This window comes from Sminthopsis crassicaudata, chromosome 3, assembly GCF_048593235.1.
Source record: "Sminthopsis crassicaudata isolate SCR6 chromosome 3, ASM4859323v1, whole genome shotgun sequence".
NCBI lineage: Eukaryota > Metazoa > Chordata > Mammalia > Dasyuromorphia > Dasyuridae > Sminthopsis > Sminthopsis crassicaudata.
Window position 1 is genome coordinate 213,896,179 of NC_133619.1, and position 144,179 is coordinate 214,040,357.

Below are 144,179 nucleotides of genomic sequence, written 5' to 3' on the forward strand. Positions count from 1 at the left end.
TAAGGAGGTTCAGATGAAAGGAGAGAGAGAAAATTAGAATAAATATAGGTGAATACAATTAGCAATAGTAATTAATTGGGAAAAGAATCTTGAAGCAAGTTTCCCTGATGAAGGTCTCATTTCTCAAATATATAGAGAACTGAATCAAATTTATTTTTAAAAAAAGTCATTCCCCAATTATAAATGATTAAAAGATATGAATTTTACCTAAAGTGCATATCTTTTAACCTAATATCACTACTAGACATGAATCCCCAAAAGAGATTTTTAGGAGAAAAAAGGAAAAGAACATACATATATACAATGATTTATAGCACCTTTATTCTCAGGGAAAGAACTGGAAATCAAGGGGATGCTCATCAGTTGGGGAATAGCTGAAAAAAACTGTCACATATCTAGAGGAGGGAGGGGGAAAAGGAGGGGAAAAGTTGAAAAAGAGGGTTTTGCAAGGGTCAATGCTGAAAAATGAACCATGATATATCTTGTAAATAAAAAACTATAATAAAAAAACTGTGGCATGTGATTATGATGGAATATTATTTTTCTATGCGAAATGACAAACAGGATGCTTTCAGAAAAAACCTGGACAGTCCTCCATGAAGTCAAAATCCTCCATGGATTAAAGTAATCCTCCACTATCTGTTCCTCTATTCCAAGATTTCATGAGGAAGAGGGCCTTCTCCCTGCTAAGTGCCCTAACTTCCCATCTCATCCCTTCAGTTCTTCTCAAGTATTATTTCCCCCCCTCCTCCCATCATTTCCCTTTAATCTTAAACCTCTTTATTGTAGGGACTTCCCTGACATTTTAAAATACATCCAAATTTCCCCCTTCTTGAAACCATATCACTAAAATACTTCCTAGCTCTCTTCATACTCCTCTCCTCTTCTCAGCTAAATTCTTTGAAAAAGTCATCCCCAATAAGCACCATTTTCTCCCCTTCCTCCTCTAAAACTTCTGCAATCTGGCTTTCTTCCTCATTATTCAATTGAAATTGTATTCTCTATTCTCTAATATAAATGTATGTGGTACACTCTAATGAACAGGGTGAAGCAAAAAAAAAAAAAAAAAAAAAAAAAAACAGGAAAGAAACAAAACACTGGGCTCAGGGAAATATTTGTGTGGGAAAAGCAGTCTATATTTTTTACTATGAAGTTATAAATAATCAAAGAATAATCAGTATTGTTTCTGATTATTTCTTCCCCAATCTCTTGGATGGCAATATATTAAAAAAGAGAAAACTTTGAGAAGTCAAGATAGCTGATTTCAAGGATTTAGAAGGAGTTATAAGGAAGAGGGAACTGCTTAGCCCCAGAAGGAAATGGGTGAAAATTACATTTATATTGACTTAGGTGTGGCATAAGAAAATTTTTTCTGACTACAAAAGCTGTTTAAATACAGACTAGGCTACCTTAGGTAATGGACAGCTAGGTTCCATAGCACATAGAGAACTGGGTATGGCATTAGGAAGACTAATTTTCCTGAGTTCAAATCTGATTTCACTTACTAGCTCTGTGACTCCAAGCAAGTCACTTAACTCTGTCTCAGTTTCCTTATCTGTTAAATGAGCTGAAGAAGGAAAAGGCAAACCATCTAAATATCATTACCAAGAAAACTAGTAGTCACAGTTGACTACAACCACCTCAGGAAATCAAGGCCCTTTCTTAACTGGAGCTTTTCAAGTTGAAGCTGTTGACCAGCTGGGCTACAGTCCCCTTCATATCCTACTTGTATTAATTGAGGTTCCTGGCAACTATAATCTTATGAAATTAATTTTTTTGGTCTTCAGTAGAGAGAATATTTCATCACCAAAAATGGATAATGTTGATTGTTTGGATACATTAGCCACAAGTGTATGCTGTTTCAGTACTATTTTAGGTTACCGTATCAAAGATTTTTCATTAAAGAAAGCAAAAATGCAATTTTCTAGATTATCTTCATTGGCTGAAGTGATAGAAACAAAGCTTTGCATATATCAACACTAAAGGAGATGAGGGAGAAATGTGTTTCTTCAGATTAGACTGTGTCTACCAGAAGTACAAAACCCTGAGCCTGGGATTTAGAAAATAAAGAAATGAATGGTTTTCATCTTATTGTTTGTAATTCTGTGTTGGTTTACATTTTACATGAAATAACATGTTTGACATTAAAAAGTAATTTTTATAGGAAGTGAATGGACAAATAGCAGGAAATGATAAATAGCCATTTTGGTTTTCCACTAATGGTTCAGCTCAACCAGAACTCAAGTTCCATGATGTCTTTATCTTCTTTAAAACATTTTATTCCTCTTGGGGAGAAGTACGAGGAGAAGGGAAGGAATAAATATATAGTACTTGCTATGTGCCAGGTACTCTAATATTCCCTTTAACAAATAACATCTCATTTGATTCTCATAACAACCCTACAAGGCAGAAGCTACCATTGTTCTCATTTTATGATTGAGAAAACTAAGGCAAATAGAAGTCAAGAAATTTGCCCAGACTCATAAGAATTAGTGAGGTCATATTTCAACTTGATTTTCTTACTTCAGGCCCAAAGTTCTAGCCACTGCAATACCAACTGCCCCTAACAAAAAATGTTTTTACCTGGAAAAAAAAAAAGAAAGAAAGAAAGTCCCTCTAGATGACCAGGATATAATTTCTGCATGTAATAAATAATAAACATTTGCTGAATAACTGCATATAGTGCTTGTTTGAAGTAACTAATGATTTTTTTTGGAAGATCTGTATTTTATACAACTTATATGTTCATCAAAATACTTTAAGTGAATCTCTTGACTTCTCTGAGCCTGAATTCTGGGTGAGTGATCATGAATAATCTCATATTTCTACATAACCTCAAAATGGCAATAAATACATGACTAACATGAAAAGATAAGAATAAAGAGGTAGAGAAATAAACTCTCATAGAAAAAAACTCTCAGGAAAACTATCATGAAGAATGACAAAATGAATAAGCAAAAATTAGGACAGAATACAATGAATGAATACTGTGGAGTAAAAGAAAGTGATTAGAAATTTCCAGATATTTGCAACAACAACAAAAAGCATATGGAAGAGAATTTATATACCACTAGATCTTCCAGAGTCATTAGAATCATAATCACAATAAAAGCTATAAAAGGAAATTCTGACAGTAAGAAAATGGGAAATAAAATTGCTGAAACAAAAAAGATGGTGGAAAACTTCAATATAACTGAATTTCTAGGAGTAGCAGAAAGTAATAGTAATAGAAAAAATAGAAAAAAATAAACAAGAAGAATAAAGAGACAGTATTAAAAGACAAAGAGCAGTGAAGTGGCATGAAAATTATTGATCTTCTAAAAATGAAGAAATGCATATGTGTATTTTAAGTACCTAAAAATTGAAAATAATATGTTCGGAAATATTGCCAACAGAGGATAGGAAAGCAAATTGTTAAACTTCATCTAGCCACAAGAGAGAATAACCATTGGTGTAACTTATCTAACATTACTGCCCACAGAATGCAAATAATATGTCACAAAGTTTAATTCCAAAATGCACAAAATTACTCAATGATGACTAGAAATTAAAGAGAGATTATCCTGGACCCTGAAAAATATAGCATAGTATATCACCAGGAAGATGAAACCATAAAATGTAGTTCTTCTGAAAAATTCAGGGCAGGGCAAGGATCTTGGCTAAGAGCCTTCAAAATTGATCAAGCAACTGAAATGCAATGATATAAACTGGATTTATATGTAAGAAAAGAGAAAAAGATGATGCAATGAAGAGAGAGAGACAGATGGCTTTGTATATATTTGCTTGCATGTTGCCTACCCAAATAGACTCTAAGTTCCTTAAAGTCATGGACTTTTTTCCTCCATTTGAATCCTTAGCACTTAGTACAGTGCCTGGCATGGAATAGGCTCCTGATAAATATTGACTGATTGATTAGATTCATAACCTTTTTAGACATGGCAAATTAAGGATTCGTTTTGCTAAATTATGCATTTATATGCTGAGAAAATTTTGTTTCATTTGCTTAAGGACAAAGTATCAAAAGGGACAGAATAATTTCTAAAAAGAAATATATATATATACATGTATATATATATACATAAATGTATGTAAATATATATATTCTGTGATACATTAACTTATTTTGGGGGAGACAACTAGGGATTAAGTAATTTTGCCCAAAGTCACAGCTAGGAAGTGTGAAGTGTCTGAAGTCTCATTTGAACTCAGGTCCTTCTGACTCCAGGTTCAGTGATTTATCTATTACACTGTCCTAGTTGTTCCTATTTATTTTTATTATAATAAATTATATTGAATATTACTTTTCTGTAAGAAATGATGAGCAATCTGATTTCTGAAAAGATTGCAAAGACTAACATGAACTGATGCTGAATGAAAATAAGCAGAACCAGAGAAGCTCTGTAAATAGTAACAGCAAGATTATGTGATGACCAACCACAACAGACTTAGCTCTTCTCAACAATGTGGTGATCCAAGACAATTCCCATAGACTTGAGATGAAAAATGCCATCTGCATCCAGAAGGAAAACCATGCAGACTGAATGTGGATTGAGGCATATTATTTAAACTTTTTTTTGTTTGTTGTAATTTGCCTTTTCTTTCTTATAGGTTTTTCCCCTTTTCTTCTGATTTTTCTTTCACAATATGATGAATAAGGAAATATATTAAAAAATGATTGTACAGGTATGACTCATCTTAGATTGCTTGCTGTCTTGGGGAAGGGATAGGTAAGGAAGTGTAAGAATTCAAAATCTTTAAAAAATTAATGCTAAAAACTATCTTTACATGTCATTGGAAAAAGTAAAATACAATTATGCAAAAAACAAAAACAAATTCCCTTCAAGGCATAAAAAATCATATAGGTTTAAACTAGGTTATACTCTAAGATCCTTTCCAGCTTCCCTGATTAATCATCATGTGATAATAACAAAAAGCTTGTTCCACATAAAAAAGTAAGAAAAGTAAACCCAGAGTACCTTAAAATTCTGCTATTTAAAGTCTAGATTTCATTCATCACTATGTTTTCAATCATATCCAGTTATTCTTCCTAACCTTAATTTCTTAAATGCCATGGCAACTCCCTTCTCTATTTCTTACACATATGCTGAAAAAAAATCTCCTGTACTTAAAAAAAAAACTCACAAAACCCTGTTTCATCTTATAACTGTCTTCCCGCCCTTGAACAAACTCCCTGAAAAAAAATCTGTTTATATCTAATGCTTCCATTCCTTCAATTCTTATCATTTAACTTTGCTTTTTGCAGTTACCACTAATTGCCAAATACCAGCTCTTTTTAAAATATATATTTCTTTCATTATTTCTCAATTGCTTGCCAAAAAAGTAATAAACATTTTTTTTTAAATTTTGAGTTCCATGAATCCATTGTTGGTGAGGTTATGAACTGATGCATTTATTCTGGAGAGCAATTAGAACTATGCCCAAGGACTATCAAACTGTGCACACTCTTTGATCCAACAGTGTCTCTACTGGATTTATATCCCAAAAAGAATATAAAAATGAGAAAAGGACCCACATGTAGAAAACTGTTTGTAGTAGTTCTTTTTGTAGTGACAACAAACAGGAAATTGAATGAAAGCCTATCATTTGGGGAATATCTGAATAAATTAGAGTATATGAATGCAATGAAATGTTATTGTCCTATAAGAAACGATGAGCAGGATGATTTCTGAAAAGCTTGGAAAGACTTACATGAACTGATGCTGAGTGAAGTGAGCAGAACCAGAAGAATATTGTACACAGGAACAAAATTATGTTGGTCAAGTGTGATGGATTTGGCTCTTTTCAACAAAGTGGTGATTCAAGGCAATTCCATGAGATTTGGGATGGGAAATGCCAACTGTAAACTTATTTAGAGAGACTGAATTTAGAGAGACTGAAGGTGGATCAAAGTATAGTATTTTCAGCTTGTTGTTGTTGTTTATTTTCTTGTTTTTTCTTTCTCATTTTTTCCCCTTTTGATCTTTTTTTTTTTACACAAAATGACAAATACGGAAATATGTTTAACTTATTTAACTTATATCACATATTTAACTTATATCAGATTACATGCTGCAGGAGTAGGGAGGTAAGGGAGGGAGGGAGAAAATTTTGGAACACAAAAGTCTTATAAAAATGAATAGTGAAAACTAAAATGTATTTGGAAAAATAAAATATTAAAATTTAAAAATTTCTGAGTTCCAAATTTTCCTTCTCCCTTCTATCTCTCCCTCCTCCTTGAGAAGTCAAGCAATGTGATTATTAATTACATATGTAAAGTCATGCAAAACATATTTCAATATTAACCATCTTATAAAAGAAAAAAAAAACACAAAACATGAAAGTTTCTTCCTCTTCAATTTGAACACTGTTCCATTATTTTAAAAAATCTATTATATGATTATTAGAGTACATATTTTTTTAAAACCTAGTAAACAATAATAATAGGTAAAATCCTTTTAGGCCATCTTTGTTTGTGAGGTTCCTTGGGATGAACCCTGAGACAGATATTGAGAAACCCTGAAGCACTGCCATTTGAGGAACTAGGGCCTTCCCCCACTCAAAATAGAGAAATGATACTTTTGAACAGTAAAGTGGATGTCATTTAGATGATCTGAAAACTCATGCATCTTTTAATGCTATTATTGAAATTCATTGCATATGAAGTTGTAGTGAAAAAGTAGAAATAGCAGTGCAATGCTAAACAGGTCTCTTGGATCTGGGCATCTCAGGAAGATAAAGCACTCCATTCCAGAACTTCAATTATCAGAATGGAAGTTCTTAGTTTATAAAGAGAAGTGTTTTTGTATCACATATAGAATAACAGATTTATTAAGCAAGACTGAGTTGCTTCAGACACTACCCCTGTGGCAATTTTGATAGCCATTTGTCCAATTTCTATAGCTTTTAATCAGCTTGCCTTTCAAGTTACATTGACTATCTGCTAGCTTCCATTTGAGCATTTATAGATTATTATTGTGCCCAAATCAGTACTTGACCAAGGTTGAACTATTCACTAATTCTAAGGTCAGTGCTCCCTTTGATATCATAGCATTCATAAGGAAAGGGTGCCTACCTGTCAACATAGACTCTATGGAGGGAATATCATTTCATTCTCTTCCCATTGTATTCTAGAAATAGTTTGATGTTCTCTCTTTGGCTTGTCTACAGAACAAGGAGGGGAATGATAATTGGAATGATGGTTGCAAATAGATGAAATTTATGAACATTTTAAAAAAAAATTCTATTGTACATATTTAACCTGAATCAGATTATCTGCTGTGTTGGGGAGGGGGGAGGTTAGAGAAGAAGAGAGAAAAATTTGAAACACAAAGTTTTACAAAAAATGAATGCTGAATACTATTTTTGCATGCATTTGGAAAAATAAAATACTACTAAAAATAAAACATGAAAAAAATTCTATATAGGATTTCCTTTGCTCAGATTCACAACAAAATCTTTATCTAAAATTGAGTATTATAGGGCAGCTAGGTAGCAATGGATAGAACACCAGCTCTGAAGTCAGAAGGACCTGGGTTCAACTCACTTCCAGTTGATCAATGATGGACAGAAACAACTACACCCAGAGAAGGAACACTGGGAAGTGAATGTAAATTGTTAGCATTACTGTCTATCTACCCAGGTTACTTATACCTTCGGAATCTAATACTTAATGTGCAACAAAAAAATGGTATTTACACACATATATTGTATCTAGGTTATATTGTAACACATGTAAAATGTATGGGATTGCCTGTCATCAAGGGGAGGGAGTAGAGGGAGGGAGGGGATAATGTGGAAAAATGAATACAAGAGATAATGTTATAAAAAAAATTACTCATGCATATATACTGTCAAAAAAATTTATAAATAAAATTTAAAAAAAAAAAAAAAAGGACCTGGATTCAAATCTGGTCTTAGGCACTTAACACTTCCTAGCTGTGTGACCCTGGGCAAGTCACAACCCCAATTGCCTTAGCAAAAAAAAAAAAAAAAAAAAAAAAAAAAAAAAAAAAAAAAAAAGCAAAAATAAATAAATAAATAAATAAGTAAAATTGAGTATTATTTTTTTATTTTTATTTAGAATTTTTCCACAGTATATATGCATGAGTAGTTTTTTTATAATATTATCCCTTGTATTCATTTTTCCAAATTATCTCCTCCTCCCTCCACTCCCTCCTCCCGATGACAGGCAATCCCATACGTTTTACATTTGTTACAATAAAACCTAGATACAATATATGTGTGTAAATACCATTTTCTTGTTGCACATTAAGTATTAGATTCCGAAGGTATAAGTAACCTGGATAGATAGACAGTAATGCTAACAATTTACATTCACTTCCCAGTGTTCCTTCTCTGGGTGTAGTTATTTCTGTCCATCATTGATCAACTGGAAGTGAGTTGGATCTTCTTTATGTTGAAGATATCCACTTCCATTAAGAATACCTCTTCATACAGCATTGAAGTGTACAGCGATCTTCTGGTTCTATTCATTTCACTCAGCTTCAGTTGATGTAAGTCTCTCCAAGCCTCTCTGTATTCCTCCTGCTGGTCATTTCTTACAGAGCAATAATATTCCATAACCTTCATATACCATAATTTACCCAACCATTCTCCAATTGATGGACATCCATTCAACTTCCAGTTTCTAGCTACAACAAAAAGAGCTGCCACAAACATTCTGGCACATACAGGTCCCTTTCCGCTCTTTAGTATTTCTTTGGGATTCAAGCCCAATAGCAGCAATGCTGGGTCAAAGGGTATGCACAGTTTGATAACTTTTTGGGCATAGTTCCAAATTACTCTCCAGAATGGCTGGATTCTTTCACAACTCCACCAACAATGTATCAGTGTCCCAGTTTTCCCACATCCCCTCCAACATTCATCATTATTTGTTCCTGTCATCTTAGCCAATCTGACAGGTGTGTAGTGGTATCTCAGAGTTGTCTTAATTTGCATTTCTCTGATCAGTAGTGATTTGTAACACTCTTTCATATGAGTGGATATAGTTTCAATTTCTTCATCTAAGAATTGTCTGTTCATATCCTTTGACCATTTATCAATTGGAGAATGGTTTGATTTCTTATAAATTAGGGTCAGTTCTCTATATATTTTGGAAATGAGACCTTTGTCAGAACCTTTAACTTTAAAAATATTTAACCAATTTGTTGCTTCCCTTCTAATCTTGTTTGCATTAGTATTGTTTGTACAGAAACTTTTTAATTTGATGTAATCAAAATCTTCTATTTTGTGATCAATAATGATCTCTAGTTCTCCTCTGGTCACAAATTCCTTCCTCCTCCACAGGTCTGAGAGGTAGACTATTTTCTGTTTCTCTAATCTATTTATTATCTCATTCTTTATGCCTAAATCATGGACCCATTTTGATCTTATCTTGGTATATGGTGTTAAGTGTGGATCCATATCTAATTTCTGCCATACTAATTTCCATTTTTCCAACGGTTTTTTCCAAATAATGAATTTTTATCCCTAATGTTGGTATCTTTGGGTTTGTCAAAGATTAGATTGCTATAGATGTACCCTTTTTTGTCCTTTGTATCTAATCTGTTCCACTGATCTACCGGTCTATTTCTTAGCCAATACCAAATGGTTTTGTGTACTGCTGCTATATAATATAGCTTTAGATCAGGTACACTTAGACCACCTTCCTCTGACTTTTTTTTCATTAGTTCCCTTGCAATTCTCAACCTTTTATTCTTCCATATGAATTTTGTTGTTATTTTTTCTAGGTCATTAAAATAGTTTCTTGGGAGTCTGATTGGTATAGCGCAAAATAAATAGATTAGTTTGGGGAGTATTGTCATCTTTATTATATTCGCTCGGCCTATCCAAGAGCACTGAATGTCTTTCCAATTATTTAAATCTGACTTTATTTTTGTGGCAAGTGTTTTGTAATTTTTCTCATATAATTCCTGACTATTCTTTGGTAGATGGATTCCCAAATACTTTATACTCTCAACATTTGTTTGGAATGGAATTAAAATTGAGTATTATTAAGGATGAATTTCTCTCCTACACCCTATTATATAGATTTGGGAAAGGAATCATATGTTGGAGTTCAGAAAGATGATTTTAGAATCATCAAACCTCAACAACCTGAGTAGGTTTCAATTTCCTATTGAACCAAAAGCAAACTCTTCTCTATGGCATTGTGAAAACAATCTGACTCCAACCTATCATTTCAGATTAATTTCAGTTTATTCAATCTTGTTCTAAGCTTAATTCAATGTTCTCCAGCATTTGCATGATTTGCAAGATTTAAATGATTTTCTTCCTCATTTCCATTTCTTGTAATCCTTATTTGCTTTCAAAGCTCAGCTCAAACATAACCTATTTAGAGGTTTTCCCTAATTCCAAACTGTTAATACCTCTCTTTGAAATTACTTTTTTTTTTTTTTTTAATAAAATCAGAATCAATTTGAGGGAGAAAAGGCAAGAAATTGTCCAATCTGAGTTCTCTCCAATTTCTTTCAAAAGAACTTTAAGTCATTCTTCTGAATATATTCTGGAGTGATAAAAGCCACAAAAGGATGGAGTGAAACAATTGTCCAGTCCAAAATAAATCAGAAGTATTGCAGGAAAGGTATGCAGCCAAGTGCAGGTCATATTCAGGCAAGCCAGCAGAAGGACCTTAGTTCCAACACAGATCAGCAATCAAGGCAGCTCAGCAGACTAATAAAACAACAGGCCGATGGTGAGATCAAATCTGATCTCATACACTTAATACTTCATACCTGTGTGACCCTGGGCAAGTCACTTAACCCCAATTGCCCCAGCAAAAAAATAAAATAAAATAACTATGTTTTTATTAGGGCAATAAGAAAGAGTATATGTTAGAATTCTTATAAGGTGCTAAGTCACTGGAATGGATAGAGACAATAATTATCTAATTTAGCATGGTTCAGTATGATTGATCTGATCCTACAAGGAGATGTTATGGGCTAGAACTTGAAACAAGGTACTGAGTGGAATTGAGGAGACAATGGTTAAATCTAATTTAGCATTGATTTAATCCTTCAACAAATAATGGTTTCCCAGTGATGTAATGATTGATGTGTACTCAGTGTGCAACATATAAGCAAGAAGCTCTCAGGACCACAGAGGACTTCAGGAGATTCAGAGTCAGGATTCACAAGTCAGGTAGAAGGAATGAAGAAAGAGAAGTGGTGGCAGGCTGTCCTGTGGAGAACACTAAAACCAAGATCTGGAAGGCCTCCAGAAAACTAACCAAGCCCCAAGTGAAGGAGTTAACACTTGGAGAGACACAGTAAAGGATTTGGACTCCTGGATGCATTTGGGATTATTGAAATGAACTGAAACAAAAGCTGCCTCCAGAAGTTCCCCAAGAAACTTGCTCCAAGAGAACAATTATATTTTAGAGAAGAGAACATTACATTTTGGCCCCTGAATGTGGGACCAAGAACCTTCATCTGTGACCCAGAAATTAGAGTGAGTACAACAAGGAAACTTTGTTAAAGAGCTAAAGTAACATTTCAGCTGAAATGGGACAGATGTTTAGAAAACAGCCTTCTGTTTCTCTTCAAGGAAAATGTGTAGAGAGCATTGTCAGGGTTATGAGAAGTCAAGGTTAGATTATAATTTTGGAGCAGATCACTGAACTTTTAGAAACTGTGCAGTACATATCTCTTTGGTTCTCTATGGAAAAAGAATTGGATCTAGAGGAATGTAAATTAATAGGAGAGCAACTTTTTCAATACTACAACAAAAATGGACCTGATTCAATTTCCAAAGATACATTTAATACATATAATTTAATACAACTGGCTTTAGGAAATTATATAAAGTTATAGAATGAGGAAAAACAAGAAGGAGCAGGAGGGGGAAGTGCCAGCTAAACTAGGTGAAAAGGATGAAGAATTAGATAAGAATTCACAGCAGGAGAAATTAGATCATTTCTAATCCCCTGACTTACCTCCCTCACTTAACCCTTCATGAGTGGAGAAGGAGGAGGGGGAGAGGCAGTAACTCAATCAGAACCACCTATTAAGTAGTCTATGACAAGATTAGAAAAAACATTGGTTAAGGCAAAAAATGAAGGATAGGATATATCTGATTTTATAGATGCATACCCTGTGATTGAAGAGCTTGAATCTTCAGGTCAAAAAAGGAGACGATATACTCCTTTTTGATTTGGATAAAATTAAGGATTTGAAAAAAAAAGTTGCACTCTTTATGGGGCTACATCATCCTATGTTAAGATGTTACTAGATAATTTGGCTTATGAAATCCTAACTCCTAGTGACTGGAAATCCATAGCAAGGACATGTTTAGAACTTGGACAAAATTTGTGGCTTTCGGAGTATCATGAATCATGTAGGATTCAAGCCAGACGCAATAGGCAAATGGGAGTTAATGTACAATTCACTTTTGACCAACTAGCAGGTGAAGGTCAATATGGAGAGAATTCAGAACAGATTAATTATCCCCTAACAGTGATTGAGCAAATTTCTAAGGCTGCAATAAAAGCTTGGGGTTCCCTCCCTGGGAAGAAAGATGGAGGTGAAGCCTTCACAAAAATCAAGCAAAGTCCCAATGAACCCTTTGTGGATTTTGTGGGACATTTGCAAACAGCTGTAATAGGAACCATTGGAGAAAATGCAGCTACAGAAATAATGACCAGACATTTGGCTAAGGAAAATGCCAATGAGGTTTGCAAAAGAATTATATTACACAAAGATGCTTCTTTAGAGGAGATCATAAGATGCTGTGCTCCAGTGGGCACAAATGCTTATTATACTCAGACCATGCTGATCATGGGAAGACGGGGTCCCTCTTGGCAAGGGACTTCTAGAGAAAATCATCGATGTTTTCAATGTGGAAAAGTTGGACACCTAAGAGCCCAATGTAGATATGGAGATAGAGTGAGAAGGCAGGGTTAGAGAAAACCTAAAACCCTATGTCCAAAATGCCACAAGAGCTTCCACTGGGCCTCAGAATGTAGACTGACCCAGGGAAATGAGAGGCAGAGCCCAACTCCAAGATATCAATCAAAAGATAGGTGGGGTATGATGGCAGCTGAGTTTACACCCAGAGAGTCTTTAGAAGGTCAGGACTCCTATGTGATCTATCAGCCAAAAAGCAATTACATGACAGAAAGGGATTACATGATCAACCAACAGAAAAGCAATCAGATAGCAGAAAGGGATTACACTTGGGGGGAATACAGACCTTTTAAACCAACAGGGCAGTGTCCAGTACAAACAGCTTCAATACAATTGCCAGGTAATGAGGAAAAATGCCAAAAGTGGTAAATAGAAGGGAACTAGATAGGTTAACTGCTTGGGAGAGAGGGTTTGCTTGTATTTTTTACAGACAGAGAAGGAAACAGGTGGGTGGCAATGAACACGTGGAGAGAGACAGAAAAGGAGAAAAACCTCAAGACAAAGGAGAAGATCTAAGAAACATCTGACACTGAAAAGGCATGGCTGATAATGAGACTGTTGCAGGACTTGAAAACCAGCAGGAATCATTGGATTCTCTAACACAAGATAAGACTGTTGCAGGACTTGAAAATCATCAGGAATCATTGGATTCCCTAACACAAGATGAGACTATTGCAGGACTTCAAAACTTGCAGGAATTATTGGATTCTGGCACATGAACTAATGAACAATAGATTCCTTTTGGACTATTTCTAGGACTTATGGACATGTGTAATTCCTCATGTATTATGTTACTATGTGCTTATGTAATTTATATAATTATGTGTAATACCTCCCATATTGATAGATTTATGTATACCTGTTTCAAATGAGCCCCTTCAGAAATCTGCTAATCTGATGTGATTTCCCATTTCCTTTGGTGTTTTCATCTCCCTGAGAAGTCAGGGAGGATGTGACCACCTCCTTTTTATGATGTTTTTCACTTCTTTTTTGAGCAGTCAGGGAAGGAGGTTTTTGGAGGTTCTCACCTCCTTAAGAAGTCAGGGAGGTCATGACCACCTTATGTTCTAAATCAAAAGAAAGGGGGAGATGTTAAGATTCTTACAAGGTGCTAAGTCACTGGAATGGATAGAGACAATAATTATCTAATTTAGCATGGTTCAGTATGATTGATCTAATCCTACAAGGAGATGTTATGGGCCAGAACTTGAAACAAAGTATTAAATGAAATTGAGGAGACAATGGTTAAATATAATTTAACATTGATTTAATCCTTCAACAAATAATGGTTTCCTAGTGATGTAATGATTGGTGTGTACTCAGTGTGCAGCATATAAGCAAGAAGCTCTTAGGGCCAAAGAGGACTTCAGGAGATTCAGAGTCAGGATTCAGTCAAGGAGATTCACAAGTTGGGCAGAACAAAGGAAGACAGAGAAGTGGTGGCAGGCTGTCCTGTGGAAAATACTGAAACCAAGATCCGGAAGGCCTCCAGAAAACAAGCCAAGCCCCAAGTGAAGGAGATAAGATTTGGAGAGACACAGTAAAGGATTTGGACTCCTGGCTGCATTTGGGATTACTGAACTGAACTGAAACTAAGGCTGCCTCCAGAAGCTCTTCAAGAAACCTGCTCCAAGAGAACGATTATATTTTAGAGAAGAGAACATTACAAGTATACATAGAGGACACACATATAAGTTGACTTTTATGGAATGAAAAAAAAAATTAAAGGGTATTAAAATGTACTGCATTGGGAGAATAGGGAAGGGAAAGGCAGAATGGAGCAAATTATACCACATGAAGAGATGTGAAAAACCTATTTCAATAGAGGGGAAGAAAGGAGGAGGATGAAATTGCTTAACTCTTACTCTCATCAGATTTGGTTCAAAGAGGGAAGAAGAACACATTTAATTGGGCACTAACTTATTTTACCCTGTAGGGAAACAGAAGGGGAGAAAAGGTGAGAGAAAGAGAAAGAGGGGGAGAAGGAAAGCAGAAGAAAAGGAGAGGGAGAGGGAGAAAAGTATAAACAAAGAAAGAATAGGATGGAGAGAAATAACACAGTTAGTAATCATAACTGTGAATGTAAATATGATGAATTCACCCATAAAATGAAAGCTGATAGCAGAGTGGATTAAAAACTAGATTCCTCCAATATGTTATTTACAAGAAACACAGAGAGAGAAAGAGAGAGAGAGAGAGAGACAGAGACAGAGACAGAGAGAGAGACAGACAGAGAGAGAAAGCTAAGCTGCATATTCTCATATAGCAGCCAGACAAGTAAATTCTGAAAAGACTGTTCAAAAGGCCTACACATGTGCCACCTTGCAGGAGCTTCTAACTGCTTTAGATTTTGTTAACACCTGTACTATTGGGTAAAAGCCTTCCCTTGTAAGACTAAGGGTTGTAGAGTTTTTGCTAAAAGATCATACTTAAGGCCACACTATTCCACCCATTGCTCCTATTCCTTTGAGGAAACAAAAGCAGGAATTTGGACCCCACTGAGCAGGGCCAGCTCTACACCCCTTGTCAGCCTGAAGCAGCTCCAGAAGATGAAGCCTTTGTCCCTTTGTCCCAAATGAATCTGGGTCTGGATTGCTTGAGGTGGGAATGATGTGACAATGACCCTGAGACCCCTGTGCTGTATTTCTATGGCTGCCAGATGCCAATCTGTTGATCTGTAGTGACAGGGTTTCCAAGACAGATAGTGGGAGTTGGTGGAAGCAAGGTCTCTGATTCCTTCCAATTGCTTTAAGCAGCAATATCCTGTCACCCACTTGCTTATGTACTTAATCACTAGAATAGTTCAAGATTTCTCAGCTAAAATGGTTCCTGAAAGTTACCACTGATGTGCAGGTGTTTGTTCTAAATGGTAAAGGGCAGGATATAGTTAATACTGAAGAAAAGGACCAGTCTGAAAACCTAGGTAACAAGGATGTACTAGTGGAAAAAATGTTATCAGGATTGGTGTGAGAAAATTTCAAACATATGAAATAAAGAGGGAGAGAATGGGACCAGGGGAAGACTTCTCAAAATGTCTATGAGATGGGAGTGGATTAGACCCTGGGCCTAAGCTTCAGGAAGTTACATGGCTCACAGGAAGTAGACAGTATTGCTGACCATTGGTCAATAGTTACTTCCTTTTCAACTGAAATGACATCCAATGAACCCAAGTCTTTTGCTATTTAACCAACATTATGGAAAGAATAAGCCTAGGTTTTCACGAATGGCAGATTTTTTTTCACCTATTTGTAAACTGGAAAGGATCTAAGAGATTGCCAGCCCTAGTCCTCATTTAATAAATGAGGAAAGGGAGTAACAAGTAGTATGTTATAGAGCTAGATAGTTTGAATACAAATTCAGTGTTCTCTTAGCCATTTCCACAAAGGCACCCTTTCTCATAGAAGCAGATGGAGCCCACAGTTATTCTTTTTGATATCCAGGTTACCTGACACGCTCTTTTCTTTCTTAAATATGTTGTTTCATCTTTAGTCTGTCACTTCCTCTATGTAGGACCTGCAGAGCCCACTTCCACTATACCCAAATATAGCTCACATCTTCCTCATGGTCTCCCTTTCTTCAAGCCTAGCAGGAGCTAATTTGACCAATCTGTGACTCTGCTCTCCTAGGAGCAGCAGAAGCAGCAACAGAAAAGGCTTGACAATAGAATCAAATAACCCATAAGGGCTAATGCCTGTTTCCTCCCCTGAAAGGAGGAGGGAAAGTTTAAGAAAAGGATGCCACAAGATACGAAGCGCCTAGAAACTCCAGTACAGAAAGGTAGAATTACAGCTCAAAGAGACTATATTGGCACTGAGTTGAACCCTATCATTTTATAGGTGAGAAGTATAGAAATTAAGTAACAATTCAAGTGCACAGGAGCATTAATTTTTGAACCCAGGTCTCCTGTCTCCTTCCATTTATTTCTTCCATTGTATCACTTTAGATCTTATTTTTGTTCTTAACTGGAGGTTTGTGAACTTAAAAAAAAAAAAAAACTTTTGTGTTTTAATAGAATTTTCTTTATAATCCTACATATTTTATTTTATTTAAGATACTAACCTGATTTTTCTTGCACAGCATACCAAATGTGGAAATATGTTTAGAAAAATTGCACGTTTAATCTATATCAAAGTGCTTGTTTTCTTGGGGAAGAAGGAAAGTGAGAGAAAAATGTGGAACACAAGGTTTTGCAAAGGTGAATGTTGAAAACTACATTTGCATGTATTTGGGAAAATAAAATACTATTTGGAACCTCTGCTTTTGAGTTAAACAAAATAATAACACCCAACAACAACAAAAAACATTTGGAGTAATTAAGTGTCTAAAATAATTTCTTTACCCGAGATTTATGAACTTTAAAAAGTTGATAACTGGATTTCAATATAATTGGTTTGCTTTGAATTTTATTTCATCCATAAATTGATAACTGTCATCAGATAGCACACACAAAAAAAGTTAAGCGCACAATTTTAGAAGTACCAAAATTACAAAACAAAGGGAAATGACATTTTTGCCATTTTATGTCCCAGTCTAAGCAATTTTACAATGCTGCAATAGTAATAGAAGCAGTAGGCTTTCCTGTTTTCTTAGTTGCACAAAGCCTCTCAACCGACTTCTAGCAAGGACCCGGAGGTGCTCGTTATTGACAAACCAAGCCCAGAGCTTGAGCGCCAAGCCTACAACTAGGGGCACGGCTCGGGTTATGCCCAGACTTCGAATTTAAGGATCCGGGGTCCTGGAGAGAGAAGTTGGAACTGGGGTAGAGAGACAAGTGGCGGGGGGCAAGGAGGGGGAAGGTGGAGAAGGGAGACAACTCCCCAGCAGGCGAACCCTTCGTGCCTCTGCAATAAGGGAGTTTGTTCCACACGCTCCTAGGACAGACGGGGCTGAAGGATCATCCAGCGTTCCCGGAATCCGGAAATGCAATGGCTCAGTATATTACCGTGCTCCCGGAGAAACTGCACCGGAGCAAACAAATCCAAGCACACTTTTGTACCTGCGCGTTTTAGTGAGAAACTTGATTTCTTGGGAAATATCTCAAAAAGAGCTTGCTAAAATCAAGGGTCTTCTCTCTAGCGACACAGGACACGATTCAGGATTTTACAAAACCCCAAAACTGCGGTTTCTTAGCGCTCCCCAACCCGCAAGCCTTTCCCCGGCAAGTACAGCACGTACTGCTGCACCTTCCCCTCCGCGTGCGAAACCACTGGGCGCTACAGCCCTCATGCACAACTAGGGGAGGGGAAAAGGAAGGGAGTACCCGCCTGCGACTCCCTGGCACACCCCCGGCACACCCTCGGCAAGCTCACGCTCCGCCTCTCTCTCTAAGTCTCTCCGTCTCTCTTGCCTACTTTCCCCTACCCCTCCTCCGCCTCCGCAGCAAATCCACCCTAAAGTGCGCAGGCGCGCCTTGGCGCCTCCTGTCATTGGACGCGGTAGAGGCGCCGTTTGCTCTCTGACCCTTCTTGGCCCCTTTCCCCGCCCTCTGGGGGCACGTAGTGCGCCTGCGTGTTTGCGACTGGAGCGAGCTGGTAGGCGCGGACTGAAAGTCTCGTTCCAAGTTTGGAAAGAAAGAGGGAAGCGATTGGGGTCAGAGCTGCCACCGCAGCGGGTGAAGGAGCAAGGCTAGGCCTGGCTTCCAGGCATTGGGGCAGTGGGGCAGCGGGGAGGAAGAGGAGGAGGAAGGTTAGTGGCGGAAGCGTCCAGGACTTCTAGTCCTGGGAGCTGGGTGACGCGGCAGTCTGGTGCGGCCCCGGCCGGCTGGCGTCGCGCGGCTAGAGCAGGGGAGATCGAGACGGCGCCCGAGGGGCCTGACGGCCGGCGGGGCGCACTGCCCGACCTAAGATGGCGAATAAAGAGAGTAAGCTGGGCCCGGGGTGGGGAGGTTGTGGGGTGAGATCTTACTCTTGGAGGAGTTCGCGCACACGTGCACGCGCGGATCGTGGAAAGAGAAGGGGGGAGGAGGGCGGCGCGTCAGCCCCTGGAAGGCGCGAATAGTGCTCAGGGCGGTGCGGAGAGTAGTAGGGGGCTTTTTGGGGAAGCGGAGCGGAGACACGGTCCGGAGGGGCTGGGAAATAGACTAGTGCTTTCTCCCCGTTTCTCCCCCCCACCCCCATCCTTCTGCTTCTGTGTCCTTGGTCCTGCGGCATTCTAACACCATCCCTCAGACTAGGGTTCTACAATGTCCTAGCTACCCCTAGCCTGGGGTACAGCCCCTGGTCTCAGAGCGCCCTGATTTTCATTTTGTTCCTGCAAGTTAGCAAAGAAGGGAGGTGCATATATTTTTTAAATTAAATTTGATTTTTAAAATTTATCATAAATACAGTTTCCTTTCTTCTCGCCCACTCCTCCCCCTTTGGGAAATAAAAAAACCTTGTAACAAATATTCACGGTCAGGGAGGGAGGTGCGTGTCTACTCATTTCTCAGGGAAATATGGAAATGTCACCAAAATCTGTATTCCTTTTATCTTGTCAGAATGCTGCCTTTTCCATCAGGCCCCTACTGTGTAATTAAGAGAGCATCTTGCACTGCTAGGCTCCGGGGACACAAAGATGAAATAGCAGATTTCAGCCTTTACTAAACTTGAAATCATTAACCTTGAATTATTATTGAAATCGTTAGCACTGAATCATTGCTTACATAGAGGCCAAACCATATATTTGTAAAATACTGGCTTCTTTTATGCAATAAATAAATTACTTAATATTAAAACTGCCAGGAAAGTTTTTGGGGTTATACATCTGTAATAATTATGCAGAACTAAAAGGGCCAGAATAGGATTGAAAGGGTAAAATTTTTTTAAATCTTAAAACACTTCTCCAATAAAGTCATCTCTGTAAATTAGTACTGAATAAATATATCATTCATTAAGTGTCTGTTAAGTAACTGTAGTGCTGGGGATGAAACTCACATTCTAACTATATCTCCCAGTTCTGAGGGTTTTGCTTCCTAGAACAGTTAAACATATTAATTAATGTTCTCTCCTTTTCAGTGTTTGAAGACACGGTGGAAGAACGGGTTATCAATGAAGAGTATAAAATATGGAAAAAGAATACCCCATTTTTGTATGACTTGGTTATGACACATGCCCTTGAATGGCCCAGTCTTACTGTTCAGTGGCTTCCTGATGTAACTAGGTAACTAAAATTTAAACAGTTCAGTTAAATTACAAAGAGTAAAGTTACTTTTACAAAACAGATATTGGCATGAGGGGAAAGGTAATTCTTAATTTCTCATGCAAAAAATTGCATATGTTTTGTTTTAAGAATAGGGGTTAGTAGATTTTAGAATTTTAGAATAAATTGGAATTGTTTCATGAGCTTATGATTTCTTCAAATTGTAGAGGGTAATGTATAATGTACATAGTCTAAGTTAGATATGTGGCATTGCGTATCTTTTCAAGATGAAAGTTATTTAGGAAAGAAATAGACAAAGGTGTAAGGTTAGAGTATAAAGACAGTGTGAATAAGGATACTTTTGTAGGAAATATTTCTTAGGCAGTATCTCAAAACTACAGGTAGATGTTTTTTGGTAGAAGGCATAGAAAGAAAAGGACAAAGGTAAAGGTAAAAGTAAAGAGAGGTTGCTGTACAGTGCCTTTGTAATTCAGTATTGGATATTTTAAAGTAGAATTTTTAGTTTCCTTTTAAATGCATATGAGTATTCTTTTCAGCTAGTTCTAAAATAAGCTGAAGTACTATATAAGAATAAAATTACATTATAGGTTTCAAGTTTTAGGTACTTAATCAAAATGGCTAAAATTAGACCAAGGAGACTAATAATGTATTTCATAATCTAACCATTATTTTTTATTTACAGATATCTTAAATTGGTTGTTTAACATGTCAATGTGTTATAAAGCTTAGATTCTTCATAAATTGTAGTTCCTTCTTAGCTCCCTACACATATTTGATTTTAAGAATACTCTTATACTTGAATATATTGTACAAACATGAAAATTGGTTCCAGAGAAAAGAATTAAATAGCATGGTATTTAACAAATTGTTGGATACATGTGATTAAATCTTGAAAGTGAATTGTGATGAATAGATTATTGTTTTCAGGTTCTGAGTTTGTTTATTCTACATAAGAAAATTCTGTTAATTCTGTTAATTCTGTTTTCCAGTTAATTGGTAGGAGTTTATGATATTCTTTAGCAAATAATTTGCTCTTTCCCTCTTGGACTTATTTTTCTCAATTCTTGTAGAAGTGGCTCATTGTGAAAGAAATAAAGTGGAAGTGCCTGTGGTTTCATTTTTCAGATTTTAGGGGCAGTTTTGGTGAAAGAATTCAGTATGTTTGGATGAAAGACATCTGAATATAGTCAATCCTCATATATCCATTCCCTAAGAATAATAATGATAGCCAATATTTCTTTTTTTTTTTTTTCTTTTCTTTTTTTTTTTAATTTTTACAAAAATTTTATGCTTAGGTAATTTTCCAGCATTGACAATTGCAAAACCTTTTGTTTCAACTTTTCCCCTCTTTCCCCCCACCCCTTCCCCCAAATGGCAGGTTGACCAATACATGTTAAATATGTTAAAGTATAAGTTAAATAAAATATATGTGTATATGTCCAAACAGTCATTTTGCTGTACAAAAAGAATCGGACTTTGAACCAGTGTACAATTAGCCTGTGAAGGAAATCAAAAATGTAGGCAGATAAAAATATAGGGATTGGGAATTCTGTGTAGTGGTTCATAGTTACTCCCAGAGTTCTTTCACTGGATGTAGTTGGTTCAGTTCATTACTGCTTTGGTTCATCTCATTGTTGGAGAGGGCCTCGTCCATCAAAATTGATCATCATATAGTCTTGTTGTTGAAGTATATAATGATCTCCTGGTCCTGCTCATTTTACTCAGCATCAGTTCATTTAAGTCTCTCCAAGCTTCTCTGTATTCATCCTGCTGGTCATTTCTTACAGAACAATAATATTCCATAACATTCATATACCATAATTTAACCCAACCATTCTCCAATTGATGGGCATTCATTCATTTTCCAGTTTCTAGCTACTACAAAAGGGGCTGCCACAAACATTTTGGCACATATAGGTCCCTTTCCCTTCTTCAAAAATCTCTTTGGGATATAAGCCCAGTAGTAGTGCTGCTGGATCAAAGGGTATGCACAGTTTGATAACTTTTTGAGCATAGTTCCAAATTGCTCTCCAGAATGGCTGGATGTATTCACAATTCCACTAACAATGTATCAGTGTCCCACTTTTCCCACATCCCCTCCAACATTTATCATTATCTCTTCCTATCATCTTAGCCAATCTGACAGATGAGTAGTGGTATCTCAGAGTTGTCTTTTTTTTTTTTTTTTTTTTTTCTTTTTTCTCTGAGGCTGGGGTTAAGTGACTTGCTCAGGGTCACACAGCTAGGAAGTGTTAAGTGTCTGAAACCAGATTTGAACTCGGGTCCTGAATTTAAGGCTGGTGCTCTATCCCTGCACCACCTAGCTGCCCCAGACTTGTCTTAATTTGCATTTCTCTCATTAATAATGACTTGGAGCATCTTTTCATAAGGCTAGAAATAGTTTCAATTTCTTCATCTGAGAATTGTTTGTTTATATCCTTTGACCATTTATCAATTGGAGAATGATACCCAATATTTCATAGCACTTAATATTTGCCAGGTACTTTACTAGTATCGCATCAGGTCTTTATTACAACCTTGGAAGGTAAGTGCTATTGTTATTCCCTTTTAAATTGAAAAGTAACTTGTCCAGGATCACAAATGTGAGTGAGGCCAGATTTAGATTCAGATCTTCCTGACTCCAGGCCCAGAGTTCCATCTAATATACCATCTGGTGGATAAATAAGTTGTTACATTAATGTTTTGGAACCTAATAGAATTTGACCTGTTCCTTGTTTTTCTTTACAGGCAAAACTGACAAAGCAGCAAAAATCTGCTTACTGGTAGTAAAGAGATTGTTGAGGTCATTATTTATCCATTTTAGATAATTAAGGAGATGATTGGATGGTTGGGAGATAACATTATGTGAACAATTTCTCTGTTACACCCATTGATACATAATAGTAAAGGTTAATTTCATACCTTTTTTCCAGCCCTAAGGAGTCTAGTTAATTTATGAGTATTTTTGGAAACAATAGCTTCCAAAAATATCTACTAGTTCAATTCTTGGCTAAATTAAATTTTAAGAAATGTTCTGTTTCAGTTTTGCCAAGTTCATTTCCTAGTGTATGGGGGGAGGGGCATAATTATAAAGATAATTAGCATTTATATATAAAACCTGTTTTTTTTTTCCTACAGACTCTTCTTGCTATTGAATTCCTCCATGAAGTTTAAGGATTTTTACTAAGAGTTCAAAATAGTTTGCTATCACTTTCAATCTGTTTTTACTTTTTTTATCTTCATTTTCATAAATGTAATTCAGTAGATAGTTTATATCAGCAATTAGAACAGTCCTTTTACTCTGGCTTAGTTACTAGGAAATGTCTTTCAAAACAAAAACTATTACTTTGTCATTATCTTCTTCAATGAATGTGTTTGCCAAGAAAGTCTATTTCACTTAGGATTGGTACTTTTTGATTAATTACATAAGTTATATCAAATGGAGTTGGGAGCTGAGAAAAATAATGAAGAAATGATCACCCCATTTCTTCTTCCAATTAGAAACTTTATGTCACCTTCATTTTTGTTTGAAGTCTTGTAAATTCCCACATTCAGAGAAGTGCAGTATGCTCTGTGAAGATTATCTGTTCTATTCGTCATTAAAATATGACATAGGGGGCAGCTAGGTGGCGCAGTGGATAGCGAACCAGCCTTGAATTCAGGAGGACCAAATCAGGTCTCAGACACTTAACATTTCCTAGCTGTGTGACCCTGGGCAAGTCACTTAACCCCAGCCTTGGGGGGTGGGGTGGAAATATGACATAAAATCAACTTCTCAAGAGTCATTTTCAGAAATCAATAATTAATTATATATGCTTCATTTCTTAACATGCTTGTTAACAATATAGGTTCTCTAATATATTTTATATAATTTTATTCTTTTCTTTACCTGCTTCATGGTCCATTACTGGTAATGCTGGAATGGAGGGTAGTTGATTTGGGGGGGAAAAAAAAGAAAAAACTTAGGATATTTTGAGGGGTAATGTTTTAGAACTCTACATTTTTCCTCTTGACATAACTCTTAACTTATGTGTTCTGTTTCTTTGGGTTTTTTAAAGGTGTAGAGAAATCCTTCTTTTATCAGTACAAAACACAGCCAGATAGCACAAGCCCTGGGGGGTTGCCAGAAACACCAAAAAATTAAAAACTTTTCTTAGGTCAGTGGTTAATCATGTGAGAGGCAGGATTTGAATTCAGGTCATTTGAATCAAAGCCCAAAGTTCTGTGACCTTTGTTACAGGACTTCTTTCTGTTTATTTTTAAGTTAAGTCATCTATTTCATAGTTTTGTATGTCTTTAGCTTTAGTTTTTTAAAAGAAATTTGTATTTCTCGAGGACTGTTATGTTGTACCAAAAAAAGAATTTTGTGATATAATCCTTATAGGATTTTAATCGATAATGTGGTTCAGAGTATAAATTCTATAGAAGCTGCTGGGCTACCTTTATAGATGCTTCTCACTGACAGTTTTCTTCACCATTGAAATTAATCATAGATCCATTCTCTAATGCTCTCTATTATGTGGTTAAAAAAACCTCTTAAATAAAAGAACCATGATTTCATCAATGTCCATATTACTATATAAAAACAAAAGAAATCTTTTATCAGAACTTCAGATATTTCAAGATTTTATGCAATATTTGAAAAATCACCTGTAAAGTCCAGTGTTGAACTGCTTTCCTTAATGAATAGTGACAGAAAAGCCAAGAGGAAATGGTTTTTAGAAAGCAGAAGTTATTCTTTTAAGTTCTCTACTTCTCAGGCATTGCATTGGTTAGACTTGGCATTTAAGAAGTTTATAATTAATTGGCCAAATAAGTTCATATCTCTGTTATATTGAAGAAAATTTTTCTCTTAACTCAGGGAAAATGTTTAAAACCCTTAACATTTATAGCTAATTCTTGAAGGAACCAAATATTTTTTATATTTTAAAAAATATTGACCAACTACCTAAATAGCATTCTGTATGTCTATAGGTTGTCCATTGTTAAATGGTTTATGATTACTACTTTTTCACATATTGCCCTTTAATTCTTTGAAGTCATTCCCTTTAAATATTTTCCTCCCCAAATTATAAACATAAGAGAGATTGTACGTATTCTTTCACCTAAAAGTTGGAGCAAAACTTTAATTTCAACAAATCATTTTTTAGTTTATTGCATATCATTTAGTGGCTGCACTGATGTGGGGCATGAAGTAATTGAATTCACTGCACATCCTTGCTTTTTATCTTCATGAAGACTTTTGACAGCTGTCACTTAGAAAACATTAGTGCTTAATAGGATAACCCAACTTGAAGGGAAGAGTTCCAGATTAGCTAATTTACTTTGGAATCATAAATAGCAACATTTCTCTAGATAATACAGTTATACAAACATAGTTACTATATAATGTTACAGATTTGCTTCTTGGGGAGAGAAGTGCCCTTAAGTACTAGGAACATCAAAAAATGCTTCTAAATGAAATATGTGCCACGTATCTTTTGATACATTACGGGGAGTGAAATCTTACACCAGTATTACTCAAATCTCCACATCATTGCAGTGTGTTTTCTCATCAACTGAATTATCTTCCTTGAATTTTGAGGATTTCTTGCTGATCTTGAATCAAGTTGAACATGAGGGTCTGCATAATACCACTGTGGGAGATGGAGTCTTGCATATATGGATATGGCTTTTGTCTCCATTTTTAGAGCTAAATTGCATTTGTCAGTAACTAAATGCTAAGATTTCTGTGATTTTTAGTTTGCTTTTTTTTCTTTTTCTTTTTCTTTTTCTTTTTCTTTTTTTTTTTTTTTCTTTTCAAAACAGACCAGAAGGAAAAGATTATGCCCTTCATTGGCTAGTGCTGGGGACTCATACTTCTGATGAGCAGAACCATTTAGTCGTTGCACGAGTACAGATTCCTAATGATGATGCACAGTTTGATGCTTCCCATTATGATAGCGAAAAAGGAGGTAGGTATCCTATAAATTTATCATAGGTGTTAAAGGGATTTTATATTTTCTGAGCATATGCTTTTATGAGAGTCTGTTTTGATAAAAATAAACTGAAGACTCTGAATTTATATAATCATCATATTGAATAGTAATAATGATATGATAATATAATATGCTTAGATAATTGTAAGTGAATTAAAATAATATGGACAGGTACTATTTTATGTACTATTGTAATCATCTATTTTGTTACTAAGTAAAAAAAAACCTAATTTTCCAAGAAGTAACAATCTTTAGCTGAGACTTGTGTGAAGCAAAACAGCTGAATTTGATGAGGAAAAGCAGGGCTTGGACACAAGCACCCATACAGAGGACCTCATCTTTGTATAATGTGAGTGGAAAAACACCTGAAGCTTCTGTTCAGGGAACATTGCCAAATAAATAACAAGAATATTTTTTGATATCTATAGGACAGACAGAAAGAGGTATAGTATCAGTTGAATTGTGAAGAGCAGTTGTGAATTTTAAAAGGAAATAAATGTGGCAAAATGCATGAAGAATTTAGTTTTGGTTTTTGGCTCTAGTACTAGCAGAGAAAAACTTTTAAATATATGAAAGAGTGATAATAGTCTTATTATTATTTCTTAGCAAATCAAATAATCTTGTATTTGGTATGTTCTAGCAGAGTAAAGCCATTTAAGGTATTTTAAGTCAGGTTGACACATTACTTGTTATTCCTTAGGAAGTCACATGTTTTGTGTCAAAGTCCTGTCCCTGGATTCTTCTGACAAAATCTTTTCAAATGGTATGTTTTGAGGACAATGGAAATTAGGATCATAGCTGTAGAGGTCATTAAGTCCAACTCCATTTTTAGATGGTTAAACTAAGACTTGGCATCATATAATTAATAAGTGTTGGAGGCAAGATCTGAGCCCAGGTCTTCCTCGCTACTAATTCATCACTATATTGTGCCACAAGAAAAGTTATATAAAATTACTCTATGGAAATGAAAATTTTACTGTAATTTCTTCTACTTTCCTAAAATTAATCAGGAACTTGAATAGAAATTATTTGTGATTTTGTTTTAGAAGTGTACTTTAAAAGAACGTAAATGAAGTATGTTTCCTCTCTTCATCCCTTAGCTACTCACTTAGCCAGGGATTACTTAGCCAAGAAACTGAACTATTTGGGGAAAAAAATAAAGAACTCCAACTGAATTCTTACTTTTTTTTTTTGTTTGTTTTTTTGTTTTTTTTTTAAGGTATATATATTATTATGTTTATCAACTCAGTAGCTTCTAGAAGCATGGAATTATAGAAGTGAGGGATTTTTAGAAGCATGTTCCTTAATAGCAACAAAAACTGACAGTTACAAGGCCAGGGCAAAAATCCAAGCAAATGTAAATGATGGAGCCATTTAATACAAGTGTACAATACTAAACCAGTAACTACAAACTGTATTAGCTTTGGAGAGCTTCATGGTATTATAGCACAGCAAAATTATGTAATCATATTGATTGAAGTAAAAAGAAGGTAAATTATGTTCTTTATGCTTTGGATGAATAAAGAAGCATTGCAGTGGACCTAGTTAAAGATCGTTGCAATAAAAGGTTCTTTACATCCTGTTTCTGTATATCAGTTTGTAATTAAGAATTATTTAGCAAATGTATTCTTTGATACCTTTCACGTGATAGACATTCACTCTAACAAAAATCCCTGACTCTACGTATCCTTATACTGCAGGGAGAGAGAGAGGAGACTTAAAATGTAGATGAACCATGATTTGCTCTGCCATCAAACCAAAATTGTCCTTCAGACATTGAAGTCATCTCTTCCCGCAAAAGCCGTAGAGTCCCAAAATATGCACACACAGAGGAAGAACCTTTAGGCAAGTGATTAAAGGTGTACATATAACAATCCATCATCATGCTTTGATCTTTTTCATTCAGCAAGTATTAGAGTAAATGTATTAGGCACATATCACTGTGCCAGACTGCTTTAGGGGATGCAAAAGAAGTAATATAATAGATTAACATTGGCCTTGACAATAAAATGTGATCTGTTTGAAAGAAAAAATTAAATAATTGTACAGCATTGCCATGGTAAAGATATGCTTACTGCAAGGTTTTTTAATATTTGATTCAAATCTGTTTTCTCTGCCTTTAAAAGTGACATTATAGCTGTAGTATGTGTGTGGGGGGGGACATGTGTACATACATATAAACACATATAAGGTTTGGGAAAAGAATATGTTATGTATTCTAGTCAATATGAAATAAGATTGACTTCTGACCTCAAGGAACTGGTGTGCAAAATAAGTAATGAGTATTGCCAGACAATACATTCTTAAATGCTAAAATTTATGAAAGTAATTACTTTTTCTGATTTCAGAGACAAGAAAGGTTAGTGAGCATTGAAGATTTAGATGCTATTAGGAACAAAAAGAAGAGGAATGTAAAGCTTTACTAGGTTAAAGCTGCACTGAAATTTCTGGGACATCCTGTAGAGGACTTTAACTAGAATTTTGATCAAAAGTAACTTTGATAGATAGTGAGCAAAAGTCATGGTGTTCCTATTTTGCAACTGGGAAAACCAAGACATAGAAAAGTGAGGACTTAGACAAGTCCTACACTTAGTAAATGTTCAAGTCAAGAATTGAACCCTGTTCTAAAAATAGCACAGCAGTCAAAATTAAGCCAATTCTCATGTAAGACTTAAACTCTTGAGATTTAAAAAAAAAAAAAAAAAAAAAAAAAACCTTGGCAAATAGAAATTGAAGAGGCATGGTTAGACAGCAGTTTATGCAAAAAAAAAAAAAAAAAGATTTGAAGGTTTATGATAAGGTGTCATAAAAAGTTAAAGCATTTCTTTATTGAATTTAGAGACTAAAGGAGTTGATAGTCACATTTTATTCTGCCCTGTTCAGACCACATTTGAGCACTGTATGTTGGGAAGGATATTGATAAACTAGAGAGAATTTTGAGAGAGGTGGCCGTAGTGGTGAAGATCGTGGAGTGCTGCTTCAGAATCATTTGAAGAAGCGGCAAGTGTTTTACTTGGGCAGCAGACATGGGTATGAGGATGGAAGAAAGGACATCATAGCTTTCATCAAATTATTGAAGATCCATCACATGAAACAGGGATCAAACTTGTCAGAGGGTAGAAATAGAAATGGTGGTTGGAAGTCGCAAAGCAGCAATTGTAAGCTTTCTGTTGATGAGTATTGTCCAGAAATAATTGGGATGCCTTGGGCTCTGTCGAGTTCTTCTTTATTAGAAGGATGCATATAAAAACTAATGGGCCTTGTCTGAGGTCTGTTATAGAGAAGATTCTTGTCCAGAAAGAAGTAAGAATAGATGACTGCCAATATGCCTTCATTCTTAGACATTCTGGTAAAATAACAGTCTTTTTCATTTTGGCATTGTTACTTATTTAGTTGCTTATTAAGCAACTTGATCATCTATAATATATATAATTTTGACTAGGCAAAAGAGGCCCTTCTCTACCTCATTTCTTCTCTGACTTTAAGCATTAATTAGGCATTGCCTTCAAACAGAGACCTGTTAAAGACCTTAGTTAAAAAAAGGCCACTGCATTTAGAGCCATCTCCAGTCATTCTGATCTACATCTTGCCACTGGACCAGATAGCTCCAATGGAATAAAAGGCTGATGACCTTGCACAATCCCACTTCACTTGTTTGTCATGACATCACCTCTCTGATGTCATAGTTATCTTCAAGAATGATGGACATACAACTATTAGAGCAGCATCATCTGTAATGTCCAGAAACAGGACTAAATCCTGACTAGATTTAAGAATAGATCTAGGGAATTAACATATATCCCATGCTATGGTGAAACGTTATAAATATCCCACAGACTTGAAACTTACTTAAGGAGCTCAGCACCTGATTCTGTGTCTTCCTCTTTTGCTTACCTCCTATCCTTATATTAGGGGATTTCAAAATACGTCCTCTCAGACTTCCTAAATTTTATAACCTTTGTTTCTCAGCTAGCTCCATACTATGCTACCTGCATTCTAATCATCATCCCCACATCTCATGCTCTCTTCAGAATCCTGGACACTGGGTGAGCTTTCACCTCAAATTGCATAATATTCTAAGTGTTAACTTACAAGGAAGGATAGAGAAGTCACTCTCATAAAAAGAAATCAAACATGTATGACCTGTTCCTAATGAAGCTGTACTGGCTCTTTGATGACTACATTCTTTTATTTTTTAATATTTTTTCTTTAGTAAAAACAAATTTTAACATCCATTTTTTAAAAATATTGACTCTCAAAATTTCTCTCCCTCCCCTCCAGACAATAAGCAGTTTGTTTATAGGTTATACTTTCCATATTAGTCATGTAGTGAATAAAAATACAGATTAAAAAACCCAATACCACAAAAATAAAGAAATTGAAAAATAGTATGCTTCACTCTGCATTCAGACTCCATCAGTTCTTCAAAAGTGGGATAATTTTTTAATCACTATATTTTCTTTATTCCAGATGTTTACTAACTATTCTTAAATTATGGTAAGAATCAATTGTGTTTGGTGACCTGTAGTTCGTAGGGTCCATTCTTTGTCCTACTCTAGCCCTTTACTTTCTCTCCAGTATTCTCTATGACCTTTCAAAAGTGATTGCTGTCATATTTTCTAGTTATTTCATTATCCCAGAATGTAGTTAACTGGATTCGATGCTTTAAATTCATCAAAGGCAACTGGGCAGCTAACTGCTCTCTTGCCATGCCTATTCATCTTCAGGGTCAAGTCTTTTACCTATTTTTGTTCTGTCCTTTCTATTTTGGGGCAGGGAAAACAAAATAAGCTACTTATTCTTCAATTGGATGTTAATGTCATCCACGTTGAACATTAGTTCTATCCCTTTTTGTTCTTAGCTTTTTTTTTTTTTTTTTTTTTAACCACATCAACTGATTTTTAACTGTATTATTCCTGTTATGATTATAGGATAATTCCACATTTTCCCTATTTTTTTTTAAATTTAAAATATTTCTTTTTACTTGATTAAAAATAATTTTTAAGTTGTTTTTTTTTTAATTTTAAGTTCCAAATTCCCTCTCTCCTTTGCCCCCTCATTAAGAACATAAGCAATTTTTGATATAAGCTATACATATGTAATTATGTAAAATATTGTCATAATAGTTATAAGAGGAAACGTACAAAAAAGGAAAACAGTAGTATACTTTGATTTGCATTTACACTTTATCAATTCTTTCTCTGGAGTTGATTCCATATTTAATTATACCTCATGTACATGCCTTTTAAAAACCTGTGTTTTCAAAATTTTATTCTTGAGAGCTTCCCAATCTTTCTATGCTGGTTTCCTTTGTAAATTGTTAGTCTATGGCATCTAATCAGTTATTTCTCAGAATCCAGGGAAAAAATCTTTGGGGGAAGGGAACAGCTAGGTGGCATAATGAATAGAGCAGCAGCCCTGAAGCCAGGAGGACCCAAGTTCAAACCTGGTCTCAGACACTTAACAGTACCTAGCTATATGATCCTGGGCTTAACCCCAGTTGCTTTAGGGGAATTTTTAAAAACTATTCCTTACTTTCACAATGATGATTTCTCAAGCTTTCTAGTATTTCTACTCCAGCAGCCAGTTCCTTCTTGGTAAGAATAAAGTCCTTGAAGTTGGCATACATGAAATATCCATCAGTGATATTTTTAATGCTAATTGGTTCAAATAATTTTGGTGTCTGGCACCAGATGAAATTTAAGGCAGACACAAATTTAAAGCTTTATTTTTTGAAACGTGTCAGTTGTGTCCTGGTTTGAGTTATTCAAGTTAAAATCTGTTGGTTGAGCTAATTGGCTTTCGTCTGTTAATTCTCAGTATATTTTTCCCATTAAAAATTAGAATTTGGGGGCTTTGGATCTGTAACTGGAAAAATTGAAACTGAAATAAAAATAAATCACGAAGGAGAAGTAAATCGTGCACGTTACATGCCCCAGAACCCTTGTATTATTGCTACAAAAACACCATCTTCTGATGTATTGGTTTTCGATTATACAAAACATCCCTCTAAACCAGGTAAGTAATAATTGTTGTGTCTATACTTGTAGTGGTTTATTGATTTTGTTTCATTTCATTTTATTTTATTTATATCTAGTGCTGAATTTTTGACTATTTAAAAGGAAATTCAAATGAACATTTCTAAAAGTTAATTAAAAAGGGGGAATGGGACAATGTTCTTTTAAAAATAATAATAAAAGCTATTAAATTAAATTATGGAATTTTAGAATATAATACTTTTAAAAGATAACTATAGGCTTATAACCCTATGCCACTAAAACAACACTTGGATTATTTTGTTAGTAAAACTAGAGTGGCCCAGAGGTGGGTGATCGAGGATGGTGAAAAGTCTTGAAACCTTGACATAGGCAGAATGGCAAAGAATTGGCGACTTAGCTTCAAGAGATTGGGCAGACTTAATTAGGATAACAGGCCCTGGAAATTGAACTGAATTTCCTTTAGTCATATAGTAATTTAGTGGCAGAAGCCATACAAGATCTTCAGATATTTAAATTGTTTTGCTTTGTTTTGTTTTAAGAGGCATGTTCTAAGGCAAAATAGTAACACAAGCAAGGTTGTTCAGAGATGAAATGGGCTGCTTTGTGAAGTAATGACCTTATTTATCTGGCAGTAAATCTCAAGTAGAGGACTACTTGACAAGGATTTTGTGGCTAGTATCCCTCAAATTGGTTAGAACATTGGACCAGATGACCTCTAAAGTCCTTGGTAACTTTTAAAAAATTCTATATGAGGTCTATAAGAACACATTTTGAAGGTTTCTGAAGTACCTGAATTTTTATTTTTGATAATAGGTGGTTTCCATTAAATATTGGCAAAATAAGGCTTAAATGGGAATGGGGAAGAACAACAATGCTATTAAAGCATGTCTCATTCATATATAATCTGTAGTTTTTCCTTTAAACTGATTTGTTTGGGGGGGGCACATGATTCTATTTCAATATACATGTTTTTGTTGCTGAGTTTTTTGTTTTTCTTTTTTATGTCAAAAAGATTTTATTTTAGGAAAATTAACCTGTATTCAGATTGGTTCAGAATATGTCTGTCTTTTTTTTATGAGTAGTTTTCCTTCTAGGTATTAAAATAAGAATTATACATGGTCCCTATTGGAACCGGATGCAACTTTTTTTGGTACTAGTAAGAAAGCTTCATTTCAAGTCATTATTCTCACATACTTATGCAACAGGTACAATTTAATGTTTGTTTTTCTTTTTTTTTTAAAGACCCAAGTGGAGAATGTAATCCTGATCTTAGGTTAAGAGGTCATCAAAAGGAAGGTTATGGTCTTTCCTGGAACTCTAACTTGAGTGGACATCTCCTAAGTGCGTCTGATGACCATGTGAGAAATTTGTTCTTCATAATCTTATGTTCAAATGGTTGCCTAAAGTGTTACACTTAAAAATTTTTATTGATGATCTTTTTTTTTTTTTTAAATCATTCATGTACCAGCCCTGAAGTCAGGAGGACCCGAGTTCAAATGTGGTCTCGGACACTTCCTAGCTTCCTGACTCTGGGCAAGACAGTGACTCTGTGACTCCGGGAAAATCACTTAACCCCAATTGTCTTGGGGGAAAAAATCATTCATGCTGAAATCTTTCTTTTCCCACTCCCTTACCTAGAGTGCCATTCCTTATAACAAAGAAGAAAGCAGCATCAAGACCCTCTAACCATCAGCTGAGTCTGAAAGTACATGGTAGTGTTGAGGAGTTGCTCCTGATAATGCTTCAGGAAAAATGGTTGGCTGTTCTTATGTTCACTATATACTATGGACTTCAGATTCCCAAAGTATTTTAAGAAAATATTAAGGGTTGATTTATGATGGAAAAGCCTTGAGTTTTTAAGTAAATAATGGATTATTAAGTGCTTCCATCTTTTCTTGTGTGGATATATTGTGTATACCTTGAAATAGGAGACAACTAGTGGAAACAGTTTTGGAATCCAGAAGACCTCAGTTCACATCCTATCTCAAATGCATACTGGCATGTGTGATCCTAGGCCAAGTTGCTTAACCTCGGTTTCCTAATCTGTAAAATGGGAATGATAATAGCAACTTCTTCATTTATTCCTCAGTTATTGTGTGAATAAAATGAGATAATAAATACAATTTTAAAAGTTTTGCAAACCTTAAATGCTATGCAAATATTAGTTGTTAGTAGCAGTAATATTAAATAAGTTCTCATTTATTAGTATGGTATGCATTGATTCAGTAGTTTTGTGGAATAATCAAAAACAGTTATTTCATATTCCTTTGTCCACTTAACTAATCAGTGGATTGAAATAACATTCTATTCCACCACCGAGTGGGAATTGGGAAATAATTGGGGAAATTATTACATAAATTTGAAAAAAAAAATTACTGAAATGCTATTTTCTTTTCAATGGATCCTCTAGCCAAGGGATTTCTTAACCTTCTGACTAATGAATCCTATGGACCCCTTTGCAGAATGTTTTTTAAGTGCAAACAATTTATAAGATTACACAAAGGAAATTGATGATAATAAAAAAAAAACATTCTTTGACACATTATAACCATTCCTTTATCACATTTCAAAAAAAAAGGAACCAACTTTTATAACTGTTGCAGATTGTGGCCATCTTCTAGATCCTGTTCTAGGAACCTTTCTGACATATGATTGGTAGAAAGCCTTGAGTTTGACATTCTAGAAATCTTAAGTAATTCCTTTTTGCCTCTAAGAAAAAATACAGGCTTGTCATTTAAAGCCCTCTGCAGAATGACTCCAACATATCTTTTTTTTCTGTTAGATAAATTGGGCTTCTAGGCATGCTTTCTTCAGTATTCTTTTTCTCCAAGCCCTCCCAGAGTTTATGCTTGTGTTTGGCTGGCAAGCAGTTTCCTCCCAAAAAGATTGATGGCCTTCAAAGCTCAATTATGTAGTAAATTTTTAGGGATTTTTAAAAAGAGTATTTTTACTCATTTCTTATGGATATGTATTGTTTTATTTTCAGACTGTCTGTTTATGGGATATAAATGCAGGCCCAAAGGAAGGCAAAATTGTTGATGCCAAAGCAATCTTTACTGGTCATTCTGCTGTTGTAGAAGATGTGGCATGGCATTTACTGCATGAATCATTGTTTGGATCTGTTGCTGATGATCAGAAACTTATGATGTAAGATGGAAAGATCTAATTTGGTTTGAGTTTTTTTTTTCCCTTATTGTTGACAGATAATATAAATGTGAATTAACTTTTGGATTGTAGCTAAATATCTCAATTCTGTTTGGATCACAGAACTGCTATTTGATGCATATATTAATTTGACCAAATCTCTTAAAACTTTTCTACATTTTAATTTTCTTATTAAAGTAAACTGAAAAGGTAGTATTGTCATCTCTAAACTGAGCAGATTTTCTGAATCTGTGGTCCTATCTGCTTTTGAGTAGAGTTAAATGTATAGAGGGAGGGACTAAGAAAAAAACAAAGCACTTAAACCAAGAAGTTTATTCTACTTACCAAGGTAGGATTTACAGTCAGGAATTAGATCTTACGATTTTTCTTTGTGATTTTCATCATCATGTTACATAAGTAAAATATAGAATTTATCGGGTGTTGAGTGGGTTTGTTAAAGTGGTAATGACAGCAAGGAATAATTTTAGTGAAGAACTAGTTTAAAATTAACCATATTAAAATAGAAATGACTTTTTATATTATACTTTATTATTTTTATTATGAATTTATTATAACATATTTTTAAATTTTTATTATATATTAAGTATATTATATACTTCATTAAGTATATATGTATAAATAAGTATTGAATATATTTATATTATAGTATATTGCATATATACTTATATAGTATATATAAGTATATTATATACTTATGTCAAGTATAATATATTATATAATTATAGTTTTAAATTATTACGTTACATGTATTATTTATAATATAAATAACAATTTATTATTAAAATAGAAATGTTAATAGAAGTGTGTCATTTATATTTTGGGGCTGGGTATATACTTTATATATACTTTTTTTCACTTTTTTTTTTCCTTCTCTAAATTACAGCTGGGATACCAGGTCCAATACAACATCTAAGCCAAGTCATTCTGTAGATGCACACACAGCTGAGGTCAACTGTCTATCATTTAATCCATACAGTGAATTCATTTTAGCAACTGGCTCAGCTGATAAGGTTTCTTAAATTTTTTAAATTTCTGTGGATGTGTAAATGCATGTCATTTTAGTGATTATTTATCCCAAAAGCCTAAAATTGTTTTCCCATTTTTTTCTCCTCAGACTGTGGCTTTGTGGGATCTGCGTAATCTAAAATTAAAACTACACTCCTTTGAATCTCATAAAGATGAAATCTTCCAGGTGTGTAAAACATGATAAGTTTTTTTTTATGTGAACATTAGACTGAAGAATTGTAAAGCCCTTTTAGTTTTATTCTCTTTTCTTTACGATATTTGAATTTACTTTGGAGCTGGCTTTGATGCTGCGTTCACCTATTTAGTGGTTTGCTTACCAAGATTAATTCAGTATTAGATCAGATTTTACTCTACTGTATTAAATGTATGATTTGTGGTAATTGAGAAATTCCAGTAATAGGCTTTTTGGGTGGTAATTCAGTGACTGGCAAAGAGCTGTAATTAATTTTACAATAAAGAGGGAAAACCCAGTAAATCTTTATAATCTCTTAAATTTTATTCATTGTATTTTAGTTGAATTTTTATGGCCTTTATTGATTTTAATTAAGTTGAAACTTTGGAGAATTATTGAACTCTAAATGGAGAGATTTAGTTCTGAAAGGCTTTTTGAACCTTAAGTTAAATATAAGTGGTAGAATAAATAAGCATTTGTTGGTGGTCAGTAGCTTGCCTGTGTAGAAAAAATGGCTATGAGGGGCAGCTAGGTGGCACAGTGGATAGAGCACCAGCCTTGAATTCAGGAGGACTAGAGTTCAAATCAGGTCTCAGACACTTAACACTTCCTAGCTGTGTGACCCTGGGCAAGTCACTTAACCCCAGCCTCAAAAAAAAAAAAAAAAAAAAAAAATACTAGGAAAAAATGGCTATGAGTTATCCTCAAAAAACATTTAAGTGCCTACCATATATCAGGTATTGTCCAAGGCACTAGACAGTAAACTAAGGTTTAGAGTGACAGGCCCTATCCTTTCTTGATGTTCTCTCTGCAATCTGATATGAGCCATTGAAGACAAATTTGGAACTTTGAAAACATTCCTAAGTTCAGTCATAGAAGAAGGAAAAAATTCTAACAAGAAAGGAGATGGCAGGTTCTCAAGAAACAAAAATCTTGTGTATATGTTTATGTATCATCTGTCCTTAACTTTTTTTATTTTCATTTTAACTAGTTACAATGCCTGAAATTCCTTAAGTGAGAGATTTCTTTAAGTTAAGCAATTCTCAAATAGAAATAAATACCCCAGGACAAGTCAAAGAGGGATATTTAGCAATTTGTGAAATAGACTGAGCAACTTATAAATGCACTGCATTTTCAATTTGAGAACTGATCATATTTTGCAGAGCATATAATAATCTTAGGTATTTAGACAATTTTTTAATTGCATTTCATTTTTCAAACTCTATTGCTAGGTTCATTGGTCTCCACATAATGAAACTATCTTGGCTTCAAGTGGTACTGATCGACGTCTTAATGTGTGGGACTTAAGGTAATAAGCTTGTGCTATAGTGACTTTTGGGAACTATTTTTACCAGTGTTTTTTGCCCTGGTTTTTGCTGCATACTCGATTTTAATCTTGTTTACTTTACTTTTAAGTTCAACTTTTAATGATGTCTTTGCTTCCACATTCAGATAATTTCTGATTATATAACCCCAAACCCAGAGGTAAAAGGAAAACAAAACCAACCTATGTAGTCAGTCACAAGTTAAATGCAATCTTTTATACTCATAATCTCTATTTCACTAAGAAAAATGGGTAACAAGCATGTCCTCATTTTAGCATTGATCTTTATAGTGCTTGGTTTCATCATAGTGTCCTTTTATTATTTGAATCTTTGTGTATACTATTTTTCTTGCTTCATTCTTCATCAATTTATAAAAGTCTCTTGTTAACACTGAATTACTGTTTACAGTATAATACCAATTCCCTTCTATTTTCTAATCAATGAATGTCCATATTTTCCACATTTTGCTACCATTAAAAGGCTTTTTTGTTGGTTTAACTGCAAGAACTTTTTTTTAATAGCCTCCTAGGTTTTATGTCCAGCAAAGGGCATTTCTGGGTCTGATTTGGTCATTTCTTTTTTCCATATAATTCCAAATTATTTTGCAGAATGGTTGGATAAATTCACAACTCCACCAAGAGTTTAATATAACTCCCTTTGGCAGTACTCCCAAAATTGACTATTTTCTTTGCTAATTTGTTAAGTGTGAAAGGAAATTTTAGAATCATTTTAATTTTATATGTCTTTTAGTTGATTGCTTTTCAAGGTTGTTCATTCATTTGACCACTTGCCTCTTGGGTGAGTCCTGACTACCTTTCCATTTAATTCTAGTGTTTTCTGAGAATATTGTCATCCTTTATGGCTATTTATTTCTCCCAGTAGTGTGTCATATTTTGTCACTGAACAAAAGTAATTCACTTTTAGGGTACTGTCAATTAAATTAAGGCTTATGTAATCTTTTTTCTCACAACTTAGTCACCTTCACTTTTTAAATCAAAGGAGGACACAGAAGATTTTGCCCTCTTTTGTATTTTCCTTGGTATTGTGGGTCACCATGGCCTCAGAATTATTACCTAGTGTCCATCCTGCAAGAGGTTTGTTTGATACTTAGCCAGACTGTTCCTCATAAAGCAAGTGAATCATGTCCTGAACAGCTCATTAGAACCTGACAATTATCAGGCTATGCTTGAATAGCCCTCACAAAACCACAGTCACCTTCATTTCGCTCAGAGACATCAAAAGAGGACTTTGGTGGAAGGAAGGGAGAAGAGGGACATGAAAAGCAATTATATAGAGTAGGTCTTAATTTCCACTGAAGAGAGGTCCCTGTGAGAGGAACATTGGCCTTTGGCCACACTTAAGTTGAAATATTTTCAAAGGAAACAAAAGTCACAATTATTGTGAATGTACTCAAGAAGCAACTGAAGGAATGAAATGGAAGGTACCAGAAACAAGGCAAGTGCTGCTCTGTAGTGGAGGAAAAGGCAGTCCAAGTACTCTGACAAGTTGGCTTTTATGCAAAATGTTTTCTATAAAAATTCCTTTCATTTGTGCATTTTATTCTTTGATGTACTGCTTTCTAGAAATTGTCTGACATGTGGCAGCCACTAAACCTTAGCTATATTTAATAAAAATAAGGATAAAAAGGTCTGGCCTAAGCCACTTACCCCTGTTGGCCTCAGTTTCCTCATCTGCAAAATGAGCTAGAGGACATGACAGACCACTGGCATCTTGCCAGAAAAACTCAAATAGGATCAAAAAGAGTCAGATGTGACTTGAATAAGAACAGAAGGACTAAAATGGATAGTAATGTAGAAAGGGCCTTCAAACTAGCCTATGCCGCTGTTCATAATTGTGGCATGCCCTAATTTTTCTAGAATTTGAAGAATATTTTTGTGGCTTTATGAAGCAGATTAGGACTAGAAGGGACAGTAGAGATGATACACTCCAATCACTTCTTTTGACAGATGAGGAAGCTGAAAATCAGAGAGGTTTGAAGAAAATAGCAGGGTTTAGATTCATAACTGGAAACTGAATAAATATTTCCTCTTTTATACTGAACTGCTGTCTGAAACTATTGTTCACTTACTGATTGTTAAATGGAATTTAAAAACCGCATACAGGTTTTGGTGTCTCTTTTGGGACTAATGTTTACCTTCTTATAGTTGTGTTTATATATTAAGAATGTCAGTGGAGTCTTTTAAAGAAATACTTTTCACTCTGTTTTGCTCCTCCCTATACCATTATTAACAATAACAATAGTTTTCTACCAGGTTCCAATATATACTATGAAATATTAGTTCAATTTGCTTCTTAGGTAAAGAGCATATCATTGTTCACTGTTCTAGAAGATAAAGGATAGTTTTCTAAACAACTTTTTAAAAAGATGCATTCTGTGGCAGCAATTAATAGCTTTCCTTTTGCATTAATTCTGATTATAAGAATTTCTTTATCTTTCTTTTTCTTAATAGTAAAATTGGAGAAGAACAGTCAGCCGAAGATGCTGAAGATGGTCCCCCAGAACTTCTGGTATGTTTTTGGTTTTAACATATAAAAGACTTGATGTCTTTATATAAATTCCTTTATATATGGCTTGCTTATTCAAGAAATATTCAGAACCACAAAAATTCCAGTACCAGGAGAATTTGGAAAGTCCTTGAAGTTTGTTATAATTTGTTACACTAGAGCAGTCACTGGTTTACGGTACAATCAACAACTTACTTCCTACAAAAGCTATGTTGTCCCTAATAGTTGTGTATAATGGAATCATTTTCATATACACTTAAAATTTTGTGATGTTTCTTATCATTTCTGATTATGGTCAGTAAATACATTATAAGTGGTATTTTAGGCTTCACTATATCACATCATAACCTGTGGGATTATTGTTTCTAGTAGTCAGTCTTTTCTCTTTTGATAAACAGAAACTCAGAAAGTTCAAATAACATTCTACCTTGTTTGGCAATTTTGTATTAGAGCTAGAACCAAACCCAGATTTTTGGATTCCTGTTCAGCTGTAGACACGTCCTCAATATTTCAGGAGGAATGTCCAAATTAATCTTGTTTTGGAAATTCTTTTTTTAAAATTAAAGACTTCCTTTGTTTGTCAGACTTTAAAATCCAATATCCTGAAAATTTGTGTTTCCCAACCTTTTTATTCAGTGATCTTCTGTGAACTTCTTTGGATGGCCCTCCCCATACCCAGAACTTGTTTAGCAAGTCATTATCAATTACATAAACACTTAATTAGTGCAAGGCCAAATGCAAAGGATGTGGTTTAAAAAAAACAAACAAACAAACAAAACTGTATATGTGTATTTCTTGGTGTTCTGAATGTACCTTGTCCTCTTCTATCTCTGCACTTGATCTCAGACTATTTCTTCTTAGCTATGACTATCTTACCCATCTTTCAAGACTTCATTCAAATCTGTTCTCCAGGAAGCATTCCCAGACCATGCCAGCCTACAGCGATTTTTCCTTCTATTTGTCTGTCATTTATTTCCTTGTGACACATTTCTTGTTTCACTTTTCCTTTATCTACGTATACCTTGTCACTGTGTTGTAGAGACTGCTCTGTGCATTTGAACATTTTGTTTGTTTCCCATGTTTCTGGAAGAAACAACTAGTCATTCACCTTCTTTGATGACTCATCTCTGAAATAAAATGAGGGGTTGTTGACCATTTGATTCATGAAGTCCAAATCAGGTTTCCAGTCCTGACCTTTGCCTTCCAGTGATGCTGGTTACAAGTTATCAGATTGTAGTGGTACAATCCATGATATCAGAACACACCAAAGGGAAGCTCCTGGAGATTTAGGAGTATTTCCTTATTTTTCTATTTGGTACATTGTGTAACAGTGTATTACTAAATGACTATATTTAAGTAGAATTTGGTAGTATTTTATAGTCTTGATGTTGAGAGCGAACTAGCATGCATGTTTTAGGAACTTCTAGCCTACACCATGATGTAATAATATTCCCTCAGATTTTGAAACAATTTTTCTTGATAGTTTTAAAATTTTGCAGTAACAACTCTGACTTACAACAGAATCATGCTGATCATACAGCATCTTAACAAAAAACTGACTCTTGTGTCTTCTATGTATTTACCAACATTTATGTTTTACTAACAGTTTATTCATGGAGGACACACTGCCAAGATATCAGATTTTAGTTGGAATCCCAATGAACCTTGGGTAATTTGTTCTGTTTCTGAGGATAACATCATGCAAATATGGCAAATGGTGAGTACTGCTATTTTTATATTTGGGAGTCTTATCTGTAGGTTTCAAATGAGAGGTAAATATAGGTTTCATGATTTTAAATATAAGGCACAAGAATTATTTGGGGATCATATTTATATGAGTGCTTAAAAACTTTGTTAAATGCTATAACAGAAAATAATTGTGATTATCAAAGTCTAACCTGAGGAGTCTCTGAAATGTTCCATATTCAGTCTCCCATAGAGAGAAGAAATGAGGTTGATTCTCATCTCTTCTTTAGGACCAAGCTTTGTTTTTTTTTGTTTGTTTTTTGGTTTTTTTTAACATTTACTTTTGGATTTTATTATTGCTGTTCTTTCTTTCCATTTACAAATTATGTATGTTTTTCTGATCCTGTTTAATTTGTTGTGAATCAGTTTATATCTTAACATGCCTCAAAGTCTTCACATTCATTGTTTTATAGTAGGCTAATTAATATTCCATTATATTTATGTATCAGTTAGTTTAGCCATTCCTGTGTTAATGGACAAAAGAATCAACTTCATTTGCTGCTTGTTGTATAAATATTTTTAGTATGTGCAGGACCTTTTTTCTGTTTTTAACCATTTACCTCTTTGGTCAATCTTGGAGTCAAAAATGGGCATTTTCTCATGTTTGCCCATGTTTTTATGCCAGTAGCTATTCCTCCCAAAAAAAAAAAAAAAATTTATTTTTGCTAGGTATATTGGAATATGACTCGTTCCATTTTTTCCAATTCTTTCCCTCTTCTGTAATTCACTCATAGGAAATGCCTATTTTATGCTTTAAGAACACTCCCCTTAGCCATATTTATGCAAAGAAGCTAGTCTCATTCTTTTCATACATGATGTTATGAATTCTGATCACATCCCCATCTTGAGACTGTTGTGATATTTAACAGCTTCTCGTTTCAATTCTGACATCTTGGTGCCGAGAGTCGGATTTTGACATGTCTCATTTGTACATGAATTACTGCTTGCAGGTTATACGTGGCTTTTGAGCTGCATGTCACATAGCTAACCACATAGGGCCTCATCCCAAGTTTAAAATGCTTTGGAAAAAAGAAGTGTCACTAAGTCATAGAATTTTTTTTGGGGGGGAAGGCATTTTCCTATACATAAACAACCTTTTCTAAAAATTGTTTATGTGGTTTCCTAAGTAACTACATAAAAGTTTTGAGTCAAAGGGGAAAGGAGTAAGCTCCCAGATTTAACATACACATACAAATGATTTTATTGGCATAAAGAAAAAAATCCTCTCTACTGGTGAAAACAAGTGCTTTGAAATAAATACTTATTTGGGGGCACTACTCCTCCCAAAAGCAATATACTCCGGAAGCAGACCTTGAACCCTGGTCTTCTGAGGCGACTTTCCACAGTATACACAGAATTTTTTTTTTTTTTTTTTTTTAAATGAATAGCCAACTAGAGTCAGCCTCTGACCTTTATTTTGTGACCTTAGGCAATAGCACCTAACTCCATTGTTGGATTAAGTGAGATATTTGTAAAGCACTCTAGCACAGAGTTTGTAATAATTTTTGTAATAACTGACATGTAAATCTGAATGATTCCTCCCTTACTACAAAAAAATTGTTTATTATGTATGTATATTTATTTAAAAGCTATTTCCTATTATTCCTTGCTTGATAAGCTAAGAACTTAAGTTCATAGTAATAAAGACTTGTCAGTCTTAAAAAGGTCTTCCCACTCTAATTATAAAAAGTGTTGGTTTGTGATGATTAGTGCCAAATTTTGTGTGTAAACTTTATCAATTATTTCCCAGGCTGAAAATATTTACAATGATGAAGAACCAGATATAGCGGCATCAGAACTGGAGGGTCAAGGATCTTAAAACCTTTTATGTCTAAGATGAAATAAAGATTGCTGGATATTTGTAAAATGGCTAACATTCATTTAAATTATCTTTTGGGGTTTTTGACTACTATACATTAAAAATATCTTTTTTTGAATGTAATGCTACATGGATGCTTGATTTCTCAAATACATACAAAAAAAAAATTGTACAGTTAAATTTTAAGCATTCCTTATCCCTGATTATTTCAAGCACTTTTTGAAGTGAGCTTACTGTACTATTGTATTTACTTTTGCTATTTGGGAATAGCAACAGGAATAGTAACAGAAATGTTACTAAAGAGCCTGACTATCCATATGTGTCTCTTATCAAAAACAAAACAGCTTTTTACTTTAAAAAAAACAAACAAACAAACAAAAAAAGCACTTGATTGGCTTTGCATAAATAAATCTTTTTGGGGAAAAAAAAATTGCCTTGTTCTGTTTATTTACAAAGAGTACAGTTATAAAGAATATGCGGTGTCATGTGTTATGATGTCCTCCGTAGGAAGAGTTCCACAATTTCAGTGTGACACAAAAATTTCTTTTAGAAATTTATGGCTGAGGATCAGGTATGCCCGTTTTTTGAATGAAGTACCTAATATAATTATTATAATTACTATTACTATATCATAATATTTATAATACATAATGTTATGTATAATTAATATATTGAAAAGGAGCATGTCTTTGAATTTTTTCTGTAGCTATCTGCAGTTTTTATCAATTAAATGAAAGCTTCATCAAGTTCACACCAACTTAAAAAGATTTCTTGTTAAACTCCCCAAGTTTACAAGTCATTGTAAGCCTTTTGGGGCTTATTTATTCAGCTATGTGACATGAAATCTTTCTTACTTTAAACAGGTTTGCTGTTTTAGTGTTGTAGTACTGCTACGTTTCTGCCTACTCTTGGCTATTTTCATAGGTAAGGAAAATATCACAGTATTTTTCACATCTTTGCAGAAGAAGCCATGAATGAAAGAAGAATGCCATGAAACTAAATTGCCACAGCAAGTTTTTACTCCTAAGATTAAATATTACTAGACTCCAAGAAAAGAGCAGTTAACAGAATTTAGTAGAGAATAGCTAAATCTATATATGTTAACTGAAATTAATTTGGCAGCTATGTCTAGGCTGAAATAGCCAGTGATCATAAAGACAAGTTTTCAAGGTAACAATAGTATGAATGATTTTCATGGTCATGACATTTTCAAAAATATGGTTTAAAAAAAAAAAAAAAAAGATAAGCAATGAGTTCAAACTTGAATATCACCACTACATTTGGGGAATTGAATTCATTAATGCCAGCTGTCATCTAAAGTTGTCCTGCCTACCTCCTGTGACTCCAAATGTGCCCAACTTTGTATTTTCTAGTATTCCATCAAAACCTTGTTTTTGAATTCACTTACTTTAGAGATTTCCAAGAAAAATCACTAAAAGTATTTGGGGCGGTTTTAGACCTAAACCTAACCTAAAGCAAAAATTTGACATAAGGGAAGAGGGGGGAAATAAAGTGTACAGCAAAAAACCTACAAAGAAGCAAAAACAGTTATCTCTTAAGATAAAGATTTACTTCAATGGTTTTTTTCTTTTCCTATTTTGAAGTTAACTTGAGAAAATATTATATAAAATCCGAATAGAAATGTAGGAAACATGAAACAGCTACATAGTCATAGCACGTATGTAGGTTAGATGAAGCAATGGTACTTAATACTCTTTTAGGGTACATATCTAATGCAGAGGATTAGATAACGTAGCCTCACAGAATTTTACCAAAATGTTGAAGCTTAGTATTACTATTAGTATTAGTAACAAGTGTTACTAATTCACTTAGTATGAACTAATTCATAAGAAAACATTCTTCAGAACTAGAAAAAGCCTGGGGTGTCTTTAGTTCCATGTTTCTCAAAACTATAAAAAGACCCATTTTTATGGATCCCCAAAGGTGGGTAAGCTTTATTATGCGTTTTCTTACAGCCACAAGCTAGCCAACTGGGCAACAACCTTGGTGTATAATCCAATAATCTCAAGCCATTATTTCTAAAACCTTGTCTAAAATCTGTTAAATTCCTCAGACTGTTCCTTTAATTTCCCTAATTTAACGATAAAAGTCTTTGATTTGAGCCAGAGTTAGTTACAGCATTTTTAAATTTGATAACTATTAACTTTGTTCTAAATATAAAGAAAACACAGAGCCTGTTAAATTAAGCATACATATTTACTTAATCTATACAGAATTGAGTAGATAAAATCAGATTCACATTAGTGAAAAATCTCTACAAAATGTCTTGAAAAGCAAAACAAGACTGCCTGTTCATTAATCAATTCTTTTCCTCATGAAAGCAGATATGGGTTGTAAAAATAAAGCAGTGTTTAGCACAAACTAGATTTCTGCATCACTTTTTTTTCACAGTTATTTCCATCTACAATCTGAAAGAGGTAGATTTTCTGCAACACCTGAGAATTGAACTGTAACAACCAGGTGTAAGTGTAGTAAAAGGACAGTTTGCATACACACACACACACACACACACACACACACACACACACACAAATGCTTCTCTTAAAAATCAGAAAACACTTCTGTGGTCTAATGATGAAATGGTCTCTTATCCAGGGCCCAAGTCTTAGAGGCCATTATCATTATAGACTACCACACCTCAATGATAGTGCAAGAAATGCCATTTAAATGAACTGAATAACAATATTTTAAAGTATTAGAGTAGGGGGCCTGGCAGTCATTGCACCAACTATATGGTAAAGCTGAGTCTAAATGTTGGGTGTGCTACTACTAGACCTGTAAATCATCTTATTGGAGAAAAGACTAAGCGAGGCCTAAATAAGCATAAGCGTACTTGTTTCTTTTGTTGGGATATAGGACTAAAGGGAATCCCATGTCCTCAAAAGTACTCTCTACTGGTGCTTTGTTTTTACTATCTAGAGAGCAGAGAAAGTTAAAGTGAAAACAGCAGGAAAAGGACTGTACATTAAAAAATTTTTAAAGTCCTTTTTACAAACTCACAACAGGATTTGAAACATATCTTCCATGCAGAGCAAGCACCATAGAAATGTATGGAAGATAAAAGTTGGCTCATGAAATGTTTGAGCTACATCTTCCACTGGTTCAGAAATTTAAGGATTTGTCCTAATTGAAAGGGAAGCTGTTTCCATATTATATGAATCTGCACTTACCCTTAAGAAAACAAGTCCCCTAGTTTCATATGGTAACTGCAAGTCGCCACTGAAATGAACTAGTCAATATTGCCAAGCCATTTTGTATAGTTTTATGTGAACCTACTCCCTACACTTCCTTGCCCTTTGGTTTTTAACATGATTAACATTTGAAAGCTTAGAGGGTGGCCTGTCAGCTCTTCTTTCACCTATGTCTACTTTCCTCTTATTCCCTCATCAAACTTAAGACCTCAACTGTGCAAATCTAACTGAAAGGACCGTTTCTCACCTGCACAGGACAAAGTTTTTACACCCTACAGTTTACTGTACATCAATTTAAGGATGTTGTTCAGTAGTGTGAGCTGATTTAAAACTTTACTATAGAAAGAGATCTACATGATCTCAATGGTTAGCTTCACGTAATGGTAAAAACCTTTTATCAGTGCAGTCTGAACATTCAGACTACATGTACTATGACAAAAGTAATTATTTAGGCAAAGAGAATCCTCAAAAGTTATGTGCTTGGTTAGAAATCCCTCTTCAAGTTAAGTGCAAAGAAAATAAAGTTAAGTACCAGAACAGTACTTTTTGCATTTCTTTAAAGTGAAAGCAACAAACTGAAAAATAAGCAAAAATATACTTGGGCATAAGTAGCATTATTAGTCCCCTGATTACATTGCCTACTTACTGTTTGGAAATTTAAAATATTGGTCCCAGCCTTTCTGCTTTAGGGATTATTCTTTTTGAAGTTGTGTTCCCCCCCCCCCAAAATCATATAACAATTTGGCATTAACTCATAGGGAGCATAACCCCAGAATATTTGCATGTTATTTTTTAAAGTGTAGTTACTAAATTCTACTTTTTACATGCATTTTTTTTAAAGTTGCAACTTTGATGTAACCAAATGGTAGCATAAAGGTCTTTTGCCTATTTAAAACACCCTGACAACTTAAATTTTCACAAGTTTCTATTCAAAGGAACCATACAACATAATTCAAACATTTAACAATGATCTCTAATAATATACCAAGTATTGTCTGAAGTAAAGAACAGTGCATATAGGAAAATTTCTGCAGCATCCATATATTTATTATTTCTCTGCAGTTCCCTATCTAATCTAGACCATGTTATCAGCTCACTATATGAAACAGACCTAATGGCTATTTTTACCATTGTAATTATTATATTAATTAAACCTGTTTTCATCTAGTAACATACTAGGTATACTTTTTGCAAGTTAAGCAATAAATTTCTCATGATCGAGTTAATGTTTGCAAAGCTGACAAGCCAGGCCACTGCAAAATCTTGCTCCTGTCCAATTCTTTTCACATATTAGTGGAAATAATTTGTCGTTCTTATATGCCAGTAAATAGAAGCATCTTCTAAAAATTGTGGATTTTTCTTTCTTGTTTAGAGGGTGAAAAGTAAATTATATTAATATACCAGGAAATATTTTCATATTTAGGAAATTAGCAGTATTCCTGCTAATGATAAGCCTATTATGTATCTCTTAACGAAAATCTTAATTATGGATTTTTGTGTGCAAGGGACAGAGAAAAGATGGACAAGGCAACACACACATGCATTCTTATGAAAGGAAGGGAAAAAATGAGGCAGATGTGCAACACAGTTGTGGAAAATTTATAGATTAAAACTATTCAAAGCTGCTAGGCAACTTCCTGTACCACATTAAGTCCAGTAGTTCTAAGAAAATACAGATATGGTAGAAAAAGTAAGAAATTTTTCACCACAAAACCAAGTTACCACCAACAGAGAAAGTTATACACAAAATATATCTTCTCAATACAGTGTTTACACTTCATTTTAGTCAACAGAATCAGCGTCAGGAACAGAACTCATGGACACAGTCTCTTGAAAACCATCGCTGCCTTCATCTGTTGCATTGTGCTCAACCTCTAAGGGAATTCCCGTTTCTTTTTTAGAGGGAGTTTTCATCTTTTTGTGAGACTCAAGAAGAGTGCAAGGCTGTAACACAGGCACTGTTTGATCTACATCTGCTTCTTTTACAGAGACTTGTTCTTTAAGGACTTCCACTTTCTCATTAAGCTCATTTCTTTCTGTTTGGAGAGCTCTGCACAGCTTCTCTAAACGCTCCAGTTTTATTTGAAATGCCTTGTATTCTTTATCTCGAACAGTTTTCTATAAATGAAATTAACAAAGGGTTATATGAATTGGTTAAACAGCATAGTAAGCTATTACAGGCTTTACATATTGTTTGTTTTTCTTATGTTGTGCAAGTTTTAACTAAATCACAGTTTACTAGTAGTATCTTCTGATATTACCTGTGGCCAAATTAAGAGACACTGCCATAATTTTACCAAAACATGCGATTTACATTTAAATAACCATTATACATTTAAACAGTCCCTTATATTAAAGTTTTCTTATCTCAATCAAAATAGCATCGGTAGTTTCATCCAGCATTTTATATATCAATCCTGGCAATATTTTCTGCTTTGTATAAAGAGTTAAACATTTTAAATCATATCTATCCCTTTTGTTGAATCATTTTTCAGTCCTGACTCCATTTCTTGGAAAAGATACTGTAGTGTTCACCATTTCCTTTTCTAGCTCATTTCACAGATTGGGAACTAAAAAAACAGGATTAAGTAAGTTGCCCAGATACACCCAGCATGTAAGCCCAGTTTATCTCAGACCTAGTATCAGATCCACTAAGCCACCTAGCTGCCCAGAGTCACCCATCTCCCTGCCCCAAAACACAGCAATGAAAATATGATATATATTTTGGAAAAATATGATAGTTCTACTAACTCTCCTGAAACTAATTTTAACACATACTGACACCCATGTACATGCAAAAATATTTCCACTGTTTTTCCCCCCTTTAATCTTTTATTCACCTTTTTTTCTTTTTGAGACTATGTAAAGGCAGAAGGACATTAATTATGTTGTGACTTTCTGCTACTTCTGATAGGAAGAAGTGAATGATAGTTATTGTGTAATCATATGCTTAATGAACAGAGTATTACAACAACTTGAATACTTTGTTCATTGGAGTGTAACATGATATAACTGGAAAAAGAAACTGTAAACATTTACATAATTAACAATGTCCACAGAAAAACATGAGTACAAAACAATGCTCTCTGTAGCTATGGGATAAGAATTCCCAGGCATTTAAGAAATAACTCTGACTTTTGTAGATATAGATGGAAAAACAGGAATTAACAAATTATATAATCTGTACTCACCTCTTCAGCCATTTGCAGAAGTGCCTTATTGTTGTTTTCCCATTTAGTACGCCAAACTATTGTTTCTTTTTCCAGTTTTTTAATTTTCTTGGTCATCTAAGAATTGTTTAATATACAATTACTGACCACAACAAATTTTCATAGCTTTATTTCTTAAAAGTGAAGAATTTTATAAAATATTTATAATTTGGCTAATTTTCTTCCTGTGTACTTTCCCCACCCCAATTCTGAAAAGGAAAAGTTTTCTACCAATCTCAGACATACACATCCCCTTTTTTTGTCCCCTGTATTAAAACTATTCCTGGTAACCTTGATCTTTTTCTAAAGAGGATTCTTTATTTCTTTATTCCCTTCACTGCAACTACTGCATCCACTAATCATACAAGTCTTCACATTTTTGCAATCTATTTTGATATCCTTCCTACTCCTTTCGTTTTTGGGATAGTATTTTCTCTTACAGCTCTAACCACCACCTTCCTACTGTGATTTTGCTGGTTTCTTCATTCTCTTGACCATCAGCAGGGACTCCTATGGGTTTTCTTTATTTCTCACTTGGTGATATCTTCCCACTCCCAAGGCTTCTGTTATTACCTCTATACAGATCCTTTTACCATTCAACATCTCCACTTATAATAATGCAATTCCCTATTTGCAAATACCTAGACACGACCCTTGTATCTCCTGACCTCCTTGTTCTCCCATGACAGTGGCAAGACTTGAAACACATCCTTTCTCCTTCAGTGCAAACAGCAAATTAGTTGCCAAACTGAATGCTACTTTTGAAATCTTGCTAGAATTCTCCACTAATATTCCAACCACTCTCATTTGATCCCTTACTTTTACTCTAATTCATTCTTCACATGGCTTTCTAAAATGATCTTTACACAGTGCTCTGATCCTGTTAGTCCTCTACTGACAAACCTATGGTGACTCCTCCTAGTGAATCAGGTATATTATTAGTTTTTATACCCCTCCACTACCTGGCTCCAACTTATTCCACCAGTTTTTTCTCACACTACTTTTCTATAGAATGTGAGCTTAAGAACATCATTCTCCTTTTCTATTTATCTCCCCAGCGCTTAGCACAGTGCTTTTATACATAGCAAACGTTTAATAAATGCTCATTCTTTCATAATATCCATATTCCAATAGAGGTTGCCTCATTCTTTATATTTGTTTCTCCATAAGTGCCTAGCAAATAGTAGGCACTTAAGAGCTTAAGAAATGCTTTTTGATCAACTCACTGACCTCCCAATTGCATCCTGCCTTCTCTCCCAGTTCTATGTCTTTGTTCCAACAACCTTCCCAACACCCTATACTCTTACTTTTTTTGAATGTCATCAAGAGAAGTACCTGTGTCACACATTTATATAACCAGTGCCTAGCATACTGCCTTGGACATAGTAGGTGCTTAATGATTGCTAATTGAACTGCCAAGAGGTGACTATAAATTCCTAACTGGCAGCAGCTGGAAGTGATGTTATGAAAATGCTTTCCTGAATTTCAAAAGAAACCATAAATAATAGTAATAATACATCAACATTCATGCATATGTGTCTATATATGTATATGTGCATATAAGTATCAAACTACTGTAGTTTAAAAGAAAAATTTTTCTTTTATGAAAATCTCACTAAGATGAAACTTAACTGGGAGAAAGGAAGATGGAAGTGGTAGGAGTTCTACATTTCAATTAAACTTGCTACCTACTGTTGTATTATTTATAAAAAGTCAACATTCTTTAGTAAAATGAAATAAGGGAAGATGTGAAGGATAGTCATAATAAGGTTAATCAAGATGGTTTTTGTTATGGAAGGAGTTAAAAATGAGTATATCCTCCAGCTGAGCAGTCCTTATCTTTAAACATCCTCAAGACTTTTTAGTTACAATACAACTTACCTTTCCTTATGATATCAATAAAACATGATTAAATTAAACTTATTCACAAGTATGGGATTGAGGAAAAATAAATGTTTATGACATGGCAAGGATAATCAATGGACAGCCCTGTGTTCCACTGATATTCTTGTGATGTCAAAAGAAATTTGAAGAATGTCCTCAGCATATTGGGTGAAGCCTCTTTGGCAAGCTATTGAGGAAATTATTAATATTATTATTAGCTATTGTTATCAACTTGTTTCAAGGACAAGTCACACAGTAAGACTGGCAAATACAAATGAACTGTAATCTGTATCACTGGAAGGAATCTCCACAATGTGATCACAGATCCATGAATATAATTGATATCTAACACTTTTAAAATACTTGAATTCCAGCATTACAAATTTATGGACATAAGTGATATTTCATCATCCTAATCCATTTCTAAAAGTTTTATATTTTCTTTACACCAACAATGGCTGTATGTTTCTTTGGAACACAATTCCTTAACATCCAGTTTAAAGTCAAAATTTCTGCCCCCCCCCCCTTTTTTTGGGTAGGGGTGGGGGTGGCTGGGGGGGGGGGGCAGTGGGGTCAGTGTAGCTGCTCTTCAATGTGGTACTTTGGTACTGACTGCAGCCAGAAAGGGAAAAACTGGTCCAAACAAATTATCTTAGTCACCAATGATTACAATGCTTTACTTCAAAACCTTCATGAGCTGAAAAGGAGATTGAGGTGAGGAAAGGGGAGATGATGATAGACAATGAGTGGATTGGAAAGACATATGTTTTGTATAAATGAGGCAACCACTGTCTATAACCAAACTTCTGAAGCAAGTCTCACCCATCATAATTGGTACCAATTTTAACATTAGTGAATGACATTCTGGGCCATAAAGTTCTCAGTATTTATCCATTCCTGCAAATGTTGGAATATGGGGAAGCGGGCAACAGCAGGCAACAGAAGAGGAGAGAAAATGCTATACTGAGTAATAAAAAGGACAAGAATAATTTATTAAAATATTTAACTTTTATACTGTGTTCCAATAAGAATTAGAAAGATTATTATTCACCCATAAATTTTAACCACTATAAAAATACAAATATTTCTTGTGTTATCTACATTAAATTACACAATTAATTGAAATACTAAAGAACTACCTGATATATTCTTTTAAATAAGCAGCTCCCTTAGTGCACTGTAACTGTTAATAGATCATTAATCACTTTACCTAAGATCAGGTAAATGTCGTGAGCTATTGCCAATGGAAGATCAGAAATGTAAAACATCTTTGAAATGATAATGTATGTAAAATCAATGTAAAAAAAAAAATGGACTCCCATAATTAGGTATGTCCATACAAGCTATAATCATACTTAAAATAATACTAACTTAAATAAACTGTGTTTTGGGGGTAGTTAATCCTAAGAATCTACTAAAAATCCTGCTAGTACCTTTTCCATTTCCTGCCTGAAGGTTGTAAAAAGTTCATTGCTTTTTGCCATGGTAGTCTGGAATTCTTCAAACTTATCCATATAAAGAGAAAGCTATAGGGAAAAAAATATTAAATATTCTGAGTCTCAGATTAAAAAGTGCTTTAGACAAAGGCTTTCTGAGCAATAAAGGTTAAACATTATAATTAGGGAGGCAAAATTTATCCCAAAGCTTGGATACTCCATGAATTATATATATAACCCATATATATCAGATCCCTTTTAGGCAATCAGTTACTGAAATGCTATTATACACACACATATGTATATATAAATTAAGTCAAACACAACAAATGAAGCAAAACAATAGTTATAAACTGTGAATACAGCATTTCTGTTTTCAACACTGGGACATGACAGTTAAACCAGTGATCCTATTACTTACAATTCAAAAATTGCAAAACTTTTTAAATTTTTGTCACTTATTGTTTAAGTACTTTTAACCCCAAAGAAGCAAAACCCAACTCACTAAGAAAACTTTAGGCTTACAAAATTTATATCATATCAAGAATGAAAATGAAGTCATTCCTAATAAGAATTCAGAAGCAGAGGAGAAACTGAATAAGGGTAGAAGATGAAGAAATTGGACAATCTTTTACAGTGTTAATTTGTTTGTAAAAACTGGTTTGAATCAACAAAACAATCAGCCAATGGATTATTTATTGACCATCTACTATGTGCCTAGCACTGTACCAAGTACTGGGGAGCAGAGGAGAAATTTAACAAGATTCCACTTTCTGCTGGTAATGTGCCAGATCTTCATATTTCTTACCATCCTGCTAAGTGGGGAGCCAGCATCTTAGTAAATTACCCCTGCCCATAATCCCTTACCCAAACTCAAGTGAATTGAGAGAGTGAGGCTACCTATTTAGCCTTCTGAATAACACCCTGGGAAATGCTCAGGAACTGAGCTGTAGGCAAAAGTAAGTAGCTGGGAGAAAGGGAGTAAGACAAATTTATACATCCACCACGCCTCACTAAAAGTCTGCAGAAATATGACTATATCCCACAATATTAATTCTACTACCTTCATTCCTTTGGGCTTTGAAGACTTGAGCCTTTCGGAGTCCACTTTTAAAATAAAGATACTAAATTTTTGCAATAAGACACCAGGGGAAAGGCCCTCTTTTAACTATTAATTAACTCTCAAGATTTTAGTTAATACCAACTTGCTGACAGCTAACTAAGAACAAGAAACAGAATAGACAACTATAGGGGTGTGAGGTTAATATAGGCAAAAAGGGAAGGCAGAGAGAAAAAAGCTGCCCTGACATAAAAGAGGACAGACAAGCCTATGTCATAATTATGCCCAGGGTTCATGACCAATACCACAGCAGATTATTCATCATCTTTACTGTTCAATACTTTTGGATTAAAAATTAGCCTACCATTCATGCCTTCTTCCAAGTTACCTGCTGTTTGAGCTGTGCTTCCTGCTGTTTCATTTGTTCACATTTGTGCCTCGACTCTGTGGCTTCTTTTAACAACTGGAAAAGATAGAAACATCCTGGCAAATACTAATACTGATAAGATGAACAAAATAACATATCATTAATAAATATAAATCTAAATTAAATCATACCCAAATATTTTAGACAAGAATTGTATTTTTAGGTAAAATGTTTATTTAGAACAATTGCCACTAAAGTCTATGACCTATTGATAAAGAACTTGGCTTACCTATCTTTATTTAGATGGTGCTTGAAATAAGTCATCTCTTTGGGATAAATTATAATTTATAGAATATTTTCAATTCTTAAAATGGTCAATTCTTCTTAATTTCTACCACTAATTCCGCTTACATCATTTATCTAAACTTTTGGGGATTTAGCAAATATAGGTTGATTGTTGCCATTCACTTCCTATGTCTTTTTAAATAATTCATATTTTAATCCATGATTGGATTTTGGTGATTATTAAACCACCAAGAGCTAATTTAGCAATTTTTAAGGCTACTAAATATTTAAATTGGATATTCTTGATGACTAGCACCAAGTTGATAGTACTTTAAAAAAACCCATTTCATCCCTACTCATGAAATCATCTCTAGTACTTGATTAACCATATTTGATCATTAAGTGAATTCTCTTTAAGAATTAACCTGATAGGGCAGCTAGGTGGTACAGTAGATAGAGCACTAGCCCTGAATTCAAGAGGACCCAAGTTCACATCTGGTCTCAGACACACTTCCTAGCTGTAACCCTAGGCAAATTAAGTGACTTAATACGAATTGCCTCAGCAAAAAAAAAAAAAAAAAAAAAAAAAAAAACCACACACACACAAACTTGAAAACCTTGTTGAAGACCAAATTAGCTATAGACCCTGATCAAGTTAAACTTCCTCCTAAGTCCTAATTTTCTAAAATGGAAAATAAAGCAGATTGGTAGAAATGTCCCTTACAGCTCCAAGATCACTGAGAAAAAATATGGCTGCTTATGAAGAAAAGATTTCTTCAGGGTATAAGAAAGTCATTCAGTTGCTCCATGAAAAGTTTCATTATATCCCACTTAGAAATTGTCACTTTGGTATTAGATTTATACTAAAGCATATTCAGAAAGAAAAGGGGCTTTCTTTGAAAAGATGAGGTGTTTGCTTCTATGAAAGGTAGGGGGCAGTCTAACAGTTTGATAAGCAGCTCCATAGCAGTCATCATTTCTAATTTATGAAGGAGCCCCCCTTCAACAGAATTGGCTACAGAAGTGAAGTCTATAAATGCATAGGATTCCTACACTAAAACCCTATCCCAATGACTAATTGCAACATGATTGAGTTCTTTAGCAAGATACAAGTTCAGGTGGATTCCCATCAAACAAGGTGAATTGTTTCTCTATAGCCATGTTCATGAAGACCATCTAGACTAAGGTGCATAGCTCACCCTGATGAAACCCTATAAAGTATATTTACTGTTACCTGTCTTTACTTTCAGACCTATGAAGTTTGAGCAGTTCAAATTGTACTTCTACCTTCCAGAACACCCAGGCAGCAACAGCCACCAGATGGTCCTACCTTCTGTCTCAACCTGCCTTCTAATACCTATTTCCTCAAGAGAAAATGTCCAATTCTCACTCCCAACACCTCATTACTATAGGGAATTCACTCCTGCAGGTAGTCCTTCAGATTCACTTCCTGCTTTTCCCACTGATGGGGTTACCTAGTTCCTCCAGCCTGTTGCTGAACATACCTATTAGTGTTATCTCCTCCAAAGTGCAAATTCCTTAAGAGCAAAAACTGTCTTGCTTTTTCTATTTGTATCTCTACACCTTAGCATGACACTAAGTACATGGGTAATTTTTTTAATTTATTCAAGGTAATTACATAGTTTGAAAATTGAAGAATTTTAATTCAAATCTTTTGACCAAGACAATTTATATATTACTAACTATAGAGCACACCACCCATATTGGAATTTCAAAAGTCTTATAAATTTATTAAAAATAACCTTGATAGTCTTTTATATTGTTCTAACAAATCATATTATGGTAGGATGTTTAAGTATACCCAAAGCCAGGCATTTCTTTGTAGCATATTAAGTAGTGACATACCTACATAATTAATCTGGATAAAAGAAAAACAAGGAACATTACCCAAATGCTATTCCTAAATAACTCAAAATTGAAATTTAAATAGAACAAACAACAGATTTAACAATACCTACTACTTCTCTTCCTCCCAACTCTTAGAACTTACAAATTCTCTTTCTCTTTGATGTTTTTCCTCAGCTTCTTTTATGAGCTGTGTTGTCTGCTGAAGTTTGGCATCCACAAGCTGCTGCTGTAGTTCCTTATGCTTGAACACTTTGTCAATATGCTACAAAAAAGTAAAATGTCATAGCTGTCACCTATTATTTAAATATTTACATGTATTTTATGCCATATTAACAAATGTCAAATATACTCTACCTACAATGCCGATTTAGTTACTGATAATACTTAAACATTAGTATAACTACAAAGCAATGACTAATTTTTTTTGCCTTTGCAAGTAGCCTCAATGCTTTACATGCAATTGATGTGTTGAGACCAAAAGAAAACTAATTAAGAAGCAAGACCCTTTGCAAGATCTAAGATGTGGAAATTGTACAATTGTACAATAGGTACTAGTAAAGGTAAAGTCATTGATGGAATGCTGTCAGTCCTTAGATTGCCTATTTCTAGATTTGATTAAAATTAGTTTCATACTGTATCTGGGAGGGCATGGAACTGGAAGAAATGAGTAAGTGACCCAAATTATTAAGCGAATTCATATGTTCCTTATATTTAGGGCAAGGTATAGGCAGTGTATTTCATTCTTTGCTAAACTTTCCAAACATCTTTTTTAAATCATTTTACACGATAGTATTAAAAGTTTATTATGTCTAATAGCATAGTTACACATGTAAAATATGAGTACAATGTCTCATGAAAGCCTTAGAAATGCTGATGGTACTTAAATCTGATTTATTACTGAGTAAACATTGCAGAGAAACTACATAACTAGAAATAACTGAACCAAGGGCCAACAAATTAGTAATACTATCCCTGAATAATCCCCAAATCAAAGAGATCAAGTACAAAGAAAATTTGTCAACCATTAACATCTAAAACAAATTATAACAATTCACTCTTATAATATACAAGCCAATAACACTTTAAAATTTTTGCCAATTTGTTTTATCTGATTCAAATTAAATATACCCATTTTCATGTCATAAAATGAAAAAATCTTAACAAAATCAGAAGGTTCATTTAGTACTAATCAGATTTAAAGTTTATACTCAAAATAAAATATAAAAATTTGATGTTTTACAGTTTTAACTTCTTCAGAATTACTTGATTTAAGGCAATTATGAAATAGTCCAAATAAGTTATTTTGATGAGGATATGCAACTTAAAAAATAAACAAGCCATAAAGCTGAAGCATTCTTAAAGAGTAGTAATAATAATAATCTACAGCACTTCAGAAATTTGAATACAAGAACAATAACTGGTCCAATTAAGTAATCTACTATAAGAAACTTTTCTCTATCTTATCCCTGGATTTTGCTTCTGTCATTACTTACTGTGTAAGAATGTGGATGGCCAGGGAGTGCTACTTGCCACTCCCAAGCCTTGTATTTCTTTAACTTATTACTTCAATAGATGTGACACATTAGAAAAGCCAACTGTTATAATATTGGAAAAAGGAAGAAAAAAAGTCAAATTAAAATAAGGTAAAAAAAATCTAAATGGAAGGTACAGTACATCCTAGAGACTCTTGGCAAACCTCAGTTTGAACAAACAATTAATAAGCTATAAACAGTATATATATATGAATATGAAAGCTGGGGAAGTGATCAAATAAGAACTAGGAGGGCTATATCTCATTTTTAAGAATCTATTCTACAAACTACTCTTCCAAACAAGTCCTAGAGCATCTATTAATAGATTACACAATTTAATTCCATTGTGATTCTACTTCTTTCTATTTTACCCTGTTGAATATATGTGATATGTATGACTAAGTTTGCAAAATTTCAATGATTTAAATCAGAGTAAATACTAATAAATCTTCTCTAATAAACCATTTCATGAATTAAACTTAATTACCTCTTCCCGCAATGCATATTGTTCAATAAGTTTTTTCAATTTCTCTCCCAATTCAATGTTTTCTTGTCGAAGTTTAGCATTATGTATGTCATGTTGTTCCAGCTGAGCTTGAATTTCATTTAAAGTTATTTGAAAATGTGCAGTTGCTTCTTTACGTCTTTCTTCTTCTTCTCGTGCTTGCTGCATGTTTTCTTCCTTTATGTTCCAAAACAATTTTTATTAATAATATGTAAGCTTATTGATGATATACTCTCACATTAAGTATCTCCATTTTGATCCTGACTAAATAGGAAGAAAAGGAGTACATTGTAAAAAGCTAATACAGCTAAGACCACTGTAAAGTAATGAATGCCATCTACTACAAAATTCTTACATTTGATATGAAGACCTATGAAAATCTATACGACCTTTAATACAGATGAAGAACTATGCAGTTCATGTGGTTTTCTTATACTAATGAACTTCATCTAGTCCCCCAGAAGACAACCACAGGACAGGAGGATGAAGAATAGTTTTAATTCAAAAGAACTTTCCATTGTCTGCCAGGATACAAGTTTCATATCAGTAATAGTAAACAAGAATTCAGGTGTACTTTACATAAACTGACTCTGCAGAGAAGCACTAATTTATCATGTCATTAGTAGAAAAGAACTGTGGGTGAAGAAAATCCTCCCACCAATTTAGGGTGGTACTTCCTCTGAAACTTACAGTCTTAAAGGACAAAAAGAACACTGAGAAGTTAAATGCCTAATCTAGCTAGGATCATTCAGTATATGTTTGGCATGCTCTATAATAACAGCCAATTACAATTTTTTTCCTTATGGTACTCTTCTCTCCAGTATTTTTTCATATAATTTTGTGTTTTCCAAGGACCAATTAAATTAGTCATACAACAATAATAAAATGATTGTAAAATATAACTGGGTAATAACCAATTTTGTGATAATGAATCAAATGATATATGAGCATAAACAAGAAGTTGGGATTTCGGTAATATGTATTGATTTTTAAAATGACCATTTCCAACACCATGTACTAGGAATGATGAGATTAAATATGGTATATTTTGGATAGTAGGTTAGAAAATAAGTATGAAATTTATATGATTAAAATAGAATGCATTAATATCATTTGCTACATATTTTCTTTAAACTACTATATTTCATTTCATTCTTACTCTTTTCATTTGCAATTAAAAAGGAAAGATGTAAAAAAAAGAAAAATAATACTTAAATAATTTCTGAACATGGCTGATTATAGTGTTTCTTTTCATGAACCTGAGGTTAGAACTTCATTCTAGTCTTTTCTTCCCCAGACAACAGTCTTAGAAAATCAGATATTATCATCCATTTCCTCACTCATCCCCCCTCCCAAGCTGATCGATCATAGGGAGGCTTAAGAGTCAAATGATTATTCAACTCAACAAACATTAAGTCTCTTTGTATAAGGTACTGTTTGAGACTTTATTAGGCACTAGGGAAACAAACCAAACCAAAAAGAACTGTCCCTATTACAAGGAGCTTACATTCTATTCATATGTACACTTTATCTCCTGGCTGGTAAGGAGCTAGGTGACAAGTATCCTACAATAATAGAAAGAGATCTCTGTCTCAGAAATCAAGAGTACCAGTTTAAATCTAGCTTTTACCACTCTCATCTGTATAAAGTCAACTTCTCTGGACATCAGTTACTACACTTCTTTAAAATGAAGTTGACAGGGGCAGCTGGGTGGCACAGCAGACAAAGCCCCAGCCCCGGAAGTCAGGAGGACCTGACTTCAAATCTGGCCTCAGACACTTAATATTTCCTAGCTATGTGACCCTGGCAAGTCGCTTAACCCCAAATTGCCTCAACAAAGAAAAAAGAAAAAATGAAGTTGACTGGATTAGATCGGAGGGGTCAAACACATGGTTCACAACATTTCTGAATGTGATCAAAGATTGGAAATATTTAACAAAATAAAATTTTAAAAGGAATAAAGATATGTGGTTTTCTAGGGGTTCTGGTTTCTACTGAGTTTGATAATGCTGAAATAATGATCATTTAAGGTCCAAATCCAAATTCTGTGATAAATTAAAGAGGGCAAAAAATTGAGACTAGGGTGAGATAACCAGCGATTTCTCAGGGCATAAGAAAATGCCTCAGAGAAAAGATGGAAGCCACAATAAGAATCCTGTCTTTTACCACAAAGATTTTTAAAAGTACAATCCAAGCATAGAAATGGGATGAAATGTTGAGATCTGAGAACACTTAAAACAGATCAATCCAGCTGAAATAATGTGTGAAAGGAAAGAAAATGAAATAATTCTGAAGAGGTAAGACTAGTGCCAAATGATAAATGGTTTTAAATGCCAAACTTATTTTATTCCTAGAGGTAACAGAGCCATCGCAGGTTTTAGCTATCGTCACACTTTAAGGAAGATTATTTGACAGTTATGTGGAGGATGGACTGGAAAAATGGAGATGGGAAAAAACTAGAGGAAAATCAAGAGACCTCCCCATTTCTCCTTAGTTCATCACCTTTCACCTGGACTTATAGCAATTGATTTTCACCTGTCAAGTCTCTCCCTTCTTGAATTCATCTTCCATACAGCTACCAAAGTAATTTTCCTAAAGAACAGCTCACATCAGTGTTCTGTTCAATAAATATAGTTCTTTACTATCTTAGGTTGTCTAAATTCTTTAAGCTTTAACAGAACAACTTTCTACATAAGGCTTTTCTTGATCTAAAATTCCTATAGAATTCAAGTAATAAACACATGCAGATATAATCCAGGAGGATATTGCACTAACACAATAGAAAACCTACTTGGTGTAAGAATACAAAACATGCTTGTCAGTCCAAGTCTTCATTAAAACTAAAAACCAATAAACAACTTGCTTCCCAAATTAGTAGCTCCTATTATACTCTAAAGATCAACTAAGTAAAATACAGTCCTATGATCTTAATTGTAAAAATTACAAACTTACTTTCAATGTCTTATTATGACGCTGAAGTTCCCGGCAGAGAGACTCTAATTTACTTCGAGCTAGAATAGCCTTACTGTGCTCACTCTGCAGGTGGACCTTTTCTTTCACGATCTGGGCTTGCTTCTTCTGAAGAATCTTCATTTGCTTCTGAACATTCCGACTCTCTTCCAGCTGCAATTAAGAAGTATCTTAAATTTTATTAAGTATAAAAAAGAATATGTGGTAAGAAAATGAGTATATGCTATGAAATCCACAAGAAATGCAAAATGAGAAACATTTTACAGCATGTTTTAAATATTTTTACCTACATTTTTAAATAACTCCTGATCACAAATAATCTATTACAATCTCTGCTTTCTCCCTGCTTTTGAGTGTAGTAGCATGGTCTGAATTATTTAATTAGCTAGGAAACTGAATTTCCTAAAAAACTCTTTGCAAAGTGGTTGGGGGAGGGTGTGTGTGGGAAAACACAACACAAAAAGTTGTTAATCTCTAAAATTTATCTCTCCAAGTTCTAGAATTTTTGCTCCTTTTTTCCATTCAGGATTCTTTCCTACTTTGTTATTAGCTACAATGTAGAGAAGTAAAAAGAGTCACACAGAAAAGCAACAATGATCATACTTTCCTAATGTTCCTTTTTTTAAAGACCAGTCAAGTCAATTGGACACCCTTTTCAAGAATTGATATATTCATGCATACAAAGCAACTTTTCTAAAGTAACCTCTAAAATTACATTTAGGAGAGAAATAATTTACTATTCTATGTGGATGGGTCAACAAAGTACAATGCATAGGCAATGTAGAAAAGCAGTAAAATGCTGGGTTCCAATCCCCCTTGACTAATACTACATGATCTTGGGCAAATCATATCCAAAATGAAAGGGTTAGCCAATACACGTTCTAAGGATTGGGTTCTGCTTCTGCTTTATTTGGTTGTTTTATTGGGGAGAAGGCTAGCCAGGCAATAGATTTATTTATACCCTACATCAGTGGTCCTCAAACTTTTTAAATAAGGGGCCAGTTCACTGTCCCTCAGACTGTGGGAGGGCCAGATTATAATGAAAACAAAAACTCATACCCTGTCTCCACCCCTCAGCCCATTTGCCATAACCCGGTGGGCCACATAATTTGTTCATGTCCCAATAAACTAGAGTACATACTGAACCCAACCAGCACTGATTTTTTTTCATAGGAACACAGATTTTAAGATCAAAAGCATGAGATTTTGTAGCTATTAAAACTTAATGTTTAGGCCATTTTCAATGTTATCAAAGAAGAAGAAACCTTACTGAAGCGAATAAACAACTTTTTATCTCCTTCCACAAAAACTAGATTCATTGTTATGAGCCAATCATCAATAAAAAGTAATACTTTGTTTATTGATGGACCCAAAAAAACCCTAAATAATTTTGTTAATGATTGCATAAATATTTTTGTAAAGGCAAGAACAGTATAATAAGACTGATAGTTGTTACAATTAAATGTTCCTGTGAACATTTATCTATTTTTATCTTTTTCACACAGTAATAGTAGGATTTTTAGGTTGACATATCAAAGTGAATTATTCTTGACTTTCACGTCTCAGAAAATATGAAGTTCCTAAGAGAATCAGGTTAGGCCTAAAACAGCCTTATGCGGTCTAGCTCAATTTCCTTAACAAAACAAAGAAGGAACACTGAAAGACATACAGTATCTAAATGTTACCTTTCTAAGCATGTTTAGTCACTGTCAGTCCAAGAGTATTATTTTACCAAATATTCTACCTTCTTCAATATGTGCTTCAATCCAAATGGTCTGAGCACTCATCTCTACCTTCTACTGTTCTAGAATTATTTACAGAAAAGATAGCAAATAATTAAATTACTGCCTTCTGACATACTAAGCTACAATGAATCTAGTATTACCTGAGAAAATTGTCTTAATTTTGGAAATTCTCTAATCATCCTATTGTTTATATCTTCTAAATTTAGTTACATAACACCAAGTAAGGTCAGAGAATCCAATTCTCTCCAAATCCCCCTTTAAAGGAAAATTTTAGGTTCAAGACTGTTCTAATTCATGCAGAATTTTTAAACATACTATGGAATTTTTTCCCCCAAAGATAAACACTACTCACAAGATCAGCATATTTTTTACAAAGGGCTGCCAATTTTTCTTCTGGAGTTGAAAGGGTATTTAAGGCTTGCATCAACAACAAAACTTCTTTTCCTGATAGAATAAAATGAAACTAGTATTAGGAAAAAAAAGGTCTGAGTATCACATTACACCAAAAGACATTCTAGTTGCAATTTAGAATACTTAATAGTGACTTTTATTTTACTATTGTATATAAAAATTAGTGACCATTCAAATTCCAATAAGAAAAATCTTTAATTCTTAAACAAGAATTCAGAATTTATCTAATGTTTCCTATTAATTTGGTAAATCAAAACCACACAATTGAGGAAAACACATATACATACAAATCAGTTCATCTTCCTAAAACTTGATATATTCAAAATAATAATCTATATGAGACACAAAGAATATAAAAAAAAAAGAAAAGCTACATAACCAAATCTACATATAAAAAGCAAAATAGCTTCAGTTAGTATTCTCCATCATCAAAGAATATAGTTTAACCTCCCTCCTTTGAAAACTAATAATCAGTTGAAACAACAAAAATTCTGATCCCCAAATTAAATGACACTAATGAATAACTGTAACTCAACTCAAACCAGAATTAAAATCTGACCTCAGACCTATATATATATATATATATATATATATATATATATATATATATATATATATATATATATATAGAGAGAGAGAGAGAGAGAGAGAGAGAGAGAGAGAGAGAGAGAGAGAGAGAGAGAGAGAGAGAGAGAAAGAGAGAGAGAGAGAGAGAGAGAGAGCGCTATATACTATAGCTGTGTGACCCTGGGCAAGTCACATAATCTGTCTGTCTTAAGTTTCCTCAATTGTAAAAGGGGGATAATATATACCAATCCTTCCCCAGGTGGATATAAGTATCAAATGTGGTATTTGTCAAGTGCTTGCTTAGCATAGTGCCAAGCACTATGTAAGTGCTACTATTATTATTACTATTACCATCACCATCATTAAATAAAATTTTAAGTGGCAACTCTTCTCTGATCTAGGAATTGAAAAATACAACAAGATTAAATATGTTACTAGAGATATCAAACATTAAAAGCTTAGGAAACAGAAATCTGACTTCACTTTACAATTATACTTAATTTATACAATTATATTTAAATTGAGTCCATTAATTTTAAGATCATAATTAGAAGTTTTGTCTTCTTTATTTCTTAGTCAATTTAGTATACTATAGCACTAGAAAGTGGACAATACTTATAAATTTTGTATGGAAAGAATGGTAAGCATAAGAGTTGCAGAAAGAGTGTAATACGGTCAACTGTTTCAAGTGATAAGTAAGAGGAAAGTATAAAAGTCCATGTTTAAGATACTATATGCCACCATTTTATTCCCAAATGACAGCACACAAAAGAGGAAACCACAAATTAGAACCTATGACTGTTTGAAAAAGTTAGGAATTTCAACAGCATATTTTTAAACAAAAATTATTTTATTAACTTCTAGACAATCAACTTCTAAGCCACGTTTTAAATAAAAGGTTGAAGCAAATATCTTTAAAAAAAAAAAAAAAAAAAATCAATCCTTATAATAGTGTTCATATTTTTGGTGTTTGTATTCTCATCATAGTATGAAATATATGAATGCTTTAGAAATATTTCCACAACCTGCCTCTAATTCATTGAAGAGGTTAGGTTTATCTATTTTATATTTGCCCACTACAAAGTTCATCTTTAGTATACAGTACTACACATCATGAATTTTTTGCATATTTGCAGAAAAAGCTGCCTAACTAAGCCTATGATTATATTTCAAAAGAAAAAGGGACAATCTGTTGTGGCTGTTTCTAATTAATTTAAATACATCAATTCCTTTAAAATTCATGTGTATCAATGTTAATCTATGACATACATCTACAATGACTTAACCAATCTAATCAAAGACAGTATTATATTGGTGATACCCAGATAACTTGGTTTTATTCCAAAGCCAAGTCATCTTTTCTTCAGAAAATAATTTAAACATTGGAAATGGAAAGCGAATCCCTAAGGCCAAAACACATTACCTAAAGTTTTTTCTTTGTTTTTGTCACTCTCTATATCTTGCTGACCATCCGGTGGATCTGTCCGAGCTTCTCGACCAGGTATTTCCTCTCTTGATTCTCGTGTGCAGTATGTTGTACTGACTAAATTTCTATTCTTGGTTAAAAAGTTATTCTCTTCAACCTCCTCCAATGTTTTTTTGCTATTTGAACCACGGCAATTAGATTCTTGATGTTGTAAAATATCATTTCGCTGAGCATTGCTTAACATATCAGATTTTACACCTATGCCACAAAATCCAGCTTCTTCCATTGTGCCAATTATAAACTAGAGGGGAGAGAAAGATTTAAATATATTAACAAATGAATTTGAGACACTTTACTTTCCTAAGAAGAGAACCAATGTATTACTGGATGATTTTTAAAGCTACTAGATTTTGTCAAAGCCTTGATTCAAATGCAAAAGAATGACAGTTTTACCAAAATACAAAAATCTAATTTTATTTCAATATAAAAACCTCACACTTAAAACAATAAACATACTAACCATATTTATAAAGTCTTACAACTTAAAAAAAAAATCTTCTTGAGTTAGATTCATCAAGAGTAGTATATCATTTGATTCCCTTTAACTTTTCACTTTTTTTTTCAAGTTTCATATCATTCCTTTTCTCCATACATAAGTAGGTTAAGATCTTAAGACTTATAGCTGGAAATAATCTCGGGTCACATAGCCCTCATTTATTTTATTTTAGTAAATAGTATTTTTTCCAATTACAGGTAGAGTTTTCAACATTCATTTTTCATACGATTTTGAGTTTCACATTTTTTTTTTCTCCTTCCCAACTCATCCCCCTAGATGGCAGGTAATGTGATACAAGTTATATATATATATATATATATATATATATATATATATATATATATATATATATATATATATATATATATATATATATATATATATATATGTTATTGTGTTAAACATTTCCACATTAGTCATCTAACCCATTCACTGAACAGAAAAAGTAATTTTACCAAGTGTCACTACCCAGTAACCCAAGTGATAGAAAGAACTAGGATCTGAACTCAGGTCTCTTGAACCCCAAATATAATTCACTTTGCACTGTAGTCCAATGGACTATAAAGCTAATTCTGAATTCACAAATGAAAATGAAAGTTTTCCTTACCCCTTTGTTGGGAAAAAAAAAAAAAAAAAAAGGAAAAAAAAAAGTCCTACAGGCCATTCCCCAATTGATGATAAAGAATTTTCTCAGATCAGCTAAGACAACAGGAAAGATAATGATAAATTTGGAGAGGATGTGGGAAAATTGGAATACTTTAATGTACTGTCAATGGAATTATAAACTGATCCTACTATTCTGGAAAACAGTTTGGAGGTGCTATCAAACTGTGCATCCAGCAGAGTCTCTACTGGACTTTTCCCCAAAGAGATCATAAAAAAGGGAAAGGGACCCACATAAGCAAAAATGTTTGTAGTAGCAAGGGGTGGAAATTGAGTAGGTGCCTATCAGCTGGGGAATGGCTGAATCAGTTATGGTATATCAATGTTATGGAATATTATTATCGTATAAGAAATGATCAGCAGATGATTTCAGAAAAGTCCGGAGAGACTTATATGACCTGATACTAACTGAAGTGAGCAGCAACAAGATAACATTGTGTACAGCAACATGTGATGATCAACTGTGATGGTTATTTTCAACAATGAGTTGATTTGGGCCAATTCCAATAGATTTGTGATGGATAAAACCATCTGCGTCCAGTGAGGACTATGAATATAGATCACAACATAGTTTTTTCATCTCTTTGTTGTTGTTGTTGTTGTTGTTGTTTGTGTGCTTGTTTTCCCTCATCTTTTGAAAAATAAAAATCTATTATTACAAAGTAAATTCATTTTTAAAATTCTAGTGGAGCAGAGCAAGTTTTGTGATATAATTCAGAAGAAAAATTTTAATTCATAAATATAAAGTACTTTGCAAACCCTAGAGAGATATAAAAGTGCTGTAAGAGATATCTGATGTTATTGTAGCCATTATTTTACAGCTAAAAATTTGGTTCCAAATTTTAGAAAAAAATAAATTTATTGGTAGCTGCCCTTTGCACTTATAAACTAGCTAGAGAAATGAAAAACAACTGAAAAGAGTTACTAACTATTCCAATAGTGGTATCACTATTTAAAATGACTAACAATTGAAAAAGTACACTTCCCTCTCTTTGCAATGACAGAAGTTTTGGGTATATTTATTGCATGTGCTGTAAAAGTTATTAAAATATCTACTAGTAACTACTCTTCTCCCTTTTTCTTTTTAAATCTTTAATAGATTGCTTAGGGTGGAAGAAGGCAATATTAAATAATGAAGGTAATATAAAACAAAAAACAAAATGAGAAGAAAAAAAATTTAAATTACATAACCTCCCAAGTCAGGAAAAAGGAAAAAAATTTCACTAAAAAAAAGCAACTTAACCAGTCAAGTGGTAACCGTCCCCATGCCTATATTCTAGAGTGAAAAATCTACTTTTTAGGAAAGAAACTTAGCAATATTATAAATAACTAACTTATGAAATAGCAATCTGCTTGCCCATTTAATGCTTATCAAGTTGAACACATACATAGCAGATTGTGTAAAAAAAATTCAGTGCAATGACAGTATTTTTAAATCATACATTCAGATAAAGCATTACCTATTTGTGACAATAATGCTCAAACTAAGTCTCAACCTATAATAATTTGGTTTAAAATTCTTGATAAAAAGTAACTGAAGAAAAATAATCTTATGGCCTAACTACATGAGCACAATTACAGAGTTGGACAAAAAGCCACTAGTTTGATCAAACCAATACTTTCACACATTTTACTTAATCCTATTTCCTAGCATTCGGAGGAATAAAACCCGAACCCTCCTTATTTCAAAAGTCTTCTTCAAAGAGAATTGTAAAACTGAAAAATTTTCAAGTCTCCAAACTACTTTAGTATCTTCTTGAGTGTCTCCAAAACTAAATAAGCAATTTAATGAGCATCTTCAAAATACTTTATTAAAACTGAAAAAGAAATGGGAGACCATTAAGATCCTTAATTCTTTTAGTAGAATAGACCTAAATCCCTATTTTGTGAAGAAATTGACTTAGATCCTCCAATTCATTTTTTAAAATTACTTTAGTAACACAAACTAAAAGGATTCAAAAATAAGTATATATATAATTATATATTAATAACATATTAATATATATTATATATATAATAATACATATATATATAAAAAGTCATTTTTACAAAGCATGTTTCTTTTTATGTGCAAACCAAGCTTTTATCAAATCAAAATGTTGCCTAAACAGTTAAAACTTTGTTCATAATGCCATGGTTAACAACTGCCACTATTTAATTAAATGAGGTTTATTTTATATGTGAAGCAATATTGCACATTGCGCTAACCTAAGTTTACTATGTGCTTTTCTTATTTTTAATTATTTGGTTTTTCTATCCTCCATTTCTCTATGAATATTTATCACTTTTTTCTTCCCCTGCCCCTAATAACAAAGGAAAGAAAAAAAAGGGGGCAGAGGTAGGAGAGAGTAAAAAAACCATTCAGGAAAACTCACTTATCCCATCTATCCAGTCTAATAACAATATACAGTGTTCTGCCTAGTCTTTCATTTCTTTTTTGAAAGAGGGAAGGGGAAGTGCACTCTTTCCTAATGTTCTAGGATAAACTTTGTTCAATGTATGTATATGACATTCAGTTTTATTTGTTGTCCATTTACACCGTAGTAATTTTTCCTTATTTCATTCTGCATTAAGTATATATTAAATCTTTCCATTTTTCTCTGAATTCTTAATTATCATCATGTAATATTATATTCATATGACCTTGGGGAAAAACACAACTTCCCTAGCCCTCAGTTTCCTCACTTGTAAAATGGCAGGGGGTGGGGGTGGGGATAAAATTGAGTAGGAAAGTATTGGACTAGATAGCTTTAGAAGTGCCTTCCAATTCTAGATCTACAATTCTATGAACCTAAACTTAACTATCATTTCTAGTTCTTGGCTACCCATAAATACTTTGGGAGGCTTTCCCTCAGTCTTTGCTATCTTTTAGGTGAATGGGTGGTGGGATCTCTGGGGTTTTTTGTTTTTTGCATAATTTCAAATAGGTTTGAATTCTACTAAGGTCAAGATAAAATTGCATAGAATAAAACCAATCCTGATCCTTTAAGTTAAAAACATGACACAAATAATTTCCAATCCTGATCCTTTAAGTTAAAAACATGACACAAATAATTTTTTAAAACTTTTAACAAGAGTTTAAAATTTTGTATTAATATACTTTTCTTCAATTCTTTCCTCTCCATCATCTCACATATCACCCCAACCAGTTGACAAATCTTGCTGTTTCATGTTTCTCTCTTCTTTCTCTCAGAGCCACCAACTGAGATCAGGCCTTCATCATCAACTCTCCCCGGAGGGATTATTGCATCAGCTTTCTTAATTGGTATTCCTGATCTGACAATATTTTAATGCATATTCCACATTGAAGCTAGAGCAATTTTCATTAAGTGCAAATCTGTCATGTCATTCAATAAACTTCCTATTGCCTCTAGAATCAAATATAAACTCTTGTTTACCTTTTAAAGACCCTCACAACCAAACCCCAAATTAATCTTTCCAGCCTCACTTGATCAGTCCCCTTTTTTACTCTGCAATGTACCCCAAATGGATCTTCTCTCAATTCTTCACTGATGACACTCCATCTCCAGACCTTTTATACAGTCGACTGCCTCACAGGCTTGAAAGCATCTTCTCTTCTCATCTCCACTTCCCAAAATCCCTCTCCTTCTTTGAAGTCCCAGTTCAAGCATCACTCTCTACCTGAATTTTTGCCTGATTCCCACAACTACCAGTGCCCTTTATTGAAAGCTACCACCCATTTAAATATTTTGTATTCTTTTGAGTATATACTTAAATTGTTGCTTCCCTGTTGGAATGTAAGCTCTTTGCAAGCAGATCTGTTTCATTCCTTCCATTTGTATTTCACTAAACAGAAAAAACATGGCATGTACTTCTTAATATTTCTTAACTGATAAAAGCTATTTGTTCAATTCTTTATGTAGACATTATCATAAAATAAAAGGAATTTTCTCTTGCGAAAAATAGAAGTAAGAACAGTTAAGATGTGTGACCCTGGGCAAGTCACTTAACCCCAACTGCCTCAAAAAAAAATACATATATATACACACACACACACATATATATATATTAAGAAAAATATAAATAAAATCGTCATATTGTCCTTAAATCCTGATAATCCAGTAAAACAGAGCATCGTGATCAGAACAAATAACCAGCAAGTTAGGTAACAATATCTCAGTTTTTTACAAGATTTACATTGCTATCTGACCATTTTTTAAAAGACCTATTACTGAAGAAATTACTAGCACACAGGAATGACACTCAACAAATATGAAGGCTAGTAGAAAAAAAAAAAAATTCTCACCAAGAAAAATTTGTAGACTCTTCCAGAATGAACAGGAAGCCACCAAAAGCATGAGATTGGAAATCAGGTTGTTTCATATCCAACATCCTCCACTACTAACCTTCATCTGATCTCTGACAGGAAGGACAACTTCTCCAAATATTTAAATTACTCACATGCATTAGAGGCACAACATACTTAACCTCAAAAAAGCCTATGTAAGAGTTAATTAAAACTGTCTCATGCTTTACAGATTAAAAGGCAAGAAGCTATTTATAACTATTAAACATCAGTACAAAAAGAAAGAATTTGGACACTTCAGAAGGATCATTAGCAACTACAGAATAAAGGTTGATGGAATTCAGCATCAACAAATGTACCATCCAGAGTTCCCAAACCAACTGATATCCTGATTTTAAACTAAATAAAACCTTTCCTGCCCCTTCAATATTCCCCTAAATATAATTTTTACATACTTAGCACAATCCAGACTCTGTCAAATTCCCCTTTTATCAAATGCTGATAACCACTTGTAACCTGGATCACTCAATTGATTCTTGCTTCTCAAACTAAAAGAACACCAGTCATGACTGTTCAAATCTTTTATTCAATAAACATATATCAATAGCTAAATGAAATAGCTATCATAATCAATTAAATTTAATTACATGTTTTGAATGAAACCAATACCCAATCTCAGTGCATTTTTCAAAGTAATTTTATTTACCACATCCTTCCCTAATATAAAGTTCATAAAATTTCCAAAATATTCTTCCTAGGTGTGATTATTAGCAGATTTATCTCTAGACTATATATGCCTCCCCAATTTGTTCAATAGTTTCAACTATACAGGTTATCTTCCAAAGGGCCCATTATACCATTTCCCCTTTTAATTATACTTTTTACTGGCTGTCTATTCCAAATGAAATGGGGGGGGGGGGGAGGAGCAAGGGAAGGTATGTTATTGGACAACTTTAGTTAACAATTTTTTAAAATGAAGTGATTAAGAGATAAGTTAGAGCACTGTTTATCAAGGAAATATTCACTTGTGTGGAAATTCAGAAGGTAGAAACATAGAGGCTCAGTAGGAAACATCACCTAGAGGAATATAAGATATTTTAATATCTTATATTATATTATATTGCAAGTCACTTGCAATGGGAATTTTTCAAAATATTGGGCATCTATTTTAGAGCTTTTTAGAGACAAGGAAGAGAAAATTAGATCTGATGCATACCAATAGACTTATTTCAGAGTTCAGAATTTTAAGCACAATCACATAGCTTGAGACTTTTAATAGGGAACCCAGATCAAGAGGAATGGAAGGCTCTCAAAAGCAAAACCCCAGTGCCACAATAGAATCTAATAAGGAAGGGAAGAACATATAAAAAGCAATTATTCACTTGAAAGTGAGGCAAGTTAATTGAAAAGTGATGCAGAGTGTCAGTAGGTCTGTAATTGGGGATGGAGAGGAGAGACATGATTTTATTGGTACAGGGACCATCCAGGAAAAAACATGTGTACACACACACACACACACACACACACACACACACACACACACACACACACACCATTCAACTGAAACTGTTCTCTATAAAGTTGTCAACAATATTTTAAGTGATATATCTAAAGGCCTTCTATACTCCAAAGAGATCAAAGCAGAAAAAAACTAACATATGAAAATATTTCTAACAAGTCTTTGTTCTAACAAAGAACTAGAAATTAATGTGCTGCCCACCTAATAAGGAATGGCTAGACTAAGTATATGAATGCAATATATTTCACTATAAGAAATAATGAAATGGTATAAATGGTCAAAGAAAATTGCAAAGATCTCTATGAATTGAAACAATGAAGAACCAGAACAATCCATTAAATTATACTGCAAAAAAAACTTTTTGAAAAAAGTTATCATAAAACAAATAATAATGAAGAGAAAACTTCTGCTTCAATAAAAAGGTGTTCATAATAGAGACCCCATAGTTTCATATACAGTCCTTTTCAAGTGTCAATTCTATTTAGTGTTTGAAGATAAAAACAAATTATTTTTAAATAGCTTATTTTCAAAATACATACATAGTTTTCATAACTATTTTTCAACTATCGCAAAACCTTTTGTTCCAATTTTTTCTCCCTCTCTCCCCTTCCCTTCTCTTGTCAGCAAATAATGCAATATAGATTAAACATGTACAATTCTTCTATACATATTTTCACATTTATCATGCTGCAAAAGAAAAATCAGATCAAAACAGGGGAAAAAAGAGATAGAAAATAAATTTTAGCAAACAACACAAAAAGGTGAAAATATTATGTTGTGATCCACATTCTGTCCCAACTATCCTCCTTTTGGAGGTAGATGGCTCTCTCTATCACAACTCTATTGGAATTGGCCTAAATCATCTCATTGTTTAAAAAATGCATGTGCATCAGAATTGATATATTATTGCTGTGTACAATGTTCTCTTGATTCTATTAATTTCACTTAGCATCAGTTCATAAGTCTCTCCAGGCCTCTCTGAAATCATCCTGTTGATCATTTCTTATAGAACAATAACATTCATAAATGATAACTTATTCAACTATTCCCCAAATAATGGGCATCCACTCAATTTTCCAGTTCCTTGCCATTACAAAAAAAAAAAAAAAAAAAAAAAAAAAAAAAAAAAAAAAAAAACCTGCTACATTTTTTGCACAAATGGATCCTGTTTTATGATCTCTTTGGGATACAGACCCAATAGAAACTGCTGAAGCAAAAAATATGAATACTTTTGATACAGTTTGATAACCCTTTGGGCATAGTTCTAAGTTACTCTCCAGAATGGTTGGATAAGCTCATAACTACCACGAATGCATTAGTTCCCAGTTTTCCCCACATCCCTCCAACATTTATCACTGTTATCCTGTCATTTTAGCCACTCTGAGAGGTATGTAGTAGTACCTCAGAGTTCTTATTTTGCATTTCTCTAATCAATAGTGATTTAAAGCATTTTTTATATGACTAGAAATAGCTTTAATTTCATCTGCAAATTCTCTGTTTATATCCTGTGACCTTTTATCAACTGGGAAATGGTTTAAATTCTTATAAATTTGAATCAATTCTATATATAATTTTATAAATGGGGCCTTTATCAGAGCCCATAAGTGTAAAAATTTTCCCCCAGGTTTCTGTTTCCCTTCTAATCTTGGCTGCATTGGTTTTGTTTGTACAAAAACTTTTGAATTAAATATAATCAAAATTATCCATTTTGTAAAAAACAAAAGTTCTTAAAATACCTAGTGGATTTTTCTTTATTCTTATCTTTCTTGACCTCTCTAATCACCTCCTCCTAGATATCCAATTCTGTATGGATTTTTGTGATTTTGCTTTCTCTGGATCTTCCTATTTCAAGTTCTTTAGCATCTCTGGGGCTGCTAATCTTCATTTCCCTTGAAAGTTCCCTTCAATTCAAAACATTAATTGAATTCCCTTGAATTCCCCAAATATTGTGTCCTGAGTCCTCTTTCTTTTTTCTATTTATTCCTTCACTTGGTGATCCCAAGTCTCATAAGTTCATTTATCACCTTTATGTATGCAGTCATTTCCTAGAGCTATACCTGGCATTTTTCAAAGTTCCCATAGTATATAAAAAACTGCCCAATGAACTTCTTCAAATGGATGCACCATTGGCATCTAAACTCAGCATGTCGAAAATACAATTCATTATTCCCCCATCAACCCTTCCTTCCCTATTATTGTTTAGAGTACCACCATTATGAATTATCCAAATTCATAACCTTGGTGTCATCCTCATCTCCTCATTCACTTCACATGTTCAATCTATTTGCCAAATCTTGCCACTTCTACTTTCACAACATGTCACACATACATCTCTTCTTCCATAGCCACTCCCTTAGTTCATTGCATCTTGACTATTCCAATAGCCTTTTAAGGGTTCTCCCAGTTGCCAAAATGATTTTATACATCTTAAATTTAACCACGTTCCCTATTCCTGTTCAGTAATTCCTACTCAGTAAGGTTGTTACCTCAGAATCAAATGTAAAAAAATAAAAACCAAAACTGCTTGTTATTTAAACTCACAACATGGGCTCTTCATCCCTTTTCAGTTTTCATACACTTCCTTTCCCCATAAGCACTCAATCACTTAACCTGCCCGTTTTCAAATCCTCCCATACAACTTTTCATCTCTTCTTCCTTTGCCTTTACTCTTGACTTTTTCCCCATTCCTGGAATATCCTCTCTCAGCTTCTGCCTCTCAGATAAAGGGTGGGTTCCTTCAGATGATAAAATTCCATCTTTTGCTTTTCCTTGTCCCTTATATTCCAACTGTTAGTGCCTTATCTCTAAGATTATTTATTTCATTGCAATATGCCAGTTAATACTTAACATACTGTTTCCTTCTTAAAATGTAAAATTCCTTGAGGGCAAGGACTGTTTTTTGTCTTTCTTTGTAACACCTTAGTCCATCACAAGCACTTAATAATTTAGGAACTGCATAAAGCTTTTAATGAATCCTAGCAAACCAAAAACTCACCTTTCCAATCTAGCACAATCAACCTCTGAACAAGAATTACTTCTAGAACATTAACAACCAACAAAAGAGCATAGACTCCAGTTGAAAACTTCTAGATTACCTTTTGATTCAGCAATGTTTTCTACTGAGCCAGTAGCCCAAAAAGATCTTAGAAGGAAAAGGACCCACAAGTACAAAAAGACAGAATTTTTTGTAGTGGCAAGCAACTGGAAATTGAGTGGCTGCCCATGAGTTGGAGAATGGCTGAATAAGTTATAGTATATGAATGTTACAGAATATTATTGTTCTATAAAAAACAATCAGGAGGATGATTTCAAAGAGGCCTGGAGAGACTTAACATGAACTGATGCTAAGTGAAGTGAATAGAACCAAAAGACTATTGTACAGGGTACCAGCAATATTATACAACAATTAATTCTGACATACATGGCTTTTTCCAACAATGAGATAATTGAAGCCAGATCTTGTGATGAAGAGAGCCATCTATTCCCATAGAGAGCACTATAGGAACTAAATGTGGATCGCAACATTTTTACTTTTTGTTGTTGTTTGCTTGCTTTTTTTTCTTACTCATTTTCTTTCCTTTTTGATTTGATTTTTCTTGTGCAGCAAGACAATTGTATAACTATGTTCACATATATTGGATTTAACATATATTGGATTACTTGCCATCTAGGGGAGGATGTGGGGGAAGAAGGAGAAAATTTGGAACACAAGTTTTTGCAAGGGTCGATGTTGAAAAATTATCCATGTGGGATAGCTAGGTAGGTGGCACAAAGAAGTCAGGACAACCTGAGTTTAAATATGGTCTCAAGACACTTAACACTCCCCAGCTGTGTGACTCTGGACAAGTTACTTAACCTTAATTGCCTGGGGGGAGGGAAGAGGAAAGAAAAGAAAAATTATCCATACATGTTTTGAAAATAAAAAGCTTTACTCTTTTTGTAATGGCTAGAAACTGGAAAATGAATGGATGCCCATCAATTGGAGAATGATTGGGTAAATTATGGTAATATGAATGTTATGGAATATTATTGCTCTGTAAGAAATGACCAGAAGGATGAAAACGGAGAAGCTTGGAGAAACCTACATGAACTGATGCTGAGTGAAATGAATAGAACCAGGAGATCATTATACACTTTAACATCGATACTGTATGAAGATATATTCTGATTGAAGTGGATATCTTCAACATAAAGAAGATCTAATTCAGTTCCAGTTGATCAATGATGGGCAGAAACAGCTACACCCACAGAAGGAACACTGGGAATTGAGTGTAAAATGTTTGCACTATTGTCTTTCTACCCAGGTTACTTATACCTTCGGAATCCAATTCTTACCATAAAACAATGTGGGGGAGGGAATAGAGGGAGGGAGAGGAAAATTTGGAAAAATGAATACAAGGGATAATGTTGTAAAAAAAAAAAAAAAATTGCCCATGCATATGTACTGTCAAAAAAAAAAAATGAATCATAATTATAAAATTAATATAAAAAAGTGGAAAAAAAAGAAAAAAAAAAAAGCTTTACTTACCCCCCCCCAAAAAAATATTCTAGTTTAAGAGCTTCAGGGGCGAGCCCATCCGACTTTTGGATATTTCTAAAATAAGCACATTTTTTTCTATTGCCAAATCTAAATCAGGTGCCTGTTCTGCCCTCTGCAAATCAGCAGAAGCCCCTATTCTTGTCTTCTTTAAGCTAAGCTAAAGATCCCCAATTCTTTCAAATATTCTTTACACTGACGTTCTAACTTCTTGACCTGACACACCATTTTGTTGTCTTTCCTAAAATGTGGTACCTCAAACTACAGTACTGTTATTTAACATAATACTACCACTACCAAAAATAAACTTAACTTCAAGTTAAAACTGCAGGTGGCCCAAAAAGGATTGGCATGTAGATAGGCTAAACTGATTAGCCTGTCCTTTTCCAGTCTTTGATAATATGCCAAAGAATGCAGCATTGCGTATCTAGGAGCTACTGAAAATTTTTAAAGGATCTCCAATAAACTGAACGAATCTTGGATGGAAAATTAAAAAAAAAAATTTTATCAATAAAAATATAATTTTTACTTAAAGGAATATCAAAAATATCCAGCCACTTTTGCCCTCTTACCATAGGTAACGACCATACAAACATATACTTAACAGCCTTCTTCCCTAGAAGTTCTATTACATTTATTTCATTTCATACAGTATTTATGCAAGCCCCCCAAAAAGGTCCTTTAAACAAGCATGACTTTACATCAAGCTGAGGAGGCAGATCCTAAAGAGAATAGTTGAAGAATAAAGAGTGGCATAAACTGTTGGTGTGATAAATGTTCAGGATAATGGCTAAATAATTTAAAGGTATAAATATAAAAAAAATGTATAAAACAAAGGTCCTCCCTCACCTTTCTATCTCTCTCTCTCTCTCTCTCTCTTTTTTTTTTTTTTTTTTTTTTTTTTTTTTTGAGACAATCAGTGAAATAACTTAACCCATACTATGAAGTGTCTCAAGTCCAGGGCCATTGCTCTATCTACTGAGCCTACCCAGCTGCCCCTTTCCCCACCTTTTCCAAGATAGACATGACAGAATAGACCAAGACAAATCATAAACTTAATTCAAATTAAATTAAATTAATTTAAAATACAAACACTAGGGGGCAGCTAGGTGGCACAGTGGATAGACCACCAGCCCTGAATTCAGGAGGACCCTAATTCAAATCTGGTTTCAGACACTTAACACTTCCCCTAGCTGTGTGACTCTGGGCAAGTCACTTTACCCCAGCCTCAAAAAAAAAAAAAAAAAAACAACACTAGAATGAAGGTGTGTTAATTTTGATCTAATCATCTCCCAAATATTGTCTATAGGGTGTTTACATTGAGAATGCAACAATAAAGTTGAAGATCTCTCTTTGGAGTCATTGTTCCTTCATTTTTCATTTACAAAGTGACTATAAATATTGAGGTCTCCAGCTATAAAATTCCATGATTCATGGATAAAAGAAACAAGGCAGTCACATCAAAGAAGTGTTTTAATTTAAGGAATTTACAGCAAAGAAAAAAAAAAGACATTAAGAAACTTAAATATTCCAAGACCCAGTCATTTCAGTCAATGAGCTCACATTAGTAAAGAGATGTAGATGCTGAGCCTTTCACCTCAGCTCAATGAGGGAGGTCAAATCATGGGCCAAGGAATGAGGAACAAGGGATACCTAGTACTACCTCAGTTAGCTGCAGTTCCACTGTGGCCTTAGCCCTTTGTAAGTTAGGAAGGTTAGAAATCCACTTGCTAATTTCCCTTACTTATAGTGTATAAACATTATAAAGTTATGTTAGAGTAAGTTTGAATCTGAGATTTTTACCACATATATACTGACTTTAATCCTACCTTTGCATATAAAAGTAGACAATTGATAATTTTCTCCCTATCCAAGGATATCTATCCAAGGTCAAAGGGATGAAAATATGAATGTTAGATTTTTGAAACAAGTTGCATTTTGAGGAAATGGCAAGTGCATATTCTTCCCCCTATTCCACTGGGGGGAATCTCACAATTAAGAGAGTGATAACTCATCTTTTTCCTTGCAAAGATGACAACCCAAATCTAAATAGAAATGGCCCACTTCTATGAAGTGGGTGACTTCCCAACTCTACCATTTGTCATCAACAATCATCATAACAAAAAGCATCAATGATAGGAACTGCTAAACTATTTTATATTGGGCAATGCAATAAAATCTTAAGAATTAAAGAATAAGACCTATTTCTTGCCCTTTAAGGGGCTTACCAGTAGGCAAACTAGAGCAGGTACAGAAAAAATAGCATGTGCTAAAAACCAAAAGATTGGCACAAACACCTTAACAAATATACAATAAATTAATTCATTAAAATGATTAAGGGAAGGCTTTACAGGATTAAATTTCAACTAGATGTTTGATCATGAACAATGTCAGAAAACTTTTCTGAAATGGACATACTATTCATGCTAATTTGGGAAGCCCTAAAATGACATGGAAACAAATTATTGTTACTAATATTAATGAAAGATGGAATCAGTACTGAGAATAGGGAAAGGGACAATACAAGGAAAATAAAGCTTTAACAAGGGTGGGGAGGGAGAGAAAAGGAACATATGTTTGTGTATTCCAGAAACAATGAGCATACCACTTCAGAGTGGAGGATTTGTGTGTTAACAGAACATAGAGGTCAGATCTTGGTGGTGACTTCAATGCCGTTTAAAGAGTTTATTAGGGGCAGCTAGGTGGCGCAGTGGATAGAGCACCGGCCTTGAATTCAGGAGGACCCGAGTTCAAATCTGCTCTCAGACACTTAACACTTCCTAGCTGTGTGACCCTGGGCAAGTCACTTAACCCTAGCCTCAAAAAAAAAAAAAAAAAAAAAAAGAGTTTATTAGACTTTATAATACAATTGTGCAACTTCAAAAGTTTCTAAGCAGAGTAATGATGTGTAAAAAGCAACAGTTGGAAGATTTCAATAAAAAAGAAACAAGCGAAAAACAGCTCAACAAGCTCCTCTTGCCTGAACACTGAAGGAGCTGAAAGATAGGAACAAATCCCAGGCTTCAGTTCTATCCTTTCACATTCCTCACAAATGTGTCTTCTTTTAACCTAATGCAAAAAGAATAATAGATTAGAAGTGGGAGGAAAGGAAGTTATAACTGAATGTGATGCATAAGTACTAGTGAGCTTGTTTTTTGTAACATGTCCTATTTTTTTTATTCTCTCTTTTTTTAAAGACTAGATTTCCCTATATTATCCCCCAGGGTAGAAGTGAAGCAGACTGACATGACTGCAGTTGTCAAGGCAGCTTTGGCTTATTCTGTTTCTAAGACAGGTCTGGTGGGCCTCCTCCCTTTGGTTCTAGACTGCAAAAGATTTCTGCACTATACATACTACAGAAAATCATATGCATTGTTTTGTATTTAATGCATATGGATTTGTATAATATAATGGAGAAATTATATGAATATTGTATAAATACAAAACAATGCATGTGAATTCTAAGAGACTAAAACTATCAATCAAGAGAGAGGAAATATATAAATTGAACAGTAGGGATAATGCCAAATAGAAATGGAAACAAAATAGAAAATGTACTATTGAATGTGGATCAAAACATGGTATTTTCAGGGGGGGTTTTATAGTGATGGTGATTTTTTTTTCCCCTCTTTTCCCCTTTGAACTGATTTTTCTTGTGATCAATACTGAATGTTAGAAGTGTACTTTGAACAATTGCACATATCTAACCTAAGAATTGCACATGTCAAACCTATAGTGGATTGCTTGCTGTCCAGAAGAGGGGGAAGGGATGAAGAAAGGGAAAAAGATTTGCAACAGGGTTTTGCAGAGGTGAATGTTAAAAACTATTTTTGCATGTTTTTGGAAAAATAAATATAAGAAACCAAACCATTCTCCAATTGATAAATGGTCAAAGGATATAAACAGACAATTCTCAGATAATGAAATTGAAACTATATCCACTTATATGAAAGTGTTCCAAATCACTACTGATCAGAGAAATGCAAATTAAGACAACTCTGAGTTATCACTACACACCTGTCAGATTGGCTAAGATGACAGGAACAAATAATGATGAATGTTGGAGGGGATGTGGGAAAACTGGGACACTAATACATTGTTGGTGGAGTTGTGAAAGAATCCGGCCATTTTGGAGAGCAATCTCAAACTGTGCCCAAAAAGTTATCAAATTGTGCATACCCCAGCAGTGCTACTACTGGGCTTATATCCCAAAGAAATACTAAAGAGGGGAAAGGGACCAGTGTGTGCCAAAAATGTTTGTAGCCGCTCTTTTCATAGTGGCTAGAAACTAGAAGATGAATGGATGTCCATCAATTGGAGAATGGTTGGGTAAATTATGGTGTATGAAGGCTATGGAATATTATTGCTCTGTAAGAAATGAACAGCAGGATGAATTCAGAAAGGCTTCAACTGATGCTGAGTGAAATGAGTAGAACCAGAAGATCACTAAACACTTCCAACAACAATACTGTATGAGGACGTATTCTGATGGAAGTGGATATCTTCAACATAAAGAAGATCCAACTTACTTCCAGCTGATCAATGATGGACAGAAATAACTACACCCAGAGAAGGAACACTGGGAACTGAATATAAAATATTAGCACTACTGTCTATCTACCCAGGTTACTTATACTTTGGAATCCAATACTTAACATGCAACAAGAAAATTGGATTTACACACATATATTATATCTAAGTTATACTGTCATGTAAAATGTATGAGATTGCCTGTCATCTAGGGGAGGGAGTAGAAGAAGGGAGGGGAAAATCTGGAAAAATAAATACAAGGGATAATGTTATAAAAAAAAAATTACTCATGCATATACACTGTCAAAAAAATTATAATTATAAAATTAATTTTAAAAATAAATAAATTGAAATTTGTGAAAATAAATAAATAAAAGATAAAAACTATTATCAAAAAAATAAAAGAAAATATACTCCTTGTTAGTAAGTCTCAGGGAAACAGCCAAAACAAAAATATACAAAGCAATATAGAAATACTTACTCATTGATAAAAATGGCATCAAACAGGACAGAGATGCAGTATTGTTTAGTGAATAGAGAACCAGCCTCAGTCAGGATGATCTGTTTTAGGATTCTCTGGATATATACTAGATTATGTAACCTTAGTCAAGTTACGTATAACCTCTCAGTGAACTGGTAACCTCTCTTAAGACTACGTTACATAAACAGAAGAAATTCTTCAAAAGGAACTTGACCTACACAAATGAAATAACAGGACATGCATGTTGAAACGTATAAAGACAAAGCAGGTCTGGGAATGAAGAGTAAAAGAAGGCATCCAAGAGGAAGTGAGCTGTAAGGGAAAAAAATGAGGCTTCCCAGATCTGAGGGTAACTGTCCAAGGAGGTGGCGCTGGTGCTTTATTGTTTAGATGCCACTAGGTTATCTTCAATTCCTTCCTCTTCTTTCCCTCAAATCCAATCAGCAGACAAGTTTAGATGATTCTCTCTTGTAAAGAGCTGAAACTCTTAAAAGCTTGAATCTGACAACCTAGCATAGAAGGCTAATTATCTATTCCATATGAGATAATGACTATTAGCATATGTTTGGGAAAATGGACCTTCACAGGGTTCAGTGCTTATTCAATGTTTGGTGTATACAGATAATTGTAGTTAAGGATTAAAGGGTGGGGTGAGAGAGTGGAGAGGACTTCATCTTGCAGCAGGAACAGGAGAAGGAAGGTTGGTGGTGAGCTTGTGGCATTTGGTCTATCTCTTCACATCTTCCCCTGAAGACCAAGGGCTTTTGCTTATCCTGAGGCTTCTATGGAGTTAGCACTGAAACTGTGTTTTCCTCTCTCTAATTTTATGACAACCACTCTTGTAGAGGACTTTAAGCCTTACCTGGACTACTGTAGTAGCTCCTCTTTGGTCTCCTATCCTAAACTTCCAATTCATTCTCCTCAAAGCACATATCTGAACATGTAAAAAAGTTCAGTTCCCCCTTTTCTCTAGAATAAAACACAAATTTCTTGTTTCACTTTTTAAAGATGTGGTTCCAACCTATCTTTCTAATTTCCATTTGCATTTTGTTTGTAGTAAACCAGCATTCTTATTGTTCCTCACATGTTATTTTTCATTTCTTGTTTCCATGACTTGAATGCACTCCCACCTCTCACTGTATTTCTTGTTTCCTTCAAGGCTCAGTTGAAGTACCACCTTCTAGAGCAAGGGTTCCTAACCTGTTGTATTTTATGTACACTGCCAAGGCACATTAAAAAGCTTGTCATAGGGTTGAGAATATTCGGAAAGTATAATTATTTGCATGAAAAATTCCAGAAATTCTGAATTGATTTCTAATCAATAAATTAACAAATTCTTGGCATAGCTTGGAAGAAAAATTAGTTTTATTTCTTACATGCAAATATATGGCAAACTCTAGAATTTGTTTGTTTTCCTATCAAATAAGGTTTTAACATCAAATTTGTATTCAAATCAAAAAAATTCAAAATTGAAAAAAGGTTAGAAATACCCTTGTCCTAAGTACATCCTAATCACCAGTCTCCAAGTAGAAAATATTAGCTATACCTTTTGTTTCCATACAACAGAATAGAACATTTTTGAGAGCTGATAGTTTCATTTTATATATATTCACAGTATCTTGCTAAAAATTATCACATACACTTACTGAGTAAATGGGAGCTATATAAGCAGCAAAATGTAAAAGCAAAGACAGAAGTGATTCAGGAGAAATGGGAGGCTAATATACACAATGAATGCAATAACTTAAGAAAAAAAGCATCTTTCTCCTTAGAGTGTTGGATGGGAAGGTTGTATACAAAAATAACCTACAAGCATATAAGTGTGTCAAGTACTATGCTAGGTACTTGAGATAGAAATAAAAGGAATCAAATAATGCCTGCCTGCCAAAGGGCTTGTATCCTAAAAGAAAGACAACAAGGATATACTAAATATGTACATATTATAAAAGAACAAATTCAAATATATATATATATATATATATATATATATATATATAGTGTGTGTGTATATATATATATATATATATATATATATATATATATATATATATATATATATATATATATATATATATGAAGTAGTTAAGTACAAGGAGTTACTCATAGTTTAAAAAAAAATCAGAGCAACTCTTGGCAGGAACCAAAAAATAGGAAACTAAGTGAGGTGAAGATCCTATTGGGGAATGACTAAACAAGCTATAAAATATGAATGCAATGGAATCTTTTTGTGCCATAAGAAATAACAGTTTCTCAGCTACACCCAGAGAAGAAACACTGGGAATTGAGTGTAAACGGTTTGCACTATTGTCTTTCTACCCAGGTTACTTTTACCTTCAGAATCCAATTCTTATCGTGCAACAAGAACTTTGGTTTTACACACATATATTGTATCTAGGATATACTGTAACACATCAAACATATATGCCTGTCATGTAGGGGAAGGTATAGAGAGGAGGAGGGGAAAATTTGGAAAAGAAGTAAATACAAGGGATAATATTGTAAAAAAAAAAAATTACCCATGCATATGTAGTGTAAAAAAATTATAATTATAAAATTAATTTTAAAAAAATAAAATAAAATAACAATTTCTGCATAACCTTTGACCCAGCAGTGTTACTACTGCACTTATATCCCAAAGAGATCTTAAAGAGAAAGGGACCTGTATGTGCAAGAATGTTTGTGGCAGCCCTCTTTGTAGTTGCCAGAAACTGAAAACTGAGTGAATGGCCATCAATTGGAGAATGGCTGAATACATTGTGATATATGAATGTTATGGAATATTATTGTTCTGTAAGAAATGACCAGTAGGATGATTTCAGAGAGGCCTGGAAAGACTTACATGAACTGATGCTGAGTAAAATGAGCAGGACCAGGATATCGTTGTATACTTCAACAACAATACTTTATGATGATCAATTCTGATGGACGTGGCCCTCTTCAACAATGAGATGAACCAAAGCAGTTCCAATAGAGCAGTAATGAACTGAACCAGCTACACCCAGCGAAAGAACTCTGAGAGATGACTATGAACCACTACATAGAATTCCCAATCCCTCTATTCTTTGTCCGCTTGCGTTTTTGATTTCCTTCACAGGCTAATTGTACATTATTTCAAAATCCAATTCTTTTTTGTACAGCAAAATAACTGTTTGGACATGTATATATATATATTGTATTTAATTTATACTTTAACATATTTAACATGTACTGGTCAGCCTGCCATGGGGGGGGGGGGGGGGGGGAAATTGTCAATGTCGTAAAATTACCCATGCATATATCTGGCAAATAAAAACTATTAAAAAAAAATAGAACAATTTATGCAATGACAATATTATAGAAGAAAACAATCTTGATCTTTAGAACTTTAATCAATGTAATGATAAGCCAAAAAATAGAAGGTGAAACATTTCACTGGTCCCAGAGATGCTGAACTTAAGACTGGAAAAAGTCTCAATTTTTCAGACATGAGTTAATGTGGCATTTGTTGGCCAGTTTTATTTTGTTTTGCTTTACATTTTCTCAATACAATTTTTTTGGGGGGTTTTGGGAGGGAAGGACGAGACAAATTACAAATGTTTGTAAACAGAAATAAAACTATTGAAGGAAAAATAGTAACAGACTAAGAAAAGCTTCATGGAGAAAGTACTATATCCCTCAAAAACAGGGTCTGTCTCTTTCCTACCCTAATTAGCTACTAAAATGCAAGTGCACATCATATTACCCCACCTACTCAAACTCCAGCAGCTTCCTTTTGCTTCCAGGAGTAAATACAAAATACTGTTTGACACCCAAAGCCAAACATAACCTAGCCCCCACTTACCTTTCCAATCTTCTCACACTTCACTCCCCAACAAATATTCTTCAATCTGAAGCCAGTAACCACCTGGCTGTTCGAAAAGCAAAGCACTCCCATCTCTTGGCTCTAGTATTTTTCTCTGGGTGTCCCACTCATCTGCAATGCTCTCCCCCCTTCTACTAGTTCAGAATATTACTGACTTCCCTAGCTTCTTTTAAGTCCCAATTAAAATCTCACCTTCTACAGAAAGCCTTCACTAACCCTTTTAATTCCTGTGACTTCCCTCTATTAATTCCTATTTGCTCTGTATATAGCTGATTTTAGAGTTTACATTTAATCTTCCCCATTATAGATAGTAAGCTCCTTGAGAGCAGAGATTACCATTTGCCTCATTTTGTATCCCCAGCACTTATATGTTTATTGACTGATTTTTGAGGTAAAAATGCAAAATAAGCATATTTTAGGCATAGGAAACAGCGTCAGAGCTTTTGAGATGAGTAATGAAGTTGAGTATGCAATGTGAAAAGACAAATTCTGCCAGTTTGGAAGAACTTTGCAGAGTGCAAAGAGAAACATTTGATAATGTTCAATAAATTGCTATAAAGTTGTGAGGAACTGTCAAAGCTAAAAGTTGTTTGGTTTTTTTTTTTTATCCTAAAGACAGTAGAGAGCCACTGGATTGGAATAGGGGAATAACATGACCAGATCTGTACTTAATGAAAATAATTTTGGCAGCAGTGGATATAGATTGGGGGAATGGAGAAAGACTTGAGAGTGCTACAGTAATCCAGGTGAGAAGTGACTGAACAGCTCAATATTTTCAATTCAATAAAAAGAGAAGTTCTCAGCAGAGAGAGAAAGGGGTAAGAAAGCCTGAGGGAAAAAAGAGGTTTAAAAGTTTCTGTGGGGACAGAGATGGGGAATCAATAGAGGATGTGAAGTCCGGATTAGCTTCTTGGAGGCCTCAGAATCAGCCAGAGTCAGGATAAGCAAAAGTCCTGGGTCTTTAGGGGGAGAAGTGAAGAGGGATCAACAAAACTGCTACAGGCTCTCCACAGACCTCCCTTCTCCTAGTCCTCCTCCAAAGTGACTCTGGCTATCTAAATCCACCCTCTAATCCCTCCTAGGATTATCTGTATACACCAAAAGATTGGCTAGCATGGGCCACTTTCCAAGCATATGCTAATAGAGTATTGTCCAATAGATAATTAGCCTTAAGTGCTTGATTGTTGGATTCCAGTGCACCTATTCAGAGTTTCAGCCCTTTCCGTGGGGAAGAATAAAACAGTTGTTTTCCTGAAAAGAAAATTTAGTTGAAGCTTGGTAGCAACACTAAGTGAATTCTTCCAGCTCTCTGTTCAGCAGCACATTAAATGGGAAGGGAGGAAGATGTTGAGAGTAATCCAGGGCTGAAATTTAGCAAGCGCTAAAGCAGCAGCAAAACAAGGGACTGAGGAATCTGAAAATATGGAGTTGAACTGATATTGACCATAGGGTTCTGACCTGAAAGGAAGTAAAGGAAAAATAGAGCAGGAACAATGGCCTGAAAAAGGACAAAAGGATTGAGAATTCAAAGGTCTTCATAAAGACAAAAAATAAATTCCAAAGGACTGATGGAATGATAGATTATGACAGATGGAAAAATGGTAATTAAGTGGAATTGTAATTTGTAATGGTAATGGCCAATGTAACCATTTCTAAATGGTTTAACTTTTTCTTTTATTGGTTTTTTTTTTTTTTTTTTTTTTTTTTACAAGACAAAAGTTCGGAAGTTGAATGGATGTCCATCAATTGGAGAATGGATGGGTAAATTGTGTTATATGAAGGTTATGGAATATTGTTGCTCTGTAAGAAATGACCAGCAGGAGGAATACAGAGAGGCTTGGAGAGACTTAAATCAACTGTTGCTGAGTGAAATGAGCAGAACCAGAAGATCACTATACACTTCAACAACAATACTGTATTAGGATGTATTCTGATGGAAGTGGAAATCTTTAACATAAAGAAGAGCCAACTCACTTCCAGTTGATCAATGATGGACAGAAATAACTATACCCAGAGAAGGAACACTGGGAAGCGAATGTAAATTGTTAGCACTACTGTCTATCTACCCAGGTTACTTATACCTTCGGAAGCTAATAATTAATGTGCAACAAGAAAAAGGTATTTACACACATATATTGTATCTAGGTTATATTGTAACACATGTAAAAGGTATGGGATTACCTGCCATGGGAGGGAGGGAGTGGAGGGAGGGAGGGAATAATTTGGAAAAATGAATAAAAAAAAAAAATGTTACAAGACAAAAGTTCACTGAAAGTAAAGGTTCAAAAAACCGAAAGCATCCAAAAATTCAAGGAGAGCTGCTACACTCCTCCCAAAAAATTTCTTTCCTTCAGGAAAAAAAAAAGTCCACTCATCTCACCCCCCCAAAAAAAAACAATATTGAGACTGTTATTATCTATAGTATGCATTTCAAAATAATATCATGTAGAACACCAGTATTGAATAAGTCCATGTACAGGAAGAGTCTGGTCCAGGTTGCTGAACAATTCAAGGCATTGGCTCCCTTAACAATTTTTGAAGGACATACTCGGGATAAATTTAGAATAATCTTGATGGAGAATGCATATGGCAGGAACAAGGCATTATATCTATTTATTTACAACTCTATTTTGACAAATACCTTTGCTATTGATAATTTCTGTTATTGACAATACTGGTATAATAGATATTTTGTTATTGTTAGTTAAGGTAAATTGAAATGTCAAAATATGGTCTATGCATGAACCCTGGAAGGTATACATAGTCATCTGGAGTTGGATGTTAATGTAATTCTAATTTAAAGAGTCTATAAATCCTGGTGCTCAGATTAACAAAGATTGCAAAATATATCTTCCACCTGGACTCGTGTATTCATTTTAGATTCACTCTCTCATTTTCATTGGAGCTGGACTCCAACAATATCACACCCACAACTTGAAGCTTTAAGAAAAGAAAGACACTCATTTTTGAGGGGGAGGAACTTCTGTTTTGATAGTAATCTAATCTAAATTACACCCAATTCTAAAAATCACTATTACTATCAGGCCTCATAACTAAATATTACAAGCAGGCACTTAAAATGGAGTCTATTTAGGCATATTTCTTTCGTTAACATCCTATTTTTATGCCATCTTTTCATAGAAGTGAACTTGGCCACTTAAAGACTAAAAGAGGACAAGCTCTGGCAGGTCCTATAACAAGTTAAAAGGCCCAAGTCTGTAGGGAAAAGTGTCTCTTTTGAAAACCCTACTAGACTAAATCAAAGGAAGCCACTATTAGACCATAGAATTACCCTAGGCATAGCCTAGGCTGCTATGCCCCTGCTGAGGACTGCCACTTTTCTTAAGATTCCTAAAGGGAACTTCTCCACTAAAATCATGATTTAGGGATTTTTTTTTTTTAATTTTAACATTTTATTGACAGAACATATGCATGGGTATTTTTTTTTTTTAAACAACATTATCCCTTGCACTCACTTCTGTTCCAACTTTTCCTTTTCCTCCCTCCACCCCCTCCCCTAGATGGCAGGCAGTCTTATACACATCAAACTTTATAGTATATCCTAGATACAATATATGTGTGCAGAACTGTACTGTTCTCTTGTTGCACAAGAATTGGATTCAGAAAGTAAAAATAATCTGGAAAGAAAAACAAAAATGCAAGTAGTCCACATTCATTTTAGGGATTCCTTTTTTTAAATGTTAGATTATAAACAAGGCAGATAGAGGAATCATAAGATAGATGGAAGTATCCATACACACAGTATAAATTACTCCCTATACTATTAATTATGGATTACTATCCACAGATCAAGTAATGTGAAAAATAGTGTAGAAACTGTATAATTTGTTCATGTCCCAATAAACTTAAAATACATACTATTTTAAATAATGATCCTTTCATAAAAGAAACTTTTCCAAATTTACTTTGTATATAGCTGGATTCCCACACCTCAGACATGTCATTAGAAGATCATGTGTTAAAAACACAACATTTTAAAAAACATGGCTTGAGAAAAGTACTCCTGATTTCAAAACTTATTATTAAAGAAAATGTGTTTCTAGCTCAGATTATGCTGGGGTGGAGAGTTAAGGGTGGAGAATAGAGGATTGGTATTTGGGGAGAAAAAAGATCTTATTAGCTTTCATTGATTTAATTATCACCTTTATATTGATGATTCTCAAATCTATTTCTTCTGCCCCAATTTCTCATCTCCAAATGCCTTTCAGACATTTAGAACTGGATGTCCAGGAGACATATTAAATTCAATTATATTTCAAACAGAACTTATCTTTGCTTCTAATACATCTTCCTATCCCACTTTCCCTAATACTGTAGAGGGCAAGAATATTGTCCCAGTCCTTCAGATTCACAACCTAAGATTCATTCTGGATTCTTTACTATCTCTTCATCCCCTATGTCCAAAATGTTCCCAAAACCTGTAGATAACATCTTTCCAAATTCTCTCCCCTTATATGGCCACCACTTTACTATAGGCCAAGCCCTTATAGACTTCATGCTTTGATTACAAGTCACCTGCTAGTAGATCTCCAAAGACTCCCTACTCCACTTCATTCCCCATTGAATTATTAAAGTGATTTTCCTAAAATGCAAGTCTGAATGTCATCCCAAAACTCAAGTGGCTCCTTTTGCCTCTAGGAACAAATAAAAATGCTCTGTTTGGCATTCAGAGCCCTTCCTCATCTAGCCCACTCCTATCTTTCCAATGCTCTCACATCTCACTCCATTTCCTCATAGACACTGGTCTCCAGGCTGTTCCAGAACAAGACACTCTTATCTCTTGGCTCTTTTTTTTTTTTTTTTTTTTTTTTTTGAGTGTTCTGGAATGCTCTTTCCTCCACTCCAAATAGTGATCGTCCTTGACTTAAAGTCCAAATAAATTCCAACTTTCTTTGTATAATATTTGTTCACACGTTGTTTTCCCCCATGAAACAGTAAGCTTTTTGAAGGCAGGGGCTGTCTAGCCTCTTTTTGAATCCCTAACTTTTAGCACAATGCGTGGCATATAATAGATGTTCAATAAATGTTTTACTGAGATAAATTGAGTCAAGTTTCAAGACAAAAAGGCAAAAAACAGAAACAGTCTCTCCTCTGCCCTCAAAGATCTCTCTCCCCACCTTCACAAAAACATAAAGTCTAAGTAAATACAAGTATAGAAGTATTATTACAATGTAGTAAAAAGTTAAGAAACTGAGGGGAGAGTCAGAGTCAGAAAACAACAAGCACCCAGTAGAGGAGGCAGCTCTTAAGTACAGTTTAAAAATAAGCTAGCAATCTGACTGGCTGCAAAATCTTATTTCTCTCATTGTCATGCTGAAATAAAGGCTTTGAAATGGAGGGAAAAAAGGGAATTGTTCCCCTCTGCTTCATCTCTATCCCCCCCCCAAAAAAAATCAACTATTTGACCTTTGAAGAGACTAGTAATTCTAAGGTCAAGATAAAGTAAGTTTACCCTTTTTAATTTGGGGAAGATAAATAAGATTTCTAAAAAGGTCCACGAATATATTTCAGAAGGTAAATCCACTTACCTGGAGAAATTTTTTTTTTTAAATCACTAACCTCTAACTGAAATTTTGCATTTCTTTCTATTATTTGCCAGAAGCCAATTAGATTGCTACAGGTATCCAATTCAGTTAAAAACTCTTGATCTAGTTCAATTCCCTATTTTTACAGTTAAGAAAACTAGTACTGAGAAATTGAGAGATTAGGCAACTTGCCCATTGTCATACACAAAGTGGCTGGACCACCAATAAAATCCAGATCTCATGACTATAAATTCCATACTCCTGATATCAATTTTTCTCAACACTTCCACCACTTTAAGACCAAGGATTAAAAAAGAAGGCAGAGATGTATTGGAATGGTGGTGGCAATAAAATATACTTGTAGAAAGACCACCAGAAGATGGCCAGATCATTTTAGGCTTCTTCCCATCCTTCATGCCCAAGAAAGTATTATAAACATCTGTGCCAAAACAGATGCTCAAAGATTTTCAGGAAAAAAAAAAAAAATTATTCAAAAATCTAAATGTTTAAATAAAGCTCTGAACTTCTCCACCCAACATACACTTGTCCCCCCCCTGCTTCCAGGTACAATCCCTCTTTCTCCCACTTAAGGGTTTAAATTTGCCTCTTCAAAGTTTGCTATGGAAAATGATATTGCCAATTTCATTGTTGACAATCTGGAATCTGCTAACTTTGCAGAAGATACACCTTTGTATTCCCTTCCATTTCCATTGTTGGACACCCCAAAATATCAGGGTGTAATAGTGGCTAAGGGCCAGAAAGACAGCTACCTGGGGAAGAGGTCCAGAGCCAGAGAGGTATTCTGACCCAGATTTTTTTTCCCCTCACAAAACTATTTGAATGAACTTTCTGAAAGGTTATCAATGCTTTCTTAATTGCTAAGTCAGATAGCCTTTTTTTTCCCCCTTTGGTCTTTTAAGTTTTTTCTTGATCTTTAATGCAGCTTTAACTTTGATCATCCTTCCCCCCATTCATGTGTTTATCAGCTAACCTATTAATCAATCATGTCCTTTAACTGCTCGGTCCTAGCCAACTAGACTTTCTCTTTTTATAAATTCTTGTAACATGGGGCAGCTAGGTGGCGCAGTGAATTGAGCACCAGCCTTGAATTCAGGAGAACCTGAGTTCAAATCTATTCTCAGACCTCAGACACTTCCTAGCTGTGTGACCCTAGGCAAGTCGCAACCCCAGCCTCAGAAAATAAAAATAAATAAAAGATAAATTCTTGTAACACAATCATCGAACATAGAGAGGAAAATTACATTTAAAATAACTGCAAACAAAATATTTGGGTGTCCTACCTGCCAAGACTAACCCAGAAACTAACTATATGAACACAATCATAAAACACTTTTCACACAAAGTCAAATCTAAACTCTATATCACATCACAGTAAGCAGGATATCATCCCCTGAATGTTCTGTATGAACCTCAAATTGAGTATATTTTAAAAAATATCTTCCCCCACAAATTATCCTTCCCTGCATTTCCCTATTTATGTTGAAATTACCAGTATTCTTTGATTAACCATCATCTTCCTATTTCCTCAAATTCCCTCCATTCCAAATGGTTGATTTTATTTACACAATTTCTCACATATCATTTTTGTCCACTAACACTGCCATGACCCCATACCAGGCCTTCATCATCTTACCTGGATAATTTCATAACCCTTCTCATTAATCTCTTGACTCATTTCCCTTCCAAAATTATTTTCCTAAAGCAAATATGACCGTGTCATTCCCTGCTCAAGAAATTTCAGGGGATCTCACGAGTGCCTCCAAGGTAAACTTCAAACTTCTAAGCTTGATATCTAGAGTCCTCAGACTTATACTTTGCTTTATACTTTATACTACGCTTTATATATCCTGTAAACTAACCTACTTGCCATTCATGAAACTTGGCATTCCAATTCATGCCTTTATTACAGGTTGTATGGTCATGTCTGATCCCCTTATCTACCTATCAATGTTACTTCCCCCTCCCCAAACTATATTAAATGTAAGTATCTATTTACATGCGTATTCCCTTGGTAAATAAACGATAACTGAAGATAGAAGTCTTTAAAAAAATAAAAACAATACTATGCCTTGTATCTGGCAAAAATTAGACAACCAAACGTTTAGTGAACTGAATTTCTACCCTTTCTTCCCAGTTGTGCCCTCTGTGGCTATAGGAGTCTACTCTTCCACATTTAATAATTTTTTAAAAATACCTTTAGACAAATATTAACAGCTGTAGCACCTCAAGTTTTTTTGCCTCCATCTTCCTGGTCTTTTTTAAAAAAAAAAAAAGGTTTTACATATAATCTTTAAAAGAAATTAATCTTCAAAGTAAACATCACTAGTCAAGAAACTCACTCTCCAAATTAACATTTTCATCAATAATTGTCAAATAATGTCACAGATACTAAACCTCTAAAAAACTATAGTTAACATCCATGCCTATATTCCAAATAGCAAAATTCCTCCAAATTGTTTCTAAGTGTATTAAAAATGAATTATTAAACCATTAAATTTATTTTTAAATGTCATTAATAGATGATAAAAAATAAAGTCTGCCTCATCCAATAAATTTCTTTTAAAATGTCATTAGTAGAAGATAAAGTATGCCTCATAAAGTCAATTCAAAGGACCAAGAGGCATTCTAATATTCACAATTAAAAATGAATTTCATATCCTGGAAAGCTGTAAGTCCTCTCCTTCGAGACAATTTCTTGAAAAACAAGACCCTAGGAAACAAATAGCTTTTTTCATTCCAAAAGATAACAGTTGTTTTGCATATAGTTATGAAATATTACAACAACCAAAGAAATTTGAAAGGGAAGGATAATCCGATTGTGTATTCCCTAGAGTCAAATTCCAAGTTAAGACCACCTGAGATGTTGATTGTGCAACTAAGACCAAGTTTTAGAAAATGAGCTGATATACAACTGTAAATTAAGTTCCTTACAGAGTTCTTTTACATCAATGAATTCACAGGTGAAAACTAATAGCTCTAGCTGTGTGGCAGGTTCTACCATAAATGGCACTTTTCTTTCAATACTTTTAAAATACCCAAATTTTTTCCCCAAAACTACTAAGGGTAAGTATCACTCTTATTTCCCTATGAAGAAAATTAGGGTACAAAATTGTCAATTTGCTTCTCCATCCCCTTTTTGGTAGACCATAGATCTACATTACAGGAACACACAAAAAATTAAGGTCCACAAGGAAGTTGCTTAGTTATATAAGGAAACAAAAAACACTCACCTGAATAAATTTTTTAAAAAGCACATTTATCCTTACTTCAAAATAATTTTATAATGGAGGAGAAAATAAAGGAGAGGAAAATTAGGCACAGAAATCGAAACAAAGGCAAATGAAGAAACAAAGTTCTAAAGTGTTCATTGGCTTGTTTTTCCAGTTCACTGTCCACTGCAATAATCAGTTGCTTAATCATTGTTCCTATTAATAGCTAACATTTACATAATTCTTTAAGTTTTACAAAGCCTTTACACAGTATCTCACTCAATCTTCAGAACCTTTGAAATAGATAAAATGACCCTCATTTTTAAATGGCACAATCTCGGAGGCATAATTCCTGATTTTTAAAAAAGCAGGGGGTGGGGGAAGGGGCCAGTACTACCTGTCCCACCTGCCCCTGACATAAGACTTCCTGATAGCATCTTCTATAATCTTTTAAATATCTGCCCAAGTCAAAAGTAGGATTTGAAGTCAGGTCTTCCTATTATTATCAGGAAGCCTTTAACTAATGTTCACAATGTCTCAAATATTCAACACGAATGAGAGTTCAGATCAAAACAAAAAATAAAATTGTTCTCTGTTCCGGTAAGGTTTGCTCCTCCCCCTCCTCACATAACCAAGTTAGCTATGAGTTTCATCTTTCCCCAACCTTTCAATCCTCCTCCCCCACCATATGTCCATGAAAAAGTGAGGAAACAAGTTCTACACCAGAGTACATGCAGTCCTTAGGAGTTTTGGTTCTTTTTACGGTTCATTTAAGAAAAAACTTTCACTTCCAGATGATCAATGATGGACAGAAACAACTACACCCAGAGAAGGAACACAGGGAATTGAATGTAAAATATTAGCTCTACTGTCTATCTATCCAGGTTACTTATACCTTCGCAATCCAATACTTAATGTGCAACAAGAAAATTGGATTTACACACATATATTGTATCAAGGTTATACTGTAACACATGTAAAATGTATGAGATGACCTGTCATCTAGGGGAGGCAGTAGAGGGAGGTAGAGGAAAATCTGGAAAAATGAATACAAGGGATAATGTTATAAAAAAAATTACTCATGCATTTATACTGTCAAAAAAATGTATAATTATAAAATTAATTAAAAAAAAAAAGAAAGAAAAAACTTTCGAAAGATAAGGAAAAAGGCACTAGAGAAATAAGAGGAAACACGGGTCTTAAAGGAGGAAAACCCCAAATCTCCTTTGTCTTAAAACTTTACCTACTTGATAAAAAGATCTTTTTTTCAATACAGAAAAACATAAATTTCGTAGAAAAAAGTTCTACCAAAGTTTTATATAGGACTGATGAGCATTATTTAAAAGCATAATTAAACACTCTAATCGGGAAATCAATGTAACCCCAGACAATCAATACAGCCTTTAAATAAATTTAACCGAAAACATTTTACTGTCCGGAAGGAGAAATACACAATCCGCATTTCTGGATTCTTGCTCTCATCTCTGAAAGGAACGAGTTACCTAGTCCTTACGAAAATTCGGCAACAACAAGTGGCCTGCATGAAGGTGATCTGCCTTCAGTTCCGTAGGTATGAAAAGTATTTGCGGGGAACGTGTAGATAGATTGCCTTCAAGTAAATGGTAAGACAAGTTGGTTAGTTGGTGGGGGGGTTTGAAAGAGAAGCTGAGCTGAATTCAGCCCCCCTCTTCATAAAGGAAGGGGTGGGGGGAAGGAAGAAACTTAAGTTCCCTGAAGGAGCTCCAAAAGAGGTGGGAAGAAAAAAACTCAGCTGATGCGCAGTTCTCTCTTTACTTTAAACTGAACCCCAACCCGCGCCCCGACTGCTAATCAGGAAACTGAAAGCAGCAGCCGGAACCGGCCCCAACACGTGGAGGGGATCAGTGCGGAGCGCTCGCTCGACACTCACTACAATCCCCCCACCCCCACCCCATCCTCCCGCACCCTCCCGGGCCTGGCCCGTCGGCAGCGCCCTACTACCACCACCACCGAGCCCTCCCCCCCCCTTTCATTCGATGCGCAGCCGCGGCCTCCCTAGCCAAAGAGGGGCGAGAACGCGCAGTTCTGACGACTCCCCTCGTGCTAATCTTGCTGCGCAATAACCTCCGGCGCGCCGCGGCGCGGGGCACACCCCGCAAAAGTGCACTTCGAACTGGGAAGGGGGACGGGGTGGAACGGAATCCAGAAACCGTTAGACGGCTAGGTCGTCGGGACGGTACCGGCAGCTAGAAGAGCGGATGGGGGGGAGGGACGGACAGCACCACGTGTCCCACCTGCCAGCGCCGTAGACTTCCCGACCCCCCCACCTAGAGCCTAGTTCGCGCACCCCATTCTCGTTCCCCTGCTGCGCGCGCCCCTTTTCTGCGCGCGCCCCTCTCTCTGACGCGCGCCCCGAAAACACTAACGGCCCGTGGTCGTCGACGTCGTCGTCCTCCTGCTAGCCAGCGCCCCTTCCCCTTCCCCGGGAGTCCCTTTCCCAGCAGGCCCCCCCAACCACAGTCCTCCTCCAATTCCTTCATCCCTCCCCCTCCACCTCCAAGAAGAAAACCGGACTAGCAGGTCCTCGAGATTAGAGGGGACCGGGTAAAGACCAGAAGGCCCAGGCAAGACAGCTGAGTGCCCTCCCGAGCGGCGGGGACAAGGGTTACCTGGGAGCTCACCTTCTGCCGCGGACTGCGCCTCCGGCCGCCCCGTCCCGGCTCTATAGCCTCTTCGCCGCCGCCTCTTCCCCGCGCTACCCCTTCTACTCGCGTCGCCATGAGGTGACGGCAGCAGCCAAACAAGCAGTCGGAGAGGGGGGCCTCGGGAACCACGCAGCGCCGTTCGCCCTGCCCCCGCCTCCAGGGCAGCCAATCGCGGAGCCCTTTGGCTCCCCACGTGACCGGAGGAGGTTTCCTACCGGGGGCGGGAGCGAAGTGGAGTTGGGACAGATGGGTAGGGGTTAGGGGGAGGGAGAGATGTGAATCGGACCCGTGGAGCCCCAGTTTGGAACCGGAAGAATCTTAAGGGCAGACCGAGGCCGCGGGAGTCTGCGCTCAATGGCTACGTTTGAGAGTTGGGGGAGACCACAAATCCCGGCGTGCAGCACGGCGGCCATCCCCAATGAAAAGGAGGGGAATCCAGCCTCGAGTATTTTGCTGCTGGGCTGTTGCGCGGCATGCTGGGAATTCTTGTGGTTGCAAACTGCATCTGATATATTCCCAGTTCCTGGGGAGGAAGTTTCTCTCTTTCCCGGTGGGAGATTTGGGAAGTGTAGTAGCTGCGTTTAGGGAAGGAGGGAGAGGACCAGGTAACTGCAGTGGCGATTTTCTTGTTGCAACCGAGAAAGAAGATCCAGTACTTTTTCTTTATTTGGAGAGCCTTTGGCTCTAGAAAAAGATTTTGAAAAGCTGCTCCACACCAGATTAAAAAAAATGTTTATAAAGTGCTTTGCATATGTTATCTTTAGTAGTTACGAAGTATAGTACGGGATTGGCCACTTCCCGAGGTGCTAGAATTCAAATCATCCTTCCCCATTACCTAGGGCTGGCCTTCCTGGGTCATACTGCCTCCCTCTAGTGTTTAAAGGTCAAGGGGTTTTCTTAGTTGAAGGTAGTATTACCTAAAGCCACACCCGTAGTTCACCTTTGTGGTTTGCATACTCTGCCGATCTCTCCGGGTGGTTACGGAGTTCAAGTGAGATAAAGCTTTAGAGAAGTCATCAAACAACCTATTTGCATTATTTAATTACACTTTATTCTCTGTGGAGGCAGCTGTGCCCTGGCTTTAAGGATTGAAAGGTCTGGATTCAAAACCAGGTAGAACTGGCTAAGGCACCTGAGCCACTACTACTCAGCTGCAGATCTTTGGTCTTTCCAGCATAGACCTCAAACTAATCTAGCTGAATACTCAAGTCACCCTTAGGGACATATGAGACAATTTGTGCCAGAAAAGTCGAACTGATAACACTTTTGGGAAGGGGTCCTCAGTCAGCAATGAATTGAGGAATGGTCTATTCAGAATAAAAGATTGTTCTTAAGATTGAGTATGGAAACTTCCTGAGGCAGACTCCAAAACCAGAAGATTTAGGTTTACTGATTTATTGTAAAGAAGAAGAGAAGCCCCCTAAAATCAGGGGATCACAAAATCATATTACATCAACACCACCTTGTTGATCACCACGTAACTCAACACCCTTAGCTTATTTCTGGGAAAGAATAACCTATGAACTTGCAGTCTGACAACTGGTCCTACTGGGCTGCAGGAAAAGCTAATGAAGACAGATAAAAGTTATTGCCCCTAAAGTCCTTGGCACTGTCAAATGGTTTAAATCAAATATAATTTCATCGGCAGAACTGCCATTCAAAAAGGAAGCATCAGCTTTGTTGATATCCCCCTAAGGATCACAAAAGCCCTTCCACCTGACATTCCATCAAAATCTTCTACATTGGCTTCTACAAACTTACTGTCATTTATATATATAGTGGAAACTGTCTTTACATATATAATACTACATATATGTAGTATATAACACTACAGTGATTTGAATGTGTTTAGTGCTTAAGTGCTTCATTTAATGTCCCACCTTTTGAATTGCAAGCTTTGTGATACTGGATTAATTGCCCAACTTTTCTGTATTCTAGGCAGAATGGGGGCTGATCTGCACTATCTACATATGTAGTGAATATAGGTCAGGCCTGGAATGGGAAAATAAGGCTCAGCTTCAGGGATTAGTTGTATGACATTAGGCAAATCACCCTCAAAAAATATATATTATATAATTTTCCTTCCCTCAGCCTCAATTTCCTTTTCTGTGTACTAGCTCCTGCTTCCAAGGGTGGTTGTGGAGGTAAAATGAGAATTTTTTTTTACAAACTTTATCTTGTATTAATAGAGTTTCCTCAACTGGGCATTATACCAATGAAATCACAAGATCAACACCTTTAATTATTACTACATAAATTCCATCAGAAAATTTTAAGTGCCATAGGTTATCAGTATGCTCCATGAATTACACTCTTTGACTTAGAAAAGTTCCAAGTTTTTTGTTTCCCCAACCACTACCAATGAAAAATCTAGAGACCATGCCTTTAGAGTGACACTGAATTTTAAAATGTATTAAGGGCTTATCATGAGCCAGAGCAGTGCTAAATGCTTGGGATTTAAGGGGGGCAGAGGAGCAGAAGAGAGATTGAAACTTACATTTTCATAGAAGTGTGGCAAAGTGGGGTTGTTTGGTACCCAAAATCAGAGATGGTGATTGGTAATGTCCATTAACATCTTTCAGGACTTAGTATTGATTTAATGACAACAGTCATCTCAATCTAATAACCAACTAATCAAGCTAAATTCAAATAGGGTAGAAATGATTAGTGCAGGGCAATGATGAGATGTCCAGGAAATGCCTTGGAGGCCTAGCCTCTGGGAAGAAAAAATGGGTGAAGATGTGAGATCTTCAGAGGTGTGTTTTCCCTACTGTCTGGCCAGCCTTGTGGGATGGCATCTTGCCAAATTTTTGCTTTTGTGAGTTCCTATATGCTTCAAGTGGATCATCAGCCTAGCTGTAATTGTTCTGCCCTGAGGCCAACTTAAAAAACATTTTTAAAGAAGGGTTTATTCAGGGCCACAAAATCATGGCTGCAATTTCAGTCCTCTGAAACTCATGACAGGTACTAAGCCAAGTAAAATATAGGTAGTAAGAGTTATGCCTGCCTGACATTTGCCCTGCTAGGCAAGGGTTAAGGCACATCTTTGAAGGATTCAGATATGAAAGGAAAAAACCAAGTTTCAGTAGTCCTTTTAAAGAAGGACCAGAGTGATAGCTCATTGATACCAAAATTCAAGAAACAAATGTAGTCACATACCAAAGTTGAAATAAAGTCCAAAGTGTGGAAGTAAGGACAAGTCAAATGATTTAGAAAAAAAAAGAAATTCAAGAATCAAAGGAAGTTGGGGTCAATACTCAGGTACATGAGGTTGGAGATTGTATCACTTATGTGAAGGGATATTAGGTGAAAGTGTTGTGAAAATTACAGTTCATCTGCCACCTAACCCAACTACCTCTATAGCTAACAAGTTCTCACCATCAGTTTCTATTCCTAGATTCTGTATCATTCAATCACTGGTCACAGGAATACTGTAGCCAAACAATTCCTCCACTGTTCTTTCATACCTATCTTCAACCCCACCTTCTTTCTCAGAGAGTATTCCAACTCTTCCATGTCTTGGAAAACCCTTTCCAAAGTAAACAAGCCTCTCTTCATTCTGATCTTCCTATCATATTCCTTCCATCTATTAGTTCCCACAAAGACCTTGGGCCTCCCTAATTACAATGTATCTCTGGTTATCCTCTCCAGCACTGGCTGAATCTTTCCTCAACCTTACCCCCTCCAACATAGCCAAGTCCTTGTGATAAGGTTCAATGCAAGGCAGGGAGTTGTGGGAACCCCCTTCTGTTTGGGGCAGGTCCTTCGTAAATGAATTTACAAACCCGAAAAGTTAAACTGGCAAAGGAAGTTTATTAGAACTGAGAAGTCAGCTTTTGCTAGGAAGACTGACTTCCTTAGTGGCAGGTCCCAACAGAAAAGTAAAGATCTAGCAGAGAAATCCTGACAGAGGTAAAGAGTGATAAGGTCCTATTAGGGGAAATAGGTGAAAGAGATAAAGGGGAACACTGAAAAGAGAATGTCTTTCAGCATACAGTCAAAGCTTTGCCAAGGGGAGAGAGAAGTTCCTTGGCATGATTAGGTCCTCAGCAAGAAATGAGCCCCAAGTTGCCTCTTTTTATGGCTGGAAGCTGGGGGGGGGGAGGCAGTTTTTGAGTTGGAATCAGATTTTTGGAATAGAAATTTCCCATTTGAATGAGGATCCCTGGAGTAATCTCCAAGTCAATAGAGTTAGAAATCTCAATCTCCAGCTCGGGATAAGGAGGAGCTGTTCTGGACTCAACCAGTCCCACCCAGATAACAGAATGAAACCACTTTATCTTGATTCCCTGGGGCAGGTCTCTCAGGGGAGAGCTTCTCTGAGGGGGTTTCCTAAGTTTTCTCCCCAAAGTCCAAAAGAGAGAGTTTTGGATCTCTCCTCTTCACTAAGAGAGAAGGAATAATTCTCCACTGTTATTTTTGAGTTTCTCCCTTTACCAATATTAAGTTTCGCAATTTTTCATTTAAAGTTCAATTAAAATTTTCTATTCAAACCAGATCTTGATTGCTAATGTTTATGTCACTTCCTTTTCAAAAATTCAAGAAATGGACAACCAATTTCCCTCTCTAATTTCTGCCTCTTATTCTAAAGAAACTGTCCTCTACCTATGCCTTTGATTCTAACCCATTCATATCTGAAAGTCATATTCTTTCTCAAATTCCCTTAACTCCCATTTCTTCAAGCTATACCATGCTGCCTCCATTTCAGATATCAATTCTTTCTTTCCACCAACTTCCAGTTCTAAATAGTATCATTGGATGTTGTTAGTCTCTGATAGATACCTCTTTGCTACTTCTCAGCCACATGGTACCATTGCTCCTCTTTGAAACTCCCGTGTATATGTTGTCTTCTCTCATCAAAATGTAAGTTCTTTGAAGGTAGGAAGTGATTTCCTTATATTTGTATCTTCAGGGCCCAGGATCATGCCTAACAAATTCTCTAGTCATTTTAAATATTATCAACTCCTTCCCCTCACATTATTGATCTTACCACGGGGCAGCTAGGTGGTGCAGTGCATAGAGCACCAGCCTTGAATTCAGGAGGACCCGAGTTCAGGTCTAGTCTCAGGCACTTAATACTTCCTAGCTGTATGACCCTGGACAAGTCACTTAACCCCAGCTTCAGGGGGGAAAAAAAAAAAAGAATGATCTTACCACAAGTCATCCACATAACAAAACTTTGGCATAATCTTTGTCATCCTATTTTTTTCCTAAGCCTTAGTCCTCATTAACTTATTCTTGACCCTCAAGAAGACCTCCAATCTCTCCATCCTTCAGCATTTTCTCATGCCATTAACCTTGCTCTTACTGTACTTTTTGATTACAACCTTTTAGTTAACCAATTTAATTCTATATTGTCATCTACTTTTAGACCTCTCAAGCTTTATTCTGTTGTCATTCAATTTGTGTCCTGGATTTCTCTCACCACTTCTCCATTCCTATTCATGTGCAGCTCACAAAACTGGAGGAAGTCATTCAATCTTGCTAACTCCATATAATACAAGTTCCTTTTTCCAACTTAACTGAGTTCTCACTGCAGAAAAATAATTTTTAATTTTTCTTTTGATTTCCTATTTCTTTCCCCATTGGAGACTTGTTAAACTTCTAATCTCTTCAAGTCTGCCATATTTCTTTCCTTCCCCTCTTAGGGAAATGTTTCCCTTAAGAAAAGTGCAGTCATTCAGTGGTGAGCACCCTCTTCTCACAGTTTCTTCATCTGAAAAATTCCTTGACATCTATTTTTTCTTCCTTTTCTCTGGTCTCTGACCTTCTTGCTAAAGCCATCCCCTGGAACAATACCTTTGATTCCATCCCATTCCATCCCATCTTCTCTAGCAGATTTAACCTATTCATCTCTTCCTGCTCTCCAATCTTCAACCTTCCCTTTTATTGGTTTCTTTCTTACTGTTTTACTGCCCCTTCTCCCATCTTTGAAAAATTTCACTAGATCTTACCATTCCCTCAAGTTGTGACAAGTCAATTGAACTAGAACTGATCTCTAACCTATGGGTGGCCTGAGCTGAACAAAACAAGCTAGAGACAGGAGAGTCAGGTGTTATGGTCCAGAACTCTGAACTTGAAACAAAGGATTCTTTCAACTCTTGATTCAAGCTCAGACTGAAAGGCTCTCTAGAAAGTTACCCAGCCCCAGGAAGGATATAATAAAGGATCTGGACTAGAAGAAAGCTAATCGGGCTGCAGGAAAGGAGACAAGACTTAGAAAGAGACAATAAAGAGTTTTAATCCCTGGCTGCACTTGTGGTGATTAGTGAACTGAAAGGAAGGCTGCTTCCAGAGACCCCAAGAAAACCCCAACAAGAGAAGATTATATTTTAAAGAGAATATTAAAGTCAGGACTCAAACAAGTTTAATTTCAAAGTGAGGAAAATATCTGCAAGTGGAAGTCCTAAAGAAGAGGGCTTAACATGCTAGGACAAAGGCAGTGCTTTATATACATTTTTTAAAATGCCATATGACAACCATTCTTAGAAAAGACCTTAATTTACAAAGCTCAAGATCATCCACTTCATCTCAGCCATTGTCAGTTGTCTTGACTTTTGTCTTGATACTGGCCTCTGCTGACTGAAGGAGAAAGCAAAGATGATTATTGTCCGGCTCTCCCCCACTTACATCCAATCCACAAACATATCAAGACATCACCCTCTTGATATCATTGTTCAAGAAGGATGAAAAACAGTTGACTATTAGATATTTCAAAATTGATCCAGAGTTATCTCAAATTCAACATAAAACATTATTTTCCCGAAACTCATCCATCTTTCAAACTTATTCGTTGAAAATTTAACCATTCATTTTTCCTGGTTCTCAGGTTCTTAACCTCACGTTCTCTGCGCCTTACTCTTCCTTACCCCACATATGCAAAAACTTGTTAAATCTTATTTCCATCTTCACATTTTATCATATTTAATCCCTTCTAACTAACATAGCTACAACCTCAATTCAGACTTTCATTACTTCTGATTATTCTAGCAGCCTCTTAATTCCTTATCTCAACCTATCCTACATACTTAAAGTTAAAATACTTTGTGACTTCCCTTTATCAGTTCCAGTGGCTCAAAATTGCCTTTAGCATCAAATTTTAACTTTTAAAAATCCTTCCCAACCTGAATCCAACTAATCATTCTAGTTCTATTTGACATTATTCCTCTTCCTACACTGTGCAATCTAGCCAAATTGACCTTTTCTTTGGTCCTCACACCCAGTCCTCAAACTTACATGACTTCTTGCTGATTGTTCCCAGTTCCTGGAATATATCCTTTCTCACCCTTACCTAATAAGGAAGAATCCTCTTTAAATCAAAACTCAAGGACCAGAATCTATATGATGCTTTTCTCTATCAGTTTGGCAACTAGACTATCCTTCCCATATTCAATTATACTTAACCACTTTAAAATTTATTTGTATTCTGTGTATATATACATTTGTTGCCTTTTCCTATTATTATGCAAGTTCCTTAAAAGTAAAGGTGATTTCATTCTTTGTACCTTGAATTTCTTTTTTTTTAATTTTTAAAATTAATTTTATAATTATAATTTTTGACAGTATATATGCATGAGTAATTTTTTAATAACATTATCCCTTGTATTCATTTTTCCAGATTTTCCCCTCCCTCCCTCTATTCCCTTCCTTAGATGACAGGCAATCCCATACATTTTACATGTATTACAGTATAACCTAGAGACAATATATGTGTATAAATACCATTTTCTTGTTGCACGTTAAGTATTAGATTCCGAAGGTATAAGTAACCTGGGTAGATAGACAGTAGTGCTAATATTTTACATTCAATTCCCTGTGTTCCTTCTCTGGGTGTAGTTGTTTCTGTCCATCATTAATCAGCTGGAAGTGAGTTGGATCTTCTTTATGTTGAAGATATCCACTTCCATCAGAATATGTCCTCATACAGTATTGTTGTTGAAGTGTATAGTGATCTTCTGGTTCTGCTCATTTCACTCAGCATCAGTTGATGTAAGTCTCTCCAAGCCTCTCTGTATTCCTCCTGCTGGTCATTTCTTACAGAGCAATAATATTCCATAGCCTTCATATACCATAATTTACCCAACCATTCTCCAATTGATGGACATCCATTCATCTTCCAGTTTCTAGCCATTATGAAAAGAGCTACTACAAATATTTTGGCACACACAGGTCCCTTTCCCCTCTTTAGTATTTCTTTGGGATATAAGCCCAGTAGTAGCACTGCTGGATCAAAGGGTATGCACAGTTTGATAACTTTTTGTACCTTGAATTTCTAACATCATGCTTGACACATAAGTGTTTGATAAGTAGTTATGATTATTTGGATTCCTTTAATTTAAAAAAATATGAAGAAAATCAACAAAATAAACATTTCTAGATTCAAAGCTCAAAAATATGTTAATCTAATTATATGAATTTTATATAGGTATATATATTTATATACATATATATTTACACATGTACCACTGTGTGTATGTATGTGTATATTTACATGGTAATATAAACATTGCCCTGAAAGTCTGTAACTTTGAAATAGATTCAATGAAATTCTTGATTTTTATGTTTTTATATTATTATTATTAGTGCTCTCTATTATTCTTCTCTTCAAATAAAAATTCTTCTTTGTAGGAAATAATTGTGGTTAAGCAAAATATTTTGTACTGGTCATGACTATATCTCATTCTGCATCCACAATCCAGTACCTCTCTGCCAACAGGGGGAAGACATGCTTCATCTTCATTCTTCTGGAGTTCTAATTAATTGTACTGATGTGAGTTCTTAAATTTAAAATTTGTTTTTTTTTTATGTAGGTGTGATCATTGTAACAATTCTGCTCACCTCATTTTGTATCAGTGCATAGGTCTTCTCACATCTCTTTGAAGCCATCCTTTGTATAATTTCTTAAACAATTATATTTTTCATAAAGCATAATTTATCCAGTTATTCCCCAATTGATGACATCCACTTGGTTTCTTTGCAACTACAAAAATGTACCAGATATAATGAATGCTTATCTCCCCCTTCTTTATAAATATTTTTATATCTATGGATCTTTTTCCTAATTTTGTTTAATTTCTTTGAGATTCATGCCTAGAAATAGTATTCCAGTGTCAAAAGGTACACAGTTTAATAACAATTTTCATTTTCTATCATCTTTGCCAGTCTGATAGTGGAATGTGAAGAGATTCAAAGTAGCTTTAATTTATATTTCTCTTATTGTGGAGGATTTTTCATATGGCTGTTTAAAACCCAAATTTCTCTCCTTGAGAACTATCTAGTCATAGTATAGAGTCCTTTATCAATCAGGAAATGGTTTTTATGTATATCAATTCCTTCTTGATTTTAGGTATTAGATTGCTATGATTATTATTAGTATTAGATTACTATTTGCAAAAAAGTTTTTCCTAGTTAACCCTTTTCTTTCTCCTTTGGATTATATCTATTTTGTTCCTGCAGAATCTATTCAATTTAATGAAATAAAAATTATCCATTTTCAGTCCTGTGATTCCCTCTATACATGGTTTAGATAAGAACTCTTCTCCCACTAAGAGTTGTGAAAGCTATTTCTTCTATGCTCTATTTATGATATGATCTTTTGTAACTAGACCTTGTGTTCATTGAAATTGGTGATATTTTGGTCTAAGGATAACTTCTCCTAGAGTGTTTTCTTATTTTCCCAGCAGTGTTTTTCAGATAGTGAATGAATTCTTATACCAGGTGTCCTTGGGTTTATCTAACATTATGCTACAATGTTTATTAACTTCTGGCTTTTGTGTCCAAAATCTGTTCCTTTTATCAAAGTTTTTTTTTTTTTAAACTTTTTAACTAGTATCAAATTGATTTTTTAACAATTACTGCTTTGTGGCATAATTTGAGATCTAATGCTATAGGCTCTCTTCCTTACCACTTTTTTCATAATTCCCTTGAGATTATTAACTTATTCTTCCAGATGAATCTTCTTATTTTACCTAGTTCTATAAAATAATCATTTGGTAGACGATTTGGCATGACACTGAATCTGCAAATTAATTTAGATATTATAATTTTTATTACATAGGCACAACATAACCATATGTAACTAGTTCCTTTCCAGGGTCTTCCTTTGTTTCTTTAAAGTTTTTCATAGTTGTATTCACATAATTCCTATATCTATCCTCATAAGTAGACTCCCAGATATTTTAATATACTCTTTTGTAACCTAAAGGCATTTTTGTTTCAAGTTTGTTATTTTTCCATTTAAGTATTTACTTTCTCTCTTCTTTCCCCACTCTCACATTTTTGAACAGCAATAAATAAGAAAAAGAAAATGACAAAAACAAACAAATATAGTTGATTAAATCAAGCAGACTCATTATCCATGTCCAAAAATGTAGTCCTCTCAGTTCCAATGGTCTTGTGATGGAGAGAGCCATCTGTACTCAAGACTATAGGGACTAAGTGTAGATCATAACATAGTATTTTCACTTTTTTTTATTTGCATTTTTTTTTCTTTTTTTATCTGATTTTTCTTGTGTAGTGTGATAATTGTAGAAATATGTACAGGGGAATTGTACATGTTTAAAACATATTGGATTGCTTGCTTCTCTCCCTAGGGGAGGGAGAGAAGGGGAGGAAGGAAGAAAAAAATTAAAACACAAGGTTTTGCAAGGGTGAATGTTGAAAACTATGCATATGTTTTGAAAATAAAAAGTTTTTTAAAATTTAAAAAAATGTAGGCCCCATTGGATATTTTAAAGCTGTTACTTTTCAGGAGGTAAGTAGCCTGCTTTTTCTTAGGTTCTCTTGATTCATGTTTTGTTAGTATATTGATCAGAGTTCTAAAGTCTTTGTTTTTCTTTTTTATGCAATTTTATTTTATTTTAAAAAATAACTTTTCAAAATGTTTCAAAGTACATAACTAATGGTGGTATAATAAGATCAGAAGATCTGCACAGTTTGCATTACAAGGCATAATTCCACAGTGCTTTCCTGAATGTCTAGTCTATAGTAATTAAATGAAAAGTGTTTTATCTTTTTTTTCCTGAATTTTGTTCTTAATATACAAAAGGTCTGATTTTTGTAGGTCTCAAGTAAATATGCTAAATACCACTAACATAAGGCCTTAAAAGGGTTAATAGGGAAATGGAATTGAAAATAAGAACTGGGAATGTTGTTCGTATTTCATTCTTGAAAAAGTCCAATGACAGTAATATCTCGACATGCTTGTGAATTGATTTATGTGAGGCAGATTTGTGAACATTCATCATCAGCTTCATTGTTCTGTAGAGTCATCAGAATCCAGGAACAGGAGAAAAGTCAAGACAGGTGGCAAAGGTCTGGGATGCCTTGACCTTTCTAAACTAAGTTGTGACCCTGAGGGAGGGGGGCAGCTCTCTTTTTATAGTTGTGGGGTATACAGGACAAATCACCAGACTTCATAGGCAGAAAACTACTTATGGTTACAAGAACTACATATTATGAATGACAAAATCAATATGATTGGTTACACAGTTGAAACATCAGGAATTATATGACTGGTTAGAAATTGGCAATGAAGGGCAAATAATGACTCCTTGCTTTCCTCCTGTGACTCAAAAATGTTCATTGTTTGAGTCTGCCTGCAAGGTCAGATAGTAGAACAGATATCTTTGGAGAACAAACCAGACATTCTTGGTGGTCTATAGCTACTGAGCCAGACTTCTTGGGGTCTACCTGCATCCTTCAAGGACAGCAAATTTCCTTGAGTCAAGATTAACAGTAATTAACAGGAGAATTTGACTTCTAAACTTAGAGGCCATCTGAATTTCTGAACAAAGTTCAGAGACAAAGAACCATGAGATAGGCAGTAACAGAACAAAAGTAATTTAATTGTTGAAAGAATTATTAGTGATCTTCTGCAAGAAATGCCAAAATGATAGCTCCTAGGAACATTATAGCCAAAATCCAGAGCTTCTAAGGCAGATAGAAATACAAGTGCCAAAAAAAAAATTCTATACCTCAGTCAGTCAGGCTCTCACAACATTTAGCAGCTAATATTTATAAAGAATGAAATGCTTGGAATATGATATTCCAGAAGGCAAAGGATTGATCATTACATTTAAGTATAACCTACCCCCCAAAATTAGAAAACTACAGGAGAAAAAATGGACAATGAGTAGAGGACCTCCAATTATTCCTAATTATAAAAATGGAGCCAAAGAGGAAATTTAACAAACATAGGAATGAAGTAAAATATAAAAAAAGAAAAATGAGTGATTCACAAAGTTAGATTCTTATATGGGAAGATGATATATGTGGGTGAACCAGGAAACTGAGGACGTCTCAGAATAATAACTGTGGGAAATTAAAGACTCAGCACCAAGAGTTTATTAGTCATTTAGGCTCTGGGAAGAAGAGAAAAAGATTTGCTCTTTTATTAGAAATAGCCTTCTGAGATAATCTTCTGGACCTTAACTGCTTAGAAAAAAACATGACTAATTAATGTCCTGAAGATATTTAAGAAGTCTCCAAACTAGCTATCTCTATTTGTTGATTGAGGAAGTCTGAGGTAAACTAAGTCTCCTTGGTTATTTTCTGGCTTAATGGATTACTTAACTTATTTATAAATAAATCTCCTTATTGTGAGAGATTATATGATTCTCATAAAATTAACTGAGGTAGATTGAACCTATAACCTAAATTTAGTTTATGAAGGTTTGATGGGTTTGGAAAATGAAATTCTTTGTACAAATCTTATAATAGAATGCTCATACTAGCTCAAGTACCATAAATTTAGGCAAACACACTTACAAGCATTTGTAAACCTTGTGAAACTGACCACTATAAACTTAGGTAAACACATCTACAGTAAGTCAACTATATTGGCTTGGCTAGAATTTAACAAATCTATGCTACTTCCATCTAAGCAGGCATGAAAATTAATTGGATAAGGAGGGGGGGTCATGAATTTTTATGGTTTATGACTATATAATCACCCTTAAACTTCTGTGAAAATGGTCTCCTCTCTCTGGAGGACTTCAGTGAGTGGACCATCCACTTTTCACAAGATTCTAATAAAGCTTCTCTTCTTCACTTTGAGAAATCTGAGTAGTCATTTTGAGTTAGGACTTGCCATACCACACACATGTAACCCCTCAGAATTTTATTGTTACCAAGAATGGTACCCATTACCCAAAAATGGGTAACCATTTAGACAGCCTAGATGTGATTCTATTATGTTTGGATAACCTCAAAATAAGAATGGAAGTCATATATAATTTTGTGGTAACCTGATTTTAGGGGGGTTTCCATCTAACAATAAAACAGTAATCCTAAATCTTCTGGTTTTAGAGTCTGCCTCAGGTGCTTCCCACTTTCCCAATCTAAGAACAATAAATTTGTCTGATTTTGAATAGACCACTCCTCAATTCATTGCTGACTGTTAGATAGCTTTTGGCCTCAGGATAGTCCCATGGACCAAACTCCTGAGACTATAGTGATTATCTGTTAGTGAGAACCAAATTTTAGACACTACTCCTCCTTTCTACGTATGAGCCACAGAATTAGCATGTCTATGATAGAAAGCTGGATAAATGTGTCTCCTTGCCTCTGTTTCACTGCTAATTTCTTTTGGAAATTCAGACCACTTTGTAATGGCGTTATGATTACAATACACTTTGTGCCTTGGCTAAGGAGATAGGTTCAAGGAGTTTTTATTTTTTTAGTCAGCAGATCACATTTATTTTTTTCTCCCAATAGTTAATTATTATTTTTTTTAATTAAAGCTTTTTATTTACAAAACCTATGCATGGGTAATTTTTCAACATTGACCCTTGCAAAACTTTCTATTCCAAATTTTTTTCCCTCCTTCCCCTCACCCCTCTGCTAGATGGCAGGTAGTCCAATACATGTTAAATATGTTAAAATATATATTAAATCCAATATATGTATACATATTTACACAGTTATCTTGCTGCACAAGAAAAATTGGATCTAGAAAGAAAAAAAACCTGAGAAGGAAAACAAAATGCAAGCAAACATCAACAGAAAGCATGAAGATGCTATGTTGTGGTCCACACTCAGTTCCCACAGGCCTCTCTCTGGGTGTTTATGGCTTTCTTCATCACTGAAAAATTGGAACTGGTTTGAATCATCTCATTTTGAAGAGAACCATGCCCATCAAAACTCAGCTTAGTGTCTGGGAAAGCCAGTTAGAGGGTCTCAAATACAGCAGTTCAGCAACTGAGACCCTCAGTCCTGGCTCAGTAATGAGCAGACATTAAGGCAGCCTTCAACAATCCAAGCTCAGAAGGCAAATTGCCAGTCTAGGAAGCCAGGTTTGTTTCCTGGGAGCAAAACACTAAACACAAGGGGTCCCTATGCTCAAAGTCAAAGCTCAAAGCTGCACAGGAAACTTGGGACAACTCCGCCTTTACCCCAGGAGCAGAGCTCGACCATAGAAGGCACAACAAAGGAAATAAAGAGAAGAAAACAGAAAAGAACCTACTATGGAGACACAGAAGACCAATAACTCTGATGAGGACAAAATGTCTCTAGAGAAAAATCTCAAAGAGTATTATGAATTGGTCTCAAGACCAAAGAGGTTTCTTGGAAGTGCTCATAAAAGACTTTAAAAGTCAAATAAAAGAGAAGATAAAATGAGAAAAGAAGAGGTATGCAAGAGAGAGTCAACAGCTTAGAAAATGAAGAGAAAGAATTGATTGCAAAACTATCTGTTACTGAGGCAGTTAAAGGGGCATATATGAAAAGATATGGTTATGAATGGACTCTGATGTGATGATATCAAAGAAAAAGACATTAAAGGGTATTCCTGGAGGTAATTAGAGACCCATTAGAGTTTACTGAATGAGAGGGGAGGGATTACATAGTCAATTTTGTATTTAATTTTGTATTTTCTTTTTGTTTTCCTTTTTTAAGTTATGGAAGATGATAAGCATTTTCTTAAAATAGTATAATAAAAAAAGAGAATTGCACATGAAACTGCAAGAAAAAAATTTGGTATGCCATTGTACCTTTTAGTAAAATGTAATTTTCCTAACTTATCTCTTTTAATTAGGTCTAATTTTGCTTTTGCTTTGTCTGAGTTGAACACCCCTTTCATACCAGTGAAACTGACCTTTCCTGAAGTCCTTCCAGTCTAGAGCTGGAAAGTGTTTTCATTCCTCAGACTGTTAAGAGGCTTGGTTTTATGTATTTTTTGAAGGAAACTGGGAGAGCTCAAGTGGCTTCCTGGTTTCACAATTTATCATTTAGTCCCCTCTATATTCTCTGGGATTCAATGATATTATACTCCTTGATGTTTCTTACAAAAGATATTGTCTCCTGGGGAGTGGGACATTTTTTTCTTTTTCTTTAATAATAGTTTTTTATTTTTCAAAATACATGCAAAAATCATTTTCAAAATTCACTCTTGTAAAACCTTGTGTTCCAGATTTTTTTCCCTCCCACTCCCCCCTTCCCTAGATAGCCAATAATCTAATAAAAGTTAAACAATACATTCCAAATTCTTTTATATGTCTTACTGGAGAAACTAAGCAATAAAACTATAATAGTGGGAAATCTTAATTTACCTCCTCTTAGATCTAGATAAATCTAACTTTAAAATGAACAAGATAGAAGGCAAAAAGGGAAAAGAAGAATGGGGTAAATTATCTCACATAAAAGAGATGTGAAAGAGTTTTTATAATGAAGGGTAAAGAAACTAAATCAAAAGGAATACTTGTAGTTTTCCAGTTGGTTTTCTGGAGATCTCTGGACCAGCCTTTGTTTCAGCAAAGTAATCACCACGAGAATAGCCAGGGATAAAGTCTAAATTCTTTATTATCTCCTTCAAAGTCTAGTTTCCTTACCTGGGACCCGGGCCAGCTTTCTTGTGCTCCTTTAGAATGTGTCTTGGTTTCTGTGGGGGAGGCAGGAGGACCACCACGACAGTCTCTGTCTTGAAGTCTGTCTCAGTCCGAGAGCTTGTGCTCCAGCCTCCAATCTCCAGTCTCCAGTCTTCTCCAAATCTCTCTCCAAGCCCTTCTGAGTCTGTCTCTGGCTCAGATGGGTCTTGGTTCCATTGAAGAAATGAAGGAGGATAGGTCTACCACCATGATGGTGTGAGATGGAATGAATGAATCTGGCTGAGTTTGTCCCACCTTATATGCTCTATAATAATTATGTTATCATAGGGGTGAGTCTTATAGAATAGGTGTGAATCTTGTAGAACTATATTAAGTACTAAGTACATGTACTGAACTAGAGAACTATTAAGCACCATATTAAACTAGATAACCATTGTCTTATCAATTCCCCTGAGTTAGCACCTTGTAAGAATCCTTGTTTTAAGTACAGAGTTCTGGCCCATAACACATACTATTCCTATTTAATTAGATATAGATATCTATCTTACTCAACAGTTAGATTAGAGAAGGGGATAAGAAAAGGATGGAAGGGCTGAAAGAAAACAGCAGATTGGGAGAGGTGGTTGGTTGGTTGTTGCCCTTTGTTCTTAAAGAGGACCAAAATGATATCACTATGTAGCGTTGAGTATGTCTGATTGTAGCTGATCAGACCGATATGAGCTCTGAATGCTCTGCCACAGGTTGGATACAATTAATCTCCATGGACATTTGCAGTGACTTCTTTTATTTTGAGCATCTTGCATTTCTTTTGGGCTAATTAAATTCTGCTTTACTAATAGAGCACAGCACCTTCTCTAATGAGGGCTATCCTGTGCTAGAGTCTCCTATGTAATACAATTGATTCTAAAGTTCTTCAGAGAAACCTTGAGTGTTCTTGTATAGCTTTTTCTGACTACCTTGTGAGCACTTGCCCTGTGTGAGTTCTCCATAAAATATATAAAATATATTTTGGTAAGTATTCATTTGACACTCAAAGAGTGTGGCCAGCCCAACAAAATTGTGCTTTCTGCAGTAGAATTTAAGTGCTTGGAAGTTTAGTTCAAAAAAGGACCTCAGTGTCTTGTATCTTATACTGCCAGGCAATCTTCAGAATCTTCCTAAGATAATTCAAATGGAACCAATTCAGTTTCCTGGCCTGGTCCTGGTATACTGCCCCGGTTTCACAAGATGTAGCAATGAGCTCAGCACAATGGCTCTGTAGGCCTTCCACTCTCAATCTAAGACTCCTCCTCTCCTACACTTTCCTTTGGAGCCTCCCAAACGCTGAGTTAGCTCTGGCAATGCATTGTGTCAATTTCATTATCAATGTGGACATCCCTGGAAAAAGTTTAGATGACTCTGCACTTAATGCAGCTTCTGAAGCTGAAATGCAAAAAAGTATGGATCAATTCTCTGCTGCTTGTGCTAATTTTGGCCTAACAATAAGAAAACACAAGCAGTCCATCAGCTAGTACTGCACTATTCATATGTAGAACCATCAGTTACAGTAAATGGTGAAGTTTTGAATGCTGTGGATAAGTTCTCTTACCTTGGCAGTATACTTTCCAGGGATAGAGGAAGTGGTCTTCAGAAGCAAATCACTTTTGAGAAGGGATGGGGTAAAAGGAGAAAGAGAGAAGGAGAGTGAGAAAGAGACAGAAAAAGAGACAGAGAAACAGAGAGAGAGACAGAGATAGAAACAGGGACAGAGAGATATACAGAGAGAAAGAGTCACAGAGAGAAAGGAAGAAAAAGAGAAAGGGAAGGATAAAATAAGATGCAGAGAAATATACAGTAATCATAACAGTAGAAAAAAATATAGCAAGTTTCTCTAATAAAGGTTTTCTTTATCAAGTATATAAAAAACAACTCCAATTTTAAAAATATATTACCCAATTGATAAATGTCTAAAGATATGAACACACAATTTTCAGGAGAAGAAATCAAAACTATCTATACTTGTTAGGGTTTTTTAATTCTCCCTAACTAATGCTAATCGGTCCTTATTCCTAGGCCTATCAGAGAAAAACTGGCAAATATAATATCATCAATCTCACCTCTGTTTTGAGGTCCTCAGAATCCTCCGGCTACTATCTCATAGAAAGTAGTTGAAGCATAACAGAGCACCCAAGAGTTTAAATGAACAAACTTAGATTTTATTCCCAAAAATCACATCTACTCTATGACCTCCTGCACATACCTTAGTAGCGACCTATCAGTCCAGTCTCCAGGTGGTAAGAGGGAGAAAAAGAAAGGAAAGAGAAAAAAGGGGAAGAAAGTGAAGAGCTCTTCTTGTCTCAAGCTTAAATAGGATCAATGAGGTCACAGACACAAGCCAATCAATGGACGAAGGCTACATCCCGAACTTGACCGAGACTTCAGAGCGAGATCTAGGTTCCCGCCATGGGTGGAGGTCCCACCCACGAAGGAAGTCCCTAAGTACTCAACTCTTAAGCACATAAAGACCATTGGTCCACTTACATCTCAATTGCACTTGCTTGACCTTTCTTTGGACCCTTACATATACTTATATGAAAAATATGTTCTAAATCACTATAGATTAGAAAAATACATATTAAAACAAGTCTGAGAAACCACCTTACACCTATCAGATTGACTAAAATGACAGAAAAAAATGAAACATGCTATTCTTCATATAAAGAACTGTAAATTTAGAATATACATTGAAGCATTTTTTTTTCTTTTTTTTGGGGGGGGATGGAGGAGAGAAAATGGCTATTGATGAAATTTGTTATGACTATACATAGTTGTTTTTTCTTGCCTTCTCTCAGTGGAAGAAGAGGATTTTAGAGATAGAAAATTTGAAATCAAAAATAAAATAAAATTTAATTTTAAAAAAGAAACTGGAAGCAGTCTTAATGTCCAATAACAGGGGAAAGTTTAAATAAATTCTATGTAATGGTATTGTTGTTGTTGTTTTTTTTTTTTTTTTTTTTCCTATCTCAACCCTTAACATTTTTCCCCTTAGTTAAAAGCCTGGATTCTTAGACTGATCTGAGTAAGGCCTACCTGACAATAATTGGTTATCAATTGATGTTTTGTTTTTGTTTTTTTAATCACAGAAACTGATGAAGATGGTTTATGTGGATGTGGAAGAATTACTCAGATCAACTGAAGGAAATGACAACCATACCTATTTCAACATCTTAAAAATCTCACATCACTATAACCTTAGGGCTTGGCAAGATATCACTGTTCTCCTCAGGGAACTATGACTCTTGATATGGTTAATCATTAAACAACATATTAGGTATTTGAATAATATTGCTTTGCAATCTTATGTTACAAAGAACTAGTAGTGACATGTATATTAATAAATTCCTAGGAAGTGAAAAGCTTTTCAGCATAGATTAAAAAATTGTTCTTTACCAAGGTCAAAAGTTAAATTGATAAACTGGGAAAACATTTTTACAGTCAAAGGTTCTGATAAAGGCCTCATTTCCAAAATATATAGACAATTGACTCTAATTTATAAGAAATCAAGCCATTCTCCAATTGATAAATGGTCAAAGGATATGAACAGACAATTTTCAGATGATGAAATTGAAATTATTTCCACTCATATGAGTGTTCCAAATCACTATTGATCAGAGAAATGCAAATTAAGACAACTCTTGAGATACCAATACACACCTGTGAGATTGGCTAGAATGACTAGGAAAGATAATGCAGAATGTTGGAGGGAATGTGGGAAAACTGGGACACTGATAGATTTTTGGTGGAATTGTGAACACATCTAGACATTCTGGAGAGCGATTTGGAACTGTGCTCAAAAGTTATTAAACTGTGCATACTCTTTGATCCAGCAGTGTTATTACTGGGCTTATATTTCAAAGAGATCTTAAAAAAGGGAAAGGGACCTGTATGTGCAAAAATGTTTGTGGCAGCCCTCTTTGTGGCCAGAAACTGGAAACAGAGTGGATGCCCTTCAATTGGAAAATGGCTGAATAAATTGTGGTATATGAATGTTATGGAATATTATTGTTCTATAAGAAATTACCAGCAAGATGATTTCAGAAAGTCCTAGAGAGATTTACATGAACTGATGCTGAGTGAAATATACTTCAACAACTATACTATATGATGATCAATTCTGATGGATGTGGCCTTCTTCAACAATGAGATAAAACAAATCAGTTACAATAGAACAGTAATGAATTGAACCAGCTATACCCAGCGAAAGAACTCAGGGAAATGAGTGTGAACTACTACATTGAATTCCCAATCCGTCTATTTTTGTCTGCCTGCATTTTTGATTTCCTTCACAGGCTAATTGTACATTATTTCAAAGTCCGATTCTTTTTGTGTAGCAAAATAACTATATGGACATGTATACACATATTCTATTTAACATATACTTTAACATATTTAACATGTATTGGTCTACCTGCCATCTGGGGGAGGGGGTGGAAGGAAGGAAGGAAAAATTAGAACAAAAGGTTTTGAAATTGTCAATGCTGAAAAATTACCCATGCATATACCTTGTAAATAAAAAGCTATAAAAAAAGTTAAATTAATGCAAAATAAAGATGTCATCTATTCATATTTATTTAAAGTCCTTAAAAATGTTTGTCTATAGTTAATTTGATTTTAAAAAGGAAAGAAAACCAAATTACTATTATAAAATGAAAGGGATGAATTCACCAACAATGAAGAGGAGATTAAAACAATTATTAAGAGCTATTTTGCCCAATTACATGCTAATAAATCTAACACTCTAAGTGAAATGGGTGAATATTTGGAAAAATATAAATTGCACAGATTAATAGAATATTAACCCCATCTCAGAAGTAGAAATTGAATTCTTTAAGGAAAAATCCCCAGGGACAAATGGATTCACTCACAAATTCTACCAAACATTTAAGGAATAACAATCCCAATATTAAATAATCTATTGGGGAAAATAGACAAAGAAGTAGCCCTACTAAATTTCTTTTTCAACACAAATGTGTGCTGATACCTAAATTGAGGAGAGCATAGAGAAAGAAAACTATAAAATAATTCCCTAATAAATGTTGTTACAAAAAATTTAAATAAAATACTAGCAAGTTGATTATATCAATATATCACAAGAATATATATATATATATATATACATATATATATATATATATATATATATATATATATATATATGTATGTATATGTATGTATATGTATGTATGTTACTATGACCAAATGGCATTTCATGAAGAATGCAGGGCTGGTTTAATATTAAGAAAATTATCAGCATGATTCACCATATCTATAAAAAAAAAAAGCAACGAAAATCATATGATCATCTCAATAGTTGTACAAAAAAGACTTTGAGAGGAAATAACATCCATTCCTTATTTAAAAGAAAACACTAGAGAGGATAGGAATAAATGGAACTTTCCTGAAAATAAGTAGTATCTATCTAAACTATCAGCAAGAATTATCTGTTATGAGGATAAGCTAAAAGTTTTCCCAATAAGATCAGGGATGAAACAAGGATATCCATTATCACCACTATTATTTGATATTGTACTAGAAATGCTAGATAGCAATAATAGAAGAAAAAGAAATTGAAGAAATCAGAATAGGCAAAACCATCACTCTTTCCAGATATATGGATCCACTAAAAAAACCTACTTGAAATATTTAACTTTAACAAAAGTTGCAAGAACTATATAAACATAATACACAATATACTTTTCACACAAATTAAGTCAGATCTAAACAACTCAAAGCATATTAATTGTTCATGGGTAGGCATACCCAGCATAATAAAAAGGACAATTCTATCTAATTAGTTTACATATTCAATGCCATACTAATCAAACTAACAAAAAATGTTTTTATAGAAATAGAAAAAAATAATAACAAAAAATCACCATATCAGAGGAATCAATGAAAAAAAATGTGAAGGAAGCTATAATAAATCTCATACTAAAGAAGTAAACATCAAAATGATCTGGTACTGGCTAAGAAATAGTGATGATCAATGAAATAGATTAGGTAAGCAATATATTGTAGTAGTGATTATAGTGATTTACTGTTTGATAAACCCAAATATTCAAGCTTTGGGGACAAAATTTTCAATATTTGACAAAAACTGCAGAGAAAACTTGAAAATAGTATGGCAGAAACTAGGATAAACCAATATCTCATACCATATGCCAAGATAAGGTCAAAATGGGTATATGATTTACACATAAAGGGTGATACCCTAAACAAATTAGAAAAATTGTTTACCTGTCAGACCTATGAATAAAAGGAGAAGTCAAGACCAAACAAGATATAGAAAACATTATAAAATGGAAAGTTGATGATTTTGATTTTATATATATATGTATACATATATATGTGTGTATATATATATATATATATATATATATATATATTAGAGTTGGTTTTAGTTTTTCATTTTTAAATTTTTATTATAGTATTTTATTTTTCCAATTACATGTAAAGATAGTTTTCAACATTTTCCCCTCTTTCCTTTACTTCCTCTCTCCCCAAGACAGCAAGTAATTTAACATAAGTAATATATGTTTAATAATTTCAAACATATTATTTATGTTGTAAAAGAAAAATCAGAACAAAAGGATGGAAAAGCAAATAAACAAAAAAACAAAAAAAAAAAAAGGTGAAAATAGAATGTTTCAATCCACATTCAGTAATCATAATTCTCTTTCTATCCCAAGTCTATTGGAATTGTCTTGGATCACTGTATTCCTGAGAAGAGCTAAATCTACCATTGTTGATCATCATGAACCTTGCTATTACTGTGTGCAATGGTCTCCTGGTTCTGCTCACTTTTTTCAGCATCAGTTCATCAACACTGATTTTTGTAAAATTTTGAGTTGCAATTTCTTTTTTCTTACTTCCCTCCTTCTCAAGACAGCAACAAACTGATATAGATTATACATGTATATTCATTTTTAACACATTTCCAAATGAGTCATGTTGGGAAAGAAAAATCAGAACAAAAGGGAAAAAGCATGAGAAAGGAAAAAAAAGATGAAAATAGTATGCTTAAATCTACATTAGTCTCCATAGTTCTTTAGTCTCCATAGTTCTCTCTCTGGATGTAGATGGCATTTTCCATCCAAAGTTTATTGAAATTGCCTTGGATCACTGAATTGCTGAAGAGTTGTCTATCATAATTGATCACCACACAATCTTGCTGTTGCTATGTACAATGTTTTCCTGGTTCTGCACACAACTCAATATCAGTTCATGTAAGTCTTTCCAGGCTTTTCTGAAATCAGTCTGTTCATCCTTATAAAACAATAATATTTCATTATTTTCACATACCACAATTTATTCAATTATTCCCCGATTGATGAGCATACATTGATTTTCTAATTCTTTGCCACTACAAACAAAACTGCTACAAACATTTTTGTACATGTAGGTTCTTTTCTATCTTTTATGATCTCTTTGGGATATAGGCCCTGTAGTAGCACTGCTAGATCAAAGAATATGGACAGTTTGATAGTCTTTTTGGGCATAGTTTCCAAATTGCTCTCCAGAATGACTGGATCAGCTAACAACTCCACCAACAATGTATTAGTGTTCCAGTTTTTCCATATTCCCTCCAACATTTATCATTATTTTTTCCTGTCATCTTAGCCAATGTGAAGGTAGGTACTTCAGATTTTTAAAATTTGCATTTCTCTAATCTAATTTTGATTATATCAAACTAAAAAACTTTTGCAGAAACAAAATTAGTACAACCAAAATTATATAGAAAGCAGAAAATTGGTGGGGGGTGGGAAGGGTGAAAGAAGCAGAACTAGGAGAACATCATACATAATGTAAGTGACTTAGCAATACTCAGCAATACAATGATTCAAGACAATGCCAAAATGCTATTCTTCTCCAGAGAAAAAACTGATGAGATAGAGACTAAAGTATACTATTTTTCATTTTCTTTCCTACTCTATTTTATTTTTACTCCAAGTTTTCTTCCACAAAATAACTAATATGGAAATATTTAACATTTATATCAGATTGCTTATCATCTCAAGCAGGAAGGAGGAAAAAGTGGGATAGAATTTGGAACTCAAAATTTTAAAAAATGTACTTAAATAACACAGATCTCTTCTCCCTCCCCTCCAAAAAAACCCATTTTGATCTTATCTTGGTATATAGTGTTAAGTGTGGATCCATATCTAATTTCTGCCATACTAATTTCCAGTTTTCCCAACAGTTTTTTTTCCAAATAATGAATTTTTATCCCTAATGTTGGTATCTTTGGGTTTGTCAAAGATTAGATTGCTATAGATGTACCCTTTTTTGTCCTTTGTATCTAATCTGTTCCACTGATCTACCGTTCTATTTCTTAGCCAGTACCAAATGGTTTTGGTGACTGCTGCTATATAATATAGCTTTAGATCAGGTACACTTAGACCACCTTCCTCTGACTTTTTTTTCATTAGTTCCCTTGCAATTCTCGACCTTTTATTCTTCCATATGAATTTTGTTATTTTTTCTAGGTCATTAAATAGTTTCTTGGGAGTCTGATTGGTATAGCACTAAATAAATAGATTAGTTTAGGGAGTATTGTCATCTTAATTATATTCGTTTGGCCTATCCAAGAGCACTGAATGTCTTTCCAATTATTTAAATCTGACTTTATTTTTGTGGCAAGTGTTTTGTAATTTTGCTCATATAATTGTATCTCTTGCTGTTCATAGATAGTTTTTCAACATTGACCCTTGTAAAACCTTTTATTCCAACTTTTGCCCTCCTTCCCCCCACCCCCTCCCCTAGATGACAGGTAGTCCCATACATGTTAAATGTGTTAAAGTATATGTTAAATACAATATATGTATATAATTTATACAGTTATCTTGCTGCTCAAGAAAGATCGGGTCTAGAAAGAAGGTAAAAAAACCTGAGGAAACCAAAAATGCAAGCAAACAATAATAGAAAGAATAGAAATGCTACTGTTGTTGTCCATACTCATTTCCCATAGCTCTCTCTCTGGGTGTAGCTGATTCTCTTCATTACTAAACAATTGCAACAGGATTGGATCATCTCATTGTTGAAGAAGGCCACCTCCATCTGAATTGATCATCATACAGTATCGTTATTGAAGTGTATAATGATCTCCTGGTTCTGCTCATTTCACTCAGCATCAGTTCATGTAAGTCTCTCCAGGCGTCTCTGAAATCATCCTGCTAGTCATTTCTTATAGAACAGTAATATTTCTTAACATTCATATTCCACAATTTATTCAGCCATTTTCCAATTGATGGGCATCCATTCAATTTCCAATTTCTTGCCACTACAAAGAGGGCTGCCACAAACATTTTAGCACATGTGGGTCCCTTTCCCTCCTTTAACATCTCTTTGGGATATAAGCCCAGTAGTAATGATGCGGGTTGTGGTCCGTTTAAGAAATTAGTCCTTAGATGAATGGATGTCCATCAATTGGAGAATGGTTGGGTAAATTATGGTATATGAAGGTTATGGAATATTATTGCTCTGTAAGAAATGACCAGCAGGAGGAATACAGAGAGGCTTGGAGAGACTTACATCAACTGATGCTGAGTGAAATGAATAGAACCAGAAGATCTCTGTACACTTCAATGTTGTATGAAGATGTATTCTGATGGAAGTGGATATCTTCAACATAAAGAAGATCCAACTCACTTCCAGTTGATCAATGATGGACAGAAATAACTACACTCAACTCAGAGAAGGAACACTGGGAAGTGAATGTAAATTGTTAGCACTACTGTCTATCTACCCAGGTTACTTATACCTTCGGAATTTAATACTTAATGTGCAACAAGAAAATGGTATTTACACACATATATTGTATCTGGATTATATTGTAACATATGTAAAATGTATGGGATTGCCTATCATGGGGGGGAGGGTGTGAAGGGAGGGGGAGGATAATTTGGAAAAATGAATACAAGGGATAATATTATAAAAAAATTACTCATGCATATATACCGTGGAAAAAAATTCTAAATAAAAAAAAAATAATAAAGAAATTAGTCCTTTCAGATTGATTTATTTCTTTCTGATTCCCAGCCCATCCTAGCTGATATATTACCAATTCAAGAAGCTAGGACCTTTGAGTCACAAATCCTGGGCAAAAGCACCCCTTTGAATTCCAATAGGAGATATCCCGGCTCTCCCAGCCCCCATGGGATCTGAGCCAACTTGGCATGTTGCATTTGTAACCAGAATGATGTTAAAGTACACTTCTTGTGTTTATTTTTCAAGAATCTGTCTGAAGCCAATTCTAACAATTGCTCTTCTTCCACATGCGACAAACCTTCTGGCATGGATTTATATTTTATTATGAATAATTTTATTTTTATTTTTCGTTTATTATTATTTTGTGTATGTACCAAAAAAAGAAAAAATAAATGTATTTTAATTGTTATTAAAATATATCCATTTTTTTGACGATGGGTACTCAATGTTACGAAAATTATAGAAAGGGTACACATGTCAAAAGTGGGAAACGCTGGTTTAATTTATTAAAACATGACTTCAGGGGCAGCTTGATGGCCTAGTAGAAAGAGTACCAGCCCTGGAGTTAGAACCTAAGTTCAAATCCGGCCTCAGGCACTTAACACTCACTCCTTGTGGAACCCTGGGCCAGTCACTTAACTCCTCGACTAAACAAAACATGACAAAGTAATTCCAGGGCATAGTTTTAATTTTTCAATGGACATTAGCTTTCCTCAGTTCTCTAAGCCTGACTAAACTACAGTTCAAGTGAGTGCCACTGTTCACAAAAGTGAAGTGTGTATTGTATGGCAGAAAATGATTATTGTTAATGAAGAAAAGAAACTCAAAATCAAACAATATACAGAATATGTAGGCCTTAATAATGGGCCAATAATATCATCTTTGTATAACCAATATTGTCATGATGTAACTTATTGAAACCAGGATTGTTTAATTCTTTGTATTTATACTTCTAAGCACCTAGCACAATAGCTGGCACATAGCTGGTGCATATATTTTTGACAAATTATTTTAAAATTTACAAATTTTTAAAAGAAAAAAAGCTAAATTATACGTTAAGGACATATTTCATTTTATTGACAATAAAATTTAAACTGTTTTGTCTCAAGTCAAAAATCTTCCAATTTTGTGAATTCACATATCTTCTGTTTATTTCAAAGAAAGAGCATTTAAAAATTAAAAAAAAAACCCACAAAAAAAAAAAAACCCACAATGCAAAATTTCCTTCTGAAATCAGGATTTATTCAGGATAAAGTGCATCAAAAATTTATAATTAAGCTAAGTGACCTGGATGTATTAAGTGAATTCCATGCTATTTTTTTTTTAAATAAAAATTACAAATAGCAATAGTTAAATGAATCCCTGAGCAAATTATTAATGATTTATAATGGGTTAATGAGAAATTAACAGATTTTTAAGTAGATATTATAGATGCTTTTAATTACATACACATATGTATATATACTTTTTCATGTCCTATTATTTACCTTGAGCTTATAATGAGCTTTGATATGAGACACTGTTGTTCTTGATAACAAATTATGGATTATGTATCATTTTAGGCTTTTCCTTAATTTAGACTGTGAATATATCTATTTATGAAGTAACTTACCTTATTCCTCATAATAAAATTATTGGCAATAATTGTCTTTAATTTTTTAAAGTTAAAAAAAAAAAAAAAACACAACACACCAAACTTCCAAAATGAAACTGTGGTTATATAATTAATTTCTTAATATATTAGTGTTTCCTCCTGTCAAAGGCAAAAGCTCTCCAAAACAAAAAACCACTTACACAAATTCCATCAGAATATTTATATCTAAAAATATAAGATTATGTACACATATTTTGTAAGTCATAAATTGTAACGTTACTTCTTAAAAAAAAACTTTTTATTTAAAAATACTTAAAAAAACCCCCAAAAAACTGTTTATATTTCTTAAAACAATGCTTTAATCTTGGGAACTGCCGACCCTGAAAATACTCGCTTAAAAAAGGGAATATGAAAAAGAAATACATAGTAACTATAATGTACCTTGATAATCCTTCATTTCCAATTTAAAAATCATTGACTTAAAAATTAGAACTAAGGGTTTCCATTTTAAATTGAAGAGGGAAAATTACATCAGATCCAAGTTTAGCTTAACAGAAAAAATTCTTTTCGCCAAAAATGGCAGCCCTCTCTGGATTTGTTCCATGCTATAATATAGGCCTACGTTAATATTTTATTATTTAAATATACTTGTCCAAACTAGCTTAAATAATTTTATGTGGGCAGCTGGGTGGTACAGTGGATAGAGCACCAGCCTTGAAGTCAGGAGGACCTGAGTACAAATCTGACCTCAGACACTTAACACTTTCTGGCTTTGTGACCCTAGGCAAGTCATTTAACCCCAACTGCCTCAACAAAAAATTTTTTAAAAATAATTTTATGCAACTCATAATTGCTGGCTTTTAAAATATTTATTCTTATTCATATATGTATTTATATTGGATAAGCAGTCAGATTTCAGACAATTTCAATCTGGATCATAGATGGCAACCAGAAAACAAACTGGAAAAATGTTTCATGCCACTGAAAAAAAGTGACCCTATTATTTCTTTCAATATGCTGCTTAAAGCTTACTGACTTGGAATTATTCAAAATTGTGCAAAAAAAAGAAACAAACCCAAAAAACCAACCAACCAAACAAACAAAAAACTTACTGATTTGACAGTTGATTATCTGCTCCTTTTCTGCAAACTCACAATTTTTTTCATATTATAACTGATGGTAAAAATGGGGCACAGAAGAACCTACTGATAAAAACTGGAGCTTTAATTCAGATGTAAATTCCCTCCCCCTAAGTTTTAAGCAAAGGATTAAATTTCAGTTACTTGGCAAATTTAGACATCTAAAATCATTTTCTGACAATGCCAGAAAGATAAGGCCTTGCCTTTCTCTTATATTTATAAAAATTTTTACAGGACAATTCACAACTAAGCTATGTTTTTAAATTCAATGACCGGGGGCAGCTAGTTGGTGTAGTCCACAGGCCAGCTGAGGCCAGCTGAGGGTTATGGCAAATGGGCTGAGGGGCAGAGACCGAGTGTGAGGTTTTGTTTTTACTATAGTCTGGCCCTTCAACAGTCTGAGGGACAGTGAAGTGGCCCCTATTTAAAAAGTTTGAGGACTAGGTGTAATGGATAGAGCACCAGCCCTGAAATTCAGGAGGACTTGAGTTCAAATCTCACCTCAGACACTTAACACTTCCTGGCTGTGTGATCCCAAGCAAGTCACTTAACCCCAATTGCCTCAGCAAAATAATAATAAAATAAAATAAAATTCAATGACCAACTGTATCATGCAAAATATATTTTTACTAAAGTTGTCTCATGGTTCTATTGCTATTTAAGCTCACTGGCTCATAACATTTTGCCTCCCTCTACCCCAAATTGTTTTATCTTTGTTTCCCTGGGCAGGAACTCCACAGCTCTATCAATAAGCAAACATTTCCTACCTTTCATTGCTTGTCTTTACTACCCAACATCACCCTATATTAAGTTTCCCATTAATAGAAAGGTCTTCGGGAAAAGGTTCTTTTTCTCTCAACGTTTGCACCTTTTAAAAAGAATCCCATTATAGATTAAAAAGTCTTGAAAACTTATCAGTTGTTCCATGTAATTCCTGTATACCTTTAGAAAATTAAGACCCTGAGGTGTTAGGTTTGATCTTGATTGATAATTTACAGTTTATTAGCACAGAGGCATCATGATGACACACCATGAGTTTCTGTTAACATATGTTAAGGGATAATGTCTGCAGGACCTGAGTTGTTAATAAGAGTATTTTTCTTCCTGTTAAAAAAACTGCTAACCATGAGCACCAACTCCACCCTGGAAAATAAAGACTTTTAATGAATTGTAAAGGCTTCAGAACGTATCAAATGCTCTGGCAGTTTGTCTGTTATATGGAATTAGTATTGCCCCTTTAAAAAAATCTCTTTACTAGCACTGTTCAGCAGGGTGCAGTCAGCAATGGTTAGTAAATTCCAGTATGTCTCTATCCAGAGGAACATAAATACTTTTTACAAATATAAAACTGTTTAATTAGTATGAAGCTAAGGTATTATATATGTCAGCTCTACTTAAACAAGAAAAAAAAAAGGTAAATTTAAATATCTTCTGGGTACTATGAATACAAAAAAAGATTTGAACACACACCCACAAGATCTGAAATAGTAGTGGCAAAAAGTAATTCAAGAAGAAAATCATTAAAATTATTTATGGTTGAAAAAAAGTGACTAGCTCTGCATTCCCCATTTAAAAAAAAAAAAGGCTCATACTATGGTAATGGTTTTCTAATTATAAACTAGAAAGAATTCAAGAAACAATAATTCTATAAACTAGAAATCAAGATGAAGTAAATTTCTGGGTTTCTAGGTAGATTTCCAGAAAATACTTACCAAAAGAAGCTACTCCCATACAATAATTCTGAAATGTTTCCTCTAAGTTCTTTGGCATGATTTGGTCATTTAGGAGATAATAATTAAAGAGAAATAAGTATTTTAATGCATATGTACAGAGCACTTTCAGTGATAAAAGTACAAATATGATGAAATTTTATAAAACTCTGCATAAAGAATAAATTAATGATGTCCTACATTTAACCTCAAAGAAATTCTAAAATTTCTCAAAGTACTCTAAAATCTTTCTTCATTTTCTTCTACATCAATTATAGCCTGTAGGGTTTCCTAAGTATTCAAATAAGCTATTGTTATGGTGATTATTAGGAATGAACTATATTCAATTATAAACAAAGAAATAATGCTGGTTTCCTCCTATAAACTGATCTTCAATGTGCCATTATATAATCTTCAGTTTCTTCTTATTAAGGGGAGTCCAGGCTGCTAACAGAATCTCATGTCAGTGTGTGGACTGTTTAAAGAATATATATATTACATGAAACTGTTAATTTCCTTCCTGAAGCATTTCTTCAATTTCCTTGTCCCAGTTTTCATCCCGCTTCTCTGATTCTGTTACAACTTCATATTCCTGAAGTTCCTGCTGTAGTTCTTTTTCCCAATCTGCAGATTCTTCTGTTGGAAACAAAATTAAGGTCAAAGTATAAGAACAGGGAATTTTCAAATGAAGAAATACAAGCAATTTTATTATTATATATTTTTTTGCTAAGGCAAAGGTCACACAGCTAGGAAGTATTAAGTGTCTGAGGCCAGATTTGAAGTCAGGTTCTCTTGACTTCAGGGCTGGTGCTCTATTCACTGTGCCAGCTAGCTGCCTCCAATAACCATGTTTTTAAAATGCTTCAAATCATTCATAACATAAGAAAATGAATTAAAACAAGCTTAAATTTTTATTTCATATTCAGAAGATTAGTAAAGATGACAAGAAAACCAGAAATTGTTAAGAGTAATTGTGAGACAAACTCTTTTTTTTTTTTTTTTTTTTTTTTTAAAGCAAAGGCTGGAAACAAAGTAAGTACCACCAACTGAATCAATGCCTAAACAAATTATAGTACACTAATCTGTTAAAGGAAACATGAAAGATGTCAGAACTCTGATCAAAGTAGCAAAAGACTGATAATGAAACACATTTTCCACCCATATCTTGGCCAACAGGAGGTAGATTAGAGGTGTAAGAATGAGACAAGTGTTCTTAGACATGGTCCATGTATTTATTTGTTTTCCTTAATACTATATGTATTATATGTATAGAAATTTGTTATAAGGATGGGGAGCTACTTGAAAGATATTTTATAAAAGGACATTATAGGTTATTTTTAAAAAGCACAGAAGAAAACAGAGAAAGGAACACAAATACATCAAATGAATGTTTAACTTTGTTAAATTATGTATACAGATCTTATTCAATCCATTTTCTTGTTTTTTGTGTGTTGACAATATTCACAATAAAAAAACAAATAAAAAACTTCTTTCAGAAACATCAATGCTGACTAAAAAAAAAAAAAACCCACCTATACAAAGAATCAACAGTAATTATTCATGCTTAGCTTTATCTATGGTCACTTTAAAAATCCTGAACTGTTCTCAAAAGACAGGTATTATGTTTTTCCACTTTATTAATATGGATCTGTTACGGTACACAAAAAATTGTTTTTTCTTGAAGAGTACAACTACTAAGAATCACAGTTAAGATAATATACATGTCAAAACACAAAATTAAAATGTGTGTTGGGATGAATTAGCATGTTGGGGCATGATAAATTCATAAATTTATCACAGTGTTTATTTTTTTTTAGTATATTGAAAAATAATGGAGTTAAATAAAGTTCATACTTTAGAACAATTATTGTGGAAAAAATAACCTACTGAAATATTACTGCATAAATGAAAAATGAAAAGGTACTGATAATTGATAAAATATTCTATATTTTAGTAGTAGAAGATATGAATTTTTATGTTTTTTAAACATGTAACTATTTTATTAATATAGTTTTCTTAAGCATTAAGAATAAACACATTTTATGGTACTTCAATTTTTAGAGAAAAAATAACTTTTATAAGTTATCATTTAATAGAATGCAAATATTTTATGTATTTAGAAAAATAAAAAACCATTTAAAAAGAAATTAGTAATATATTTTTAAAGCTTTATTTTGAAAACATCTGTTTTCAACACTCACCCTTGCAAAACTTTGTGTTCCAAATTTTTTTTCTCCCACCCTTCCCTCAACTCCCTCCCCTAAAAGGCACGTAATCCAATATATATTAAATATGTACAATTTTTCTACACATATTTCCATAATTATAATCCTACACAAGGAAAATTTGATCAAAAAGGAGAAAAAAATGAGAAAGAAAACAAATGCAAGCAAATAACAGAAAAAAGTGAAAATACTATGTTGTGATCCATACACAATCCCCAAAGTCCTCTTTTTCTCTGAGTGCAGATGGCTCTCTTCATCACAAGGCCATTGCAACTGGCCTGAATCACCTGAAGCTATTACAAATTAAAAAAAAAACCCAACATCTTTCAAATGGTTAAACAACTTTAAAATTTTTAAAAACTTTATAAACAACTTTAAAAATTCACTTTAAAGAATTTAAAAAAAAAATAGATTTGTAGTGAACGAGATGAGGTGAGATCTCTCAGAACAGTTGTGAAAATCGAGTAAGACTTCATCTAATTCAGAGTTGGAGTAGGCCTGAAGGTCCTTGAGCATACTCAAGGGCATACCTAAGTCTCCTTCCTGCTACTCTCCCATGACATCATTTTCTCTCTACTTCAATCAAATAAGGGCAACTATGCACTTATTGGCCAAGTTCAATTTCTTGGATAGTTCCTGAGTTTAGCACGTAAGACCCTAAGCCAATGAGGATGATAGTCAGTGGTGGAAGGGGTGTTTGCATTAGGAACTATTTAAAGTGTAAAACCTGTCCCAAAAGGTGCCTCTTCCCTTTGATTGTGGGACGCCTAATTCTCGTGAGAACGTACAATAAAATTTTACTTTGCTCCTAAAGCTCTCTCCAGCTTTTTATTAAAATGGTGACTCCTCATAATTATGAGCCCTTCTGTAGTGACAGGGAAGTGGAAACTGAGTGGATGTCTATAAGTTGGGGAATGGCTGAATAAGTTGTGGTATATGAATATATTATACAAATGATCAGCAGAATAATTTCAAAAAGACCTGGAGAAACTTATATGAATTGGTGCTAAATGAAGTGAATAGAACCAAGAGAACACTGTATACAGTAACAAGAAGATTTTGTGATGATCAACTCTGATGGACATGGCTCTTTTCAAAAATGAGGTGATTCAGGACAACTTCAATAGAATTGTGATGGAGAGAGCTTCTGCATCCAGAGAAAGGACTGTGGGGACTGAATGTAGATTTTTTTGTTGTTGTTTGTGTTTTTTTTTTTTCCCTTTTCACTTTTGGTCTCATTTTTCTTGTGCAGCATGCTAAATGTAGAAAATACATTTAGACCTGCACATGCTTAACCTGTATTGGATTACTTGCTGACAAGGGGGAAGAGAGAAGGAAGAAAAACTTGCAACACAGCATTTTGCAAGAGTAAATGCTGAAAATTATCTTTGCGTGTATCTTGAAAAATAAAGCTATTGTTATATAAAATTTTTTTAAATAATCAATTTAATATGAAAGAATGTCAAACAGCAATTTATACCTAATTTTTCTTACCTTCCAATACAGTTATTTCCTCTTCCTTTTTATCAAGAACCAATTGCTCCATTTCCTTTCTTAGATCTTCCTGATTAAAGTTACAAGTATCAAAGGCATCACTAACAAATTCAGATACACCAGGGCTAGTTGATATCTCTTCCTCATCCTGAAATTCAATTATTGTGTTTTTATAAAGTTTTCCAAAGTAACTATAAACATTCTGTGGTTTTTTTAAGTCAGTTAACAATGTGGTTCCCCCCTGCTCCCATCCCACTAATTATGGAAGAAAATGGCCATGTTTACCCTCCCTAAGCACAAAATTTTTTATCATTCTTATCCTTGGAATTAAATATTTACTACACCCACCCTCCCTCCCTCCCCCATTACACAGACTAGAATTAGCAGTATATTATCCTGTGTCTCAATTTTGAAGTCTTTGATTATGCAAGCACTTAATTCCTCCATTTTAAACAGAGACACAAGATCCAACATCATAATTACTTTTAAACAGTATGAGTTAAGCAGAGAAGTCGATTTTAATTTCACATGTCAACTTCTAAATACAATATAAAAGCATATTACCTCTTGAGGTTTAAGTTGAGATTTAATTGCAACAGGTGGGGTTTTGGGTCGGACTGCCTCTATGAAGTAAAAATACAAAAAGATAATTCCTGGATTAATTTTAAGCAATTCTAACTAAAATTTCCATGAATGGATTGTTGCATTTTAAAATTCCTTAACTTTAAATTACCAGCATAATTTTTTGTTTTTACATTCATGTTCCACCCAATAAAATTTATAAATAAAATGCAAAAGAATGAACTAATAATAAGGCTAAGTTTTCAGGTTAATTCTCTTTCCTATAGACTACTACAGTAGGAAAGATCCTTAGGGCAGTTTAATTCCATTGTCCTTCATGTACAAAGTCAAATCAACAAGCACCTAGGCCCTGTGTGAAGCACTGTATTAAGGGTTGAGGAAACAATGAAAGGCAAAAATAATATCCCTGCTCTCAAGGAGTTCTCATTCCAATGGAGGATATTTTATATAACTAAGTAGATACATATAAAATACCTACAGGATAAAAAAAAAAAAAAAAAAAAAAAAAGATAGCGTGAGAAGAAAGGCAATTGGAAGGACTGAGAAAAGCCTCCTGCAAAAGGTGAGATGAAATAAATCACAAAAGCTGAGTCTGATATGAGAAATGAGTGTTCCAAGGTATGGGAGACAAGTGATACAAAAGGAGACGGAATGTAATATGAATGATACAAAAAAGTTAGAGCTGCTGGATTTTACAATGCTTAGGGAGGAGACATATAAAGAGAATAGAGTGGAAGAAAATAACCACGTTATGAAGATATCAAACAAAGAAGTTCATGTTTGATCCTGGAGGTAATGGGAGTCACCGGAGTTTGCTGAAGGGGTAATGAAGGAATGTAGATTGGTCTGGACCAATTAGAATGCTACTGGGGAGAGATGGTAAGGGCATCTAACTGTGTGAATGGAGACAAAGGAACATATAGAACAGATTTTGTAAAGATAGAAACAACAGAAATATGATAATGATCACTGGAAGGATGGAAGTGAAAGGAAAACTATTTTTTAAAAATATGTTGTACTTGAGTCACCTACTACTGAATATCCCCTTCAAGATGTCCATAAGGCAGATGAAAATGTGGGGTTGTGGTTCAGGGGAAAAATGAAGGAGTGGATCTAGAGATCTGGGAATCATTTACTTAGAAATAATAGCTGAATTTATGAGACCTGATGACATCACTAAGTGAAATATCATATGTTCAGAAGAACTGCACATATTTAGCTTATATATGACTATTTGCTGTCTGTCTTTGAATATATTTTGACAAATAAAAATCTAATATTTTTTTAGAAAAAGAAATATCATTTTATTGTCCATAATAAAACACTAAGCTTCAAAAGTTAACCCACAATATATAAAACTTGGACTGCATGTCAAATTAAATTTATAGATATCACTTCTTCATGAAGACTTATTTTTCTAAATAACTAAGACTATACTGTCATGAAGTGAAAAATTAAATTGTTTAATTTCACTGCACCTAGAATAATTGGAAATGAATCAAAATTAAGTGTATGTCAGAGAATAGACAGATGTCTTTAGCCACATCAGTTAGCAAACTTGGAGGAAAAATTTACTGTGGGAATTAGGTATAAAGAAACAGAGACAGGCAGCTAGGTGGCACAGTGGATAAAGCACCAGCCCTTAAGTCAGGAGGACCTGAGTTCAAATCTGATTTCAGACACTTAACACTTCCTATTTGTGACTGGGTAAGTCACAACCTGAATTGCCAAGTAGGGAGGGAGGAAGGGAGACAAGAGTCATGGAGGTCAAAGGTATGTTTTAAAGGGATATATTACAAAATACTTTCCCCACAAAGTTAGATCTAAACACAAAGAACATCAAGTGCACATAGGTAAGCCAAACTAATACAATAAAAATAACAATTCTACCTACATTAATCTTATTCAGTGCCATACCAATCAAACTGCCAAGAAATTACAGAACTAGAAAAAACAATAACAAAATTCATCTGGAAGAAAAGGTCAAGAATGTCAAGGGAATGAAAAAAAATACAAATGAAGATGGCCTAGCTTTACTACACCTAAACTATATCATAAAGCAGTAGTCATCAAAACCATTTGTTACTGCCTAAGAAATAGAATTAGATTCACAGAAAAAAAATAGTCAACGAATATAGTAATCTAGTGTTTGATAAACCCAAAGACTACAACTTCTGAGATAGGATTATGCATTTTGACAAAAACTGCTGAGAAAAATTGGAAAACTATGGCAAAAATTAGACATTGACCAACACCTAACACCCTATACCAAGATAAAGTCAAAATGAGTTCACAATTTAGAAATGAAGGATGATATTGTAAGCAAATTAGGAGAAGAAGGGATAGTCTACATCTCAGATCTGTGGAAAAGGAAAGAATTTGTGGCCAAAGAAAAACTAAAGAATTTCATGAAATGCAAAATGGGTAATTTTGATTATATTAAATTGAAAATTTTATACAAACAAAACCAATTCAGCCAAGATTAGAAGGAAAACAGAAAGTGGGGGGGAAAATTATACCCAAGGGCCTCATTTCTAAAATAAATAAGAAGTCAAATCTATTTTCCTATATTTTTCAGTTAATAATAGGTCAAAGGATATGAAGACAATTTTCAGAAGAAACTAAAGCTATTTCTAGTCATATGAAAAAAAATGTTCTAAATCACTATTGAGTAGAATAATGCAAATTAAGACTGAGGTACCATTACACACCTCTCAGATTGGTTAAGATAACAGGAAAACATAATGATAAATGTTAGAGGGAATGTGGGAAAACTGAGAACTAATGCATTGGTGGTGAAGTTATGAGCTTATCCAACCATTATGAAGAGAACTATGTCCAAAAGGCTATCAAACTGTGCATAACCTTTGATCCAGTAGTGTCTCTATTGGGTCTGTATCCCAAAGAGATCTTAAAGGAGGGAAAGGGACCCATATGTGCAAAAATGTTTGTATCAGTCTTTTTTGTAGTAAAAAGGAACTGGAAAGTGAGTGGATGCACATCAGCTGGGGAATAGCTGAATAAGTTATGGTATATGAATGTTATGGGATATGATTGTATATCCCATAACAATCAGTAGGGTGATTTTCAGAGAGGCTTGGAGAGACTTACATGAACTGATGCTAAATGAAGTGAGTAGAACCAAGAGATCATTGTACACAACAAGAAGATTATGTGATGGATCAACTGTAATGGATGTGGCTCTTTTCAACATTAAGGTGGTCCAGGCCAATTCCCATAGACTTGTGAGGGAGAGAGCCTCTGCATCCAGAAAGAGTACTGTGGGGACTGAATGTGGATCACAACATAATATTTTCACCTTTTTTGTTGTTGTTTGCTTGCTTCCCTCCCCTATTTTTTTTTCCTTTTTGATCTGATTTTTCTTGTGTAGCATAATTATGGAAATACATAGAGAGAAGAATTGCACATGTTTAACATAGATTACTTGCTGTCTAGGGAAGAAGGTGAGAAAAAAGAAGAGAGAAAAATTTGGAAAACATTTTGAAAGAATAAATGTTGAAAACTATCTTTGCATGTATTTTGAAAATAAAAAGGTATTTGTTAAAAATAATGAAAAGGAAGGCGATAAAGACAAGCACAGCAATGTTGGGATTATATGTTAAATTTCATATGCACTGAAAAAAGTACTATCATAATACAGGCATAGGGTATCATGGTACTAATGTAAAGCAAATGGTAAATAAAAAGCAAAAGATAGAATATGGACAGAATGACTGGTGGAATAATGGAGAAGCTATCACACAAACATGAAAAAACTGAAAAAGTCTAGAAAAGAAAAAGGTTGAAGAAATATCACTTAATGGACTAGATTGGGGGATAGGAGGAAGATTCTAAGAAAAATTTACTCCTCCACACCAAAATCATCATTTGAGTTTAACAGATTCAAAATCTCCAAGACTTGTCTAAAAAAATAGCAAAAAATCTTTTCACAGAGTGAAATACCTGCCAACTGTGAGTCACCTTCTCTGCCACTGTACTTTTCCTCCTTTCCCACAGCTTGCTGCTGGGCTGCCAGTGCAGTCAACTGTGCAGATTGTTTAATCAGGGAGACACGATAAAAATAATTCCTCCAAAATACTTCCTCTTTTACACTGAAGAAAAATATGAATAAAAGCATTAAAGACATCCTTTTCATTTTTTGTAATTAAAAAATATATAACAAATAGCATGAATAGTGATCTCTCTCTATGGTAGTAAATGTTACATTAAAAACATAGCATGAAAAAAAAATCTTCTAGATTAAGAGATTTTAATAATCTGAAATCTACTTCATAAATGCTAGCGCCAAGAAAACTGACTGCAAGTTCCTAAAGGACAGGGCTAGCTTGGTTATTTATATTCCTGGTGTTTTACACAATGCCTAGCACGTACTAGATGCTTAATAAATACTTACTGATACTTTAACATCTGGGGGAGGGGGTAGGGAGAGGGGGTAGAGGAAAGAAGAGGAAAAAAATGGAACAAAAGGTTTTGCAACTGTGAATGCTGAAAAATTACCCATGCATATATCTTGTAAATAAAAAGCTATAATAAAACAAACAAACAAATAAATAAATAAATACTTATTGAATTGAATTAAGAGACCAGAATTTAATAAATTAGGAGGCATGTGTAGGTGTGTGTACCTATAATTCACACAGTATCACTATATTGCGGTGAACATTCCAGGAATTCAATGTTTATTTCACACACACACACACACACACACAAAAAAAATCTGCCTTTTTAAAAAATCATTTAGATCCATGGTTTAGCAAAGGGATGAAATAGAGCTCAGGGGCATATTATCCTGATATTATCATTGTATATGGTATCTTGAGAAATAATCTTAGATTAAAAAAAAAAAACCAAACCCCATCATTTCTCTATCTACAAAATGAGTTTTATGTTTATTCCCTATTAAAAAGGTTATTGTGAACACTGAGGTACCACTACACACCTCTTAGATTGGCTAAGATGACAAGAAAAGATAATGATAAATGTTGGAGGGGATGTGGGAAAATTGGGACACTAATACAGTGTTGGTGGAATTGAGAACTAATCCAGCCATTCTGGAGAGCAATTTGAAATGATGCCCAAAGAGTTATCAAACTGTGCTTACCCTTTAATCCAGCAATGTTTCTACTGGGCTTATATCCCAAAGAGATCTTAAAGGAGGGAAAGGGACCTGGTATATGCAAAAATAATAATGTTTGTAGTTTATAGCAGCCCTTTTTCTAGTGGCAAGAAACTGGAAACTGAGTGGATGTCCATCAGTTGGGAAATGTCTAAATAAGTGATGGTATATGTATGTTATAGAACATTATTGTTCTATAAGAAATGATCAGGAGGATGATTTTAGAGAGTCCTGGAGAGACCCATATGAACTGATGCCAAGTGAAGTGAGCAGAAACAATAATATGGCAACAACAAAATTATGTGATGATTAATTCTGATGGATATGGCTCTTTTCAACAATGAGATAATTGATGCCAGTTCTGATGATCTTGTGATGAAGAGAGCCATCTACACCCAGAAAGAGAACTGTGGGAACTGAGTGTGGATTACAGCATAGCATTTTCACTTCTTTTGCTGTCATTTGCTTTTTTTGCTCTCTTCCTCATTTTTTCATTTTGATCTAATTTTTCTTGTCCAGCATGATAAATATGGAAATATTTATAGAAGAATTCTATATGTTTAACCTATTTCTGATTACTTGCTGTTGAGGGGAGGGAATAGAGGGAAGGGAAGGAGAAAAATTACAACACAAGGTTTTTGCAAGAGTAAATACTGAAAACTATTTTTGTATATATTTTGAAAATAAAAAGCTAACATTTAAAAAAAAAAAGGGAAAAAGAAATGATCAGTAGGATAATTTCAGAAAGGCTCTGGAGAAACTTACATGAATTGATGCTAAATGAGTAAAACCAAGAACACTATACACAGAAATAGTAAAATTATGTGATGATCAATTCAACAACGAGATAATTCAGGTCAATTCCATTTGAGATGGAGAAAGCCATCTCATCTGGAGAGAGGACTATAGGGACTGAATGTAGATCACAATATAGTATTAGCACTGTTGTTGTTTGCTTGGTTTTTTTTCCCTTTTGATCTTATTTTTCTTGTGCATGTGGAAATATGTACAGAAGAACTGCACATGTTTAATCTATGCTGGATTACCTGCTGTCTAGGGGATAGGGGAAATAGGAAGGGATGGAGAAAAATTTGGACCACAAAGTTTTCAAGGGTGAATATTGAAAACTGTCTTTGTATGTATTTTAAAAATAAAAAATTGTGAAAATAGTAAAGTTTGCTCACGCTGAAAGAAATTTAATTACCTATTTGTGGATAATGAATAACAAAAACTTATTATTCCCCAATTTGAGTAACAAAAGTTTGTTTCCAAGTCCAATGTTTGAAATTAGGAAAATACCCTCTTAAGGAAATTATTAACTTCCTATTGTGTATCAGATACTGCAGCAGCAGGATGAAGATTAAAACTCTTATCTATGCCTAGTTAAACATCAAGATCCACTGGTGACTGAGATGTCTTTGTAGCGAACTCCTTCCAGCAACTAGCTCTGATCGAGTCCTGGCTTTCTTCTGGGGACAGCATAACCCACATATTCTCTTTAGTATTGGCTAAACCTTTTACATCACAGGTTTTTAAGGTAGTATCAAAGTACTCCTTCTTATCTGATATTTTCACACTTTCTCTTTTCTACCATCTTTTGGGAAAGTCTCCTCCTTTATAATACACTCAATCAAAATGTTCTTCTGAAACTAATCATGTCTGCAGCATATTGGCTCCTAGGTAATTTTCCTTCCTTTCTCAAGGAATATTTGGCCCATTATTTTTCTCTCCTCTCCAACACACACCCTAATGCCAGGGGAATTCAACATCCACATTAGATTTTCCCTCAAGTTGCAAAACCTTCTAGTACCACAACTTCCTTAAATCCTATGACCTACTCCTTCAATCCACCTCAGTCACACAAAGAGATGTTCATACAATGAATCTTTCCATCATCCATAAGTGCTCCACTTCCCTAATTAGAAATTATGATATTCATCTATCTGGCTACAATCATCTAACATGACATCTTTTCTAGGCCTCCTCTTTTCTAAATCTATTCTTTAACTTCAAGAATTACAATTTCTCCACATTTCAGTGGCTCTCTCTCAATTATTAGATATTCTTACTTCTTTCCTTATTTCCCAACTTGACCCTGGAGTTGGCTGTTTCAAATCTACACTGTCCTGTGCAACTGAAGTCCTCATCTTCTTGTCCTTACTGTTGATCTCTGTCCAAACCTCAGTCTTAAATTATACCACTACTCAAAAATATCTAAACAGAACTAAAGGAAATCACACAACTAATTGTACTGTGCAGACTGAGTACATTATACATTTGTTACCCAGCTTCAAATGGGCCTCCACTGTTACTCTAAACCTTCTTTTTCCTGAAGCGTCATATTTTTTCCTCCACAATATCCTCAGCTGAGGACATCATACTTTACTGAAGAGCCCTAAGACCGTTCGACAGGAATTCCCTCCTTTTCTTCCATTCTTTTCATCTCAAAAAACAAGTATTACAACTGTCCTCCTAAGTTTCTGACAATGAAGTAAACCCTATTCCTTAGCAAGGACCTCTTCGCCTGTGCTTTTCCTTTCCTTTCCTCTCCCCACCTATCTTTTCCAAAAAATGAAACCTCAATCATCCCTTTCAAATGTCCAATTCTTCCCTATCAGGATCCTAGTTCCATACCTACTTTCTTAAAACTTGCACCCTTAAAAAACCTTCAATAGGAGCAGCTAGGTGGTACAGTGGATAGAGCACCAGCCTTTAAGTCAGGAGGACCTGAGTTCAAATCTGGTTTCAGACACTTAACACTTCCTAACTGTGTGACCCTGGGCAAGTCACAACCCCACCTGCCTTAGCAAAACAAAAAACCTTCAGTAGATTCTGTAATCCTTGCTATTATCCTTCTCTTTCTCAAACTAGAGAAAGCTAGCTTCATTTCTTGCATCTTCTCTCTCTCTTTAACCTTTGAAATGACTTTTTTTTTTAACTTCAGTACAACTATTCTTTTTAAAGTTTCCCATGATTAAGAAATCATGCCAGATTTCTTAAACTGCCAGATCTAATATTTTTTTCTCAGTCCCCATCCTTTTCTTTTCTTTTCTTTTTTCCTAAGGCTGGGGGTTAAGTGACTTGCCGAGGGTCACACAGCTAGGAAGTGTTAAGTGTCTGAGACCAGATTTGAACTTGGGTCCTCCTGAATTCAAGGCTGGTGCTTTATCCACTACGCCACCTAGCTACCCCCCATCCTTTCCAATATATCCGCTACATTTGATCTTGCTTACCACCTTGATTTTCTAGGATATTTTCTTTTCCTTGAATTTCATGACAACATTCATTTTCCCGTTTCTTTTATTATACTTCATCTCCTTTGCTATTCAACAAGGTTCTATACTAAGCTCTCTCTTTTCCTTGTTAGGGTTACCTTATCAGATTCCAGGAGTTTAACATATCATATAAACATGTGTAACTCAACCTCAGTACCTTGTTCCTGACTTTCAGTACTGCAACTGCTTACTGGACATTTCAAACACAAAAACCCAAAGAAATCTCATATTTAACTCATTATCTTTTCCTCCATATCTTTCTCCTCTTCCAAACATCAATATTTTTGTCTAAGGCACAAAAATCTTTTCAGTCTCTCAGTTTCATAACTTCACTATTAATCCTGGACTGCTCACATTCCTTCATCTGACATATGCATCCAGTTGCCAAATTCTAATGTTTCCATCTTCACAATATTTCTCACATTTTCAACATTGATTCTTGCAAAAACTTCTGTTCCAACTTTTTCCCTCCTTCCCTCCACCCCCTCTCCTAGATGGCAGGTATTCCTATATTCCTATAGAGATATAAAAAAAGAAAAATTGGATTTAGAAAGAAGGTAAAAATAACCTGGGAAGAAAAACAAAAATGCAAGCAAACAATAACAGAAAGAGTGGTAATGCTATGTTGTGGTCCACTGAGTGTAACTGGTTCTATTCATTACTGATCAATTGGAACTGATTTGAATTCTCTCATTGTTGAAGAGGATCACGTCCATTAGAATCAGTCCTTATACAGTATTGTTGTTGAAGTGCATAATGATCTCCTGGTTCTGCTCTTTTCACTCAGCATCAGTTCATGTAAGTTTCTCCAAGCCTCTCTGTATTCCTCCTGTTGGTCATTTCTTACAGAACAATAATATTCCATAACATTCATATATCACAATTTACCCAGCCATTCTCCAATTGATGGGCATCCATTCAATTTCCAGTTTTCAGCCACTATAAAAAGGGCACAAACATTTTGGCACATACAAGTCCCTTTCATATGTTGGGATATAAGCCCAGTAGTAACACTGCTAGATCAAAGGGTATGCACAGCTTGATAACTTTTTGAGTATATTTCCAAATTGGAATGGTTGGATCTGTTCACAACTTTACTAACAATGCATCAGTGTCCCAGTTTTCCCACAACACCTCCAACATTTGTCATTATCTTTTCCTGTCATTTTAGCCAATCTGAGAGATGTGTATTTCAGAGTTGCCTTAATTTGCATTTCTCTGATCAATAATGATTTGGAACACCTCAGTAGAAACTGAGACCTATGAGTAGAAAGTTTCCATTTCATCATCTGAAAATTGTCTGTTCATATCCTTTGACCATTTATCAATTGGAGAATGGCTTGATTTCTTATAAATTAGAATCAATTCTCTCTATATTTAGGAAATGAGGCCTTTTATCAGAATCAGAACTTTTTCCTTGCTGTTCATACTTTATACCCCAAATCCTGTTACACTTGCTGTTCCACATTTAACTGAAATGGGTTTTGTCCTCATCTTATTTTCAAGATGAAGCTCAAATTCCACCCTTCCTCCTAAAATGAATTTGTCTACTTTTAATTTGTTCTTTTAAAATTCTATAGCAATTCTTCATTCTAATTTTAGATTCCCTAAGAAAAAGGATTATTTCATTTCTTGTATTTGTATACCTACCATTTTAACACAGTTAAAATGGTTTATGGTAGCATTTATTGACTGACTAATTGAAAAATTAAACAGTATCTACTCTCAAGGATTTTGCCCTTCTTTTTTTTTAAAGGGATATCAGCTCATCAAGATAAGTATATGAGCTGAAGGTGCTCAGAGATGGAGGATTGTGTAAAAAAGCACATAAACAGCAGATGAAATGTCATGTGTAAAGGTCAGATTGGTTGGATTACAGAGTGCATGAAAAAAAGTAATAAATCTGGAAAGATTAAGTTGGAATTAGATGATGAGGGACTTTAAATGCCAAACAGAACAGTTTGTATTTGATCTTAGAAGTTACTGCTTCTCCATAGCAGTCTCTACAATTCATTGAGAAGAGGAGTGAAATAGATCTGATTTAGTTATACATCACTCCAGGAGCTGGTAGTGGAGGATTTGGAAAAAGAAGACTTGAATCAGGAAGAGCAATCAATATATGATAATCAGGATGAAAATAAAGATTATTAAAGATTTCAAAGCCCTTATATATATGACTGTATGATTCTCAAAACAATCCTCCAAGTATTTTAGGCACCATATTTTAAGGACACTAGCAAACAAGAGTGTCTTCAGGGAAGAAACCTGAAAGAGGAAGGTATTTGAGAACGATGATATACAGGATACATTTAATAATTCAATTTAATAAATACTATTGGGTACCAACAACGAAGAGCAATATGGAACTAGGAGTAGTTTGCTTGAGGAAATAGTCTCACTTCTACCACTCAGGAGCAAGAGAATGTCAAGCAATCTCTATAAAGCTCAGTTTTTTTTATTTTTGAAGTCCTCAACTACATAATCCCTAAAGGTAAGCACCAAAATTCTGATTTGTCACATTCAAGTAAACATTTTCCAATAAATATATAAGTGCTCACTTAGCAATTCAAGTACTAAATAATAAGAGGCATTCAATTATAATTTTTAAAATAAGCAACTTATAAGATTTTAGTTTAAATAAGTACATGTTGCTTACTGTTTAGGAACAAGGTCAAATCTCATTCTGTTCAGTAGTTCATCTTCTTGAAGCATTACCAGAGCCACAGGATACATTTGATCAAAGTCAAAATTAAACTGAACACCCACTGGAGGATCACGAAGGAAGTTTCTTTTGTCCTTTAATTAATAGAAAGACAGAGAAATATACAGGATAAGATTAATATAAGACTTTTCTTAAGCTAACTGTGCAAAACAAAACAAAACAAACAAACAAAAAAACTGATATAAAAATACCTGATCCTATTAGGAAATAACTTCTTAATAAAAGGGGGGAGGGAATCAAAATTTTTCTCTAATCCTTTCTCATATGCTTTTATGTTTTACAACTTATATATACGAGTGATTAC

General features: G+C 34.5%; 3 protein-coding genes across 6 annotated transcripts in view; 1 reads left to right on the forward strand and 2 right to left on the reverse strand.

Moving 5' to 3' along the window:
• The first annotated feature begins 18,409 nt into the window (after window positions 1-18,409).
• RBBP7 (RB binding protein 7, chromatin remodeling factor) lies at window positions 18,410-44,246 on the forward strand. Its single transcript, XM_074299908.1, has 12 exons — window positions 18,410-18,783; window positions 19,916-20,060; window positions 25,869-26,014; window positions 31,883-32,056; window positions 33,280-33,395; window positions 35,024-35,184; window positions 36,086-36,212; window positions 36,317-36,394; window positions 37,633-37,709; window positions 40,197-40,254; window positions 41,858-41,968; window positions 43,748-44,246. The coding sequence occupies exons 1-12, from the start codon at window positions 18,768-18,770 to the stop codon at window positions 43,814-43,816; spliced, it is 1,278 nt and encodes a 425-aa protein (XP_074156009.1). The 5' UTR covers window positions 18,410-18,767; the 3' UTR covers window positions 43,817-44,246.
• Window positions 44,247-48,608: 4,362 nt separating this feature from the next.
• Window positions 48,609-98,881, reverse strand: TXLNG (taxilin gamma). 4 transcript variants are annotated; one of them, XM_074299905.1, is made up of 10 exons: window positions 98,125-98,881; window positions 66,292-66,595; window positions 64,243-64,334; window positions 62,128-62,298; window positions 59,158-59,352; window positions 57,281-57,400; window positions 55,006-55,080; window positions 53,555-53,647; window positions 50,220-50,315; window positions 48,609-49,146 (listed from the first exon to the last, which is right to left on the reverse strand). In XM_074299905.1, exons 1-10 carry the CDS (start codon window positions 98,221-98,223, stop codon window positions 48,811-48,813), a joined length of 1,581 nt encoding a protein of 526 aa, XP_074156006.1. In that variant the 5' UTR covers window positions 98,224-98,881; the 3' UTR covers window positions 48,609-48,810. The 4 variants fall into 4 exon arrangements, with proteins under 4 accessions (XP_074156006.1, XP_074156005.1, XP_074156008.1 ...); XM_074299904.1 differs by having other exon boundaries at window positions 98,113-98,881; XM_074299907.1 differs by lacking the exon at window positions 98,125-98,881 and adding an exon at window positions 96,967-97,104.
• A 29,645-nt stretch (window positions 98,882-128,526) lies between these two features.
• Window positions 128,527-144,179, reverse strand: part of SYAP1 (synapse associated protein 1) — a 32,009-nt gene continuing 16,356 nt past the window's right edge. The window contains exons 5-9 of the mRNA XM_074299902.1: window positions 143,810-143,949; window positions 136,705-136,853; window positions 132,724-132,782; window positions 132,160-132,307; window positions 128,527-129,076 (exon numbers count right to left, since the gene is read on the reverse strand). Coding sequence (XP_074156003.1) covers window positions 128,949-129,076; window positions 132,160-132,307; window positions 132,724-132,782; window positions 136,705-136,853; window positions 143,810-143,949 — 624 coding nt within the window. The 3' untranslated portion in view covers window positions 128,527-128,948. The remainder of the gene's footprint in view (window positions 129,077-132,159; window positions 132,308-132,723; window positions 132,783-136,704; window positions 136,854-143,809; window positions 143,950-144,179) is intronic.

Coding starts and splice junctions, on each gene's coding strand:
- RBBP7 (XM_074299908.1), top strand. Junction 20,061..25,868: donor TGGCTTCCTGATGTAACTAG/GTAACTAAAATT, acceptor TTTTCAAAACAG/ACCAGAAGGAAAAGATTATG. Junction 36,395..37,632: donor ATAAAGATGAAATCTTCCAG/GTGTGTAAAACA, acceptor CTCTATTGCTAG/GTTCATTGGTCTCCACATAA.
- TXLNG (XM_074299904.1), bottom strand. CDS start 98,223: ATGGCGACGCGAGTAGAAGGGGTAGCGCGGGGAAGAGGCGGCGGCGAA. Junction 66,596..98,112: donor GGCAGAAGGTGAGCTCCCAG/GTAACCCTTGTC, acceptor TCTCCCCTCTAG/TTTATAATTGGCACAATGGA. Junction 53,648..55,005: donor AAGCACAGCTCAAACAGCAG/GTAACTTGGAAG, acceptor TTTTCCCTATAG/CTTTCTCTTTATATGGATAA.